Source organism: Dama dama, chromosome 12, assembly GCF_033118175.1.
Source record: "Dama dama isolate Ldn47 chromosome 12, ASM3311817v1, whole genome shotgun sequence".
In the NCBI taxonomy this organism is placed as follows: Eukaryota; Metazoa; Chordata; class Mammalia; order Artiodactyla; family Cervidae; genus Dama; species Dama dama.
The window spans coordinates 101,769,180-101,913,358 of record NC_083692.1 but is presented as its reverse complement, the minus strand read 5'-3'; positions in this window follow the sequence as shown (position 1 = coordinate 101,913,358).

Here is a 144,179-nt window from a genome sequence, read left to right as displayed (position 1 = left end):
GAGGTGGTGTTGAAAAACATGAAGAGCCTGAAAAGATGTGAAAAATATGAAGAGCTTCAAAATGTGTCAAAAATATGAGGAGCATGAAACGGTCTGAAAAACAGGAGAAGCATGAAGCGGTGTTGAAAAACATGAGGAGCCTGAAAACGTGTGAAAAATATGAAGAGCTTCAAAAATATGAAAAATATGAAGAGATTCATAAGGTGTGAAAAATATGAAGAGCTTCAAAAGATGTCAAAAATGAGATGAGCATGAAACGGTCTGAAGAAAAGGAGGAGCATGAAGCGGAGTTCACAAAAATGAAGAGCCTGAAAACATGCGAAATATATGAAGCGCTTCAAAAGGTGTGAAATACATGAGGAGCATGAAACAGTTGAAAAATAGGAGGAGCATGAAGTGGTGTTGAAAAACATGAAGAGCCTGAAAAGGTGTGAAAAATATGAAGAGCTTCAAAAGGTACCAAAAATATGAGGAGCATGAAACGGTCTGCAAATAGGACGAGCATGAAGCGGTGTTCAAAAACATGAAGAGCCTGAAAAGGTGTGAAAAATATGAAGAGCTTCAAAAGGTGTAAAAAATATGAGGAACATGAAACGGTCTGAAAAATAGGAGGAGCATGAAGTGGGGTTGAAAATCATGAAGAGCCTGAAAAGGTGTGTAAAATATGAAGAGCTTCAAAAGGAGTGAAATACATGAGGAGCATGAAACCGTCTGAATTATAGGAGGAGCATGAAGCGATGTTCATAAACATGAAGAGCCTGAAAAGGTGTGAAATATATGAAGAGCTTAAAAGGTGTGAAAACTATGAAGAGCTTCAAAAGCTGTCAAAAATGAGATGAGCATGAAACGGTCTGAAAAATAGGACTAACATGAAGTGGTGTTGAAAAACATGAAGAGCCTGAAAAAGTGTGAAATATATGAAGAGCTTCAAAAGGTGTGAAATATATTAGGAGCTTCAAAAGGAGTCAAAAATATGAAGAGCATGATACGGTCTGAAAAATAGGACGAGCATGAAACGGGTTTGAAAATCACGAAGAGCCTGAAAAGGTGTGAAAAATAAGAAGAGCTTCAAAAGGTGTGAAATACATGAGGATCATGAAACTGTCTGAAAAATAGGATGTGCATGAAGTGGTGTTCAAAATCATGAAGAGTCTGAAAACGTGTGAAAAATATGAAGAGCTTCAAAAATGTGAAAAATATGAAGAGCTTCAAAAGGTGTGATATATATGAGGAGCTTCAAAAGGTGTCAAAAATTAGATGAGCATGAAACGGTCTGAAAAATAGGAGGAGCATGATGTGGTGTTGAAAAACATTAAGAGCCTGAAAAGGTGTGAAATATATGAAGAGCTTCAAAGGTGTGAAAAATATGAGGAGCTTCAAAAGGTGTCAAAAAAATGAAGAGCATGAAACGGTCTGAAAATAGGAGGAGCATGAAACGGTGTTCAAAACATGAAGAGCCTTAAAAGGTGTGAAAAATATGAAGAAATTTAAAAGGTGTCAAGAATATGAGGAGTATGAAACGTTCTGAAAAATAGGAGGATCATGAAACGGTGTTCAAAAACATGAAGAGCCTGAAAAGGTGTGAACAATATGAGTAGCCTCAAAACGTGTCAAAAATATGAGGAGTGTGAAACTTTGTGAAAAATAGCAGGAGCATGAAGCGGTGTTCAAAAGCATGAAGAGCCTGAAAACGTGTGAAAAATTTGAATAGCTTCAAAAATGTGAAAAATATGAAGAGCTTCAAAAGGTGTGAAATATATGAAGAGCTTCAAAAGGTGTCAAAAATTAGATGAGCATGAAACGGTCAGAAAAATAGGAGGAGCATGAAGTGGTGTTGAAAAACATGAAGAGCCTGAAAATGTGTGAAATATATGAAGAGCTTCAAAAGGTGTGAAAAATATGAAGAGCTTCAAAAGGTGTCAAAAATATGAAGAGCATGAAACGGTCGCAAAAATAGGAGGAACTTGAAGTGGTGTTCGAAAACATGAAGAGTCTGAAAAGGTGTGAAATATAAGAAGAGCTTCAAAGGGTGTCAAAATTATGAGGAGCATGAAACGGTCTGAAAAATAGGAGGAACATGAAACAGTGTTGAAAACCATGAAGAGCCTGAAAAGGTGTGAAAAATATGAAGATCTTCAAAAGGTATGAAAAATATGAAGAGCTTCAAAAGGTGTCAAAAATGAGATGACCATGAAACGGTCTGAAAAATAGAAGGAGCATGAAGTTGTTTTTAAACAATGAAGAGCCTGAAAAGGTGGGAAGTATATGAAGATTTCAAAAGGTGTCAAAAATAAGAGGAGCATGAAACGGTCTGAAAAATAGGAGGAGCATGAAGTCATGTTGAAAAACATGAAGAGCCTGAAAATGTGTGAAAAATACGAAGAGCTTCAAAAGGTGTCACAAATAAGAGGAGCATGAAACGGTCTGAAATATATGAGGAGCATGAGGCGGTGTTCAAAAACATGAAGAGCCTAAAAACGTGTGAAAAATTTGAAGAGCTTGAAAAATGTGAAAAATATGAAGAGCTTCAAAAGGTGTGAAATATATGAAGAGCTTCAAAAGGTGTCAAAAATTAGATGAGCATGAAACGGTCGGAAAAATAGGAGGAGAATGAAGTGGTGTTGAAAAACAGGAAGAGCCTGAAAATGTGTGAAATATTTGAAGAGCTTCAAAAGGTGTGAAAAATATGAAGAGCTTCAAAAAGTGTCAAAAATATGAAGAGCATGAAACGGTCGCAAAAATAGGAGGAACTTGAAGTGGTGTTCGAAAACATGAAGAGTCTGAAAAGGTGTGAAATATAAGAAGAGCTTCAAAAGGTGTGAAAAATATGAAGAGCTTCAAAAGGTGTCAAAAATATGAAGAGCATGAAACGGTCTGAAAAGTAGAAGAAGCATGAAGCGGTGTTGAAAAACATGAAGAGCCTGAAAAGGTGTGAAAAAAGTGAAGAGCTTCAAAACGTGTCAAAAAAATGAGGAGCATGAAACGGTCTGAAAAATAGTAGGAACATGAAACGGTGTTCAAAAACCTGAAGAGCCTGAAATGGTGTGAAAAATATGAAGAGTTTAAAAACGTGTGAAAATATGAAGAGCTTCAAAACGAGTCAAAAAAATGAGGAGCATGAAACGGTCTGAAAAATAGGAGGAGCATGAAGTGGGGTTGAAAAACATGAAGAGTATGAAAAGGAGTGAAATATATGAAGAGCTTCAAAAGATGTCAAAAATATGAGGAGCATGAAACGGTCTGAAAAATATGAGGAGCATAAAACTGTGTTCAAAAACATGAAGAGCCTGAAAAGGTGTGAAAAATAGGAAGAGCTTCAAAAGGTGTGAAGTATATGAGGAGCATGAAACGGTCTGAAAAACACGAGGATCATGAAGCGGTGTTGAAAAACCTGAAGGGCCTGAAATGTTGTGAAATATATGAAGAGCATCAAAAGCTGTCAAAAATATGAGGAGCATGAAACGGTCTGAAAAATAGGAGGAGCATGAAATGGTGTTGAAAAACATGACGAGCCTGAAAAGGAGTGAAAAATAAAGAGCTTCAAAAGGTGTCAAAAATATGTGGAGCCTGAAACGGTCTGAAAAATAGGAGGAGCATGAAATGGTGTTGAAAAACATGAAGAGCTTGAAAAGGAGTGAAAAATAAAGAGCTTCAAAAGGTGTCAAAAATATGTGGAGCATGTAACGGTTTGAAAAATAGGAGGAGCATGAAGCGGTGTTCAAAAACATGAAGATCCTGAAAAGGTGTGAAAAATACGAAGAGCTTCAAAAGATGTGAAATACATGAGGAGCATGAAACGGTGTATAAAAAAGGAGGAGCATGAAGCGGTGTTGATAAATATGAAGAGCCTGAAAAAGTGTGAAAAATATGAAGAGCTTCAAAAGTTGTGAAAAATAGGAGGAGCATGAAGCGGTGTTGAAAAACATGAAGAGCCTGAAAAGGTGTGAAAAATATGAAGAGCTTCAAAAGGTGTGAAAAATATGAAGAGCTTCAAAAGGTGTCAAAAATATGAGGAGCAAGAAAAGGTCTGAAAAACACGAGGAGCATGAGGTGGTGTTGAAAAACATGAAGAGCCTGAAAAGATGTGAAAAATATGAAGAGCTTCAAAATGTGTCAAAAATATGAGGAGCATGAAACGGTCTGAAAAACAGGAGAAGCATGAAGCGGTGTTGAAAAACATGAGGAGCCTGAAAACGTGTGAAAAATATGAAGAGCTTCAAAAATATGAAAAATATGAAGAGATTCATAAGGTGTGAAAAATATGAAGAGCTTCAAAAGATGTCAAAAATGAGATGAGCATGAAACGGTCTGAAGAAAAGGAGGAGCATGAAGCGGAGTTCACAAAAATGAAGAGCCTGAAAACATGCGAAATATATGAAGCGCTTCAAAAGGTGTGAAATACATGAGGAGCATGAAACAGTTGAAAAATAGGAGGAGCATGAAGTGGTGTTGAAAAACATGAAGAGCCTGAAAAGGTGTGAAAAATATGAAGAGCTTCAAAAGGTACCAAAAATATGAGGAGCATGAAACGGTCTGCAAATAGGACGAGCATGAAGCGGTGTTCAAAAACATGAAGAGCCTGAAAAGGTGTGAAAAATATGAGAGCTTCAAAAGGTGTAAAAAATATGAGGAACATGAAACGGTCTGAAAAATAGGAGGAGCATGAAGTGGGGTTGAAAATCATGAAGATCCTGAAAAGGTGTGTAAAATATGAAGAGCTTCAAAAGGAGTGAAATACATGAGGAGCATGAAACCGTCTGAATTATAGGAGGAGCATGAAGCGATGTTCATAAACATGAAGAGCCTGAAAAGGTGTGAAATATATGAAGAGCTTCAAAAGGTGTGAAAAATATGGAGAGCTTCAAAAGCTGTCAAAAATTAGATGAGCATGAAACGGTCTGAAAAATAGGACTAACATGAAGTGGTGTTGAAAAACATGAAGAGCCTGAAAAAGTGTGAAATATATGAAGAGCTTCAAAAGGTGTGAAATATATTAGGACCTTCAAAAGGAGTCAAAAATATGAAGAGCTTGATACGGTCTGAAAAATAGGACGAGCATGAAAGGGTTTGAAAATCACGAAGAGCCTGAAAAGGTGTGAAAAATAAGAAGAGCTTCAAAAGGTGTGAAATACATGAGGATCATGAAACTGTCTGAAAAAGAGGATGTGCATGAAGTGGTGTTCAAAATCATGAAGAGCCTGAAAACGTGTGAAAAATATGAAGAGCTTCAAAAATGTGAAAAATATGAAGAGCTTCAAAAGGTGTGATATATATGAGGAGCTTCAAAAGGTGTCAAAAATTAGATGAGCATGAAACGGTCTGAAAAATAGGAGGAGCATGATGTGGTGTTGAAAAACATTAAGAGCCTGAAAAGGTGTGAAATATATGAAGAGCTTCAAAGGTGTGAAAAATATGAGGAGCTTCAAAAGGTGTCAAAAAAATGAAGAGCATGAAACGGTCTGAAAATAGGAGGAGCATGAAACGGTGTTCAAAACATGAAGAGCCTTAAAAGGTGTGAAAAATATGAAGAAATTTAAAAGGTGTCAAGAATATGAGGAGTATGAAACGTTCTGAAAAATAGGAGGATCATGAAACGGTGTTCAAAAACATGAAGAGCCTGAAAAGGTGTGAACAATATGAGTAGCCTCAAAACGTGTCAAAAATATGAGGAGTGTGAAACTTTGTGAAAAATAGCAGGAGCATGAAGCGGTGTTCAAAAGCATGAAGAGCCTGAAAACGTGTGAAAAATTTGAATAGCTTCAAAAATGTGAAAAATATGAAGAGCTTCAAAAGGTGTGAAATATATGAAGAGCTTCAAAAGGTGTCAAAAATTAGATGAGCATGAAACGGTCAGAAAAATAGGAGGAGCATGAAGTGGTGTTGAAAAACATGAAGAGCCTGAAAATGTGTGAAATATATGAAGAGCTTCAAAAGGTGTGAAAAATATGAAGAGCTTCAAAAGGTGTCAAAAATATGAAGAGCATGAAACGGTCGCAAAAATAGGAGGAACTTGAAGTGGTGTTCGAAAACATGAAGAGTCTGAAAAGGTGTGAAATATAAGAAGAGCTTCAAAGGGTGTCAAAATTATGAGGAGCATGAAACGGTCTGAAAAATAGGAGGAACATGAAACAGTGTTGAAAACCATGAAGAGCCTGAAAAGGTGTGAAAAATATGAAGATCTTCAAAAGGTATGAAAAATATGAAGAGCTTCAAAAGGTGTCAAAAATGAGATGACCATGAAACGGTCTGAAAAATAGAAGGAGCATGAAGTTGTTTTTAAACAATGAAGAGCCTGAAAAGGTGGGAAGTATATGAAGATTTCAAAAGGTGTCAAAAATAAGAGGAGCATGAAACGGTCTGAAAAATAGGAGGAGCATGAAGTCATGTTGAAAAACATGAAGAGCCTGAAAATGTGTGAAAAATACGAAGAGCTTCAAAAGGTGTCACAAATAAGAGGAGCATGAAACGGTCTGAAATATATGAGGAGCATGAGGCGGTGTTCAAAAACATGAAGAGCCTAAAAACGTGTGAAAAATTTGAAGAGCTTGAAAAATGTGAAAAATATGAAGAGCTTCAAAAGGTGTGAAATATATGAAGAGCTTCAAAAGGTGTCAAAAATTAGATGAGCATGAAACGGTCGGAAAAATAGGAGGAGAATGAAGTGGTGTTGAAAAACAGGAAGAGCCTGAAAATGTGTGAAATATTTGAAGAGCTTCAAAAGGTGTGAAAAATATGAAGAGCTTCAAAAAGTGTCAAAAATATGAAGAGCATGAAACGGTCGCAAAAATAGGAGGAACTTGAAGTGGTGTACGAAAACATGAAGAGTCTGAAAAGGTGTGAAATATAAGAAGAGCTTCAAAGGGTGTGAAAAATATGAAGAGCTTCAAAAGGTGTCAAAAATATGAAGAGCATGAAACGGTCTGAAAAGTAGAAGAAGCATGAAGCGGTGTTGAAAAACATGAAGAGCCTGAAAAGGTGTGAAAAAAGTGAAGAGCTTCAAAACGTGTCAAAAAAATGAGGAGCATGAAACGGTCTGAAAAATAGTAGGAACATGAAACGGTGTTCAAAAACCTGAAGAGCCTGAAATGGTGTGAAAAATATGAAGAGTTTAAAAACGTGTGAAAATATGAAGAGCTTCAAAACGAGTCAAAAAAATGAGGAGCATGAAACGGTCTGAAAAATAGGAGGAGCATGAAGTGGGGTTGAAAAACATGAAGAGTATGAAAAGGAGTGAAATATATGAAGAGCTTCAAAAGATGTCAAAAATATGAGGAGCATGAAACGGTCTGAAAAATATGAGGAGCATAAAACTGTGTTCAAAAACATGAAGAGCCTGAAAAGGTGTGAAAAATAGGAAGAGCTTCAAAAGGTGTGAAGTATATGAGGAGCATGAAACGGTCTGAAAAACACGAGGATCATGAAGCGGTGTTGAAAAACCTGAAGGGCCTGAAATGTTGTGAAATATATGAAGAGCATCAAAAGCTGTCAAAAATATGAGGAGCATGAAACGGTCTGAAAAATAGGAGGAGCATGAAATGGTGTTGAAAAACATGAAGAGCCTGAAAAGGAGTGAAAAATAAAGAGCTTCAAAAGGTGTCAAAAATATGTGGAGCCTGAAACGGTCTGAAAAATAGGAGGAGCATGAAATGGTGTTGAAAAACATGAAGAGCTTGAAAAGGAGTGAAAAATAAAGAGCTTCAAAAGGTGTCAAAAATATGTGGAGCATGTAACGGTTTGAAAAATAGGAGGAGCATGAAGCGGTGTTCAAAAACATGAAGATCCTGAAAAGGTGTGAAAAATACGAAGAGCTTCAAAAGATGTGAAATACATGAGGAGCATGAAACGGTGTATAAAAAAGGAGGAGCATGAAGCGGTGTTGATAAATATGAAGAGCCTGAAAAAGTGTGAAAAATATGAAGAGCTTCAAAAGTTGTGAAAAATAGGAGGAGCATGAAGCGGTGTTGAAAAACATGAAGAGCCTGAAAAGGTGTGAAAAATACGAAGAGCTTCAAAAGGTGTGAAAAATATGAAGAGCTTCAAAAGGTGTCAAAAATATGAGGAGCAAGAAAAGGTCTGAAAAACACGAGGAGCATGAGGTGGTGTTGAAAAACATGAAGAGCCTGAAAAGATGTGAAAAATATGAAGAGCTTCAAAATGTGTCAAAAATATGAGGAGCATGAAACGGTCTGAAAAACAGGAGAAGCATGAAGCGGTGTTGAAAAACATGAGGAGCCTGAAAACGTGTGAAAAATATGAAGAGCTTCAAAAATATGAAAAATATGAAGAGATTCATAAGGTGTGAAAAATATGAAGAGCTTCAAAAGATGTCAAAAATGAGATGAGCATGAAACGGTCTGAAGAAAAGGAGGAGCATGAAGCGGAGTTCACAAAAATGAAGAGCCTGAAAACATGCGAAATATATGAAGCGCTTCAAAAGGTGTGAAATACATGAGGAGCATGAAACAGTTGAAAAATAGGAGGAGCATGAAGTGGTGTTGAAAAACATGAAGAGCCTGAAAAGGTGTGAAAAATATGAAGAGCTTCAAAAGGTACCAAAAATATGAGGAGCATGAAACGGTCTGCAAATAGGACGAGCATGAAGCGGTGTTCAAAAACATGAAGAGCCTGAAAAGGTGTGAAAAATATGAGAGCTTCAAAAGGTGTAAAAAATATGAGGAACATGAAACGGTCTGAAAAATAGGAGGAGCATGAAGTGGGGTTGAAAATCATGAAGATCCTGAAAAGGTGTGTAAAATATGAAGAGCTTCAAAAGGAGTGAAATACATGAGGAGCATGAAACCGTCTGAATTATAGGAGGAGCATGAAGCGATGTTCATAAACATGAAGAGCCTGAAAAGGTGTGAAATATATGAAGAGCTTCAAAAGGTGTGAAAAATATGGAGAGCTTCAAAAGCTGTCAAAAATTAGATGAGCATGAAACGGTCTGAAAAATAGGACTAACATGAAGTGGTGTTGAAAAACATGAAGAGCCTGAAAAAGTGTGAAATATATGAAGAGCTTCAAAAGGTGTGAAATATATTAGGACCTTCAAAAGGAGTCAAAAATATGAAGAGCTTGATACGGTCTGAAAAATAGGACGAGCATGAAAGGGTTTGAAAATCACGAAGAGCCTGAAAAGGTGTGAAAAATAAGAAGAGCTTCAAAAGGTGTGAAATACATGAGGATCATGAAACTGTCTGAAAAAGAGGATGTGCATGAAGTGGTGTTCAAAATCATGAAGAGCCTGAAAACGTGTGAAAAATATGAAGAGCTTCAAAAATGTGAAAAATATGAAGAGCTTCAAAAGGTGTGAAATATATGAGGAGCTTCAAAAGGTGTCAAAAATTAGATGAGCATGAAACGGTCTGAAAAATAGGAGGAGCATGATGTGGTGTTGAAAAACATTAAGAGCCTGAAAAGGTGTGAAATATATGAAGAGCTTCAAAGGTGTGAAAAATATGAGGAGCTTCAAAAGGTGACAAAAAAATGAAGAGCATGAAACAGTGTGAAAAATAGGAGGAGCATGAAGCGGTGTTCAAAAACATGAAGAGCTTGAAAAGGTGTGAAATATATGAAGAGCTTCAAAAGGTGTGAAAAATATGAAGAGCTTCAAAAGGTGTCAAAAAAATGAAGAGCATGAAACGGTCTGAAAATAGGAGGAGCATGAAACGGTGTTCAAAACATGAAGAGCCTTAAAAGGTGTGAAAAATATGAAGAAATTTAAAAGGTGTCAAGAATATGAGGAGTATGAAACGTTCTGAAAAATAGGAGGATCATGAAAAGGTGTTCAAAAACATGAAGAGCCTGAAAAGGTGTGAAAAATATGAGTAGCCTCAAAACGTGTCAAAAATATGAGGAGTGTGAAACTTTGTGAAAAATAGCAGGAGCATGAAGCGGTGTTCAAAAGCATGAAGAGCCTGAAAACGTGTGAAAAATTTGAATAGCTTCAAAAATGTGAAAAATATGAAGAGCTTCAAAAGGTGTGAAATATATGAGGAGCTTCAAAAGGTGTCAAAAATTAGATGAGCATGAAACGTTCTGAAAAATAGGAGGAGCATGAAGTGGTGTTGAAAAACATGAAGAGCCTGAAAATGTGTGAAATATATGAAGAGCTTCAAAAGGTGTGAAAAATATGAAGAGCTTCAAAAGGTGTCAAAAATATGAAGAGCATGAAACGGTCGCAAAAATAGGAGGAACTTGAAGTGGTGTTCGAACATGAAGAGTCTGAAAAGGTGTGAAATATAAGAAGAGCTTCAAAGGGTGTCAAAATTATGAGGAGCATGAAACGGTCTGAAAAATAGGAGGAACATGAAACAGTGTTGAAAACGATGAAGAGCCTGAAAAGGTGTGAAAAATATGAAGATCTTCAAAAGGTATGAAAAATATGAAGAGCTTCAAAAGGTGTCAAAAATGAGATGACCATGAAACGGTCTGAAAAATAGAAGGAGCATGAAGTTGTTTTTAAACAATGAAGAGCCTGAAAAGGTGGGAAATATATGAAGATTTCAAAAGGTGTCAAAAATAAGAGGAGCATGAAACGATCTGAAAAATAGGAGGAGCATGAAGTCATGTTGAAAAACATGAAGAGCCTGAAAATGTGTGAAAAATACGAAGAGCTTCAAAAGGTGTCACAAATAAGAGGAGCATGAAACGGTCTGAAATATATGAGGAGCATGAGGCGGTGTTCAAAAACATGAAGAGCCTGAAAACGTGTGAAAAATTTGAAGAGCTTCAAAAATGTGAAAAATATGAAGAGCTTCAAAAGGTGTGAAATATATGAAGAGCTTCAAAAGGTGTCAAAAATTAGATGAGCATGAAACGGTCTGAAAAATAGGAGGAGCATGAAGTGGTGTTGAAAAACAGGAAGAGCCTGAAAATGTGTGAAATATTTGAAGAGCTTCAAAGGTGTGAAAAATATGAAGAGCTTCAAAATGTGTCAAAAATATGAAGAGCATGAAACGGTCGCAAAAATAGGAAGAAGTTGAAGTGGTGTTCGAAAACATGAAGAGTCTGAAAAGGTGTGAAAAATAAGAAGAGCTTCAAAGGGTGTGAAAAATATGAAGAGCTTCAAAAGGTGTCAAAAATATGAAGAGCATGAAACGGTCTGAAAGGTAGGAGAAGCATGAAGCGGTGTTCAAAAACATGAAGAGCCTGAAAAGGTGTGAAAAAAGTGAAGAGCTTCAAAACGTGTCAAAAAAATGAGGAGCATGAAACGGTCTGAAAAATAGTAGGAGCATGAAACGGTGTTCAAAAACCTGAAGAGCCTGATGGTGTGAAAAATATGAAGAGTTTAAAAACGTGTGAAAATATGAAGAGCTTCAAAACGAGTCAAAAAAATGAGGAGCATGAAACGGTCTGAAAAATAGGAGGAGCATGAAGTGGTGTTGAAAAACATGAAGAGTATGAAAAGGAGTGAAATATATGAAGAGCTTCAAAAGATGTCAAAAATATGAGGAGCATGAAACGGTCTGAAAAATATGAGGAACATAAAACTGTGTTCAAAAACATGAAGAGCCTGAAAAGGTGTGAAAAATAGGAAGAGCTTCAAAAGGTGTGAAGTATATGAGGAGCATGAAACGGTCTGAAAAACACGAGGATCATGAAGCGGTGTTGAAAAACCTGAAGGGCCTGAAATGTTGTGAAATATATGAAGAGCATCAAAAGGTGTCAAAAATATGAGGAGCATGAAACGGTCTGAAAAATAGGAGGAGCATGAAACGGTGTTGAAAAACATGAAGAGCCTGAAAAGGAGTGAAAAATAAAGAGCTTCAAAAGGTGTCAAAAATATGTGGAGCATGTAACGTGTTGAAAAATAGGAGGAGCATGAAGCGGTGTTCAAAAACATGAAGATCCTGAAAAGGTGTGAAAAATACGAAGAGCTTCAAAAGATGTGAAATACATGAGGAGCATGAAACGGTGTATAAAAAAGGAGGAGCATGAAGCGGTGTTGATAAATATGAAGAGCCTGAAAAAGTGTGAAAAATATGAAGAGCTTCAAAAGTTGTGAAAAATAGGAGGAGCATGAAGCGGTGTTGAAAAACATGAAGAGCCTGAAAAGGTGTGAAAAATACGAAGAGCTTCAAAAGGTGTGAAAAATATGAAGAGCTTCAAAAGGTGTCAAAAATATGAGGAGCAAGAAAAGGTCTGAAAAACACGAGGAGCATGAGGTGGTGTTGAAAAACATGAAGAGCCTGAAAAGATGTGAAAAATATGAAGAGCTTCAAAATGTGTCAAAAATATGAGGAGCATGAAACGGTCTGAAAAACAGGAGAAGCATGAAGCGGTGTTGAAAAACATGAGGAGCCTGAAAACGTGTGAAAAATATGAAGAGCTTCAAAAATATGAAAAATATGAAGAGATTCATAAGGTGTGAAAAATATGAAGAGCTTCAAAAGATGTCAAAAATGAGATGAGCATGAAACGGTCTGAAGAAAAGGAGGAGCATGAAGCGGAGTTCACAAAAATGAAGAGCCTGAAAAGGTGGAAAATATATGAAGAGCTTCAAAAGGTGTCAAAAATTTGAGGAGCATGAAACAGTCTGAAAAATAGGAGGAGCATTTATTGGTTTTGAAAAACATGAAGAGCCTGAAAACATGCGAAATATATGAAGCGCTTCAAAAGGTGTGAAATACATGAGGAGCATGAAACAGTTGAAAAATAGGAGGAGCATGAAGTGGTGTTCAAAAACATGAAGAGCTTGAAAAGGTGTGAAAAATATGAAGAGCCTCAAAACGTGTCAAAAATATGAGGAGTATGAAACGGTCTGGAAAATAGAAGGAGCATGAAGCGGTGTTGAAAAAGATGAAGAGCCTGAAAACGTGTGAAAAATATGAAGAGTTTCAAAATTATGAAAAATATGAAGAGCTTCAATAGGTGTGAAAAATGTGAAGAGATTCAAAATGTGTCAAAAATGACATGAGCATGAATGGGTCTGAAAAATACGAGGAGCATGAAGCGGTGTTGAAAATCATGAAGAGCCTGAAAAGGTGTTAAAAATATGAAGAGCCTCAAAAGGTGTGAAATACATGAGGAGCATGAAACGGTCTGAAAAATAGGAGGAGCATGAAGTGGTGTTCAAAAACATGAAGAGCCTGAAAAGGTGTGAGAAATATGAAGAGCTTCAAAAGGTGTCAAAAATATGAGGAGCATGATACTGTCTGCAAAATAGGAGGAGCATGAAGTTGTGTTGAAAAACATGAAAAGCCTGAAAAAGTGTGAAAAATATGAAGAGCTTCAAAAGGTGTCAAATATATGAGGAGTATGAAACGGTCTGAAAAATAGGAGGAGCATGAAGTGGTGTTGAAAAACATGAAGAGCCTGAAAAGGTATGAAAAATATGAAGAGCTTCAAAAGGTACCAAAAATATGAGGAGCATGAAACGGTCTGCAAATAGGACGAGCATGAAGCAGTGTTCAAAAACATGAAGAGCCTGAAAAGGTGTGAAAAATATGAAGAGCTTCAAAACGTGTAAAAAATATGAAGAGCTTCAAAATGTGTCAAAAATGAGATGAGCATGAAACGGTCTAAAAAATAGGAGGAGCATGAAGCGGTGTTCAAAAAAATGCAGAGACTGAAAAATTGTGAAAAATATGAAGAGCTTCAAAAGGTGTAAAAAATAGGAGGAGCGTGTAACGGGTTGAAAAATAGGAGGAGCATGAACCGGTGTTCAAAAACATAAAGAGCATGAAAAGGTGTGAAAAACATGAAGAGCTTCATAAGGTGTCAAAATTAGTTTAGAATGAAAGGGTTTGAAAAATAGGAGGAGCATGAAGTGGTGTTGAAAACTTGAAGAGCCTGAAAAGGTGTGAAATATACGAAGAGCTTCAAAAGGTGTGAAAAATATGAAGTGCATCAAAAGGTGTCAAAAATGAGATGAGCATGAAACGGTCTGAAAAATAGGAGGAGCATGAGGTGGTATTGAAAAACATGAAGAGCCTGAAAACGTGTGAAAAATATGAAGAGCTTCAAAAATATGAAAAATATGAAGAGATTCAAAAGGTGTGAAAAATATGAAGAGCTTCAATAGATGTCAAAAATGAGATGAGAATGAAACGGTCTGAAGAAAAGGAGGAGCATGAAGCGGAGTTCACAAAAATGAAGAGCCTGAAAAGGTGGAAAATATATGAAGAGCTTCAAAAGGTGTCAAAAATTTGAGGAGCATGAAACAGTCTGAAAAATAGGAGGAGCATGAATTCGTTTTGAAAAACATGAAGAGACTGAAAACATGCGAAATATATGAAGCACTTCAAATGGTGTGAAATACATGAGGAGCATGAAACAGTCTGAAAAATAGGAGGAGCATGAAAAGGTGTTCAAGAACATGAAAGCCTGAAAAGGTGTGAAAAATATGAAGAGCTTCAAAAGGTGTTAAATACATGAGGAGCATGAAACGGTCTGAAAATTAGGAGGAGCATGAAGCGGTGTTCAAAAACATGAAGAGCCTGAAAAGGTGTGAAAAATATGAAGAGCTTCAAAAGGTGTTAAATACATGAGGAGCATGAAACAGTCTGAAAAATAGGAGCAGCATGAAACGTTGTTCAAAAACATGAAGAGCCTGAAAAGGTGTGAAAAATATAAAGAGCTTCAAAAGCTGTGAAATACATGCGGAGCATCAAACGGTCTGAAAAATAGGAGGAGCATGAAAAGGTGTTCAAAAACATGAAAGCCTGAAAAGGTGAGAAAAATATGAAGAGCTTCAAAAGGTGTTAAATACATGAGGAGCATGAAACGGTCTGAAAATTAGGAGGAGCATGAAGCGGTGTTCAAAAACATGAAGAGCCTGAAAACGTGTGAAAAATATGAAAAGGTTCAAAATGTGTCAAAAATATGAGGAGCATGAAACGGTCTGAAAAATAGGAGGACCATGAAACGGTCTTCAAAACATAAGGAACCTGAAAAGGTGTGAAAAATATGAAGAGCTTTTAAAGGTGTCAAAAATATGAGGAGCATGAAACGGTCTGAAAAAGAGGAGGAGCATGAAACTGTGTTCAAAAACATGAAGAGCCTGAAAAGGTGTGAAAAATATGAACAGCTTCAAAAGGTGTGAAAAATATGAAGAGCTTCAAAAGGTGTCAAAAATGAGATGAGCATGAAACGGTCTGAAAAATCGGAGGAACATGAAGTGGGGTTGAAAAACATGAAGAGCATGAAAAGGTGTGAAAAATATGAAGAGCTTCAAAATGTGTGAAATACATGAGGAGCATGAAACGGTCTGAAAAGGAGGAGGAGCATGAAGCCGTGTTCAAAATCATGAAGAGCCTAAAAACGTGTGAAAAATATGAAGAGCTCATAGGTGTCAAAAATATGAAGAGCTTCAAAAAGTGTGACAAATGAGATGAGCTTGAAATGGTCTGAAAAAGGAGGAGCATGATGTGGTGTTGAAAAACATGAAGAGCCTGAAAAGGTGTAAAATTTATGAAGAGATTCAAAAGGTGTCAAAAATATGAGGAGCTTGAAACGGTCTGAAAAATTGGAGGATCATGAAGTGGTGTTGAAAAACATGAAGAGCCTGAAAAGGTGTGAAAAATATGAAGAGCTTCAAAATGTGTGAAATACATGAGGAGTATGAAACGGTCTGAAAAGGAGGAGGAGCATGAAGCCGTGTTCAAAATCATGAAGAGCCTAAAAACGTGTGAAAAATATGAAGAGCTTCAAAAGGTGTGAAAAATATGAAGAGGTTCAAAAGGTGTCAAAAATATGAGGAGCATGAAACGGTCTGAAAAATAGGAGAGGCATGAATTTGTGTTAAAAAACATGAAGAGCCCAAAAAGGTGTGAAAAATATGAAGAGCTTCAAAAGGTGTGAAATACATGAGGAGCATGAAATTGTCTGAAAAATAGGAGGTGCATGAAGTGGTGTTCAAAAACATGAAGAGCCTGAAAAGGTGTGAATAATATGAAGAGGTTCAAAAGGTGTGAAATATATGAGGAGCATGATACGGTGTGAAAAATAGGAGGAGCATGAAGCAGTGTTCAAAACATGAAGAGCCTGAAAAGGTGTGAAAAATATGAAGAGCTTCAAAGGTGTGAAATACATGAGGAACATGAAACAGTCTGAAAAATAGGAGGAGAATGAAAAGGTGTTCAAGAACATGAAGAGCCTGAAAATGTGTGAAAAATATAAAGAGCATCAAAAGGTGTGAAATACATGCGGAGCATTAAACGGTCTGAAAAATAGGAGGAGCATGAAGTGGTGTTGAAAAACATGAAGAGCCTGAAAAGGTGTGAAATAAATGAAGAGCTTCAAAAGGTGTGAAAAATATGAAGAGCTTCTAAAGGTGTCAAAAATACGAGGAGCATAAAACGGTCTGAAAAATAGGAGGAGCATGAAAAGGTGTTCAAGAACATGAAGAGCCTGAAAAGGTGTGAAAAATATAAAGAGCTTCAAAATCTGTGAAATACATGCGGAGCATGAAATGGTTTGAAAAATAGGAGGAGCATGAAAAGGTGTTCAAAAACATGAAGAGCCTGAAAAGGTGTTAAAAATATGAACAGCTTCAAAAGGTGTGAAAAATATGAAGAGCTTCAAAAGGTGTCAAAAATGAGATGAGCATGAAACGGTCTGAAAAATCGGAGGAGCATGAAGTGGGGTTGAAAATCATGAAGAGCCTGAAAAGGTGTGTAAAATATGAAGAGCTTCAAAAGGAGTGAAATACATGAGGAGCATGAAACCGTCTGAATTATAGGAGGAGCATGAAACGGTGTTGAAAAACATGAAGAGCCTGAAAAGGTGTGAAAAATATGAAGAGCTACAAAAGGTGTGAAAAATATGAAGAGCTTCAAAAGGTGTGGAAAATATGAAGAGCTTCAAAAGGTGTGAAATACATGAGGAGAATGAAACGCTCAGAAAAATAGGAGGAGCATGAAGCGGTGTTGAAAAATATGAAGAGCCTGAAAAGGTGTGAAAAATATGAAGAGCTTCAAACGCTTTCAAAAATATGAGGAGCATGAAACGGTCTGAAAAATAGGAGCAGCATGAAGTTGTGTTGAAAAACATGAAGAGCCTGAAAAGGTGTGAAAAATATGAAGAGCTTCAAAAGGTGTAAAAAATATGAAGAGCTTTAAAATGTGTCAAAAATGAGATGAGCATGAAACGGTCTAAAAAATAGGAGGAGCATGAAGCGGTGTTCAAAAAAATGCAGAGACTGAAAAATTGTGAAAAATATGAAGAGCATCAAAAAGTGTAAAAAATAGGAGGAGCATGAAACGGGTTGAAAAATAGGAGGAGGATGAACCGGTGTTCAAAAACATAAAGAGCATGAAAAGGTGTGAAAAACATGAAGAGCTTCATAAGGTGTCAAAATTAGTTTAGAATGAAAGGGTCTGAAAAATAGGAGGAGCATGAAGTGGTGTTGAAAACTAGAAGAGCCTGAAAAGGTGTGAAATATACGACGAGCTTCAAAAGGTGTGAAAAATATGAAGTGCATCAAAAGGTGTCAAAAATGAGATGAGCATGAAATGGTCTGAAAAATAGGAGGAGCATGAAGTGGTATTGAAAAACATGAAGAGCCTGAAAACGTGTGAAAAATATGAAGAGCTTCAAAAATATGAAAAATATGAAGAGATTCAAAAGCTGTGAAAAATATGAAGAGCTTCAAGAGATGTCAAAAATGAGATGAGCATGAAACGGTCTGAAGAAAAGGAGGAGCATGAAGCGGAGTTCAGAAAAATGAAGAGCCTGAAAAGGTGGAAAATATATGAAGAGCTTCAAAAGGTGTCATATATTTGAGGAGCATGAAACAGTCTGAAAAATAGGAGGAGCATGAATTGGTTTTGAAAAACATGAAGAGACTGAAAACATGCGAAATATATGAAGCACTTCAAAAGGTGCGAAATACATGAGGAGCATGAAACAGTTGAAAAATAGGAGGAGCATGAAGCGGTGTTCAAAAACACGAAGAGCTTGAAAGGTGTGAAAAATATGAAGAGCTTTAAAAGGTGTCAAAAATATGAGGAGCATGAAACGTTCTGAAAAATAGGAGGATCATGAAACGTTGTTCAAAAACATGAAGAGCTTGAAAAGGTGTGAAAAATATGAAGAGCCTCAAAACGTGTCAAAAATATGAGGAGTATGAAACGGTCTGGAAAATAGCAGGAGCATGAAGCGGTGTTGAAAAAGATGAAGAGCCTGAAAACGTGTGAAAAATATGAAGAGTTTCAAAATTATGAAAAATATGAAGAGCTTCAATAGGTGTGAAAAATGTGAAGAGATTCAAAATGTGTCAAAAATGACATGAGCATGAAAGGGTCTGAAAAATACGAGGAGCATGAAGCGGTGTTGAAAATCATGAAGAGCCTGAAAAGGTGTTAAAAATATGAAGAGCCTCAAAAGGTGTGAAATACATGAGGAGCATGAAACGGTCTGAAAAATAGGAGGAGCATGAAGTGGTGTTCAAAAACATGAAGAGCCTGAAAAGGTGTGAGAAATATGAAGAGCTTCAAAAGGTGTCAAAAATACGAGGAGCATGATACTGTCTGCAAAATAGGAAGAGCATGAAGTTGTGTTGAAAAACATGAAGAGCCTGAAAAAGCGTGAAAAATATGAAGAGCTTCAAAAGGTGTCAAATATATGAGGAGTATGAGACGGTCTGAAAAATAGGAGGAGCATGAAGTGGTGTTGAAAAACATGAAGAGCCTGAAAAGGTGTGAAAAATATGAAAAGGTTCAAAATGTGTCAAAAATATGAGGAGCATGAAACGGTCTGAAAAATAGGAGGACCATGAAACGGTCTTCAAAACATAAAGAACCTGAAAAGGTGTGAAAAATATGAAGAGCTTTTAAAGGTGTCAAAAATATGAGGAGCATGAAACGGTCTGAAAAAGAGGAGGAGCATGAAACCGTGTTCAAAAACATGAAGAGCCTGAAAAGGTGTGAAAAATATGAACAGCTTCAAAAGGTGTGAAAAATATGAAGAGCTTCAAAAGGTGTCAAAAATGAGATGAGAATGAAACGGTCTGAAAAATCGGAGGAACATGAAGTGGGGTTGAAAATCATGAAGAGCCTGAAAAAGTGTATAAAATATGAAGAGCTTCAAAAGGAGTGACAGACTTGAGGAGCATGAAACCGTCTGAATTATAGGAGGAGCATGAAACGGTGTTGAAAAACATGAAGAGCCTCAAAAGGTGTGAAAAATATGAAGAGCTCAAAAGGTGTCTAAAATATGAAGAGCTTCAAAAAGTGTGACAAATGAGATGAGCATGAAACGGTCTGAAAAATAGGAGGAGCATTGTAGCATTGTTCAAAAAATTGAAGAGCCTGAAAAGGTGTGAATAATATGAGGAGCTCCAAAAGGTGTCAAAAATATGCGGAGCATGAAACGGTCTGAAAAATAGGAGGAGCATGAAACGGTGTTCAAAAACAGGAGGAGCCTGAAACGGTGTGAAAAATATGAAGAGCTTCAAAAGGTGTCAAAAATATGAGGAGCATGAAAGGGTCTGAAATATAGGAGGAGCATGACGTGGTGTTGAAAAACATGAAGAGCCTGAAAAGGTGTGAAAACTATGAAGAGCTTCAAAAGCTGTGAAAAATATGAGGAGCACGAAATGCTCTGAAAAATAAGAGGAGCATGAAGCCGTGTTGAAAAACATGAAGAGCCTGAAAAGGTGTGGAAAATATGAAGAGCTTCAAAAGGTGTCCAAAATATGAGGAACATGAAACGGTCTGAAATATAGGAGGAGCATGAAGTGGGGTTGAAAATCATGAAGAGCCTGAAAAGGTGTGTAAAATATGAAGAGCTTCAAAAGGAGTGAAATACCGGAGGAGCATGAAACCGTCTGAATTATAGGAGGAGCATGAAGCGATGTTCATAAACATGAAGAGCCTGAAAAGGTGTGAAATATATGAAGAGCTTCAAAAGGTGTGAAAAATATTAGGAGCTTCAAAAGAGGTCAAAAATATGAGGAGCATGAAACGGTCTGAAAAATAGGATGAGCATGAAACGGGTTTGAAAATCACGAAGAGCCTGAAAAGGTGTGAAAAATATGAAGAGCTTCAAAAGGTATGAAATACATGAGGATCATGAAACTGTCTGAAAAATAGGAGGTGCATGAAGTGGTGTTCAAAATCATGAAGAGCCTGAAAAGGTGTGAAAAATAAAGAGCTTCAAAAGGTGTCAAAAATATGTGGAGCATGTAACGGTTTGAAAAATAGGAGGAGCATGAAGCGGTGTTCAAAAACATGAAGAGCCTGAAAAGGTGTGAAAAATACGAAGAGCTTCAAAAGATGTGAAATACATGAGGAGCATGAAACTGTCTGAAAAATAGGAGGAGCATGAAGTGCTGTTCAAAAACATGAAGAGCTTGAAAAGGTGTAAAATATATGAAGATCTACAAAAGGTGTGAAATACATTAGGAGCATGAAACGGTGTATAAAATAGGAGGAGCATGAAGCGGTGTTCAAAAACATGAAGAGCCTGAAACGGTGTGAAAAATATGAAGAGCTTCAAAAGATGTGAAATACATTAGGAGCATGAAACTGTCTGAAAAATAGGAGGAGCATGAGACGGTGTTGAAAAAAGTGAAGAGCCTGAAAAGGTGTGAAAAATATGAAGAGCTTCAAAAGGTGTGAAAAATATGAGGAGCATGAAACGGTCTGAAAAAGAGAAGGAGCATGAAGCATTGATGAAAAACATGAGGAGCCTGAAAACGTGTGAAAAATATGAAGAGCTTCAAAAGGTGTGAAATACATGAGGGGCATGAAACGGTCTGAAAAATAGGAGGATCATGAAGCGGTGTTGAAAAATATGAAGTGCCTGAAAAGGTGTGAAAAATATGAAGAGCTTCAAAAGCTTTCAAAAATATGAGGAGCATGAAACGGTCTGAAAAATAGGAGCAGCATGAAGTGGTGTTGAAAAACATGAAGAGCCTGAAAAGGTGTGAAAAATATGAAGAGCTTCAAAAGTTGTGAAATATAGGAGGAGCATGAAGCGGTGTTGAAAAACATGAAGAGCCTGAAAAGGTGTGAAAAATACGAAGAGCTTCAAAAGGTGTGAAAAATATGAAGAGCTTCAAAAGGTGTCAAAAATATGAGGAGCATGAAAAGGTCTGAAAAATACGAGGAGCATGAGGTGGTGTTGAAAAACATGAAGAGCCTGAAAAGATGTGAAAAATATGAAGAGCTTCAAAATGTGTCAAAAATATGAGTAGCATGAAACGGTCTGAATAACAGGAGAAGCATGAAGCGGTGTAGAAAAACATGAGGAGCCTGAAAACGTGTGAAAAATATGAAGAGCTTCAAAAATATGAAAAATATGAAGAGATTCAAAAGGTGTGAAAAATACGAAGAGCTTCAAAAGATGTCAAAAATGATATGAGCATGAAACGGTCTGAAGAAAAGGAGGAGCATGAAGCGGAGTTCACAAAACTGAAGAGCCTGAAAAGGTGGAAAATATATGAAGAGCTTCAAAAGGTGTCAAAAATTTGAGGAACATGAAACAGTCTAAAAAATAGGAGGAGCATGAATTGGTTTTGAAAAACATGAAGAGCCTGAAAACATGTGAAATATATGAAGCGCTTCAAAAGGTGTGAAATACATGCGGAGCAAGAAACAGTTGAAAAATAGGAGGAGCATGAAGCGGTGTTTTGAAAAACACGAAGAGCTTGAAAGGTGTGAAAAATATGAAGAGCTTTAAAAGGTGTCAAAAATATGAGGAGCATGAAACGTTCTGAAAAATAGGAGGATCATTAAACGTTGTTCAAAAACATGAAGAGCTTGAAAAGGTGTGAAAAATATGAAGAGCCTCAAAACGTGTCAAAAATATGAGGAGCATGAAACGGTCTGGAAAATAGCAGGAGCATGAAGCGGTGTTGAAAAAGATGAAGAGCCTGAAAACGTGTGAAAAATATGAAGAGATTCAAAGTTATGAAAAATATGAAGAGTTTCAATAGGTGTGAAAAATGTGAAGAGATTCAAAATGTGTCAAAAATGACATGAGCATGAAAGTGTCTGAAAAATACGAGGAGCATGAAGCGGTGTTGAAAATCATGAAGAGCCTGAAAAGGTGTTAAAAATATGAAGAGCCTCAAAAGGTGTGAAATACATGAGGAGCATGAAACGGTCTGAAAAATAGGAGGAGCATGAAGTGGTGTTCAAAAACATGAAGAGCCTGAAAAGGTGTGAGAAATATGAAGAGCTTCAAAAGGTGTCAAAAATATGAGGAGCATGATACTGTCTGCAATAGGAGGAGCATGAAGTTGTGTTGAAAAACATGAAGAGCCTGAAAAGGTGTGAAAAATATGAAGAGCTTCAAAAGGTACCAAAAATATGAGGAGCATGAAACGGTCTGCAAATAAACGAGCATGAAGCGGTGTTCAAAAAAATGAAGAGCCTGAACGCGTGTGAAAAATATGAAGAGCTTCAAAAGGTGTAAAAAATATGAAAAGCTTCAAAATGTGACAAAAATGAGATGAGCATGAAACGGTCTAAAAAATAGGAGGAGCATGAAGCGGTGTTCAAAAAAATGCAAAGACTGAAAAATTGTGAAAAATATGAAGAGCTTCAAAAGGTGTAAAAAACAGGAGGAGCGTGAAACGGGTTGAAAAATAGGAGGAGCATGAACCAGTGTTCAAAAACATAAAGAGCATGAAAAGGTGTGAAAAACATGAAGAGCTTCATACGGTGTCAAAATTAGTTTAGAATGAAAGGGTCTGAAAAATAGGAGGAGCATGAAGTGGTGTTGAAAACATGAAGAGCCTGAAAAGGTGTGAAATATACGAAGAGCTGCAAAAGTTGTGAAAAATATGAAGTGCATCAAAAGGTGTCAAAAATGAGATGAGCATGAAACGGTCTGAAAAATAGGAGGAGCATGAAGTGGTATTGAAAAACATGAAGAGCCTGAAAACGTGTGAAAAATATGAAGAGCTTCAAAAATATGAAAAATATGAAGAGATTCAAAACGTGTGAAAAATATGAAGAGCTTCAAGAGATGTCAAAAATGAGATGAGCATGAAACGGTCTGAAGAAAAGGAGGAGCATGAAGCGGAGTTCAGAAAAATGAAGAGCCTGAAAAGGTGGAAAATATATGAAGAGCTTCAAAAGGTGTCAAAAATTTGAGGAGCATGAAACAGTCTGAAAAATAGGAGGAGCATGAATTGGTTTTGAAAAACATGAAGAGACTGAAAACATGCGAAATATATGAAGCACTTCAAAAGGTGTGAAATACATGAGGAGCATGAAACAGTTGAAAAATAGGAGGAGCATGAAGCAGTGTTCAAAAACATGAAGAACTGGAAAAGGTGTGAAAAATATGAAGAGCTTCAAAAGGTGTGAAAATTATGAGGAGCATGAAACGGTCTGAATAATAGGAGGAGCATGAAACTGTGTTCAAAAACATGAAGAGCCTGAAAAGGTGTGAAAAATATGAAGAGCTTCAAAGGGTTGGAAATACATGGAGAGCATGAAACGGTCTGAAAAATAAGAGGAGCATGAAGCGGTGTTGAAAAACATGAAGAGCCTTAAAGGGTGGGTAAAATATGAAGAGCTTCAAAAGGTGTCAAAAATATGAGGAGCCTGAAACGGTTTGAAAAATAGGAGGAGCATTAAACGGTGTTCAAAAACATGAAGAGTCTGAAAAGGTGTGAAAAATATGAAGAGCTTCAAAAGGTTGGAAATACAGGAGGAGCATGTAACGGTCTGAAATATAGGAGGAGCATGAAAAGGTGTTAAAAAACATGAAGAGCTTCAGAAGGTGTGAAACATATGAGGAGCATGAAACGGTCGGAAAAATAGGAGCAGTATGATACGGTGTTAAAAAACATGAAGAACTTCAAAAGGTGTGAAACATATGAAGAGCTTCAAAAGGTGTCAAAAATATGAGGAGCATGAAACGGTCTGAAAAATAGGAGAAGAATGAGGTGGTGTTGAAAAACATGAAGTGTCTGAAAAGGTGTGAAAAATATGAAGAGCTTCAAAGGTGTGAAATACATGAGGAACATGAAACAGTCTGAAAAATAGGAGGAGAATGAAAAGGTGTTCAAGAACATGAAGAGCCTGAAAATGTGTGAAAAATATAAAGAGCATCAAAAGGTGTGAAATACATGCGGAGCATTAAACGGTCTGAAAAATAGGAGGAGCATGAAGTGGTGTTGAAAAACATGAAGAGCCTGAAAAGGTGTGAAATAAATGAAGAGCTTCAAAAGGTGTGAAAAATATGAAGAGCTTCTAAAGGTGTCAAAAATACGAGGAGCATAAAACGGTCTGAAAAATAGGAGGAGCATGAAAAGGTGTTCAAGAACATGAAGAGCCTGAAAAGGTGTGAAAAATATAAAGAGCTTCAAAATCTGTGAAATACATGCGGAGCATGAAATGGTTTGAAAAATAGGAGGAGCATGAAAAGGTGTTCAAAAACATGAAGAGCCTGAAAAGGTGTTAAAAATATGAACAGCTTCAAAAGGTGTGAAAAATATGAAGAGCTTCAAAAGGTGTCAAAAATGAGATGAGCATGAAACGGTCTGAAAAATCGGAGGAGCATGAAGTGGGGTTGAAAATCATGAAGAGCCTGAAAAGGTGTGTAAAATATGAAGAGCTTCAAAAGGAGTGAAATACATGAGGAGCATGAAACCGTCTGAATTATAGGAGGAGCATGAAACGGTGTTGAAAAACATGAAGAGCCTGAAAAGGTGTGAAAAATATGAAGAGCTACAAAAGGTGTGAAAAATATGAAGAGCTTCAAAAGGTGTGGAAAATATGAAGAGCTTCAAAAGGTGTGAAATACATGAGGAGAATGAAACGCTCAGAAAAATAGGAGGAGCATGAAGCGGTGTTGAAAAATATGAAGAGCCTGAAAAGGTGTGAAAAATATGAAGAGCTTCAAACGCTTTCAAAAATATGAGGAGCATGAAACGGTCTGAAAAATAGGAGCAGCATGAAGTTGTGTTGAAAAACATGAAGAGCCTGAAAAGGTGTGAAAAATATGAAGAGCTTCAAAAGGTGTAAAAAATATGAAGAGCTTTAAAATGTGTCAAAAATGAGATGAGCATGAAACGGTCTAAAAAATAGGAGGAGCATGAAGCGGTGTTCAAAAAAATGCAGAGACTGAAAAATTGTGAAAAATATGAAGAGCATCAAAAAGTGTAAAAAATAGGAGGAGCATGAAACGGGTTGAAAAATAGGAGGAGGATGAACCGGTGTTCAAAAACATAAAGAGCATGAAAAGGTGTGAAAAACATGAAGAGCTTCATAAGGTGTCAAAATTAGTTTAGAATGAAAGGGTCTGAAAAATAGGAGGAGCATGAAGTGGTGTTGAAAACTAGAAGAGCCTGAAAAGGTGTGAAATATACGACGAGCTTCAAAAGGTGTGAAAAATATGAAGTGCATCAAAAGGTGTCAAAAATGAGATGAGCATGAAATGGTCTGAAAAATAGGAGGAGCATGAAGTGGTATTGAAAAACATGAAGAGCCTGAAAACGTGTGAAAAATATGAAGAGCTTCAAAAATATGAAAAATATGAAGAGATTCAAAAGCTGTGAAAAATATGAAGAGCTTCAAGAGATGTCAAAAATGAGATGAGCATGAAACGGTCTGAAGAAAAGGAGGAGCATGAAGCGGAGTTCAGAAAAATGAAGAGCCTGAAAAGGTGGAAAATATATGAAGAGCTTCAAAAGGTGTCATATATTTGAGGAGCATGAAACAGTCTGAAAAATAGGAGGAGCATGAATTGGTTTTGAAAAACATGAAGAGACTGAAAACATGCGAAATATATGAAGCACTTCAAAAGGTGCGAAATACATGAGGAGCATGAAACAGTTGAAAAATAGGAGGAGCATGAAGCGGTGTTCAAAAACACGAAGAGCTTGAAAGGTGTGAAAAATATGAAGAGCTTTAAAAGGTGTCAAAAATATGAGGAGCATGAAACGTTCTGAAAAATAGGAGGATCATGAAACGTTGTTCAAAAACATGAAGAGCTTGAAAAGGTGTGAAAAATATGAAGAGCCTCAAAACGTGTCAAAAATATGAGGAGTATGAAACGGTCTGGAAAATAGCAGGAGCATGAAGCGGTGTTGAAAAAGATGAAGAGCCTGAAAACGTGTGAAAAATATGAAGAGTTTCAAAATTATGAAAAATATGAAGAGCTTCAATAGGTGTGAAAAATGTGAAGAGATTCAAAATGTGTCAAAAATGACATGAGCATGAAAGGGTCTGAAAAATACGAGGAGCATGAAGCGGTGTTGAAAATCATGAAGAGCCTGAAAAGGTGTTAAAAATATGAAGAGCCTCAAAAGGTGTGAAATACATGAGGAGCATGAAACGGTCTGAAAAATAGGAGGAGCATGAAGTGGTGTTCAAAAACATGAAGAGCCTGAAAAGGTGTGAGAAATATGAAGAGCTTCAAAAGGTGTCAAAAATACGAGGAGCATGATACTGTCTGCAAAATAGGAAGAGCATGAAGTTGTGTTGAAAAACATGAAGAGCCTGAAAAAGCGTGAAAAATATGAAGAGCTTCAAAAGGTGTCAAATATATGAGGAGTATGAGACGGTCTGAAAAATAGGAGGAGCATGAAGTGGTGTTGAAAAACATGAAGAGCCTGAAAAGGTGTGAAAAATATGAAAAGGTTCAAAATGTGTCAAAAATATGAGGAGCATGAAACGGTCTGAAAAATAGGAGGACCATGAAACGGTCTTCAAAACATAAAGAACCTGAAAAGGTGTGAAAAATATGAAGAGCTTTTAAAGGTGTCAAAAATATGAGGAGCATGAAACGGTCTGAAAAAGAGGAGGAGCATGAAACCGTGTTCAAAAACATGAAGAGCCTGAAAAGGTGTGAAAAATATGAACAGCTTCAAAAGGTGTGAAAAATATGAAGAGCTTCAAAAGGTGTCAAAAATGAGATGAGAATGAAACGGTCTGAAAAATCGGAGGAACATGAAGTGGGGTTGAAAATCATGAAGAGCCTGAAAAAGTGTATAAAATATGAAGAGCTTCAAAAGGAGTGACAGACTTGAGGAGCATGAAACCGTCTGAATTATAGGAGGAGCATGAAACGGTGTTGAAAAACATGAAGAGCCTCAAAAGGTGTGAAAAATATGAAGAGCTCAAAAGGTGTCTAAAATATGAAGAGCTTCAAAAAGTGTGACAAATGAGATGAGCATGAAACGGTCTGAAAAATAGGAGGAGCATTGTAGCATTGTTCAAAAAATTGAAGAGCCTGAAAAGGTGTGAAAAATATGAGGAGCTCCAAAAGGTGTCAAAAATATGCGGAGCATGAAACGGTCTGAAAAATAGGAGGAGCATGAAACGGTGTTCAAAAACAGGAGGAGCCTGAAACGGTGTGAAAAATATGAAGAGCTTCAAAAGGTGTCAAAAATATGAGGAGCATGAAAGGGTCTGAAATATAGGAGGAGCATGACGTGGTGTTGAAAAACATGAAGAGCCTGAAAAGGTGTGAAAACTATGAAGAGCTTCAAAAGCTGTGAAAAATATGAGGAGCACGAAATGCTCTGAAAAATAAGAGGAGCATGAAGCCGTGTTGAAAAACATGAAGAGCCTGAAAAGGTGTGGAAAATATGAAGCGCTTCAAAAGGTGTCCAAAATATGAGGAACATGAAACGGTCTGAAATATAGGAGGAGCATGAAGTGGGGTTGAAAATCATGAAGAGCCTGAAAAGGTGTGTAAAATATGAAGAGCTTCAAAAGGAGTGAAATACCGGAGGAGCATGAAACCGTCTGAATTATAGGAGGAGCATGAAGCGATGTTCATAAACATGAAGAGCCTGAAAAGGTGTGAAATATATGAAGAGCTTCAAAAGGTGTGAAAAATATTAGGAGCTTCAAAAGAGGTCAAAAATATGAGGAGCATGAAACGGTCTGAAAAATAGGATGAGCATGAAACGGGTTTGAAAATCACGAAGAGCCTGAAAAGGTGTGAAAAATATGAAGAGCTTCAAAAGGTATGAAATACATGAGGATCATGAAACTGTCTGAAAAATAGGAGGTGCATGAAGTGGTGTTCAAAATCATGAAGAGCCTGAAAAGGTGTGAAAAATAAAGAGCTTCAAAAGGTGTCAAAAATATGTGGAGCATGTAACGGTTTGAAAAATAGGAGGAGCATGAAGCGGTGTTCAAAAACATGAAGAGCCTGAAAAGGTGTGAAAAATACGAAGAGCTTCAAAAGATGTGAAATACATGAGGAGCATGAAACTGTCTGAAAAATAGGAGGAGCATGAAGTGCTGTTCAAAAACATGAAGAGCTTGAAAAGGTGTAAAATATATGAAGATCTACAAAAGGTGTGAAATACATTAGGAGCATGAAACGGTGTATAAAATAGGAGGAGCATGAAGCGGTGTTCAAAAACATGAAGAGCCTGAAACGGTGTGAAAAATATGAAGAGCTTCAAAAGATGTGAAATACATTAGGAGCATGAAACTGTCTGAAAAATAGGAGGAGCATGAGACGGTGTTGAAAAAAGTGAAGAGCCTGAAAAGGTGTGAAAAATATGAAGAGCTTCAAAAGGTGTGAAAAATATGAGGAGCATGAAACGGTCTGAAAAAGAGAAGGAGCATGAAGCATTGATGAAAAACATGAGGAGCCTGAAAACGTGTGAAAAATATGAAGAGCTTCAAAAGGTGTGAAATACATGAGGGGCATGAAACGGTCTGAAAAATAGGAGGATCATGAAGCGGTGTTGAAAAATATGAAGTGCCTGAAAAGGTGTGAAAAATATGAAGAGCTTCAAAAGCTTTCAAAAATATGAGGAGCATGAAACGGTCTGAAAAATAGGAGCAGCATGAAGTGGTGTTGAAAAACATGAAGAGCCTGAAAAGGTGTGAAAAATATGAAGAGCTTCAAAAGTTGTGAAATATAGGAGGAGCATGAAGCGGTGTTGAAAAACATGAAGAGCCTGAAAAGGTGTGAAAAATACGAAGAGCTTCAAAAGGTGTGAAAAATATGAAGAGCTTCAAAAGGTGTCAAAAATATGAGGAGCATGAAAAGGTCTGAAAAATACGAGGAGCATGAGGTGGTGTTGAAAAACATGAAGAGCCTGAAAAGATGTGAAAAATATGAAGAGCTTCAAAATGTGTCAAAAATATGAGTAGCATGAAACGGTCTGAATAACAGGAGAAGCATGAAGCGGTGTAGAAAAACATGAGGAGCCTGAAAACGTGTGAAAAATATGAAGAGCTTCAAAAATATGAAAAATATGAAGAGATTCAAAAGGTGTGAAAAATACGAAGAGCTTCAAAAGATGTCAAAAATGATATGAGCATGAAACGGTCTGAAGAAAAGGAGGAGCATGAAGCGGAGTTCACAAAACTGAAGAGCCTGAAAAGGTGGAAAATATATGAAGAGCTTCAAAAGGTGTCAAAAATTTGAGGAACATGAAACAGTCTAAAAAATAGGAGGAGCATGAATTGGTTTTGAAAAACATGAAGAGCCTGAAAACATGTGAAATATATGAAGCGCTTCAAAAGGTGTGAAATACATGCGGAGCAAGAAACAGTTGAAAAATAGGAGGAGCATGAAGCGGTGTTTTGAAAAACACGAAGAGCTTGAAAGGTGTGAAAAATATGAAGAGCTTTAAAAGGTGTCAAAAATATGAGGAGCATGAAACGTTCTGAAAAATAGGAGGATCATTAAACGTTGTTCAAAAACATGAAGAGCTTGAAAAGGTGTGAAAAATATGAAGAGCCTCAAAACGTGTCAAAAATATGAGGAGCATGAAACGGTCTGGAAAATAGCAGGAGCATGAAGCGGTGTTGAAAAAGATGAAGAGCCTGAAAACGTGTGAAAAATATGAAGAGATTCAAAGTTATGAAAAATATGAAGAGTTTCAATAGGTGTGAAAAATGTGAAGAGATTCAAAATGTGTCAAAAATGACATGAGCATGAAAGTGTCTGAAAAATACGAGGAGCATGAAGCGGTGTTGAAAATCATGAAGAGCCTGAAAAGGTGTTAAAAATATGAAGAGCCTCAAAAGGTGTGAAATACATGAGGAGCATGAAACGGTCTGAAAAATAGGAGGAGCATGAAGTGGTGTTCAAAAACATGAAGAGCCTGAAAAGGTGTGAGAAATATGAAGAGCTTCAAAAGGTGTCAAAAATATGAGGAGCATGATACTGTCTGCAATAGGAGGAGCATGAAGTTGTGTTGAAAAACATGAAGAGCCTGAAAAGGTGTGAAAAATATGAAGAGCTTCAAAAGGTACCAAAAATATGAGGAGCATGAAACGGTCTGCAAATAAACGAGCATGAAGCGGTGTTCAAAAAAATGAAGAGCCTGAACGCGTGTGAAAAATATGAAGAGCTTCAAAAGGTGTAAAAAATATGAAAAGCTTCAAAATGTGACAAAAATGAGATGAGCATGAAACGGTCTAAAAAATAGGAGGAGCATGAAGCGGTGTTCAAAAAAATGCAAAGACTGAAAAATTGTGAAAAATATGAAGAGCTTCAAAAGGTGTAAAAAACAGGAGGAGCGTGAAACGGGTTGAAAAATAGGAGGAGCATGAACCAGTGTTCAAAAACATAAAGAGCATGAAAAGGTGTGAAAAACATGAAGAGCTTCATACGGTGTCAAAATTAGTTTAGAATGAAAGGGTCTGAAAAATAGGAGGAGCATGAAGTGTTGTTGAAAACATGAAGAGCCTGAAAAGGTGTGAAATATACGAAGAGCTGCAAAAGTTGTGAAAAATATGAAGTGCATCAAAAGGTGTCAAAAATGAGATGAGCATGAAACGGTCTGAAAAATAGGAGGAGCATGAAGTGGTATTGAAAAACATGAAGAGCCTGAAAACGTGTGAAAAATATGAAGAGCTTCAAAAATATGAAAAATATGAAGAGATTCAAAACGTGTGAAAAATATGAAGAGCTTCAAGAGATGTCAAAAATGAGATGAGCATGAAACGGTCTGAAGAAAAGGAGGAGCATGAAGCGGAGTTCAGAAAAATGAAGAGCCTGAAAAGGTGGAAAATATATGAAGAGCTTCAAAAGGTGTCAAAAATTTGAGGAGCATGAAACAGTCTGAAAAATAGGAGGAGCATGAATTGGTTTTGAAAAACATGAAGAGACTGAAAACATGCGAAATATATGAAGCACTTCAAAAGGTGTGAAATACATGAGGAGCATGAAACAGTTGAAAAATAGGAGGAGCATGAAGCAGTGTTCAAAAACATGAAGAACTGGAAAAGGTGTGAAAAATATGAAGAGCTTCAAAAGGTGTGAAAATTATGAGGAGCATGAAACGGTCTGAATAATAGGAGGAGCATGAAACTGTGTTCAAAAACATGAAGAGCCTGAAAAGGTGTGAAAAATATGAAGAGCTTCAAAGGGTTGGAAATACATGGAGAGCATGAAACGGTCTGAAAAATAAGAGGAGCATGAAGCGGTGTTGAAAAACATGAAGAGCCTTAAAGGGTGGGTAAAATATGAAGAGCTTCAAAAGGTGTCAAAAATATGAGGAGCCTGAAACGGTTTGAAAAATAGGAGGAGCATTAAACGGTGTTCAAAAACATGAAGAGTCTGAAAAGGTGTGAAAAATATGAAGAGCTTCAAAAGGTTGGAAATACAGGAGGAGCATGTAACGGTCTGAAATATAGGAGGAGCATGAAAAGGTGTTAAAAAAGATGAAGAGCTTCAGAAGGTGTGAAACATATGAGGAGCATGAAACGGTCGGAAAAATAGGAGCAGTATGATACGGTGTTAAAAAACATGAAGAACTTCAAAAGGTGTGAAACATATGAAGAGCTTCAAAAGGTGTCAAAAATATGAGGAGCATGAAACGGTCTGAAAAATAGGAGAAGAATGAGGTGGTGTTGAAAAACATGAAGTGTCTGAAAAGGTGTGAAAAATATGAAGAGCTTCAAAGGTGTGAAATACATGAGGAACATGAAACAGTCTGAAAAATAGGAGGAGAATGAAAAGGTGTTCAAGAACATGAAGAGCCTGAAAATGTGTGAAAAATATAAAGAGCATCAAAAGGTGTGAAATACATGCGGAGCATTAAACGGTCTGAAAAATAGGAGGAGCATGAAGTGGTGTTGAAAAACATGAAGAGCCTGAAAAGGTGTGAAATAAATGAAGAGCTTCAAAAGGTGTGAAAAATATGAAGAGCTTCTAAAGGTGTCAAAAATACGAGGAGCATAAAACGGTCTGAAAAATAGGAGGAGCATGAAAAGGTGTTCAAGAACATGAAGAGCCTGAAAAGGTGTGAAAAATATAAAGAGCTTCAAAATCTGTGAAATACATGCGGAGCATGAAATGGTTTGAAAAATAGGAGGAGCATGAAAAGGTGTTCAAAAACATGAAGAGCCTGAAAAGGTGTTAAAAATATGAACAGCTTCAAAAGGTGTGAAAAATATGAAGAGCTTCAAAAGGTGTCAAAAATGAGATGAGCATGAAACGGTCTGAAAAATCGGAGGAGCATGAAGTGGGGTTGAAAATCATGAAGAGCCTGAAAAGGTGTGTAAAATATGAAGAGCTTCAAAAGGAGTGAAATACATGAGGAGCATGAAACCGTCTGAATTATAGGAGGAGCATGAAACGGTGTTGAAAAACATGAAGAGCCTGAAAAGGTGTGAAAAATATGAAGAGCTACAAAAGGTGTGAAAAATATGAAGAGCTTCAAAAGGTGTGGAAAATATGAAGAGCTTCAAAAGGTGTGAAATACATGAGGAGAATGAAACGCTCAGAAAAATAGGAGGAGCATGAAGCGGTGTTGAAAAATATGAAGAGCCTGAAAAGGTGTGAAAAATATGAAGAGCTTCAAACGCTTTAAAAAATATGAGGAGCATGAAACGGTCTGAAAAATAGGAGCAGCATGAAGTTGTGTTGAAAAACATGAAGAGCCTGAAAAGGTGTGAAAAATATGAAGAGCTTCAAAAGGTGTAAAAAATATGAAGAGCTTTAAAATCTGTCAAAAATGAGATGAGCATGAAACGGTCTAAAAAATAGGAGGAGCATGAAGCGGTGTTCAAAAAAATGCAGAGACTGAAAAATTGTGAAAAATATGAAGAGCATCAAAAAGTGTAAAAAATAGGAGGAGCATGAAACGGGTTGAAAAATAGGAGGAGGATGAACCGGTGTTCAAAAACATAAAGAGCATGAAAAGGTGTGAAAAACATGAAGAGCTTCATAAGGTGTCAAAATTAGTTTAGAATGAAAGGGTCTGAAAAATAGGAGGAGCATGAAGTGGTGTTGAAAACTAGAAGAGCCTGAAAAGGTGTGAAATATACGACGAGCTTCAAAAGGTGTGAAAAATATGAAGTGCATCAAAAGGTGTCAAAAATGAGATGAGCATGAAATGGTCTGAAAAATAGGAGGAGCATGAAGTGGTATTGAAAAACATGAAGAGCCTGAAAACGTGTGAAAAATATGAAGAGCTTCAAAAATATGAAAAATATGAAGAGATTCAAAAGGTGTGAAAAATATGAAGAGCTTCAAGAGATGTCAAAAATGAGATGAGCATGAAACGGTCTGAAGAAAAGGAGGAGCATGAAGCGGAGTTCAGAAAAATGAAGAGCCTGAAAAGGTGGAAAATATATGAAGAGCTTCAAAAGGTGTCATATATTTGAGGAGCATGAAACAGTCTGAAAAATAGGAGGAGCATGAATTGGTTTTGAAAAACATGAAGAGACTGAAAACATGCGAAATATATGAAGCACTTCAAAAGGTGCGAAATACATGAGGAGCATGAAACAGTTGAAAAATAGGAGGAGCATGAAGCGGTGTTCAAAAACACGAAGAGCTTGAAAGGTGTGAAAAATATGAAGAGCTTTAAAAGGTGTCAAAAATATGAGGAGCATGAAACGTTCTGAAAAATAGGAGGATCATGAAACGTTGTTCAAAAACATGAAGAGCTTGAAAAGGTGTGAAAAATATGAAGAGCTTCAAAACGTGTCAAAAATATGAGGAGTATGAAACGGTCTGGAAAATAGCAGGAGCATGAAGCGGTGTTGAAAAAGATGAAGAGCCTGAAAACGTGTGAAAAATATGAAGAGTTTCAAAATTATGAAAAATATGAAGAGCTTCAATAGGTGTGAAAAATGTGAAGAGATTCAAAATGTGTCAAAAATGACATGAGCATGAAAGGGTCTGAAAAATACGAGGAGCATGAAGCGGTGTTGAAAATCATGAAGAGCCTGAAAAGGTGTTAAAAATATGAAGAGCCTCAAAAGGTGTGAAATACATGAGGAGCATGAAACGGTCTGAAAAATAGGAGGAGCATGAAGTGGTGTTCAAAAACATGAAGAGCCTGAAAAGGTGTGAGAAATATGAAGAGCTTCAAAAGGTGTCAAAAATACGAGGAGCATGATACTGTCTGCAAAATAGGAAGAGCATGAAGTTGTGTTGAAAAACATGAAGAGCCTGAAAAAGCGTGAAAAATATGAAGAGCTTCAAAAGGTGTCAAATATATGAGGAGTATGAGACGGTCTGAAAAATAGGAGGAGCATGAAGTGGTGTTGAAAAACATGAAGAGCCTGAAAAGGTGTGAAAAATATGAAAAGGTTCAAAATGTGTCAAAAATATGAGGAGCATGAAACGGTCTGAAAAATAGGAGGACCATGAAACGGTCTTCAAAACATAAAGAACCTGAAAAGGTGTGAAAAATATGAAGAGCTTTTAAAGGTGTCAAAAATATGAGGAGCATGAAACGGTCTGAAAAAGAGGAGGAGCATGAAACCGTGTTCAAAAACATGAAGAGCCTGAAAAGGTGTGAAAAATATGAACAGCTTCAAAAGGTGTGAAAAATATGAAGAGCTTCAAAAGGTGTCAAAAATGAGATGAGAATGAAACGGTCTGAAAAATCGGAGGAACATGAAGTGGGGTTGAAAATCATGAAGAGCCTGAAAAAGTGTATAAAATATGAAGAGCTTCAAAAGGAGTGACAGACTTGAGGAGCATGAAACCGTCTGAATTATAGGAGGAGCATGAAACGGTGTTGAAAAACATGAAGAGCCTCAAAAGGTGTGAAAAATATGAAGAGCTCAAAAGGTGTCTAAAATATGAAGAGCTTCAAAAAGTGTGACAAATGAGATGAGCATGAAACGGTCTGAAAAATAGGAGGAGCATTGTAGCATTGTTCAAAAAATTGAAGAGCCTGAAAAGGTGTGAAAAATATGAGGAGCTCCAAAAGGTGTCAAAAATATGCGGAGCATGAAACGGTCTGAAAAATAGGAGGAGCATGAAACGGTGTTCAAAAACAGGAGGAGCCTGAAACGGTGTGAAAAATATGAAGAGCTTCAAAAGGTGTCAAAAATATGAGGAGCATGAAAGGGTCTGAAATATAGGAGGAGCATGACGTGGTGTTGAAAAACATGAAGAGCCTGAAAAGGTGTGAAAACTATGAAGAGCTTCAAAAGCTGTGAAAAATATGAGGAGCACGAAATGCTCTGAAAAATAAGAGGAGCATGAAGCCGTGTTGAAAAACATGAAGAGCCTGAAAAGGTGTGGAAAATATGAAGAGCTTCAAAAGGTGTCCAAAATATGAGGAACATGAAACGGTCTGAAATATAGGAGGAGCATGAAGTGGGGTTGAAAATCATGAAGAGCCTGAAAAGGTGTGTAAAATATGAAGAGCTTCAAAAGGAGTGAAATACCGGAGGAGCATGAAACCGTCTGAATTATAGGAGGAGCATGAAGCGATGTTCATAAACATGAAGAGCCTGAAAAGGTGTGAAATATATGAAGAGCTTCAAAAGGTGTGAAAAATATTAGGAGCTTCAAAAGAGGTCAAAAATATGAGGAGCATGAAACGGTCTGAAAAATAGGATGAGCATGAAACGGGTTTGAAAATCACGAAGAGCCTGAAAAGGTGTGAAAAATATGAAGAGCTTCAAAAGGTATGAAATACATGAGGATCATGAAACTGTCTGAAAAATAGGAGGTGCATGAAGTGGTGTTCAAAATCATGAAGAGCCTGAAAAGGTGTGAAAAATAAAGAGCTTCAAAAGGTGTCAAAAATATGTGGAGCATGTAACGGTTTGAAAAATAGGAGGAGCATGAAGCGGTGTTCAAAAACATGAAGAGCCTGAAAAGGTGTGAAAAATACGAAGAGCTTCAAAAGATGTGAAATACATGAGGAGCATGAAACTGTCTGAAAAATAGGAGGAGCATGAAGTGCTGTTCAAAAACATGAAGAGCTTGAAAAGGTGTAAAATATATGAAGATCTACAAAAGGTGTGAAATACATTAGGAGCATGAAACGGTGTATAAAATAGGAGGAGCATGAAGCGGTGTTCAAAAACATGAAGAGCCTGAAACGGTGTGAAAAATATGAAGAGCTTCAAAAGATGTGAAATACATTAGGAGCATGAAACTGTCTGAAAAATAGGAGGAGCATGAGACGGTGTTGAAAAAAGTGAAGAGCCTGAAAAGGTGTGAAAAATATGAAGAGCTTCAAAAGGTGTGAAAAATATGAGGAGCATGAAACGGTCTGAAAAAGAGAAGGAGCATGAAGCATTGATGAAAAACATGAGGAGCCTGAAAACGTGTGAAAAATATGAAGAGCTTCAAAAGGTGTGAAATACATGAGGGGCATGAAACGGTCTGAAAAATAGGAGGATCATGAAGCGGTGTTGAAAAAAATGAAGTGCCTGAAAAGGTGTGAAAAATATGAAGAGCTTCAAAAGCTTTCAAAAATATGAGGAGCATGAAACGGTCTGAAAAATAGGAGCAGCATGAAGTGGTGTTGAAAAACATGAAGAGCCTGAAAAGGTGTGAAAAATATGAAGAGCTTCAAAAGTTGTGAAATATAGGAGGAGCATGAAGCGGTGTTGAAAAACATTAAGAGCCTGAAAAGGTGTGAAAAATACGAAGAGCTTCAAAAGGTGTGAAAAATATGAAGAGCTTCAAAAGGTGTCAAAAATATGAGGAGCATGAAAAGGTCTGAAAAATACGAGGAGCATGAGGTGGTGTTGAAAAACATGAAGAGCCTGAAAAGATGTGAAAAATATGAAGAGCTTCAAAATGTGTCAAAAATATGAGTAGCATGAAACGGTCTGAATAACAGGAGAAGCATGAAGCGGTGTAGAAAAACATGAGGAGCCTGAAAACGTGTGAAAAATATGAAGAGCTTCAAAAATATGAAAAATATGAAGAGCTTCAAAAGGTGTGAAATACATGAGGATCATGAAACTGTCTGAAAAATAGGAGGTGCATGAAGTGGTGTTCAAAATCATGAAGAGCCTGAAAAGGTGTGAAAAATAAAGAGCTTCAAAAGGTGTCAAAAATATGTGGAGCATGTAACGGTTTGAAAAATAGGAGGAGCATGAAGCGGTGTTCAAAAACATGAAGAGCCTGAAAAGGTGTGAAAAATACGAAGAGCTTCAAAAGATGTGAAATACATGAGGAGCATGAAACTGTCTGAAAAATAGGAGGAGCATGAAGTGCTGTTCAAAAACACGAAGAGCTTGAAAAGGTGTAAAATATATGAAGATCTATAAAAGGTGTGAAATACATTAGGAGCATGAAACGGTGTATAAAATAGGAGGAGCATGAAGCGGTGTTCAAAAACATGAAGAGCCTGAAACGGTGTGAAAAATATGAAGAGCTTCAAAAGGTGTCAAAAATATGAGGAGCATGAAAGGGTCTGAAATATAGGAGGAGCATGACGTGGTGTTGAAAAACATGAAGAGCCTGAAAAGGTGTGAAAACTATGAAGAGCTTCAAAAGCTGTGAAAAATATGAGGAGCACGAAATGCTCTGAAAAATAAGAGGAGCATGAAGCCGTGTTGAAAAACATGAAGAGCCTGAAAAGGTGTGGAAAATATGAAGAGCTTCAAAAGGTGTCCAAAATATGAGGAACATGAAACGGTCTGAAATATAGGAGGAGCATGAAGTGGGGTTGAAAATCATGAAGAGCCTGAAAAGGTGTGTAAAATATGAAGAGCTTCAAAAGGAGTGAAATATCGGAGGAGCATGAAACCGTCTGAATTATAGGAGGAGCATGAAGCGATGTTCATAAACATGAAGAGCCTGAAAAGGTGTGAAATATATGAAGAGCTTCAAAAGGTGTGAAAAATATTAGGAGCTTCAAAAGAGGTCAAAAATATGAGGAGCATGAAACGGTCTGAAAAATAGGACGAGCATGAAACGGGTTTGAAAATCACGAAGAGCCTGAAAAGGTGTGAAAAATATGAAGAGCTTCAAAAGGTGTGAAATACATGAGGATCATGAAACTGTCTGAAAAATAGGAGGTGCATGAAGTGGTGTTCAAAATCATGAAGAGCCTGAAAAGGTGTGAAAAATAAAGAGCTTCAAAAGGTGTCAAAAATATGTGGAGCATGTAACGGTTTGAAAAATAGGAGGAGCATGAAGCGGTGTTCAAAAACATGAAGAGCCTGAAAAGGTGTGAAAAATACGAAGAGCTTCAAAAGATGTGAAATACATGAGGAGCATGAAACTGTCTGAAAAATAGGAGGAGCATGAAGTGCTGTTCAAAAACATGAAGAGCTTGAAAAGGTGTAAAATATATGAAGATCTACAAAAGGTGTGAAATACATTAGGAGCATGAAACGGTGTATAAAATAGGAGGAGCATGAAGCGGTGTTCAAAAACATGAAGAGCCTGAAACGGTGTGAAAAATATGAAGAGCTTCAAAAGATGTGAAATACATTAGGAGCATGAAACTGTCTGAAAAATAGGAGGAGCATGAGACGGTGTTGAAAAAAGTGAAGAGCCTGAAAAGGTGTGAAAAATATGAAGAGCTTCAAAAGGTGTGAAAAATATGAGGAGTATGAAACGGTCTGAAAAAGAGAAGGAGCATGAAGCATTGATGAAAAACATGAGGAGCCTGAAAACGTGTGAAAAATATGAAGAGCTTCAAAAGGTGTGAAATACATGAGGGGCATGAAACGGTCTGAAAAATAGGAGGATCATGAAGCGGTGTTGAAAAATATGAAGTGCCTGAAAAGGTGTGAAAAATATGAAGAGCTTCAAAAGCTTTCAAAAATATGAGGAGCATGAAACGGTCTGAAAAATAGGAGCAGCATGAAGTGGTGTTGAAAAACATGAAGAGCCTGAAAAGGTGTGAAAAATATGAAGAGCTTCAAAAGTTGTGAAATATAGGAGGAGCATGAAGCGGTGTTGAAAAACATGAAGAGCCTGAAAAGGTGTGAAAAATACGAAGAGCTTCAAAAGGTGTGAAAAATATGAAGAGCTTCAAAAGGTGTCAAAAATATGAGGAGCATGAAAAGGTCTGAAAAATACGAGGAGCATGAGGTGGTGTTGAAAAACATGAAGAGCCTGAAAAGATGTGAAAAATATGAAGAGCTTCAAAATGTGTCAAAAATATGAGTAGCATGAAACGGTCTGAATAACAGGAGAAGCATGAAGCGGTGTAGAAAAACATGAGGAGCCTGAAAACGTGTGAAAAATATGAAGAGCTTCAAAAATATGAAAAATATGAAGAGATTCAAAAGGTGTGAAAAATACGAAGAGCTTCAAAAGATGTCAAAAATGATATGAGCATGAAACGGTCTGAAGAAAAGGAGGAGCATGAAGCGGAGTTCACAAAACTGAAGAGCCTGAAAAGGTGGAAAATATATGAAGAGCTTCAAAAGGTGTCAAAAATTTGAGGAACATGAAACAGTCTAAAAAATAGGAGGAGCATGAATTGGTTTTGAAAAACTTGAAGAGCCTGAAAACATGTGAAATATATGAAGCGCTTCAAAAGGTGTGAAATACATGCGGAGCAAGAAACAGTTGAAAAATAGGAGGAGCATGAAGCGGTGTTTTGAAAAACACGAAGAGCTTGAAAGGTGTGAAAAATATGAAGAGCTTTAAAAGGTGTCAAAAATATGAGGAGCATGAAACGTTCTGAAAAATAGGAGGATCATGAAACGTTGTTCAAAAACATGAAGAGCTTGAAAAGGTGTGAAAAATATGAAGAGCCTCAAAACGTGTCAAAAATATGAGGAGCATGAAACGGTCTGGAAAATAGCAGGAGCATGAAGCGGTGTTGAAAAAGATGAAGAGCCTGAAAACGTGTGAAAAATATGAAGAGTTTCAAAGTTATGAAAAATATGAAGAGTTTCAATAGGTGTGAAAAATGTGAAGAGATTCAAAATGTGTCAAAAATGACATGAGCATGAAAGTGTCTGAAAAATACGAGGAGCATGAAGCGGTGTTGAAAATCATGAAGAGCCTGAAAAGGTGTTAAAAATATGAAGAGCCTCAAAAGGTGTGAAATACATGAGGAGCATGAAACGGTCTGAAAAATAGGAGGAGCATGAAGTGGTGTTCAAAAACATGAAGAGCCTGAAAAGGTGTGAGAAATATGAAGAGCTTCAAAAGGTGTCAAAAATATGAGGAGCATGATACTGTCTGCAATAGGAGGAGCATGAAGTTGTGTTGAAAAACATGAAGAGCCTGAAAAGGTGTGAAAAATATGAAGAGCTTCAAAAGGTACCAAAAATATGAGGAGCATGAAACGGTCTGCAAATAAACGAGCATGAAGCGGTGTTCAAAAAAATGAAGAGCCTGAACGCGTGTGAAAAATATGAAGAGCTTCAAAAGGTGTAAAAAATATGAAAAGCTTCAAAATGTGACAAAAATGAGATGAGCATGAAACGGTCTAAAAAATAGGAGGAGCATGAAGCGGTGTTCAAAAAAATGCAAAGACTGAAAAATTGTGAAAAATATGAAGAGCTTCAAAAGGTGTAAAAAACAGGAGGAGCGTGAAACGGGTTGAAAAATAGGAGGAGCATGAACCAGTGTTCAAAAACATAAAGAGCATGAAAAGGTGTGAAAAACATGAAGAGCTTCATACGGTGTCAAAATTAGTTTAGAATGAAAGGGTCTGAAAAATAGGAGGAGCATGAAGTGGTGTTGAAAACATGAAGAGCCTGAAAAGGTGTGAAATATACGAAGAGCTGCAAAAGTTGTGAAAAATATGAAGTGCATCAAAAGGTGTCAAAAATGAGATGAGCATGAAACGGTCTGAAAAATAGGAGGAGCATGAAGTGGTATTGAAAAACATGAAGAGCCTGAAAACGTGTGAAAAATATGAAGAGCTTCAAAAATATGAAAAATATGAAGAGATTCAAAACGTGTGAAAAATATGAAGAGCTTCAAGAGATGTCAAAAATGAGATGAGCATGAAACGGTCTGAAGAAAAGGAGGAGCATGAAGCGGAGTTCAGAAAAATGAAGAGCCTGAAAAGGTGGAAAATATATGAAGAGCTTCAAAAGGTGTCAAAAATTTGAGGAGCATGAAACAGTCTGAAAAATAGGAGGAGCATGAATTGGTTTTGAAAAACATGAAGAGACTGAAAACATGCGAAATATATGAAGCACTTCAAAAGGTGTGAAATACATGAGGAGCATGAAACAGTTGAAAAATAGGAGGAGCATGAAGCAGTGTTCAAAAACATGAAGAACTGGAAAAGGTGTGAAAAATATGAAGAGCTTCAAAAGGTGTGAAAATTATGAGGAGCATGAAACGGTCTGAATAATAGGAGGAGCATGAAACTGTGTTCAAAAACATGAAGAGCCTGAAAAGGTGTGAAAAATATGAAGAGCTTCAAAGGGTTGGAAATACATGGAGAGCATGAAACGGTCTGAAAAATAAGAGGAGCATGAAGCGGTGTTGAAAAACATGAAGAGCCTGAAAGGGTGGGTAAAATATGAAGAGCTTCAAAAGGTGTCAAAAATATGAGGAGCCTGAAACGGTTTGAAAAATAGGAGGAGCATTAAACGGTGTTCAAAAACATGAAGAGTCTGAAAAGGTGTGAAAAATATGAAGAGCTTCAAAAGGTTGGAAATACAGGAGGAGCATGAAACGGTCTGAAATATAGGAGGAGCATGAAAAGGTGTTAAAAAACATGAAGAGCTTCAGAAGGTGTGAAACATATGAGGAGCATGAAACGGTCGGAAAAATAGGAGCAGTATGAAACGGTGTTAAAAAACATGAAGAACTTCAAAAGGTGTGAAACATATGAAGAGCTTCAAAAGGTGTCAAAAATATGAGGAGCATGAAACGGTCTGAAAAACAGGAGGAACATGAAGCCGTGTTGAAAAACATGGGGAGCCTGAAAAGGTGTGAAAAATATGAAGAGCTTCAAAAGGTCTCAAAAATATGAGGAGCATGAAATGTTCTGAAAAATGGGAGAAGCATGAAACGGTGTTCAAAAACATGAAAAGACTGAAAAGCTGTGAAAAATATGAACAGCTTCTAAAGGTGTGAAATAAATGAGGAGCATGAAACGGTCTGAAAAATAGGAGGAGCATGAAGCAGTGTTCAAAAACATGAAGAACCGGAAAAGATGTGAAAAATATGAAGAGCTTCAAAAGGTGTCAAAAATATGAGGAGCAGGAAACGGTCTGAAAAAAGGGGGAGCATGAAGTGGTGTAGAAAAACATGAAGACCCTGAAAAGGTGTGAAAAATATGAAGAGCTTCAAAAGGTGTCAAAAATATGAGGGGCATGAAACGGTCTGAAAAATAGGAGGAGCATGAAACGGTGTTAAAAAATATGAAGAGCTTCAAAAGGTGTGAAACATATGAAGAGCTTCAAAAGGTGTCAAAAATATGAGGAACATGAAACGGTCTGAAAAATAGGAGAAGAATGAAGTTGTGTTGAAAAACATGAAGAGCCTGAAAAGGTGTGAAAAATATGAAGAGCTTCAAAAGGTGTCAAAAATATGAGGAGCATGACACGCTCTGAAAAATAGGAGAAGCATGAAGCGGTGTTGAAAAACATGAAGAACGTGAAAAGGTGTGAAAAATATGAAGAGCTTCCAAAGGTGTGAAAAATATGAGGAGCATGTACAGTGTGAAAAATAGGAGGAGCATGAAGCGGTGTTGAAAAACATGAAGAGACTGAAAATGTGTGACAAATATGAAGAGCTTCAAAAGGTGTCAAAAATATGAGGGGCATGAAACGGTCTGAAAAATTGGAAGAGCAAGAAACGGAGTTCAAAAACATGAAGAGCCAGAAAAGGTGTGAAAAATATGAAGAGCTACAAAAGTTGTCAAAAATATGAGGAGCATGAACGGTCTGAAAAATAGGAGGAGCATGAAGCGGTGTTGAAAAACATGAAGAGCCTGAAAAGGTGTCAAAAATATGAAGATCTTCAAAAGGTGTCAAAAATATACGGAGCATGAAACGGTCTGAAAAATAAGAGAAGCAAGAAATGGTGTTCAAAAACATAAAGAGCCAGAAAATGTGTGAAAAATATGAAGAGCTTCAAAAGGTGTCAAAAATATGAGGAGCATGAAACGGTCTGAAAAATAGGAGGAGCATGAAGTGGTGTTGAAAAACATGAAGAGCCTGAAAAGGTGTGAAGAATATGAAGAGCTTCAAAAGGTGTCAAAAATATGAGGAGAATGAAACGGTCTGAAATATTGGAGGAGCAAGAAACGGAGTTCAACAACATGAAGAGCCAGAAAAGGTGTGAAAAATATGAAGAGCTTCAAAGGTTGTCAAAAATAGGAGGAGCATGAATGGTCTGAAAAATAGGAGGAGCATGAAGTGGTGTTCAAAAACATGAAGAGCCTGAAAAGGTGTGAAAAATATGAAGAGCTTCAAAAGGTGTCATATATATGAGGAGCATGAAACGGTCTGAAAAATAGGAGGAGCATGAAGCGGTATTCAAAATATGAAGAGCCAGAAAAGGTGTGAAAAATATGAAGAGCTTCAAAAGGTGTGAAAAGTATGAGGAGCATGAAACGGTCTGAAAAATAGAAGGAGCATGAAACTGTGTTCGAAAATATGAAGAGCATGAAAATTTGTGAAAAATATGAAGATCTTCAAAACGTGTCAAAAATGAGATGAGCATGAAACGGTCGGAAAAATAGGAGGAGCATGAAGTGGTGTTGAAAAACATGAAGAGCCTGAAAAGGTGTGAAAAATATGAAGAGCTTCAAAAGGTGTCAAAATTATGAGGAGCATGACACGCTCTGAAAAATAGGAGAAGCATGAAGCGGTGTTGAAAAACATGAAGAACGTGAAAAGGTGTGAAAAATATGAAGAGCTTCCAAAGGTGTGAAAAATATGAGGAGCATGTACGGTGTGAAAAATAGGAGGAGCATGAAGCGGTGTTGAAAAACATGAAGAGACTGAAAATGTGTGACAAATATGAAGAGCTTCAAAAGGTGTCAAAAATATGAGGGGCATGAAACGGTCTGAAAAATTGGAAGAGCAAGAAACGGAGTTCAAAAACATGAAGAGCCAGAAAAGGTGTGAAAAATATGAAGAGCTACAAAAGTTGTCAAAAATATGAGGAGCATGAACGGTCTGAAAAATAGGAGGAGCATGAAGCGGTGTTGAAAAACATGAAGAGCCTGAAAAGGTGTCAAAAATATGAAGATCTTCAAAAGGTGTCAAAAATATACGGAGCATGAAACGGTCTGAAAAATAGGAGGAGCAAGAAATGGTGTTCAAAAACATAAAGAGCCAGAAAATGTGTGAAAAATATGAAGAGCTTCAAAAGGTGTCAAAAATATGAGGAGCATGAAACGGTCTGAAAAATAGGAGGAGCATGAAGTGGTGTTGAAAAACATGAAGAGCCTGAAAAGGTGTGAAGAATATGAAGAGCTTCAAAAGGTGTCAAAAATATGAGGAGAATGAAACGGTCTGAAATATTGGAGGAGCAAGAAACGGAGTTCAACAACATGAAGAGCCAGAAAAGGTGTGAAAAATATGAAGAGCTTCAAAGGTTGTCAAAAATAGGAGGAGCATGAATGGTCTGAAAAATAGGAGGAGCATGAAGTGGTGTTCAAAAACATGAAGAGCCTGAAAAGGTGTGAAAAATATGAAGAGCTTCAAAAGGTGTCATATATATGAGGAGCATGAAACGGTCTGAAAAATAGGAGGAGCATGAAGCGGTATTCAAAATATGAAGAGCCAGAAAAGGTGTGAAAAATATGAAGAGCTTCAAAAGGTGTGAAAAGTATGAGGAGCATGAAACGGTCTGAAAAATAGAAGGAGCATGAAACTGTGTTCAAAAATATGAAGAGCATGAAAATTTGTGAAAAATATGAAGATCTTCAAAACGTGTCAAAAATGAGATGAGCATGAAACGGTCGGAAAAATAGGAGGAGCATGAAGTGGTGTTGAAAAACATGAAGAGCCTGAAAAGGTGTGAAAAATATGAAGAGCTTCAAAAGGTGTCAAAAATATAAGGAGCATGAAACGGTCTGAAAAATAGGAGGAGCATGAAGCGGTATTCAAAAACATGAAGAGCCTGAAAAGCTGTGCAATTATGTCAAGCTTCAAAAGGTGTGAAAAATATGAGGAGCATGAAACTGTCTGAAAAATAGGAGGAGCATGAAGCGGTGTTGAAAAACATGAAGAGCCTGAAAATGTGTGAAAAATATGAAGAGTTTCAAAAGGTGTCAAAAACATGAGGAGAATGAAACGGTCTGAAATATTGGAGGAGCAAGAAACGGAGTTCAAAAACATGAAGAGCCAGAAAAGGTGTGAAAAATATGAAGAGCTTCAAAAGGTGTCATATATATGAGGAGATTGAAACGGTCTGAAAAATAGGAGGAGCATGAAGCGGTGTTAAAGAACATGAAGAGCCTGAAAAGGTGTGAAGTATATGAAGAGCTTCAAATGGTGTCAAAAATATGAGGGGCATGAAACGGTCTGAAAAATAGGAGGAGCATGAAACGGTGTTAAAAAACATGAAGAGCTTCAAAAGGTGTGAAACATATGAGAAGAGGGAAACGATCAGAAAAATAGGAGGAGCATGAAGCCGTGTTGAAAAACATGAAGAGCCTGAAAACGTGTGAAAATTCTGAAGAGCTTAAAAAGGTGTGAAATATATGAAGAGCTTCAAAATGTGTCAAAAATGAGATGAGCATGAAATGGTCTGAAAGATAGGAGGAGCATGAAGCGGTGTTGAAAAAAATGAAGAGCCTGAAAAGGTGTGAAAAATATGAAGAGCTTCAAATGGTGTGAAATACATGAGGAGCTTGAAACGGTCTGAAAAATAGGAGGAGCATGAAATCTTGTTGAAAAACATGAAGAGCCTGAAATCGTGTGAAAATTATGAAGAGCTTCAAAAGGTGTGAAATATATGAAGAGCTTCAAAAAGTGTCAAAAATATGAGGAGCAAGAAACGGTCTGAAAAATAGGAGTAGTATGAAACGATCTGAAAAATAGGAGGAGCATGAAGCTGTGTTGAAAAACATGAAGAGCCTGAAAAGGTGTGAAAAATATGAAGAGCTTCAAAAGGTGTAAAAAATGAGAGCAGCATGAAACGGTCTGAAAAATAGGAGGAGCATGAAGTGGAGCTGAAAAACATGAAGTGCCTAAAAAGGTGTGGAAAAATAGGAAGAGCTTCAAAATGTGTCAAATATATGAGGAGAATGAAACGGTCTGAAAAATAGGAGGAGCATGAAACGGTCTGAAAAATAGGAAGAGCATGAAACGGACTGAAAAATAGGAGGATCATGAATCGGTGTTGAAAATCGGGAAGAGCCTGAAATGGTGTGAAAAAATGTGAAGAGCTTCAACAGGTGTCAAAAACTTGAGGAGAATGAAACGGTCTGAAAAATAGGAGGAGCATGAAGCTGTGTTGAAAAACATGAAGAGCCAGACAAGGTGTGAAAAATATGAAGAGCTTCAAAAAGTGTCAAAAATATGAGGAGCAAGAAACGGTCTGAAAAATAGGAGTAGTATGAAACGATCTGAAAAATAGGAGGAGCATGAAGCTGTGTTGAAAAACATGAAGAGCCTGAAAAGGTGTGAAAAATATGAAGAGCTTCAAAAGGTGTAAAAAATGAGAGCAGCATGAAACGGTCTGAAAATTAGGAGGAGCATGAAGTGGAGCTGAAAAACATGAAGAGCCTGAAAAGGTGTGAAAAATATGAAGAGCTTTAAAAGGTGTGAAAAATATGACGAGCATGAAACGGTCTGAAAAATTGGAGGAGCATGAAGCTGTGTTCAAAAACATGAAGAGCCAGAAAAGGTGTGAAAAAGATGAAGAGCTTCAAAAAGTGCCAAAAATATGAGGAGCAAGAAACGGTTGGAAAATAGGAGGAGCATGAAACGATCTGAAAAATATGAGGAGCATGAAGCTGTGTTCAAAAACATGAAGAGCCTGAAAAAGTGTGAAAAATATGAAGAGCATCAAAAGGTGTAAAAAATTTGAGCAGCATGAAACGATCTGAAAAATAGGAGGAGCATGAAGTGGAGCTGAAAAACCTGAAGAGCCTGAAAAGGTGTGCAAAATATGAAGAGCTTCAAAAGGTGTGAAAAATATGAGGAGCATGAAACGGTCTGAAAAATAGGAGGAGCATGAATCGGTGTTCAAAAACATGAAGAGCCTGAAAAGGTGTGAAAATTATGAAGAGCTTCAAAAAGTGTCAAATATATGAGGAGAAAGAAACGGTCTGAAAAAAAGGAGGAGCATGAAGCGGTGTTCAAAAACATGAAGAGCCTGAAAAGGTGTGAAAAATATGAAGAGCTTCAAAAGCTGTCAAAAATGAGATGAACATGAAACGGTCTGAAAAATAGGAGGAGCATGAACTGGTGCTGAAAATCCTGAAGAGCCTGAAAAGGTGTGAAAAATATGAAGAGCTTCAAAAGGTGTAAAAATGAGATGAGCATGAAACGGTCTGAAAAATAGGAGGAGCATGAACTGATGCTGAAAATCCTGAAGAGCCTGAAAAGGTGTGAAAAATATGAAGAGCTTCAAAAGGTGTGAAAAATATGAGGAGCATGAAACGGTCTGAAAAATAGGAGGAGCATGGATCGGTGTTCAAAAACATGAAGAGCCTGAAAAGGTGTGAAAAATATGAAGAGCTTCAAAAAGTGTCAAATATAAGAGGAGAAAGAAACGGTCTGTAAAAAAGGAGGAGCATGAAGCGGTGTTCAAAAACATGAAGAGCCTGAAAAGCTGTGAAAAATATGAAGAGCTTCAAAAGCTGTCAAAAATGAGATGAGCATGAAACGGTCTGAAAAAAGGAGGAGCAAGAAGCGTTGTTGAAAATCTTGAAGAGCTTGAAAAGATGTGAAAAATATGAAGAGCTTCAAAAGGTTTCAAAAATATGAGGATCATGAAACGGTCTGAAAAATAGGAGCAACATGAAACGGTCTGAAAAATAAGAGGAGCATGAACTGGTGCTGAAAATCCTGAAGAGCCTGAAAATGTGTGAAAAATATGAAGAGCTTCAAAAGGTGTAAAAAATGAGATGAGCATGAAACGGTCTGAAAAATAGGAGGAGCATGAACTGGTGCTGAAAATCCTGAAGAGCCTGAAAAGGTGTGAAAAATATGAAGAGCTTCAAAAGGTGTGAAAAACATGAGGAGCATGAAACGGTCTGAAAAATAGGAGGAGCATGGATCGGTGTTCAAAAACATGAAGAGCCTGAAAAGGTGTGAAAAATATGAAGAGCTTCAAAAAGTGTCAAATATAAGAGGAGAAAGAAACGGTCTGAAAAAAAGGAGGAGCATGAAGCGGTGTTCAAAAACATGAAGAGCCTGAAAAGGTGTGAAAAATATGAAGAGCTTCAAAAGCTGTCAAAAATGAGATGAGCATGAAACGGTCTGAAAAAAGGAGGAGCAAGAAGCGTTGTTGAAAATCTTGAAGAGCTTGAAAAGATGTGAAAAATATGAAGAGCTTCAAAAGGTTTCAAAAATATGAGGATCATGAAACGGTCTGAAAAATAGGAGCAACATGAAACGGTCTGAAAAATAAGAGGAGCATGAAATGGTGTTGAAAAACAGGAAGAGCCTGAAAATGTGAGAAAAATATGAAGAGCTTCAAAAGGATTCAAAAATATGAGGAGCATGAAACTTTCTGAAAAAGAGGAGGAGCATGAACTGGTGTTGAAAAACATGAAGAGCCTGAAAAGGTGGGAAAAATATGAAGAGGTTTAAAAGGTGTCAAAAATATAAGGAGCATGAAACTTTCTGAAAAATAGGAGGATCATGAAACCGTGTTCAAAAACATGAAGAGCCTGAAAAGGTGTGAAAAATATGAAGAGCCTTAAAAAATGTGAAAAATATGAGGAGTATGAAATGGTCTGAAAAATAGCAGGAGCATGAAGCGGTGTTGAAAAACATGAAGAGCCTGAAATGGTGTGAAAAATATGAAGAGCTTCAAAAGGTGTGAAAAATATGAAGAGCTTCAAAAGGTGTCAAAAATATGAGGAGAATGAAACGGTCTGAAAAATAGGCGGAGCATGAAACGGTGTTCAAAAACATGAAGAGCCTGAAAAGGTGTGAAAAATATGAAGAGCTTCAAAACGTGTCAAAATATGAGGAGCATGAAACGGTCTGAAAAATAGGAGGAGCAAGAAGCGGTGTTGAAAAACATGAAGAGCCTGAAAATGTGTGAAAAATATGAAGAGCTTCAAAAGGTGTGAAAAATATAAGAGCTTCAAAAGCTGTCAAATGAGATGAGCATGAAACGGTCTGAAAAATAGCAGGAGCATGAAGCGGTGTTCAAAAACATAAAGAGCCTGAAAATGGGTGAAAAATATGAAGAGCTTAAAAAGGTGTCAAAATTATGAGGAGCATTAAACGGTCTGAAAAATAGAAGGAGCATGAAGCTGTGTTCAACAACATGAAGAGCCTGAAAAGGTGCGAAAAATATGAAGAGCCTGAAAAGGTGTGAAAATTATGAAGAGCTTCAAAAGGTGTCAAAAATGAGATGAGCATGAAACGGTCTGAAAAATAGGAGGAGCATTAAGCGGTGTTGAAAATCATGAAGAGCCTGAAAAGGTGTGAAAAATATGAAGAGCTTCAAAAATGTGAAAAATATGAAGAGCTTCAAAAGGTCTCAAAAATTAGATGAGCATGAAACGGTCTGAAAAATAGGAGGAGCATTAAACGGTGTGGAAAACCATGAAGAGCCTGAAAAGGTGTGGAAAAATAGGAAGAGCTTCAAAATGTGTCAAATATATGAGGAGAATGAAACGGTCTGAAAAATAGGAGGAGCATGAAGCTGTGTTCAAAAACATGAAGAGCCTGAAAAGGTGTGAAAAATATGAAGAACATCAAAAGGTGTAAAAAATTTGAGCAGCATGAAACGGTCTCAAAAATAGGAGGAGCATGAAGTGGAGCTGAAAAACCTGAAGGGCCTGAAAAGGTGTGAAAAATATGAAGAGCTTCAAAAGCTGTCAAAAATGAGATGAGCATGAAACGGTCTGAAAAATAGGAGGAGCATGAACTGGTGCTGAAAATCCTGAAGAGCCTGAAAAGGTGTGAAAAATATGAAGAGCTTCAAAAGGTGTAAAAAAAGAGATGAGCATGAAACGGTCTGAAAAATAGGAGGAGCAAGAAGCGGTGTTGAAAAACATGAAGAGCCTGAAAACGTGTGAAAAATATGAAGAGTTTCAAAAGTTTTGAAAAATATGAAGAACTTCAAAAGGTGTCAAAAAAGAGATGTTCATGAAACCGTCTGAAAATGAGGGGAAGCATGAAGCAGTGTTGAAAAACATGAAGAGCCTGAAAAGGTGTGAAAAATATGAAGAGCTTCAAAAGGTGTCAAAAATATGAGGAGCATGAAACGGTCTGAAAAATAGGAGGAGCATGAAACCGTGTTCAAAAACATGAATAGCGTGAAAAGGTGTGAAAAATATGAAGAGCTTCAAAAGGTGTAAAAAATAGGAGGAGCATGAAACCGTGTTCAAAAACATGAAGAGCCTGAAAAGGTGTCAAAAATATGAAGAGCTTCAAAAGGTGTGAAAAATATGAAGAGCTTCAAAACGTGTCAAAAATGTCAGGAGCATGAAACGGTATGGAAAATAGGATGAGCATGAAGCGGTGGTTAAAAACATGAAGAGCCTGAAAACGTGTGAAAAATATGAAGAGCTTCAAAAGGTGTGAAAAATATGAAGAGCTTCAAAAGGTGTCAAAAATACGAAGAGCATGAAACGGTCTGGAAAATAGGAGCATCATGAAGCGGTGTTCAAAAACATGAAGAGCATGAAAAGGTGTGAAAAATATGAAGAGCTTCAAAAGGTGTCAAAAATATGACGAGCATGAAACGGTCTGAAAAATAGGAGAAGCATGAAGTGGTGTTGAAAAAGATGAAGAGCCCGAAATCGTGTGAAAAATATGAAGAAATTCAAAGGGTGAGAAATATATGAAGAGCTTCAAAACGTGTCAAAAATATGAAGAGCATGAAACGGACTGGAAAAAAGGATGAGCATGAAACGGTGGTGAAAAACATGAAGAGCCTCAAAATGTGTGAAAAATATGAAAAGCTTCAAAAGGTGTGAAAATATGAAGTGCTTCAAAATTGTCAAAAATGAGAGAAGCATGAAACGGTCTGAAAAACAGGAGGAGCATGACGTGGTGTTCAAAAAAATGAAGAGCCTGAAAAGGTGTGAAATATATGAAGAGCTTCAAAAGGTGACAAAATTATGAGGAGCATGAAACGGTCTGAAAAGTAGGAGGAGCATGAAGCGATGTTGAAAAACATGCAGAGCCTGAAAAGGTGTGAAATATATGAAGAGTTTCAAAAGGTGTCAAAAATATGAGGAGCATGAAACTGTGTGAAAAATAGGAGGAGCATGAAACGGTGTTCAAAAACATGAAGAGCCTGAAAAGGTGTCAAAAATATGAAGAGCTTCAAAAGGTGTGAAAAAAATTATGAGCATGAAACGGTTTTTAAAATAGGAGCAGCATGAAGCGGTGTTCAAAAACATGAAGAGCATGAAAAGGTGTGAAAAATATGAAGAGCTTCAAAAGGTGTGAAAAATATGAGGAGCATGAAACGGTCTGAAAAATAGGAGGAGCATGAAGCCGTGTTGAAAAACATGAAGAGCCTGAAAAGGTGTGAAACATATGAAGAGCTTCAAAAGGTTTCAAAAATATGAGGAGCATGAAATGACCTGAAAAATAGGAGGAGCATGAAGCGGTGTTCAAAAACATGAAGAGCCTGAAAAGGCTTGGAAAATATGAAGAGCTTCAAAAGGTGTGAAATAAATGAGGAGCATGAAACGGTCTGAAAAATAGGAGGAGCAAGAAGCGGTGTTGAAAAACATGAAGAGCCTGAAAACGTGTAAAAAATATGAAGAGTTTCAAAAGGTATGAAAAATATGAAGAACTTCAAAAGGTGTCAAAAAAGAGATGTGCATGAAACCGTCTGAAAAAGAGGGGAAGCATGAAGCAGTGTTGAAAAACATGAAGAGCCTGAAAAGGTGTGAAAAATATGAAGAGCTTCAAAAGGTGTGAAAAATATGAGGAGCATGAAACGGTCTGAAAAATAGGAGGAGCATGAAGCCGTGTTGAAAAACATGAAGAGCCTGAAAAGGTGTGAAACATATGAAGAGCTTCAAAAGGTGTGAAATACATGAGGAGCATGAAACGGTTTGAAAAATAGAGGAGCATGAAGCGGTGTTCAAAAACATGAAGAGCCTGAAAAGGAGTGAAAAATATGAAGAGCTTCAAAATGTGTGAAATACATGAGGAGCATGATACGGTCTGAAAAATAGGAGGAGTATGAAGTGGTGTTCAAAAATATTAAGAACCTGAAAAGGTGTGAAAAATATGAAGAGCTTCAAAAGGTGTCAAATATATGAGGAGCATGAAACGGTCGGAAAAATAGGAGGAGCATGAAGCGGTGTTCAAAAATATGAAGAGCCTAAAAAGGTGTGAAAAATATGAAGAGACTCAAAACGTGTCAAAAATATGAGGAGTATGAAACGGTCGGAAAATAGCAGGAGCATGAAGCGAAGTGGAAAAACATGAGGAGTCTGAAAACGTGTGAAAAATATGAAGAGCTTCAAAATGTGTGAAATACATGAGGAGCATGAAACGGTCTGAAAAATAGGAGGAGCATGAAAAGGTGATCAAAAACATGGAGAGCCTGAAAAAGTGGGAAAAATATGAAGAGCTTCCAAAGGCGTGAAATACATGAGGAGCATGAAACGGTCTGCAAAAGAGGAGGAGCATGAAGAGGTGTTGAAAAACATGAAGAGCCTGAAAAGGTGTTAAAAATATGAAGAGCTTCAAAAGGTGTGAAAAATATGAGGAGCATGAAATGGTCTGAAAAATAGGAGGACCAAGAAGCGGTGTTGAAAAACATGAAGAGCCTGAAAAGGTGTGAAAAATATGAAGAGCTTCAAAAGGTGTAAATATATGAGGAGAATGAAACCGTCTGAAAAATAGGAGGAGCATGAAATGGTTATCAAAAACATGGAGAGCCTGAAAAGGTGGGAAAAATATGAAGAGCTTCAAAAGGCATGAAATACATGAGGAGCATGAAACCGTCTGCAAAAAAGGAGGAGCATGAAGTGGTGTGGAAAAACATGAAGAGCCTGAAAAGGTGTGAAAAATATGAGGAGCTTCAAAAGCTGTGAAATATATGAGGAGCATGATACGTTCTGAAAATTAGGAGGAGCATGAAGCGGCATTCAGGACCATGAAGAGCCTGAAAAGGTGTGAAAAATATGAAAAGCTTCAAAAGGTGTTCAAAAATGAAATGAGCATGAAACGGTCTGAAAAATAGGAGCATGAAGCGGTGTTGAAAAACATGAAAAGCCTGAAATTGTGTGAGAAATATGAAGAGCTTCAATAGGTGTCAAAAATATGAGGAGTATGAAACGGTCTGAAAAATAGGAGGAGCATGAAGTGGTGTTCAAAAACATTAAGAACCTGAAAAGGTGTGAAAAATATGAAGAGCTTCAAAAGGTGTCAAAAATATGAGGAGCATGAAACGGTCTGAAAAATAGCAGGAGCATGAAGCGGTGTTCAAAAATATGAAGAGCCTGAAAAGGTGTGAAAAATATGAAGAGACTCAAAACGTGTCAAATATATGAGGAGTATGAAACGGTCGGAAAAATAGCAGGAGCATGAAGCCGTGTTGAAAAACAAGAAGAGTCTGAAAACGTGTGAAAAATATGAAGAGCTTAAAAAATGTGAGAAATATGAAGAGCTTCAAAAGGTGTGAAAAATATGAAGAGCTTCAAAAGGTTTCAAAAAAGCAATGAGCATGAGGGTCTGAAAAATAGGAGGAGCATGAAGTGGTGTGGAAAATCATGAAGATCCTGAAAAGGTGTGAAAAATATGAAGAGCTTCGAAAGATGTGAAAAATATGAAGAGCTTTAAAATGTGTCAAAATGAGAAGAGCATGAAACGATCTGAAAAATAGTAGGAGCATAAAGTGGTGTTGAAAAAAATGAAGAGCCTGAAAAGGTGTGAAATATCTGAAGACCTTCAAAAGGTGTCAAAAATATGAGGAGAATGAAATGGTCTGAAAAATAGGCGGAGCATGAAGCGTTGTTGAAAAACATGAAGAGCTTGAAACGTGTGAAAAATATGAAGAGCTACAAAAGGTGTCAAAAATATGAGGAGCATGAAACGGTCTGAAAAATAGGAGGATCATGAAACGGTGTTGAAAAACATGAAGAGCCTGAAAACGTGCGAAAAATATGAAGAGCTTCAAATAGTGTCAAAAATATGAGGAGAACGAAACGGTCTGAAAAATAGGAAGATCATGAAACGGTGTTGAAAAACATGAAGAGCCTGAAAAGGTGTGAAAAATATGAAGAGTTTCTAAAGGTGTTAAAAATATGAGGAGGACGAAACGGTCTGAAAATTAGGAGGAGCATGAACTGATGTTGAAAAACATGAAGAGGCTGAAAAGGTGTTAAAAATATGAAGAGCTTCAAAAGGTGTGAAAAATATGAGGAGCATGAAATGGTCTGAAAAATAGGAGGACCAAGAAGCGGTGTTGAAAAACATGAAGAGCCTGAAAAGGTGTGAAAAATATGAAGAGCTTCAAAAGGTGTAAATATATGAGGAGAATGAAACGGTCTGAAAAATAGGAGGAGCATGAAACGGTGATCAAAAACATGGAGAGCCTGAAAAGGTGGGAAAAATATGAAGACCTTCAAAAGGCGTGAAATACATGAGGAGCATGAAACCGTCTGCAAAAAAGGAGGAGCATGAAGTGGTGTGGAAAAACATGAAGAGCCTGAAAAGGTGTGAAAAATATGAGGAGCTTCAAAAGGTGTGAAATATATGAGGAGCATGATACGTTCTGAAAATTAGGAGGAGCATGAAGCGGCATTCAGAAACATGAAGAGCCTGAAAAGGTGTGAAATATATGAAGAGCTTCAAAATGTGTCAAACATATGAGGAGCATGAAACAGTCTGAAAAATAGGATGAGCATGAAACGGTTTTTGAAAAGATGAAAAGCATGAAAAGGTGTGAAAAATATGAAGAGCTTCAAAATGTGTAAAAAATTTGAGGAGCATGAAACGGTCTGGAAATTAGGAGGAGCATGAAGCGGTGTTCAAAAACATGAAGAGCCTGAAAAGGTGTGAAAAATATGAAGAGCTTCAAAAGGTGTGAAAAATATGAGGTGCATGAAACGGTCTGAAAAATAGGAGGAGCCTGAAGGGGTGTTGAAAAAAATGAAGAGCCTGAAAAGGCGTGAAAAATATGAAGAGCTTCAAAATGTGTCAATTATATGAGGTGCATGAAACACTCTGAAATATATGAGGAGCATAAAACGGTGTTGAAAAACATGAAGAGCATGAAAAGGTGTGAAATATATGAAGAGCTGCAAAAGGTGTCAAAAATATGAGGAGCATGAAACGGTCTGAAAACTAGGAGGGGCATGAAGCGGTGTGTAAAAACATGAAGAGCCTGAAAAGGTGTGAAAAATATGAAGAGCTTCAAAAGTTGTAAAATATATGAGGAGCATGAAACGGTCTGAAAAATAGGAGGAGCATGAAGCGGTGGTCAAAAACATGAAGAGCCTGAAAAGATGTGAAAAATATGAAGAGCTTTAAAAGGTGTCAAAATATGAGTAGCATAAAATGGTCTGAAAAATAGGAGGAGCATGAAGCAATGTTGAAAAACATGAGGAACCTGAAAAGGTGTTAAATATATGAAGAGCTTCAAAAGGTGTCAAAAATATGAGGAGCATGAAACCGTCTGAAAAATAGGATGAGAATGAAACGGTTTTGAAAAAGATGAAGGGCATGAAAAGGTGTGAAAAATATGAAGAGCTTCAAAAGGTGTCAAAAATATGAGAAGCATGAAACGGTATGAAAAATAAGAGGAGCATGAAGCGGTGTTGAAAAACATGAAGAGCCTGAAAAGGTGTGAAGAATCTGAAGAGCTTCAAAAGGTGTCAAAAATATGAGGAGCATGAAACAGTCTGAAGAATAGTAGGAGTATGAAACTGTGTTCAAAAACATGAAGAGCCTGAAAAGGAGTGCAAAATATGAAGAGCTTCAAAAGGTGTAAAATATATGAGGAGCATGAAACGGTCTGAAAAATAGGAGGAGCATGAAGCGGTGGTCAAAAATAAGAAGAGCCTGAAAAGGTTTGAATAAGATGAAGAGCTTCAAAAGGTGTCAAACATATGAGGAACATGAAACAGTCTGAAAAATAGGATGAGCATGAAACGGTTTTTTAAAAGAAGTAGGGCATGAAAAGTTGTGAAAAATATGAAGAGCTTCAAAAGTTGTCAAAAATATGAGAAGCATGAAACAGCCTGAAAAATTGGATAAGCATGAAACGGTTTTGAAAAAGATGAATAGAATGAAAAGGTGTGAAAATTATGAAGAGCTTCAAAAAGTGTCAAAAATATGAGAAGCATGAAACGACCAAAAAATAGGAGGAGCATGAAGAGGTGTTGATAAACATGAAGAGCCTGAAAAGGTGTGAAATATATGAAGAGCTTCAAAGGTGTCAAAAAGATGAGGAGAATGAAACTGTCTGAAAAATAGGAGGAGCATGAAGCGGTGGTCAAAAACATGAAGAGCCTGAAAAGGTGTGAAACATATGAGAGCTTCAGAATGTGTCAAAAATATGAAAAGCATGAAACGACTGAAAAATAGGAGGAGCATGAAGCGCTGTTTAAAAACATGAAGAGCCTGAAAAGGTGTGAAAAATATGAAGAGCTTCAAAAGGTGTGAACAATTTGAAAAGCTTCAAAATGTGTCAAAAATGACATGAGCCTGAAACGGTCTGAAAAATAGCAGGAGAATGTAGTGGTGTTGAAAAACATGAACAGCCTGAAAAGGTGGGAAAAATATGAAGAGCTTCAAAATGTGTCAAAAATATGAGGAGTATGAAACCGCCTGAAAACTAGGAGGAGTATGAAGCGGTGTTCAAAAACATGAAGAGCCTGAAAAGTTGTGAAAAATATGAAGAGCTTCAAAAGGTGTCAAAAATATGAGGAGCACGAAATGATCTGAAAAATAGGAGGAACATGAAACGGTCTGAAAAATAGGAGGAGCATGAAGCGGTCTCCAAAAACCTGAAGAGCCTTAAAGGTGTGAAATATATGAAGAGTTTCAAAAGGTGTCAAAAATGAGATGAGCATGAAACGGTCTGAAAAATAGGAGGAGCATGAAACGGTGATCAAAAACATGAAGAGCCTGAAAAGGTGTGAAAAATATGAAGAGTTCAAAAGGTGTCAAAAATATGAGGAGCATGAAACGGTCTGAAAAATTTCAGGAGCATGAAGCGGTGTTGAAAAACATGAAGAGTCTTAAAACGTGTGAAAATATGAAGAGCTTCAAAAATATGAAAAATATGAAGAACTTCAAATTGTGAAAAATATGAAGAGCTTCAAAGGGTGTCAAAAAAGAGATGAGCATGAAACGGTCTGAAAATTAGGAGGAGCATGAAGCGGTGTTGAAAATCATGAAGAGCCTGAAAAGGTGTGAAAAATATGAAAAGCTTCAAAAGATGTGAAAAATATGAAGAGCTTCAAAATGTGTCAAAATGAGATAAGAATGAAACGGTCTGAAAATTTGGAGGAGAATAAAGTGCTGTTGAAAAAAATGAAAAGCCTGAAAAGGTGTGAAATACATGAAGAGCTTCAAAAGGTGTCCAAAATATGAGGAGAAGAAACGGTCTGCAAAATAGGAGGAGCATGAACTGGTGTTCAAAAACATGAAGAGCCTGAAAAAGTGTGAAAAATATGAAGAGCTTCAAAAGGTGTGAAAAATATGAAGAGCTTCAAAAGGTGTCAAAAATTAGATGAGAATGAAACGGTCTGAAAAAAAAAGAGGGGCATGAAGTGGTGTTGAAAAAAATGAAGAGCCTGAAAAGTTGTGAAAAATATTAAAAGCTTCAAAAGGTGTCAAAAATATGAGGAGCAAGAAACTGTCTCAAAAATAGGAGGAGCATGAAGCGGAGTTCAAAAACAAGAAGAGCTTGAAAATGTGTGAAAAATATGAAGAGCTTCAAAAGGTGTCAAAAATATGAGGAGCATGAAACGGTCTGAAAAATAGGAGGAGCATGAAGCTGTGTTCAAAAACATGAAGAGCCTGAAAAGGCGTGAAAAATATGAGGAGCTTCAAAAGGTGAGAAATACATGAGGAGCATTAAACGGTCTGAAAAGGAGGAGGAGCATGAAGCGGTGTTCAAAAACATAAAGAGCCTGAAAAGGTGTGAAAAATATGAAGAGCTTCAAAAGGTGTCAAAAATATGAGGAGTATGAAACGGTCTGAAAAATAGGAGGAGCATGAAGCGGTGTTCAAAAAAGTGAACAGTCTGAAAAGGTGGGAAAAATATGAAGAGCTTCAAAAGGTGTCAAAAATATGAGAAGCATGAAACATTCTGAAAAATAGGAGAATCATGAAGCGGTGTTGAGAAACATGAAGAGCCTGAAAAAATGTGAAAAATATGAAGAGCTTCAAAAGGTGTGAAAAATATGAGGTGCATGAAACGGTCTGAAAAATAGGAGGAGCATGAAACGGTGATCAAAAACATGGAGAGCCGGAAAAGGTGGGAAAAATATGAAGAGCTTCATAATGTGTCAAAAATATGAGGATCATAAAACGATGTGAAAAATAGGAGGAGCATGAAGCGGTGTTGAAAAACATGAAGAGCCTGAAAAGGTGTGAAAAATATGAAGAGCTTCAAGGGTGTTAAAATTATGAGGAGCATAAAACGGTCTGAAAAATAGGAGGAGCATGAAGTGGTGTTGAAAAACATGAAGAGCCGTAAAAGGTTTGAAATATATGAAGAGCTTCAAAGGTGTCAAAAATATGAGGAGAATGAAACGGTCTGAAAAATAGGAGGAGAATGAAGCAGTGTTGAAACACATGAAGAGCCTGAAAAACTGTGAAAAATCTGAAGAGCTTAATAAGGTGTCAAAATTATGAGGAGCATGAAACGGTCGGAAAAATAGGAGGAGCATGAAGCGGTCCTCAAAAACATGAAGAGCCTGAAAAGGTGTGAAAAATATGAAGAGCTTCAAAAGGGGTCAAACATATGAGGAGCATGAAACGCTCTGAAAAATAGGGTGAGCATGAAACGGTTTTTTAAAATATGAAGAGCATGAAAAGGTGTGAAAAATATGAAGAGGTTCAAAATGTGTAAAAAATTTGAGGAGCATGAAATAGTCTGAAAAATAGGAGGAGCATGAAACGGTCCTCAAAAACATGAAGAGCCTGAAAAGGTGTGAAAAATATGAAGAGCTTCAAAAGGTGTCAAACATATGAGGAGCATGAAACGCTCTGAAAAATAGGAGGAGCATAAAGCGGTGGTCAAAAACATGAAGAGCATGAAAAGATGTGAAAAATATGAAGAGCTTTAAAAGGTGTCAAAATATGAGGAGCATAAAACGGTCTGAAAAATAGGAGGAGCATGAAGCAATGTTGAAAAACATGAGGAGCCTGAAAAGGTGTGAAATATGTGAAGAGCTTCAAAAGGTGTCAAAAATATGAGGAGCATGAAAACGTCTGAAAAATAGGATCAAAATGAAACGGTTTTGAAAAAGATGAAGGGCATGAAAAGGTGTGAAAAATATGAAGAGCTTCAAAAGGTGTCAAAAATATGAGAAGCATGAAACGGTATGAAAAATAAGAGGAGCATGAAGCGGTGTTGAAAAACATGAAGAGCCTGAAAAGGTGTGAAGAATCTGAAGAGCTTCAAAAGGTGTCAAAATATGAGAAGCATGAAACGGTCTGAAAAATAGGAGGAGCAAGAAGCTGTGTTGAAAAACAAGAAGAGTCTGAAAAGGTGTGAAATATATGAAGAGCTTCAAAAGGTATCAAAAATGAGATGATAATGAAGCGGTCTGAAAAATTGGAGGAGCGTGAAGCGCTTTTGAAAACCATGAAGCGCCTGAAAAGGTGTGAAAAATATGAAGAGCTTCAAAAGCTGTGAAAAATATGAAGAGCTTCAAAAGGAGACAAACATATAAGGAGCAAGAAACGGTCTGAAAAATAGGAGGAGCATGAAACGGTTTTGAAAACATGAAGAGCCTGAAAACGTGTGAAACATATGAAGAGTTTCAAAAGATGTGAAAAATATGAAGAGCTTCAAAAGGTGTGAACAATTTGAAAAGCTTCAAAATGTGTCAAAAATGACATGAGCCTGAAACGGCCTGAAAAATAGCAGGAGAATGAAGTGGTGTTGAAAAACATGAACAGCCTAAAAATGTGTGAAATATATGAGGAGCTTCAAAAGGTGTCAAAAATATGAGGAGCATGAAACCGCTTGAAAACTAGGAGGAGTATGAAGCAGTGTTCAAAAACATGAAGAGCCTGAAAAGGTGTGAAAAATATGAAGAGCTTCAAAAGGTGTCAAAAATATGAGGAGCATGAAACCGTCTGAAAAATAGGAGTTGCATGAAGTTGTGTTCAAAAACATGAAGAGCTTGAAAAGGTGTGAAAAATATGAAGAGCTTCAAAAGGTGGGAAATACATGAGGAGCAAGAAACGGACTGAAAAATAGGAGGAGCATGAAGCGGTTTTCAAAAACATGAAGAGCCTGAAAAGGTGTGAAAAATATGAAGAGCTTCAAAAGGTGTCAAAAATATGAGGAGCATGAAATGATCTGAAAAATAGGAAGAACATGAAACGGTCTGAAAAATAGGAGGAGCATGAAGCGGTGTTCAAAAACATGAATAGCCTGAAAAGGTGTGAAAAATTTGAAGAGCTTCAAAAGGTGTGAAATCCATGAGGAGCATGAAACGGTCTGAAAAATAGAAGCGGCATGAAATGGTGTTGAAAAAGATGAAGAGCCTGAAAAGGTGTGAAATATATGAAGAGCTTCAAAATTTTGAAAAATATGAGGAGCTTGAAAAGGTCTGAAAAATAGGAGGAGCTTGAAACGGTGTTCAAAAACATGAAGAGCCTGAAAAGGTGTGAAAAATATGAAGAGCTTGAAAAGGTGTGAAAAATATGAACAGCTTCAAAAGGTGTCAAAAATGAGATGAGCATGAACCGGTCTGAAAAATAGGAGGAGCATGAAGTGGTGTTGAAAAACATGAAAAGCCTGAAAAAGTTTGAAATATATGAAGAGATTGAAAAAGTGTGAAAAATATGAGGAGCTTCAAAAGTTGTCAAAAATATGAGGAGCAGGAAAATGTCTGAAAAATAGGGGGAGCATGAAACGTTGTTCAAAAACATGAAGAGCCTGAAAAGGTGTGAAAAATATGAAGAGCTTCAAAACGTGTGAAAATATGAGGAGCATGAAACGATCTGAAAAATAGGAGGACCATGAAGCAGTGTTGAAAAATATGCAGAGCTTGAAAAGGTGTGAAAAATATGAAGAGCTTCAAAAGGTATCAAAAATATGAGGAGCATTAAACAATCTGAAAAATAGGTGGAGCATGATGCGGTGTTGTAAAACATGAAGAGCCTGAAAAGCTGTGAAAAATATGAAGAGCTTCAAAAGCTGTCAAAATATGAGGAGTATGAAACAGTCTGAACAATAGGAGGAGCATGAAACGGTGTTGAAAAACATGAAGAGCCTGAAAAGTTTTGAAAAATAGGAAGAGCTTCAAAAGGTATGAAATACATGAGGAGAATGAAACGGTCTGAAAAATAGGAGGAGCATGAAGCGGTGTTCAAAAACATGAAGAGCCTGGAAAGGTGCGAAAAATATGAAGAGCTACAAAAGATTTGAAAAATATGAGGAGCATGAAAAGGTCTGAAAAATAGGAGGAGCATGAAGCGGTGTTCAAAAACATGAAGAGCCTGAAAAGGTGTGAAAAATATGAAGAGCTTCAAAAGGTGTGAAAAATATGAAGATCTTCAAAAGCTGTCAAAATTGAGATGAGCATGAAACGGTCTGAAAAATAGGAGGAGAATGAAGTGGTTTTCAAAAACATGAAGAGCATGAAAAGGTGTGAAAATATAAAGAGCTTCAAAAGGTGTGAAAAATATGAGGAGCATGAAACGCTCTGAAAAATAGAAGGAGCATGAAGCCGTGTTCAAAACATGAAGAGTCTGAAAAGGTGTGAAAAATATGAAGAGCTTCAAAATGTGTCAAATATGAGGAGCATGAAACGGTCTGAAAAATAGGAGGAGCATGAAACGGTGTTCCAAAACATGAAAGCTTGAAAAGGTGTGGAAAATATGAAGAGCTTCAAAACGTGTCAAAAATATTAGAAGCATGAAACGGTCTCAAAAATAGGAGGAGCATGAAGCGGTGTTGAAAAACATGAAGAGCCTGAACTCTTGTGAAAAATATGAAGAGTTTCAAAAGGTGTGAACAATATGAAATGCTTCAAAATGTGTCAAAAATGACATGAGCCTGAAACGGTCTGAAAAATAGCAGGAAAATGTAGTGGTGTTGAAAAACATTAAGAGCCTAAAAATGTGTGAAATATACGAGGAGCTTCAAAAGGTGTCAAAAATATGAGGAGCATGAAAGCGCCTGAAAAATAGGAGGAGTATGAAGCGGTGTTCAAAAACATGAAGAGCCTGAAAAGGTGTGAAAAATATGAAGAGCTTCAAAATGTGTCAAAAATTTGAGGAGCATGAAACCGTCTGAAAAATAGGAGTTGCGTGAAATTGTGTTCAAAAACATGAAGAGCCTGAAAGGTGTGAAAAATATGAAGAGCTTCAAAAGGTGTCAAAAATATGAGGAGCATGAAATGATCTGAAAAATAGGAGGAATATGAAACGGTCTGAAAGATAGGAGTTGCATGAAGTTGTGTTCAAAAACATGAAGAGCTTGAAAAGGTGTGAAAAATATGAAGAGCTTCAAAAGGTGGGAAATACATGAGGAGCAAGAAACGGACTGAAAAATAGGAGGAGCATGAAGCGGTGTTCAAAAACATGAAGAGCCTGAAAAGGTGTGAAAAATATGAAGAGCTTCAAAATGTGTTAAAAATATGTGGAGCATGAAACCGTCTGAAAAATAGGAGTTGCATGAAGTTGTGTTCAAAAATATGAAGAGCTTGAAAAGGTGTGAAAAATATGAAGAGCTTCAAAAGGTGGGAAATACATGAGGAGCAAGAAACGGACTGAAAAATAGGAGGAGCATGAAGCGGTGTTCAAAAACATGAAGAGCCTGAAAAGGGGTGAAAAATATGAAGAGCTTGAAAAGGTGTCAAAAATATGAGGAGCATGAAATGATCTGAAATATAGGAGGAACATGAAACGGTCTGAAAAATAGGAGGAGCATGAAGCGGTGTTCAAAAACACGAATAGCCTGAAAAGGTGTGAAAAATTTGAAGAGCTTCAAAAGGTGTGAAATCCATGAGGAGCATGAAACGGTCTGAAAAATAGGAGGAGCAGGAAGCTGTTTTCAAAAACATGAGAGCCTTAAAAGGTGTGAAAAATATGAAGAGGTTCAAAAGGTGTGAAATACATGAGGAGCATGAAACGGTCTGAAAAATAGGAGGAGCATGAAACGGTCTTCAAAAACATGAAGAGCCGGAAAAGGTGTGAAACATATGAAGAGCCTCAAAAGGTGTGAAATACATGAGGAGCATGAAACGGCCTGAAAAATAGGAGGAGCAGGAAGCTCTGTTCAAAAATATGAAGAGCCTGAAAAGGTGTGAAAAATATGAAGAGCTTCAAAAGGTTTGAAAAATATCAGGAGCATGAAACGGTCTGAAAAATAGGAGGAGTATGAAGCGGTGTTCAAAAACATGAAGAACCTTAAAAGATGTGAAAAATATGAAGAGCTTCAAAAGGTGTCAAAAATATGAGGAGGATGAAGCGGTCTGAAAAATAGGAGGAGCATGAAGCGGTGTTCAAAAACATGAGGAGCCTGAAAAGGTGTGAAAAATATGAAGAGCTACAAAAGGTGTCAAAAATGTGAGGAGCATGAAACGGGGTTCAAAAACATGAAGAGACTGAAAATGTCTGAAAAATATGAAGAGCCTCAAAACGTGTCAAAAATATGAAGAGCTTCAGAAGGTGTGAAAAATATGAGGAGCATGATACAGTGTGAAAAATTAGAGAGGCATGAAACGGTGTTCAAAAACAAGAAGAGCCTGAAAACGTGTGAAAAATATGAAGAGCTTGAAAAGGTGTCAAAAATATGAACAGCTTCAAAAGGTGTCAAAAATGAGATGAGCATGAAGCGATCAGAAAAATAGGAGGAGCATGAAGCGGTGTTCAAAAACATGAAGAGCCTGAAAACGTGTGAAAAATATGAAGAGCTTCAAAGGTGTGAAATACATGAGGAGCATGAAACGGTCTGAAAATACGAGGAGCATGACGCGGTTTTCAAAAATATGAAGAGCTTGAAAAATTGTGAAAAATATGAAGAGCATAAAAAGGTGTCAAAAATATGAGGAGCATGAAACGGTCTGAAAAATAGGAGGAGCATGAAGCTGTGTTCAAAAACATGAAGAGTCTGAAAAGGTGGAAAAATATGAAGAGCGTCAAAAGGTGTGAAGAATATGAGGAGCTTCAAATGGTGTCAAAAGTATGCGGGGCATGAAACTGTCTGAAAAATAGGAGGAACATGAAGCAGTTTTCAAAAACATGTAGAGCCTGAAAAGGTGTGAAAAATATGAAGAGCTTCAAAAGGTGTCAAAAATATGAGGAACATGAAACGGTCTGAAAAATAGGAGGAGCATGAAACGGTGTTGAAATACATGAAGTGCCTGAAATGGTGTGAAAAATATGAAGAGCTTTAAAACATGTCAAAAATGTGAGGAGCATGAAACGGTCTGAAAATAGGAGGAGCATCAGGCGGTGTTGAAAAACATGAAGAGCCTGAAAAAGTGTGAAAAATATGAAGAGCTTCAAAAGGTGTGAAACACATCAAGAGCATGAATCGGTCTGAAAAATAGGAGGAGCATGAAACGGTGTCCAAAAACATGAAGAGCCTGAAAAGGTGTGAAAAATACGAAGAGCATCAAAAGGTGTCAAAAAGATGAGGAGCATGAAACGGTCTGAAAAATAGGAGGTGCATGAAGCTGTGTTCAAAATTTGAAGAGCCTGAAAACGTGTGAAAAATATGAAGAGCTTCAGAACGTGTGAAAAATATGAACAGCTACAAAAGGTGTCAAAAATGAGATGAGCATGAAGCGATCAGAAAAATAGGAGGAGCATGAAGCGGTGTTCAAAAACATGAACAGCCTGAAAACGTGTGAAAAATATGAAGAGCTTCAAAAGGTGTGAAAAATATGAAGAGCTTCAAAAGCTGTCAAAATTGAGATGAGCATGAAACGGTCTGAAAAATAGGAGGAGAATGAAGTGGTGTTCAAAAACATGAAGAACATGAAAAGGTGTGAAAATATAAAGAGCTTCAAAAGGTGTGAAAAATATGAGGAGCATGAAACGCTCTGAAAAATAGAAGGAGCTTGAAGCAGTGTTCAAAACATGAAGAGTCTGACAAGGTGTGAAAAATATGAAGAGCTTCAAAATGTGTCAAATATGAGGAGCATGAAACGGTCTGAAAAATAGGAGGAGCATGAAACGGTGTTCCAAAACATGAAAGCTTGAAAAGGTGTGGAAAATATGAAGAGCTTCAAAACGTGTCAAACATATTAGAAGCATGAAACGGTCTCAAAAATAGGAGGAGCATGAAGCGGTGTTGAAAAACATGAAGAGCCTGAAAACTTGTGAAAAACATGAAGAGCTTCAAAAGGTGTGAACAATATGAAAAGCTTCAAAATGTGTCAAAAATGACATGAGCCTGAAACGGTCTGAAAAATAGCAGGAAAATGTAGTGGTGTTGAAAAACATTAAGAGCCTAAAAATGTGTGAAATATATGAGGAGCTTCAAAAGGTGTCAAAAATATGAGGAGCATGAAAGCGCCTGAAAAATAGGAGGAGTATGAAGCGGTGTTCAAAAACATGAAGAGCCTGAAAAGGTGTGAAAAATATGAAGAGCTTCAAAATGTGTCAAAAATTTGAGGAGCATGAAACCGTCTGAATAATAGGAGTTGCGTGAAATTGTGTTCAAAAACATGAAGAGCCTGAAAAGGTGTGAAAAATATGAAGAGCTTCAAAAGGTGTCAAAAATATGAGGAGCATGAAATGATCTGAAAAATAGGAGGAACATGAAATGGTCTGAAAGATAGGAGTTGCATGAAGTTGTGTTCAAAAACTTGAAGAGCTTGAAAAGGTGTGAAAAATATGAAGAGCTACAAAAGGTGTCAAAAATGTGAGGAGCATGAAACGGGGTTCAAAAACATGAAGAGACTGAAAAGGTGTGAAAAATATGAAGAGCTTCAAAAGCTGTGAAAAATATGAAGAGCTTCAAAAGGTGTCAAAAATGTGAGGAGCATGAAACGATGTTCAAAAACAGGAAGAGCCTGAAAAGGTGTGAAAAATATGAAGAGCTTCAAAAGCTGTGAAAAATATGAAGAGCTTCAAAAGGTGTCAAAAATGACATGAGCATGAAACGGTCTGAAAAGTAGGAGGAGGATGAAGTGGTGTTGAAAACATGAAGAGCATGAAAAGGTGTGAAATACATGAAGAGCTTCAAAAGGTATCAAAAATATGAGGAGCATGAAACGGTCTGAAAAATAGGAGGATCATGAAGCGGTGTTGAAAACATGAAGAGCCTGAAAAGATGTGAAATATATGAAGAGCTTCAAAAGGTGTCAAAAATGAGATGAGCATGAAACGGTCTGAAAAATAAGAGGAGGATGAAGTTGTGTTGAAAACATGAAGAGCCTGAAAAGCTGTGAAAAATATGAAGAGCTTCAAAAGTTGTCAAAATATGAGGAGCATGAAACAGTCTGAAAAATAGGAGGAGCAAGAAACGGTGTTGAAAAACATGAAGAGCCTGAAAAATTTTGAAAAATAGGAAGAGCTTCAAAAGGTGTGAAATACATGCGGAGAATGAAACGGTCTGCAAAATAGGAGAAGCATGAAGCGGTGTTCAAAAACATGAAGAGCCTGGAGTGGTGCGACAAATATGAAGAGCTTCAAAAGATTTGAAAAATATGAGGAGCATGAAAAGGTCTGAAAAAGAGGAGGAGCATGAAGGGGTGTTTAAAAACATGAAGATCCTGAAAAGGTGTGAAACATATGAAGAGCCTCAAAAGGTGTGAAAAATATAAAGAGCTTCAAAAGGTGTCAAAAATGAGATGAGCATGAAACGGTCTGAATAATAGGAGGAACATGAAGTGGTGTTGAAAAACATGAAGAGACTGAAAAGCTGTGAAAAATATGAAGTGCTTCAAATGGTGTGAAATACATGAGGAGAATGAAACGGTCTGAAAAATAGGAGGAGCATGAAGAGGTGTTGAAAAACATGAAGAGCTTCAAAAGGTGTGAAATATATGAAGAGCTTCAAAAGGTGTGAAAAATATGAAGAGCTTCAAAAGGTGTGAAATACATGAGGAGAATTAAACGGTCTGAAAATTAGGAGGAGCATGAAGCAGTGGTCAAAAACATGAAGAGCCTGAAAAGGTGTGAAAAATATGAAAAGCTTCAAAAGGTGTAAAAAATGAGATGAGCATGAAACGGTCTGAAAAATAGGAGGAGCATGAAGTGGTGTTGAAAAACATTAAGAGCCTGAAAATGTGTGAAATATATGAAGAGCTTCAAAAGGTGTCAAATATATGAGGAGCATGAAACGGCCTGAAAAATAGGAGGATCATGAAACGGTGTTGAAAAACATGAAGAGCCTGAAAATGTGTGAAATATATGAAGAGCTTCAAAAGGTGTCAAAGTTATGAGGGGCATGAAACGGTTTGAAAATACGAAGAGCATGAAGTCGTGTAGAATAACATGAAAAGCCTGAAAAGGTGTGAAAAATATGAAGAGCTTCTAAAAGTGTCAAAAATTTGAGGAGCATGAAACGGTGTGAAAAATAGGAGGAGCATGAAGCTGTGTTGAAAAACATGAAGAGCCTGAAAAGGTGTGAACTATATGAAGAGCTTCAAAAGGTGTCGAATATATGAGGAGCATGAAACGGTCTGAAAAAAAGGAGGAGCATGAAACGGTGTTGAAAAACATGAAGATCGTGAAAAGATGTGAAAAATATGAAGAGCTTCAAAAGGTGTCAAAAATATGAGGAGCATGAAACGGTCTGAAAAAAAGGAGGAGCATGAAACGGTGTTGAAAAACATGAAGATCGTGAAAAGATGTGAAAAACATGAAGAGCTTCAAAAGGTGTCAAAATGAGATCAGCATGAAGAGGTCTGAAAAATAGGAGGAGCATGAAGTGATGTTGAAAATAATGAAAAGCCTGAAAAGGTGTGAAAAATATGAAGCGATTCAAAAGGTGTGAAAAATATGAAGAGCTTCAAAAGGTGTGAAAAATATGAGGTGCATGAAACGGTCTGAAAAATAGGAGGAGCATGAAGTGGTGTTGAAAAAAATGAAGAGCCTGAATAGGTATGAAATATATGAAGAGCTTCAAAATGTGTCAAAAATATGAGGAGTATGAAACGGTCTGAAAAATAGGAGGAGCATGAAGCGGTGTTCAAAAACATGAAGAGCCTGAAAAGGTGTGAAAAATATGAAGAGCTTCAAAAGGTTTCAAAAATATGAGGAGCATGAAAAGGTCTGAAAAATAGGAGGAGCATGAAGCGGTGTTGAAAAAGATGAAGACCCTGAAAAAGTGTGAAAAATATGAAGAGCTTCTAAAGGTTTCAAAAATATGAGGAGCATGAAACGGCCTGAAAAAAGGTGGAGCATGAAGCGGTGTTGAAAAACATGAAGAGCCTGAAAAGGTGTGTTAATTATGAAGAGGTTCTAAAGGTGTCAAAAATATGAGGAGCATGAAACGGTCTTAAAAATACGAGGAGAATGAAGTGGTGTTGAAAAACATGAAGAGCCTGAAAAGGTGTGAACTATATGAAGAGCTTCAAAAGATGTCGAATATATGAGGAGCATGAAACGGTCTGAAAAAAAGGAGGAGCATGAAACGGTGTTGAAAAACATGAAGATCGTGAAAAGATGTGAAAAATATGAAGAGCTTCAAAAGGTGTCAAAAATATGAGGAGCATGAAACGGTCTGAAAAATAGGGGGAGCATGAAGCTGTGTTCAAAAACATGAAGAGTCTGAAAATGTGTGAAAAATATGAAGAGCATGAAACGGTCTGAAAAATAGAAGCTGCATGAAACGCTGTTGAAAAACATGAAGAGCCTGAAAACGTGTGAAAAATATGAAGAGCTTCAAAATGTGTGAAAAATATGAAGAGCTTCAAAAGGTGTCAAAAATGAGATGAGCATGAAACGGTATGAAAAATAAAAGGAGCATGAAGTGGTGTTGAAAAACATGAGGAGCCTGAAAGGTTCTGAAAAATATGAAGAGCTTCTAAAGGTGTCAAAAATATGAGTAGCATGAAACAGTCTGAAAAATAGGAGGAGCATGAAGCTGTGTTCAAAAACATGAAGAGCCTGAAAAGGTGTGAAATATATGAAGAGCTTCAAAAGGTGTCAAAATGAGATGAGCATGAAACGGTCTGAAAAATAGGAGGAGCATGAAGTGGTGTTGAAAAAAATGAAAAGCCTGAAAAGGTGTGAAATATCTGAAGAGCTTCAAAAGGTGTCAAAAATATGAGGAGAATGAAACGGTCTGGAAAATAGGAGGAGCATGAAATGGTGTTCAAAAACATGAAGAGCCTGAAAATGTGTGAAAAATATGAAGAGCTTCAAAAGGTGTGAAAAATATGAGGAGCATGAAACGGTCTGAAAAATAGGAGGAGCATGAAGCAGTGTTCAAAAATATGAAAAGCCTGAAAAGTTGTGAAAAATATGAAGAGCTTCAAAACGTGTCAAAAATATTAGGAGCATGAAACGGTCAGAAAAATAGGAGGAGCATGAAACGGTGTTGAAAAACATGAAGAGCCTGAAAAAGTGTGAGAAATATGAAGAACTTCAAAAGGTGTCAAAAATATGAGGAGCATGAAACGGTCTGAAAAATAGGCGGAGCAAGAAGGGGTGTTGAAAAACATGAAGAGCCTGAAAATGTTTGAAAAATATAAAGAGCTTCAAAAGATGTGAAAAATATGAAGAGCTTCAAAAGGTGTCAAAAATGAGATGGGCATGAAACGGTCTGAAAAATAGGAGGAGCATGAAGCGGTGTTGAAAAACATGAAGAGCCTGAAAAGGTTTGTTAATTATGAAGAGGTTCTAAAGGTGTCAAAAATATGAGGAGCATGAAACGGTCTTAAAAATACGAGGAGAATGAAGTGATGTTGAAAATAATGAAAAGCCTGAAAAGGTGTGAAAAATATGAAGAGATTCAAAATGTGTGAAAAATATGAAGAGCTTCAAAAGGTGTGAAAAATATGAGGTGCATGAAACGGTCTGAAAAATAGGAGGAGCATGAAGTGGTGTTGAAAAAAATGAAGAGCCTGAATAGGTATGAAATATATGAAGAGCTTCAAAATGTATCAAAAATATGAGGAGTATGAAACGGTCTGAAAAATAGGAGGAGCATGAAGCGGTGTTCAAAAACATGAAGAGCCTGAAAAGGTGTGAAAAATATGAAGAGCTTCAAAAGGTTTCAAAAATATGAGGAGCATGAAAAGGTCTGAAAAATAGGAGGAGCATGAAGCGGTGTTGAAAAAATGAAGACCCTGAAAAGGTGTGAAAAATATGAAGAGCTTCTAAAGGTCTCAAAAATATGAGGAGCATGAAACGGCCTGAAAAAAGGAGGAGCATGAAGCGGTGTTGAAAAACATGAAGAGCCTGAAAAGGTGTGTTAATTATGAAGAGGTTCTAAAGGTGTCAAAAATATGAAGAGCATGAAACGGTCTTAAAAATACGAGGAGAATGAAGTGGTGTTGAAAAACATGAAGAGCCTGAAAAGGTGTGAACTATATGAAGAGCTTCAAAAGGTGTCGAATATATGAGGAGCATGAAACGGTCTGAAAAAAAGGAGGAGCATGAAACGGTGTTGAAAAACATGAAGATCGTGAAAAGATGTGAAAAATATGAAGAGCTTCAAAAGGTGTCAAAAATATGAGGAGCATGAAACGGTCTGAAAAATAGGAGGAGCATGAAGCTGTGTTCAAAAACATGAAGAGTCTGAAAATGTGTGAAAAATATGAAGAGCACGAAACGGTCTGAAAAATAGAAGCAGCATAAAACGGTGTTGAAAAACATGAAGAGCCTGAAAACGTGTGAAAAATATGAAGAGCTTCAAAAGTTGTGAAAAATATGAAGAGCTTCAAAAGGTGTCAAAAATGAGATGAGCATGAAACGGTCTGAAAAATAGGAGGAGCATGAAGTGGCGTTGAAAAACATGAAGAGCCTGAAAATGTGTGAAATATTTGAAGAGCTTCAAAAGGTGTCAAATATATGAGGAGCATGAAACGGCCTGAAAAATAGGAGGATCATGAAACGGTGTTGAAAAACAAGAAGAGCCTGAAAATGTGTGAAATATATGAAGAGCTTCAAAAAGTGTCAAAGTTATGAGGGGCATGAAACGGTTTGAAAAATACGAAGAGCATGAAGTCGTGTTGAATAACATGAAAAGCCTGAAAAGGTGTGAAAAATATGAAGAGCTTCAAAAAGTGTCAAAAATTTGAGGAGCATGAAACGGTGTGAAAAATAGGAGGAGCATGAAGCTGTGTTCAAAAACATGAAGAGCCTGAAAAGGTGTGAAATATAAAAAGAGCTTCAAAAGGTATCAAAAATGAGATGAGCATGAAAGGGTCTGAAAAATAGGAGGAGCATGAAGCGGTGTTGAAAATCATGAAGAGCCTGAAAAGGTGTGAAAAATATGAAGAGCTTCAAAAGGTGTCAAAATGAGATGAGCATGAAACGGTCTGAAAAATAGCAGGAGCATGAAGTGATGTTGAAAAAAATGAAAAGCCTGAAAAGGTGTGAAATATATGAAGAGTAACAAAAGGTGTCAAAAATATGAGGAGAAGGAAAAGGTCTGCAAAATAGGAGGAGCAAGAAATGGTGTTCAAAAACATGAAGAGCCTCAAAAGCTGTGAGAAATATGAAGAGCTTCAAAAGGTGTGAAATGCATGAGGAGGATTAAACGGTCTGAAAAATAGGAGGAGCATGAAGCGGTGTTCAAAAACATGAAGAGCCCGAAAAGGTATGAAAAATATTTAGAGCTTCAAAAGGTGTTAAAAATAGTAGGAGAATGAAATGGTGTTGAAAATCATGAAGGGCCTTGAAAAGGTGTGAAAAATATGAAAAGCTTCAAAAGGTGTAAAAAATGAGATGAGCATGATACGGTCTGAAAAATAGGAGGAGCATGAAGCAGTGTTGAAAAACATGAAGAGCGTGAAACGGTGTGAGAAATAAGAAGAGATTCAAAAGGTGTCAAAAATATGAGGAGCATGTAACGGTTTGAAAAATAGGAGGAGCATGAAGCGGTGTTGAAAACCATGAAGAGCCTGAAAAGGTGTGAAAAATATGAAAAGCTTCAAAAGATATGAAAAACATGAAGAGCTTCAAAAGGTGTCAAAATGAGATCAGCATGAAAAGGTCTGAAAAATAGGAGGAGCATGAAGCTGTGTTCAAAAACATGAAGAGCCTGAAAAGGTGTGAAAAATATGAAGAGCTTCAAAAGATGTGAAAAATATGAGGAGCATTAAACGGTCTGAAAATTAGGAGGTGCATGAAGCGGTGTTGAAAACCATGAAGAGTCTGAAAACGTGTGAAATATATTAAGAGCTTCAAAAGTTGTCAAAAATATGAGGAGCATGAAACGGTCTGAAAAATAGGAGGAGCATGAAGTCGTGTTGAAAAACATGAAGAGTCTAAAAGGGTGTGAAAAATATGAAGAGCTTCAAAAGGTGTGAAAAATTTGATGAGCATGAAACGGTCTGAAAAATAGGAGTCGCATGAAACGGTGTTCAAAAACATGAAGAGACTGAAAAGGTGTGAATAATATGAAGAGCTTGAAAAGATGTGAAATACATGAGGAGCATTAAACGGTCTGAAAAATAGGAGAAGCATGAAATGGTGTTCAAAAACACGAAGAGCCTGAAAAGGTGTGAAAAATATGAGGAGCATGAAACGGTCTGAAAAATAGGAGGAGAATGAAGCGGTGTTCAAAAACATGAAGAGCCTGAAAAGGTGTGAAAAATATGAAGAACATCAAAAGGTGTCAAAAATATGAGGAGCAAGAAACGGACTGAAAAATAGGAGGAGCATGAAACGGTATGATGCAGTGTTTAAAAACATGAAGAGCCTGAAAAGGTGTGAAAAATATGAAGAGCTTCAAAAGGTGTCAAAATTTTGAGGAGCATGATACGGTGTGCAAAAACATGAAGAGCCTGAAAACGTGTGCAAAACATGAAGAGCCTGAAAAGGTGTGAAAATAATGAAGAGCTTCAAAAGGTGTTAAAAATATGAAGAGCTTCAAAAGGTGTCAAATAGGAGATGAGCATGAAACGGTCTGAAAAATAGGAGGAGCATGAAACGGTGTTGAAAAACATGAAAAGCCTGAAAAAGTGTCAAAAATATGAAGAGCTTCAAAAGTTGTGAAAAATATGAAGAGCTTCAAAAGGTGTCAAATACGAGATGAGCATGAAACGGTCTGAAAAATAGGAGGAGCATGACGTGGTGTTGAAAACATGAAGAGCATGAAAAGGTGTTAAAAATATGAAGAGCTTCAAAAGGTGTCAAAAATATGAGGAGCATGAAACGGTCTGAAAAATAGGAGGAACATGAAGTGGTGTTGAAAAACTTGAAGAACCTGAAAAGATGTGAAAAATATGAAGAGCTTCAAAAGGTGTCAAAAATATGAGGAACATGAAACGGTCTGAAAAATAGGAGGAGCATGAAACGGTGTTCAAAAACAAGAAGAGCCTAAAAACGTGTGAAAAACATGAAGAGCCTGAAAAGGTGTGAAAATTATGAAGAGCTTCAAAAGGTGTCAAAAATATGAGGAGCATGAAACGGTCTGAAAAATAGGAGGCTCATGAAACGGTGTTGAAAAACATGAAAAGCCTGAAAACGTGTCAAAAATATGAAGAGCTTCAAACGGTGTGAAAAATATGAAGAGCTTCAAAAGGTGTCAAATACGAGATGAGCATGAAACGTTTCTGAAAAATAGGAGGAGCATGAAGTGGTGTTGAAAACATGAAGAGCATGAAAAGGTGTTAAAAATATGAAGAGCTTCAAAAGGTGTCAAAAATATGAGGAGCATGAAACGGTCTGAAAAATAGGAGGAGCATGAAGTGGTGTTGAAAAACTTGAAGAGCCTGAAAAGATGTGAAAAATATGAAGAGCTTCAAAAGGTGTCAAAAATATGAGGAACATGAAACGGTCTGATAAATAGGAGGAGCATGAAACGGTGTTCAAAAACAAGAAGAGCCTGAAAACGTGTGAAAAACATGAAGAGCCTGAAAAGGTGTGAAAATTATGAAGAGCTTCAAAAGGTGTCAAAAATATGAGGAGCATGAAACGGTCTGAAAAATAGGAGGCTCATGAAACGGTGTTGAAAAACATGAAAAGCCTGAAAACGTGTCAAAAATATGAAGAGTTTCAGGCTGGCGGGTAAAGCTGGGAGGTCCCGGCCGGGGGCGCCGGTTGGAGACATGATTGCAATGTGGGCCTTAGGATTTGAGCCAAAGAAAGAAGAAATTAAAAAGATGATAGCTGAAACTGACAAAGAAGGAATTGGCACCATTAATTTTGAAGAATTTTTTGCCATAATGAGTGTAAAAATGAGTGAAAAGGATGAAAAAGAAGAAATATTGAAGGCTTTCAAACTATTTGATGATGATGATACAGGAAGAATATCATTGAACAATATCAAGAGGGTTGCTAAGGAGCTAGGGGAAAATTTAACAGATGATGAACTTCAGGAAATGCTTGATGAGGCTGATCATGATGGGGATGGAGAAATAAACAAGGAAGAATTTTTGAAAATGATGCAAAAGACCACTCTTTATCAACACTGTCTTTAGTGCCTTTTGGAAAGTTGTTAACAAGTTTGTATTTGCTATAAGTTACATAATAGCTGAATATATTCATTTTCAGTGTTTAAGTTTATATACATAAACTGGTCTCTTGATGTCTAATCCATGTGAGAAGTTACATGTTGCTACCAATATGTTGTTAAATCTATAACATCAAGAAATAAAATGTAGTGACTTCCTTAAACTATGAATGTGAAGAACAGTACTAATTACAAGTGCTATTTTTAGAGCCCCAGGTTCTAAAACTTAGATTTTTTATTTCACTTATGGAAATTGGCCCCACATCATAAGCCAGCCATCACTTTCCCTATTATTTTCCTTTTGTGCAACTCTAAAAATGACATTTGCTTTTTAACTGATTATTCAGATATGTAAAGTCTTAAATAAAACTGGCAGCATCAAAAGGTGTGAAAAATATGAAGAGCTTCAAAAGGTGTCAAAAATGAGATGAGCATGACACTGTCTGAAAAATAGGAGGAGCATGAAACGGTGTTCAAAAACATGAAGAGTCTGAAAAGGTGTGAAAAATATGAAGAGCTTAAAAAGGTGTCAAAATGAGATGAGCATGAAACGGTCTGAAAAACAGGAGGAGAATGAAGTGGAGTTGAAAATCATCAAGAGCATGAAAAGGTGTGAAAAATATGAAGAGCTTCAAAAGGTGTCAAAAAGGGATAAGCATCAAAAGGGCTGAAAAATAGCAGGAGCAAGAAGTGGTGTTGAAAAAAATGAGGATCCTGAAAAGGTGTGAAATATATGAAGAGCTTCAAAAGGTGTGAAATACATGAGGAGCATGAAACTCTCTGAAAAATAGATGGAGGATGAAGTCTTGTTGTAAAACATGAAGAGCCTGAAAAGGTGTGAAAAATATGAAGAGTTTCAAAAGGTGTCCAAAATATGAGGAGCATAAAGGGTCTGAAAAATAGGAGGAGCATGAAGCGGTGTTCAAAAATATGAAGAGCCTGAAAAGGTGTGAAAAATATGAAGAGCTTCAAAAGGTGTCAAAAATATGAGGAGAATGAAACGGTCTGAAAAATAGGAGGAAGATGAAGCGGTGTTAAAAAACATGAAGAGCCTGAAAAGGTGTGAAAAATATGAAGAGCTTCAAAAGGTTTCAAAAATATGAGGAGCATGAAACGGTCTGAAAAATAGGAGGAGCATGACGCCGTTTTCAAAAACATGAAGAGCCTGAAAAGGTGTGAAAAATATGAGGAACTTCAAATGGTGTAAAATACATGAGGAGCATTAAACGGTCTGCAAAATAGGAGTAGCATGAAGCGGTGATGAAAAACATGAAGAGCCTGAAAACTTGTGAAAAATATGAAGAGCTTCAAAAGGTGTGAAAAATATGAAGAGCTTCAAAAGGTGTCAAAATGAGATGAGAATAAAATGGTCTGAAAAACAGGAGGAGAATGAAGTGGTGTTGAAAAAAATGAAGAGCCTGAAAAGGTGTGAAATATATGAAGAGCTTCAAAAGGTGTGAAAAATATGAGGAGAACGAAACGGTGTGAAAAATAGGAGGAGCATGGAGTGGGGTTGAAAAACATGAAGAGCCTGAAAAGCTGTGAGAAATATGAAGAGCTTCAAAAGGTGTGAAAAATATGAAGAGCTTCAAAAGGTTTCAAAAATATGAGGAGAATGAAACGGTCTGCAACATAGGAGGAGCATGAAATGGTGTTCAAAAACATGAAGAGCCTTAAAAGGTGTGAAAAATATGAAGTGATTCAAAAGGTGTGAAATACATGAGGAGGAATAAACGGTCTGAAACATAGGAGGAGCATGAAGCTGTGTTGAAAAACATGAAGAGCCTGAAAACGTGTGAAAAATATGAAGAGCTTCAAAAGGTGTGAAAAATATGAAGAGCTTCAAAAAGTGTCAAAAATTAGATGAGCATGAAACGGTCTGAAAAATAGGAGTAGCATGAAGTGGTGTTGAAAAATATGAAGAGCCTGAAAAGGTGTGAAAAATATGAAGAGCTTCAAAATGTGTGAAAAATATGAAGAGCTTCAAAAGGTGTGAAAAATATGAAGAGCTTCAAATGGTGTCAAATATTAGATGAGCCTGAAACGGTCTGAAAAATAGGAGGAGCATGAAGTGGTGTTGAAAAAAATGAAGAGTCTGAAGAGGTGTGAAAAATATGAAAAGCTTCAAAAGGTGTCAAAAATATGAGGAGCACGAAACGGTCTGAAAAATACGAGGAGCATGAAGCGATGTTCAAAAACATGAAGAGCCTGAAAAGGTGTGAAAAATATGAAGAGCTTCAAAAGGTGTCAAAATTATGAGGAGCATGAAACGGTCTGAAAAACAGGAGGAGAATGAAGCGATGTTGAAAATCATCAAGAGCCTGAAAAGTTGTGAGAAATATGAAGAGATTCAAAAGGTGTCTAAAATATGAGGAGCATGAAACAATCTGAAAAATAGGAGGAGCATGAAGCGGTGTTCAAAAATATGAAGAGCCTGAAAAGGTGTGAAATATATGAACAGCTTCAAAAGGTGTCAAAAATATGAGGAGCATGAAACGGTCTGAAAAATAGGAGGAACATGAAGCGGTGTTCAAAAACATGAAAAGCCTGAAAAAGTGTGAAAAATATGAAGAGCTTCAAAAGGTGTCAAAATGAGATGAGCATGAAACGGTCTGAAAAATAGGAGGAGAATGAAGCGGTGTTGAAAAACATGAAGAGCCTGAAAACGTGTGAAAAATATGAAGAGCTTCAACCGGTGTGAAAATTATGAAGAGCTTCAAATGGTGTCAAATATTAGATGAGCTTGAAACGGTCTGAAAAATAGGAGGAGCATGAAGCGGTGTTCAAAAATATGAAGAGCCTGAAAAGGTGTGAAATATATGAAGAGCTTGAAAAGGTGTCAAAAATATGAGGAGAATGAAACGGTCTTAAAAATAGGAGGAAGATGAAGCGGTGTTAAAAAACATGAAGAGCCTGAAAAGGTGTGAAAAATATGAAGAGTTTCTAAAAGTGTCAAAATGAGATGAGCATGAAACGGTCTGAAAAATAGGAGGAGAATGAAGAGGTGTTGAAAATCATCAAGAGCCTGAAAAGGTGTTAAAAATATGAAGAGCTTCAAAAGGTATGAAATACATGAGGAGCATGAAACTCTTTGAAAAATAGAAGGAGCTTGAAGTGTTGTTGTAAAACATGAAGAGCCTGAAAACGTGTGAAAAATGTGAAGTGCTTCAAAAGGTGTCAAAAATATGAGGAGCATGAAACGGTCTGAAAAATAGGAGGAGCATGAAACGGTGATTAAAACATGACGAGCCTGAAAAGGTGTGAAAAATATGAAGAGCTTCAAAAGGTGTGAAATACATGAGGAGCATGAAACGGTCTGAAAAATAGGAGGAGCATTAACCAGTGTTCAAAAACATGAAGAGCCTGAAAAGGTGTGAAAAATATGAAGAGCTTCAAAAGGTGTCAAAAATATGAAGAGCATGAAATGTTCTGAAAAATAGGAGGATCATGAAGCAGTGTTCAAAAACATGAAGAGCCTGAAAAGGTGTGTAAAATATGAAGAGCTTCAAAAGGTGTGAAAAATATGAGGAGCATGAAACGGTCTGAAAAATAGAAGCGGCATGAAATGGTGTTGAAAAACATGAAGAGCCTGAAAAGGTGTGAATAATATGAAGAGCTTCAAAACGTGTGAAATACATGAGGAGCATGAAACGGGCTGAAAAATAGGAGGATCATGAAACGGTGTTGAAAGACATGAAGAGCCTGAAAACTTGTGAAAAATATGAAGAGCTTCAAAAGGTGTGAAAAATATGAAGAGCTTCAAAAGATGTCAAAATGAGATGAGAATGAAACGGTCTGAAAAACAGGAGGAGCATGAAGCGGTGTTGAAAAACATGAAGAGCCTGAAAATTTGTGAAAAATATGAAGAGCTTCAAAAGGTGTGAAAAATATGAAGAGCTTCAAAAGGTGTCAAAATGAGATGAGAATGAAACGGTCTGAAAAACAGGAGGAGCATGAAGTGGTGTTGAAAAAAATGAAGAGCCTGAAAAGGTGTCAAATATATGAAGAGCTTCAAAAGGTGTGAAAAATATGAGGAGAACGAAACGGTGTGAAAAATAGGAGGAGCATGGAGTGGGGTTGAAAAATATGAAGAGCCTGAAAAGCTGTGAGAAATATGAAGAGCTTCAAAAGGTGTGAAAAATATGAAGAGCTTCAAAAGGTTTCAAAAATATGAGGAGAATGAAACGGTTTGCAACATAGGAGGAGCATGAAATGGTGTTCAAAAACATGAAGAGCCTTAAAAGGTGTGAAAAATATGAAGTGATTCAAAAGGTGTGAAATACATGAGGAGGAATAAACGGTCTGAAACATAGGAGGAGCATGAAGCTGTGTTGAAAAACATGAAGAGCCTGAAAACGTGTGAAAAATATGAAGAGCTTCAAAAGGTGTGAAAAATATGAAGAGCTTCAAAAAGTGTCAAAAATTAGATGAGCATGAAACGGTCTGAAAAATACGAGTAGCATGAAGTGGTGTTGAAAAATATGAAGAGCCTGAAAAGGTGTGAAAAATATGAAGAGCTTCAAAATGTGTGAAAAATATGAAGAGCTTCAAAAGGGGTCAAAATGAGATGAGCATGAAACGGTCTGAAAAATAGGAGGAGAATGAAGCGGTGTTCAAAAATATGAAGAGCCTGAAAAGGTGTGAAATATTTGAACAGCTTCAAAAGGTGTCAAAAATATGAGGAGCATGAAACGGTCTGAAAAATAGGAGGAACATGAAGAGGTGTTCAAAAACATGAAAAGCCTGAAAAAGTGTGAAAAATATGAAGAGCTTCAAAAGGTGTCAAAATGAGATGAGCATGAAACGGTCTGAAAAATAGGAGGAGAATGAAGCGGTGTTGAAAAACATGAAGAGCCTGAAAACGTGTGAAAAATATGAAGAGCTTCAACAGGTGTGAAAATTATGAAGAGCTTCAAATGGTGTCAAATATTAGATGAGCCTGAAACGGTCTGAAAAATAGGAGGAGCATGAAGCGGTGTTCAAAAATATGAAGAGCCTGAAAAGGTGTGAAATATATGAAGAGCTTGAAAAGGTGTCAAAAATATGAGGAGAATGAAACGGTCTTAAAAATAGGAGGAAGATGAAGCGGTGTTAAAAAACATGAAGAGCCTGAAAAGGTGTGAAAAATATGAAGAGTGTCTAAAAGTGTCAAAATGAGATGAGCATGAAACGGTCTGAAAAATAGGAGGAGAATGAAGAGGTGTTGAAAATCATCAAGAGCCTGAAAAGGTGTTAAAAATATGAAGAGCTTCAAAAGGTGTCAAAAATATGAAGAGCATGAAATGTTCTGAAAAATAGGAGGATGATGAAGCAGTGTTCAAAAACATGAAGAGCCTGAAAAGGTGTGTAAAATATGAAGAGCTTCAAAAGGTGTGAAATACATGAGGAGCATGAAACTCTTTGAAAAATAGAAGGAGCTTGAAGTGTTGTTGTAAAACATGAAGAGCCTGAAAACGTGTGAAAAATGTGAAGTGCTTCAAAAGGTGTCAAAAATATGAGGAGCATGAAACGGTCTGAAAAATAGGAGGAGCATGAAACGGTGATTAAAACATGACGAGCCTGAAAAGGTGTGAAAAATATGAAGAGCTTCAAAAGGTGTGAAATACATGAGGAGCATGAAACGGTCTGAAAAATAGGAGGAGCATTAACCAGTGTTCAAAAACATGAAGAGCCTGAAAAGGTGTGAAAAATATGAAGAGCTTCAAAAGGTGTCAAAAATATGAAGAGCATGAAATGTTCTGAAAAATAGGAGGATCATGAAGCAGTGTTCAAAAACATGAAGAGCCTGAAAAGGTGTGTAAAATATGAAGAGCTTCAAAAGGTGTGAAATACATGAGGAGCATGAAACTCTTTGAAAAATAGAAGGAGCTTGAAGTGTTGTTGTAAAACATGAAGAGCCTGAAAACGTGTGAAAAATGTGAAGTGCTTCAAAAGGTGTCAAAAATATGAGGAGCATTAAACGGTCTGAAAAATAGGAGGAGCATGAAACGGTGATTAAAACATGACGAGCCTGAAAAGGTGTGAAAAATATGAAGAGCTTCAAAAGGTGTGAAATACATGAGGAGCATGAAACGGTCTGAAAAATAGGAGGAGCATTAACCAGTGTTCAAAAACATGAAGAGCCTGAAAAGGTGTGAAAAATATGAAGAGCTTCAAAAGGTGTCAACAATATGAAGAGCATGAAATGTTCTGAAAAATAGGAAGATCATGAAGCAGTGTTCAAAAACATGAAGAGCCTGAAAAGGTGTGTAAAATATGAAGAGCTTCAAAAGGTGTGAAATACATGAGGAGCATGAAACGGTCTGAAAAATAGGAGGAGCATTAACCAGTGTTCAAAAACATGAAGAGCCTGAAAAGGTGTGAAAAATATGAAGAGCTTCAAAAGGTGTCAAAAATATGAAGAGCATGAAATGTTCTGAAAAATAGGAGGATCATGAAGCAGTGTTCAAAAACATGAAGAGCCTGAAAAGGTGTGTAAAATATGAAGAGCTTCAAAAGGTGTGAAAAATATGAGGAGCATGAAACGGTCTGAAAAATAGAAGCGGCATGAAATGGTGTTGAAAAACATGAAGAGCCTGAAAAGGTGTGAATAATATGAAGAGCTTCAAAAGGTGTGAAAAATATGAAGAGCTTCAAAAGGTGTCAAAATGAGATGAGAATGAAACGGTCTGAAAAACAGGAGGAGCATGAAGTGGTGTTGAAAAAAATGAAGAGCCTGAAAAGGTGTCAAATATATGAAGAGCTTCAAAAGGTGTGAAAAATATGAGGAGAACGAAACGGTGTGAAAAATAGGAGGAGCATGGAGTGGGGTTGAAAAATATGAAGAGCCTGAAAAGCTGTGAGAAATATGAAGAGCTTCAAAAGGTGTGAAAAATATGAAGAGCTTCAAAAGGTTTCAAAAATATGAGGAGAATGAAACGGTTTGCAACATAGGAGGAGCATGAAATGGTGTTCAAAAACATGAAGAGCCTTAAAAGGTGTGAAAAATATGAAGTGATTCAAAAGGTGTGAAATACATGAGGAGGAATAAACGGTCTGAAACATAGGAGGAGCATGAAGCTGTGTTGAAAAACATGAAGAGCCTGAAAACGTGTGAAAAATATGAAGAGCTTCAAAAGGTGTGAAAAATATGAAGAGCTTCAAAAAGTGTCAAAAATTAGATGAGCATGAAACGGTCTGAAAAATACGAGTAGCATGAAGTGGTGTTGAAAAATATGAAGAGCCTGAAAAGGTGTGAAAAATATGAAGAGCTTCAAAATGTGTGAAAAATATGAAGAGCTTCAAAAGGGGTCAAAATGAGATGAGCATGAAACGGTCTGAAAAATAGGAGGAGAATGAAGCGGTGTTCAAAAATATGAAGAGCCTGAAAAGGTGTGAAATATTTGAACAGCTTCAAAAGGTGTCAAAAATATGAGGAGCATGAAACGGTCTGAAAAATAGGAGGAACATGAAGAGGTGTTCAAAAACATGAAAAGCCTGAAAAAGTGTGAAAAATATGAAGAGCTTCAAAAGGTGTCAAAATGAGATGAGCATGAAACGGTCTGAAAAATAGGAGGAGAATGAAGCGGTGTTGAAAAACATGAAGAGCCTGAAAACGTGTGAAAAATATGAAGAGCTTCAACAGGTGTGAAAATTATGAAGAGCTTCAAATGGTGTCAAATATTAGATGAGCCTGAAACGGTCTGAAAAATAGGAGGAGCATGAAGCGGTGTTCAAAAATATGAAGAGCCTGAAAAGGTGTGAAATATATGAAGAGCTTGAAAAGGTGTCAAAAATATGAGGAGAATGAAACGGTCTTAAAAATAGGAGGAAGATGAAGCGGTGTTAAAAAACATGAAGAGCCTGAAAAGGTGTGAAAAATATGAAGAGTGTCTAAAAGTGTCAAAATGAGATGAGCATGAAACGGTCTGAAAAATAGGAGGAGAATGAAGAGGTGTTGAAAATCATCAAGAGCCTGAAAAGGTGTTAAAAATATGAAGAGCTTCAAAAGGTGTCAAAAATATGAAGAGCATGAAATGTTCTGAAAAATAGGAGGATGATGAAGCAGTGTTCAAAAACATGAAGAGCCTGAAAAGGTGTGTAAAATATGAAGAGCTTCAAAAGGTGTGAAATACATGAGGAGCATGAAACTCTTTGAAAAATAGAAGGAGCTTGAAGTGTTGTTGTAAAACATGAAGAGCCTGAAAACGTGTGAAAAATGTGAAGTGCTTCAAAAGGTGTCAAAAATATGAGGAGCATGAAACGGTCTGAAAAATAGGAGGAGCATGAAACGGTGATTAAAACATGACGAGCCTGAAAAGGTGTGAAAAATATGAAGAGCTTCAAAAGGTGTGAAATACATGAGGAGCATGAAACGGTCTGAAAAATAGGAGGAGCATTAACCAGTGTTCAAAAACATGAAGAGCCTGAAAAGGTGTGAAAAATATGAAGAGCTTCAAAAGGTGTCAAAAATATGAAGAGCATGAAATGTTCTGAAAAATAGGAGGATCATGAAGCAGTGTTCAAAAACATGAAGAGCCTGAAAAGGTGTGTAAAATATGAAGAGCTTCAAAAGGTGTGAAATACATGAGGAGCATGAAACTCTTTGAAAAATAGAAGGAGCTTGAAGTGTTGTTGTAAAACATGAAGAGCCTGAAAACGTGTGAAAAATGTGAAGTGCTTCAAAAGGTGTCAAAAATATGAGGAGCATGAAACGGTCTGAAAAATAGGAGGAGCATGAAACGGTGATTAAAACATGACGAGCCTGAAAAGGTGTGAAAAATATGAAGAGCTTCAAAAGGTGTGAAATACATGAGGAGCATGAAACGGTCTGAAAAATAGGAGGAGCATTAACCAGTGTTCAAAAACATGAAGAGCCTGAAAAGGTGTGAAAAATATGAAGAGCTTCAAAAGGTGTCAACAATATGAAGAGCATGAAATGTTCTGAAAAATAGGAAGATCATGAAGCAGTGTTCAAAAACATGAAGAGCCTGAAAAGGTGTGTAAAATATGAAGAGCTTCAAAAGGTGTGAAATACATGAGGAGCATGAAACGGTCTGAAAAATAGGAGGAGCATTAACCAGTGTTCAAAAACATGAAGAGCCTGAAAAGGTGTGAAAAATATGAAGAGCTTCAAAAGGTGTCAAAAATATGAAGAGCATGAAATGTTCTGAAAAATAGGAGGATCATGAAGCAGTGTTCAAAAACATGAAGAGCCTGAAAAGGTGTGTAAAATATGAAGAGCTTCAAAAGGTGTGAAAAATATGAGGAGCATGAAACGGTCTGAAAAATAGAAGCGGCATGAAATGGTGTTGAAAAACATGAAGAGCCTGAAAAGGTGTGAATAATATGAAGAGCTTCAAAACGTGTGAAATACATGAGGAGCATGAAACGGGCTGAAAAATAGGAGGATCATGAAACGGTGTTGAAAGACATGAAGAGCCTGAAAACTTGTGAAAAATATGAAGAGCTTCAAAAGGTGTGAAAAATATGAAGAGCTTCAAAAGATGTCAAAATGAGATGAGAATGAAACGGTCTGAAAAACAGGAGGAGCATGAAGCGGTGTTGAAAAACATGAAGAGCCTGAAAATTTGTGAAAAATATGAAGAGCTTCAAAAGGTGTGAAAAATATGAAGAGCTTCAAAAGGTGTCAAAATGAGATGAGAATGAAACGGTCTGAAAAACAGGAGGAGCATGAAGTGGTGTTGAAAAAAATGAAGAGCCTGAAAAGGTGTCAAATATATGAAGAGCTTCAAAAGGTGTGAAAAATATGAGGAGAACGAAACGGTGTGAAAAATAGGAGGAGCATGGAGTGGGGTTGAAAAATATGAAGAGCCTGAAAAGCTGTGAGAAATATGAAGAGCTTCAAAAGGTGTGAAAAATATGAAGAGCTTCAAAAGGTTTCAAAAATATGAGGAGAATGAAACGGTCTGCAACATAGGAGGAGCATGAAATGGTGTTCAAAAACATGAAGAGCCTTAAAAGGTGTGAAAAATATGAAGTGATTCAAAAGGTGTGAAATACATGAGGAGGAATAAACGGTCTGAAACATAGGAGGAGCATGAAGCTGTGTTGAAAAACATGAAGAGCCTGAAAACGTGTGAAAAATATGAAGAGCTTCAAAAGGTGTGAAAAATATGAAGAGCTTCAAAAAGTGTCAAAAATTAGATGAGCATGAAACGGTCTGAAAAATACGAGTAGCATGAAGTGGTGTTGAAAAATATGAAGAGCCTGAAAAGGTGTGAAAAATATGAAGAGCTTCAAAAGGGGTCAAAATGAGATGAGCATGAAACGGTCTGAAAAATAGGAGGAGAATGAAGCGGTGTTCAAAAATATGAAGAGCCTGAAAAGGTGTGAAATATTTGAACAGCTTCAAAAGGTGTCAAAAATATGAGGAGCATGAAACGGTCTGAAAAATAGGAGGAACATGAAGCGGTGTTCAAAAACATGAAAAGCCTGAAAAAGTGTGAAAAATATGAAGAGCTTCAAAAGGTGTCAAAATGAGATGAGCATGAAACGGTCTGAAAAATAGGAGGAGAATGAAGCGGTGTTAAAAAACATGAAGAGCCTGAAAAGGTGTGAAAAATATGAAGAGTGTCTAAAAGTGTCAAAATGAGATGAGCATGAAACGGTCTGAAAAATAGGAGGAAGATGAAGCGGTGTTAAAAAACATGAAGAGCCTGAAAAGGTGTGAAAAATATGAAGAGTGTCTAAAAGTGTCAAAATGAGATGAGCATGAAACGGTCTGAAAAATAGGAGGAGAATGAAGAGGTGTTGAAAATCATCAAGAGCCTGAAAAGGTGTTAAAAATATGAAGAGCTTCAAAAGGTGTCAAAAATATGAAGAGCATGAAATGTTCTGAAAAATAGGAGGATGATGAAGCAGTGTTCAAAAACATGAAGAGCCTGAAAAGGTGTGTAAAATATGAAGAGCTTCAAAAGGTGTGAAATACATGAGGAGCATGAAACTCTTTGAAAAATAGAAGGAGCTTGAAGTGTTGTTGTAAAACATGAAGAGCCTGAAAACGTGTGAAAAATGTGAAGTGCTTCAAAAGGTGTCAAAAATATGAGGAGCATGAAACGGTCTGAAAAATAGGAGGAGCATGAAACGGTGATTAAAACATGACGAGCCTGAAAAGGTGTGAAAAATATGAAGAGCTTCAAAAGGTGTGAAATACATGAGGAGCATGAAACGGTCTGAAAAATAGGAGGAGCATTAACCAGTGTTCAAAAACATGAAGAGCCTGAAAAGGTGTGAAAAATATGAAGAGCTTCAAAAGGTGTCAAAAATATGAAGAGCATGAAATGTTCTGAAAAATAGGAGGATCATGAAGCAGTGTTCAAAAACATGAAGAGCCTGAAAAGGTGTGTAAAATATGAAGAGCTTCAAAAGGTGTGAAATACATGAGGAGCATGAAACTCTTTGAAAAATAGAAGGAGCTTGAAGTGTTGTTGTAAAACATGAAGAGCCTGAAAACGTGTGAAAAATGTGAAGTGCTTCAAAAGGTGTCAAAAATATGAGGAGCATGAAACGGTCTGAAAAATAGGAGGAGCATGAAACGGTGATTAAAACATGACGAGCCTGAAAAGGTGTGAAAAATATGAAGAGCTTCAAAAGGTGTGAAATACATGAGGAGCATGAAACGGTCTGAAAAATAGGAGGAGCATTAACCAGTGTTCAAAAACATGAAGAGCCTGAAAAGGTGTGAAAAATATGAAGAGCTTCAAAAGGTGTCAACAATATGAAGAGCATGAAATGTTCTGAAAAATAGGAAGATCATGAAGCAGTGTTCAAAAACATGAAGAGCCTGAAAAGGTGTGTAAAATATGAAGAGCTTCAAAAGGTGTGAAATACATGAGGAGCATGAAACGGTCTGAAAAATAGGAGGAGCATTAACCAGTGTTCAAAAACATGAAGAGCCTGAAAAGGTGTGAAAAATATGAAGAGCTTCAAAAGGTGTCAAAAATATGAAGAGCATGAAATGTTCTGAAAAATAGGAGGATCATGAAGCAGTGTTCAAAAACATGAAGAGCCTGAAAAGGTGTGTAAAATATGAAGAGCTTCAAAAGGTGTGAAAAATATGAGGAGCATGAAACGGTCTGAAAAATAGAAGCGGCATGAAATGGTGTTGAAAAACATGAAGAGCCTGAAAAGGTGTGAATAATATGAAGAGCTTCAAAACGTGTGAAATACATGAGGAGCATGAAACGGGCTGAAAAATAGGAGGATCATGAAACGGTGTTGAAAGACATGAAGAGCCTGAAAACTTGTGAAAAATATGAAGAGCTTCAAAAGGTGTGAAAAATATGAAGAGCTTCAAAAGATGTCAAAATGAGATGAGAATGAAACGGTCTGAAAAACAGGAGGAGCATGAAGCGGTGTTGAAAAACATGAAGAGCCTGAAAATTTGTGAAAAATATGAAGAGCTTCAAAAGGTGTGAAAAATATGAAGAGCTTCAAAAGGTGTCAAAATGAGATGAGAATGAAACGGTCTGAAAAACAGGAGGAGCATGAAGTGGTGTTGAAAAAAATGAAGAGCCTGAAAAGGTGTCAAATATATGAAGAGCTTCAAAAGGTGTGAAAAATATGAGGAGAACGAAACGGTGTGAAAAATAGGAGGAGCATGGAGTGGGGTTGAAAAATATGAAGAGCCTGAAAAGCTGTGAGAAATATGAAGAGCTTCAAAAGGTGTGAAAAATATGAAGAGCTTCAAAAGGTTTCAAAAATATGAGGAGAATGAAACGGTCTGCAACATAGGAGGAGCATGAAATGGTGTTCAAAAACATGAAGAGCCTTAAAAGGTGTGAAAAATATGAAGTGATTCAAAAGGTGTGAAATACATGAGGAGGAATAAACGGTCTGAAACATAGGAGGAGCATGAAGCTGTGTTGAAAAACATGAAGAGCCTGAAAACGTGTGAAAAATATGAAGAGCTTCAAAAGGTGTGAAAAATATGAAGAGCTTCAAAAAGTGTCAAAAATTAGATGAGCATGAAACGGTCTGAAAAATACGAGTAGCATGAAGTGGTGTTGAAAAATATGAAGAGCCTGAAAAGGTGTGAAAAATATGAAGAGCTTCAAAAGGGGTCAAAATGAGATGAGCATGAAACGGTCTGAAAAATAGGAGGAGAATGAAGCGGTGTTCAAAAATATGAAGAGCCTGAAAAGGTGTGAAATATTTGAACAGCTTCAAAAGGTGTCAAAAATATGAGGAGCATGAAACGGTCTGAAAAATAGGAGGAACATGAAGCGGTGTTCAAAAACATGAAAAGCCTGAAAAAGTGTGAAAAATATGAAGAGCTTCAAAAGGTGTCAAAATGAGATGAGCATGAAACGGTCTGAAAAATAGGAGGAGAATGAAGCGGTGTTAAAAAACATGAAGAGCCTGAAAAGGTGTGAAAAATATGAAGAGTGTCTAAAAGTGTCAAAATGAGATGAGCATGAAACGGTCTGAAAAATAGGAGGAAGATGAAGCGGTGTTAAAAAACATGAAGAGCCTGAAAAGGTGTGAAAAATATGAAGAGTGTCTAAAAGTGTCAAAATGAGATGAGCATGAAACGGTCTGAAAAATAGGAGGAGAATGAAGAGGTGTTGAAAATCATCAAGAGCCTGAAAAGGTGTTAAAAATATGAAGAGCTTCAAAAGGTGTCAAAAATATGAAGAGCATGAAATGTTCTGAAAAATAGGAGGATGATGAAGCAGTGTTCAAAAACATGAAGAGCCTGAAAAGGTGTGTAAAATATGAAGAGCTTCAAAAGGTGTGAAATACATGAGGAGCATGAAACGGTCTGAAAAATAGGAGGAGCATTAACCAGTGTTCAAAAACATGAAGAGGCTGAAAAGGTGTCAAAAATATGAAGAGCTTCAAAAGGTGTCAAAAATATGAAGAGCATGAAATGTTCTGAAAAATAGGAGGATCATGAAGCAGTGTTCAAAAACAGGAAGAGCCTGAAAAGGTGTGTAAAATATGAAGAGCTTCAAAAGGTGTGAAAAATATGAGGAGCATGAAACGGTCTGAAAAATAGAAGCAGCATGAAATGGTGTTGAAAAACATGAAGAGCCTGAAAAGGTGTGAATAATATGAAGAGCTTCAAAACGTGTGAAATACATGAGGAGCATGAAACGGGCTGAAAAATAGGAGGAGCATGTAGCTGTGTTCAAAAACATGAAGAGCCTGAAAAGGTGTGAAAAATATGAAGAGCTTCAAAAGGTGTGAAAAATATGGAGAGCATGAAACGGTGTGAACAATAGAAGCAGCATGAAACGGTGTTGAAAAACATGAAGAGCATGAAAAGGTGTGAAAAATATGAAGAGGTTCAAAAGGTGTCAAAAATATGAGGAGCATGAAACGTTCTGAAAAATAGGAGGAGCATGAAACGGTGATCAAAAACATGAAGAGCCTGAAAAGGTGTGAAAAATATGAAGAGCTTCAAAAGGGGTCAAAAATATGAGGAGCATGAAACGTTCTGAAAATTAGGAGGATCATGAGCGGTGTTCAAAAACATGAAGAGCCTGAAAAGGTGTGAAAAATAGTAAAAGCCTCACAAAGAGTCAAAAATATGAGGAGCATGAAACGGTCTGAAAAATTGCAGGAGCATGAAGTGGTGTTGAAAAACATGAAGAGTCTGAAAACGTGTGAAAATAAGAAGAGCTTCAAAAATATGAGAAATATGAAGAGCTTCAAAAGGTATCAAAATGAGATGAGCATGAACCGGTCTGAAAAATAGGAGGAGTATTAAGTGGGGTTGAAAAAATGAAAAGCCTGAAAAGGTGTGAAATATATGAAGTGCTTCAAAGGTGTCAAAAATATGAGGAGAATGAAACGGTCTGAAAAATAGGAGGAGCATGAAGTGGTGTTGAAAAACATGAAGAGCCTGAAAACGTGTGAAAAATATGAAGACCTTCAAAAAGTGTGAAAAATATGAAGAGTTTCAAAAGGTGTGAAAAAAGAGATGAGCATGAAAAGGTCTGAAAAATAGGAGGAGCATGAAGCGGTGTTGAAAATCATGAAGAGCCTGAAAAGGTGTGGAAAAATATGAAGAGCTTCAAAAGGTGTCAAAATGAGATGAGCATGAAACAGTCTGAAAAACAGGAGGAGAATGAAGCGGTGTTGAAAATCATCAAGAGCATGAAAAGGTGTGAAAAATATGAAGAGCTTCAAAAGGTGTCAAAAAGGGATGAGCATGAAAAGGTCTGAAAAATAGGAGGAGCAAGAAGTGGTGTTGAAAAAAATGAGAAGCCTGAAAAGGTGTGAAATATATGAAGAGCTTCAAAAGGTGTGAAATACATGAGGAGCATGAAACTCTCTGAAAAATAGAAGGAGCATGAAGTGTTGTTGTAGAACATGAAGAGCCTGAAAAGGTGTGAAAAATATGAAGAGCTTCAAAAAGTGTCCAAAATATGAGGAGCATGAAACGGTCTGAAAAATAGCAGGAGCATGAAGCGGTGTTGAAAAACATGAAGAGCCTGAAAAGGTGTGAAAAATATGAAGAGCTTCAAAGTTGTGAAAAATATGAAGAGCTTCAAAAGGTGTCAAAAATGAGATGAGTATGAACCGGTCTGAAAAATAGGAGGAGCATGAAGCGGTGTTGAAAAACATGAAGCGCCAGAAAAGGTGTGAAAAATATGAAGAGCTTCAAAAGGTGTCAAAAATATGAGGAGCATGAAACAGTCTGAAAAATAATATGAGCATGAAGTGTTGTTGAAAACATGAAGAGATTGAAATGTTGTGAAAAATATGAAGAGCTTCAAAAGGTGTCAAATATATGAGGAGCGTGAAACGGTCTGAAAAATAGGAGGAGCATGAAGTGTTTTTGAAAACATGAAGAGACTGAAAAGTTGTGAATAATATGAAGCGCTTCAAAAGGTGTCAAATATATGAGGAGGATGAAATGGTCTGAAAAATAGGAGGATCATGAAGCGGTGTTGAAAAAGTAGAAGAGCCTGAAAAGTTGTGAAAAACAGGAAGAGTTTCAAGAGGTGTCAAAAATATGAGGAGCATGAAACGGTCTGAAAAATAATAGGAGCAAGAAACGGTGATGACAATCATGAAGACCCTGAAAAGGTGTGAAAAATATGAAGAGATTCAAAAGGTCTCAAACATATGAGGAGCATGAAACAGTCTGAAAAACAGGATGAGCATGAAACGGTATTGAAAAAGATGAAGAGCAGGAAAAGGTGTGAAAAATATGAAGAGCTTAAAAACGTGTCAAAAATATGAGGAGCATGAAACGGTTTGAAAAATAGAAGCAGCATGAAGCGGTGTTCAAAAACATGAAGAGCCTGAAAAGTGTGAAGAATATGAAGAGCTTCAAAAGGTGTCAAAAATATGAGGAGCATGAAACGGTCTGAAAAATAAGAGGAGCATGAAGCGGTGTTGAAAAACATGAAGAGTCTGAAAACGTATGAAAAATATGAAGAGCTTCAAAAGATGTGAAAAATATGAAGAGCTTCAAAAGGCGTCAAAAATATGAGGAGCATGAAACGGTCTGAAATATAGGAGAGGCATGAAGTTGTGTTGAAAAATATGAAGAGCCTGAAAAGGTGTGAAATATATGAAGAGCTTGAAAAGGTCTGAAATATATGAGGAGCATGAAACTGTCTGAAAAATAGGAGGTGCATGAAGTGGTGTTCAAAAACATGAAGAGCCTGAAAAGGTGTGAAAAATATGAAGAGCTTCAAAAGGTGTCAAAAATATGAGGAGCATGAAACGGTCTGAAAAATAAGATGAGCATGAAACGGTTTTTAAAAAGATGAAGAGCATGAAAAGATGGGAAAAATATGTAGAGCTTCAAAATTTGTCAAAATTATGAGAAGCATGAAACGGTCTGAAAAATAGGAGGAACATGAAGTGTTGTTGAAAAACATGAAGAGCCTGAAAAAGTGTGAAATATATGAAGAGCTTCAAAAGATCTGAAAAATATGAGGAGCAGGAAACGGTCTGAAAAATATGAGGAGCATGAAACGGTCTGAAAAATATGAGGAGCATGAAGCGGTCATCAAAAACAGGAAGAGCCTGAAAAGGTGTTAAAAATATGAAGAGCTTCAAAAGGTGTGAAAAATATGAGGAGCATGAAACGGTCTGAAAAATAGGAGGAGCATGAAACGGTGTTCAAAAACATGAAGAGCATGAAAAGATGTGAAAAATATGAAGAGCTTCAAAAGGTGTCAAACATATGAGAAGCATGAAACGGTCTGAAAAATAGGAGGAGCATGAAACGGTGTTGAAAAACATGAAGAGCCTGAAATGGTGTGAAAATGTGAAGAGCTTCAAAATGTGTCAAAAATATGAGGAGCCTGAAAAGGTCTGAAAAATAGTAGGAGCATGAAACGGTGTTGAAAAACATGAAGAGCCTGAAAAGATGTGAAAAATATGAAGAGCTTCAAAAGGTGTCAAAAATATGAGGAGCATAAAACGGTCTAAAAAATAGGAGGAGCATGAAGTGGTCGTCAAAAACAGGAAGAGCCCGAAAAGGTGTGAAAAATATGAAGAGCTTCAAAATGTGTCAAAATTATGAGAAGCATGAAACGGTCTGAAAAATAGGAGGAACATGAAGTGTTGTTGAAAAACATGAAGAGCCTGAAAAAGTGTGAAATATATGAAGAGCTTCAAAAGATCTGAAAAATATGAGGAGCAGGAAACGGTCTGAAAAATATGAGGAGCATGAAACGGTCTGAAAAATATGAGGAGCATGAAGCGGTTATCAAAAACAGGAAGAGCCTGAAAAGGTGTGAAAAATATGAGGAGCATGAAACGGTCTGAAAAATAGGAGGAGCATGAAACGGTGTTCAAAAACATGAAGAGCATGAAAAGATGTGAAAAATATGAAGAGCTTCAAAAGGTGTCAAACATATGAGAAGCATGAAACGGTCTGAAAAATAGGAGGAGCATGAAACGGTGTTGAAAAACATGAAGAGCCTGAAATGGTGTGAAAATGTGAAGAGCTTCAAAATGTGTCAAAAATATGAGGAGCCTGAAAAGGTCTGAAAAATAGTAGGAGCATGAAACGGTGTTGAAAAACATGAAGAGCCTGAAAAGATGTGAAAAATATGAAGAGCTTCAAAAGGTGTCAAAAATATGAGGAGCATAAAACGGTCTAAAAAATAGGAGGAGCATGAAGTGGTCGTCAAAAACAGGAAGAGCCCGAAAAGGTGTGAAAAATATGAAGAGCTTCAAAATGTGTCAAAATTATGAGAAGCATGAAACGGTCTGAAAAATAGGAGGAACATGAAGTGTTGTTGAAAAACATGAAGAGCCTGAAAAAGTGTGAAATATATGAAGAGCTTCAAAAGATCTGAAAAATATGAGGAGCAGGAAACGGTCTGAAAAATATGAGGAGCATGAAACGGTCTGAAAAATATGAGGAGCATGAAGCGGTTATCAAAAACAGGAAGAGCCTGAAAAGGTGTGAAAAATATGAAGAGCTTCAAAAGGTGTGAAAAATAGGAGGAGCATGAAACGGTGTTCAAAAACATGAAGAGCATGAAAAGAATTGAAAAATATGAAGAGCTTCAAAAGGTGTCAAACATATGAGAAGAATGAAACGGTCTGAAAAATAGGAGGAGCATGAAACGGTGTTGAAAAACATGAAGAGCCTGAAATGGTGTGAAAATGTGAAGAGCTTCAAAATGTGTCAAAAATATGAGGAGCCTGAAAAGGTCTGAAAAATAGTAGGAGCATGAAACGGTGTTGAAAAACATGAAGAGCCTGAAAAGATATGAAAAATATGAAGAGCTTCAAAAGGTGTCAAAAATATGAGGAGCATAAAACGGTCTAAAAAATAGGAGGAGCATGAAGTGGTCGTCAAAAACAGGAAGAGCCCGAAAAGGTGTTAAAAATATGAAGGGCTTCAAAATGTGTCAAAAATATGAGGACCATGAAACTGTCTGAAAAATAGGAGGAGCATGAAGCGGTGTTGAAAAACATGAAGAGCCTGAAAAGGTGTGAAATATATGAAGAGCTTCAAAAGATTTCAGAAATGAGAGGAGCATGAATCGGTCTGAAAAATAGGAGAAGCATGAAGCGGTGTAGAAAAACATGAAGAGCCTGAAAAGGTGTGAAAAATATGAATATTTCAAAAGATGTGAAAAATATGAAGAACGTCAAAAGCTGTCAAAAATGAGATGAGCATGAAACGGTCTGAGAAATAGGAGAAGCATGAAGTGGTGTTGAAAAACATGAAGAGCCTGAAAAGGTGTGAAAAATAGGAAGAGCTTCAAAAAATGTCAAAAATATGAGGAGCATGAAATGGTCTGAAAAATAGGAGCAGCATGAAACGGTGTTCAAAAACATGAAGAGCCTTTAAAGGTGTGAAAAATATGAAGAGCTTCAAAAGGTGTCAAAAATATGAGGAGCATGAATCGGTATGAAAAAGAGGAGGAACATGAAGCGGTGTTCAAAAACATGAAGAGCCTGAAAAAGTGTAAAAAATATGAAGAGCTTCAAAAGATGTGAAAAATATGAACAGCTTCAAAAGGTGTCAAAAATGAGATGAGCATGAAGCGGTCTGAAAAAAGGAGGAGCATGATGCGGTGTGCAAAAACATGAACAGCCTGAAAAGGTGTGAAAAATATGAAAATCTTCAAAAGGTGTCAAAAATATGAGGAGCATGAAACGATCTGAAAAATAAGAAGAGCATGAAGTGGTGTTGAAAAACATGAAGTGCCTGAAAATGTGTGAAAAACATGAAGAGCTTCAAAAGGTGTCTAAAATATGAGGAGCATGAAACAGTCTGAAAAATAGGAGGAGCCTGAAGCTGTTTCAAAAACATGAAGAGCCTGAAAAGGTGTAAAAAATATGAAGAGCTTCAAAAGTTGTCAAAAATATGAGGAGCATGGAACGGTCTGAAAAATAGGAGGAGCATGAAGCTGTGTTCAAAAACATGAAGAGCCTGAAAAGGTGTGAAAAATATGAAGAGCCTCAAAACGTGTCAAAAATATGAGGAGTATGAAACGGTCTGGAAATTAGCAGGAGCATGAAGCGGTGTTGAAAAACATGAAGAGCCTGAAAACGTGTGAAAGATATGAAGAGCTTCAAAAATGTGAAAAATATGAACAGCTTCATAAGGTGTGAAAAATATGAAGAGCCTCCAAAGTTGTCAAAAAGGAGATGAGCATGAAACGGTGTGAAAAATAGGAGGAGCATGAAGCGGTTTTAAAATTCATAAAGAGCCGAAAAAGGTTTGAAAAATATGAAGAGCTTCAAAAGGTGTCAAAAATATGAAGAGCTTCAAAATTTGTGAAAAATATGAGGAGCATGAAACGGTCTGAAAAACAGGAGGAGCATGAAGCAGTGTTCAAAAACATGAAGAGCCTGAAAAGGTGTGAAAAATATGAAGAGCTTCAAAAGGTGAGAAAAATATGAAGAGCTTCAAAAGGTGTCAAAAATTAGATTAGCATGAAAGGGTCTGAAAAATAGGAGGAGCATGAAGTGATGTTGAAAAACATGAAGAGCCTGAGAAGGTGTGAAATATATGAAGAGCTTCAAAAGGTGTGAAAAATATGAAGAGCTTCAAAAGTTGTGAAAAATATGAGGAGCATAAAACGGTCTGAAAAACAGGAGGAGCATGAAACGGGGTTCAAAAACATGAAGAGCCTGAAAAGGTGTGAAAAATATGAAGAGCTTCAAAAGGTGTGATATACATGAGGAGCATGAAACGGTCTGAAAAATAGGAGGACCATGAAGCGTCGTTCAAAAACATGAAGAGCCAGAAAAGGTGTGAAAAATATGAAGAGCTTCAAAAGGTGTCAAATATATGAGGAGCATGACGGTCTGAAAAATAGGAGGAGCATGAAGCGGTGTTCAAAAACATGAAGAGCCTGAAAAGGTGTGAAAAATATGAAGAGCTTTAAAAGATGTGAAAATACGAAGAGCTTCAAAAGATGTGAAAAATACGAAGAGCTTCAAAAGGTGACAAAAATGTGATGAGCATGAAACGGTCTGAAAAATATGAGGAGCTTGAAGCGGTGTTGGAAATCATGAAGAGTCTGAAAAGATGTGAAATATATGAAGAGCTTCAAAAGGTGTCAAAAATATGAGGAGCATGAAACGGTGATTAAAACACGACGAGCCTGAAAAGGTGTGAAAAATATGAAGAGCTTCAAAAGGTGTGAAATACATGAGGAGCATGAAACGGTCTGAAAAATAGGAGGAGCATTAACCAGTGTTCAAAAACATGAAGAGCCTGAAAAGGTGTGAAAAATATGAAGAGCTTCAAAAGGTGTCAAAAATATGAAGAGCATGAAATGTTCTCAAAAATAGGAGGATCATGAAGCAGTGTTCAAAAACATGAAGAGCCTGAAAAGGTGTGTATAATATGAAGAGCTTCAAAAGGTGTGAAAAATATGAGGAGCATGAAACGGTCTGAAAAATAGAAGCGGCATGAAATGTTGTTGAAAAACATGAAGAGCCTGAAAAGGTGTGAATAATATGAACAGCTTCAAAAGGTGTGAAATAAAATAGGAGCATGAAACTCTCTGAAAAATAGGAGGAGCATGAAGTGGTGTTCAAAAACATGAAGAGCCTAAAAAGTTGTGAAAAATATGAAAAGCTTCAAAAGGTGTCAAAAATGAGATGAGCATGAAACGGTCTAAAAAATAGGAGGATCATGAAACGGTGTTGAAAGACATGAAGAGCCTGAAAAGGCGTCAAAAATATGAAGAGTTTCAAAAGGTGTCAAAAATATGAGGAGCATGAAACGGTCTGAAAAATAGGAGGAGCATGTAGCTGTGTTCAAAAACATGAAGAGCCTGAAAAGGTGTGAAAAATAAGAAGAGCTTCAAAAGGTGTGAAAAATATGGAGAGCATGAAACGGTGTGAACAATAGAAGCAGCATGAAACGGTGTTGAAAAACATGAAGAGCATGAAAAGGTGTGAAAAATATGAAGAGGTTCAAAAGGTGTCAAAAATATGAGGAGCATGAAACGTTCTGTAAATTAAGAGGATCATGAGCGGTGTTCAAAAACATGAAGAGCCTGAAAAGGTGTGAAAAATATGAAGAGCTTCAAAAGGTGTCAAAAATATGAGGAGCATGAAACGGTCTGAAAGATAGGAGGAGAATGAAACGGTGATCAGAATCATGAAGAGCCTGAAAAGGTGTGAAAAATATGAAGAGCTTCAAAAGGTGTGAAATTCATGAGGAGCATGAAACGGTATGAAAAATGGGAGAAGCATGAAGTGGTGTGGAAAAACATGAAGAGCCTGAAAAGTTGTGAAAAATATGAAGAGCTTAAAAAGGTGTGAAATACATGAGGAGCATGAAACTCTCTGAAAAATAGGAGGAGCATGAAGTGGTGTTCAAAAACATGAGGAGTCTTAAAAGGTGTGAAAAATATGAAGAGCTTCAATAGGTGTCAAAAATATGAGGAGCATGAAACGGTCTGAAAAATAGCAGGAGCATGAAGCGGTGTTGAAAATCATGAAGACCATGAAAACGTGTGAAAAATATGAAGAGCTTCAAAAGGTGTCAAAAATATGAGGAGCATGAAATGGTGTTGAAAAACATGAAGAGCCTGAAAAGGTGTGAAAAACATGAACAGCTTCAAAAAGTGTCAAATATATGAGGAGCATGAAACGGTCTGAAAATAGGAGGAGCAAAGCGGTGTTGAAAAACATGAAGAGCCTCAAAACGTGTGAAAAATATGAAGAGCTTCAAAAGGTGTGAAAAATATGAAGAGCTTCAAATGTGTCAAAAAAGTGATGAGCATGAAACGGTCTGAAAAATAGGAGGAGCATGAAGTGGATTTGAAAAAAATGAAGAGAGTGAAAAGGTGTGAAAAATATGAAAAGCTTCAAAAGGTGCAAAAATGACATGAGCATGAAACGGTTTGAAAAAAAGGAGGAGCATGAAGTGGTGTTGAAAAAAAAGAAGAGACTGAAAAGTGTGAAAAATATGAGGGTCATCGAAAGGTGTCAAAAATATGAGGAGCATGAAAAGGTCTGCAAAAAGGAGGAGCATGAAGTGGTGTTGAAAAACTTGAAGAGCCTGAAAAGGTGTGAAAAATATGAAAAGCTTCAAAATCTGTCAAAAATATGAGGAGCATGAAACGGTCTGAAAAATAGGAGGCGCATGAAGCGGTGTTCAAAAACATGACGAGCCTGAAAAAGTGTGAAAAATATGAAGAGCTTCAAAAGGTGTCAAAAATATGATGAGAATGAAACGTTCTGAAAAATAGGAGGAGCATGAAGCTGTGTTGAAAACATGAAGAGCCTGAAAAGGTGTGAAAAATAAGAAGAGCTTCAAAAGGTGTGAAAAATATGAGGAGCATGAAACGGTCTGAAAAATAGGAGCAGCATGAGGCTGTGTTGAAAACCATGAAGAGCCTGAAAAGGTGTGAAAAATATGAGGAGCTTTAAAAGGTATCAAAAATATGAGGAGCATGAAACGGTCTGAAAAATAGGAGAAGCATGAAATGGTGATCAAAAACATGAAGAGCCTGAAAACGTGTGAAAAATATGAAGACCTTCAAAACGTGTCAAAAATATGAGGAGCATGACACGGTCTGTAAAATATGAGGAGCATGAAGCTAAGTTGAAAAACATGAAGAGCTTGAAAAGCTTTGAAATATATGAAGAGCTTCAAAAGTTGTGAAATACATGAGGAGCATGAAAAGATCTGAAAAATAGGAGGAGCAAGAAGCAGTGTTCAAAAATATGAAGAGCCTGAAAACTTGTGAAAAATATGAAGAGCTTCAAAAGGGGTCAAAAATATGAAGATCATGAAACCATCTGAAAAATAGGAGGAGCATGAGGTGGTGTTGAAAAACATGAAGAGCCTGAAAAAGTGTAAAAAATATGAAGAGCTTTAAAAGGTGTGAAAAATATGAACAGCTTCAAAAGGTGTCAAAAATGAGATGAGCATGAAGCGGTCTGAAAAAAGGAGGAGCATGATGCGGTGTGCAAAAACATGAACAGCCTGAAAAGGTGTGAAAAATATGAAAATCTTCAAAAGGTGTCAAAAATATGAGGAGCATGAAACGATCTGAAAAATAAGAGGAGCATGAAGTGGTGTTGAAAAACATGAAGTGCCTGAAAAGGTGTGAAAAACATGAAGAGCTTCAAAAGGTTTCAAATATGAGGAGCATGAAACGGTCTCAAGAATCGGAGGAGCATGAAGTGGTCTTGAAAAACATGAAGAGCCTGAAAAGATGTGAAAAATATGAAGACCTTCAAAAGGTGTCAAAAATATGAGGAGCATGAAACGGTTTCAAAAAGAGGAGGAGCATGAAGAAGTGTTCAAAAACATGAAGAGCCTGAAAAGGTGTGAAAAATATGAAGTGCTTCAAAAGGTGTCAAATATGAGGAGCATGAAACGGTATGATAAATAGCAGGAGCATGAAGCGGTGTTGAAAAACATGAAGAGTCTGAAATCTTTTGAATTATGAAGAGCTTCAAAATGTTAAAAATACGAAGAGCTTCAAAATGTGTAAAAAATATGAAGATCTTCAAAAGGTGTCAAAAATTAGATGAGCATGAAACGGTCTAAAAAATAGGAGGAGCAACAAGAAGTGTTGAAAAAAATGAAGAGCCTGAGAAGGTGTGAAAAATATGAAGAGCTTCAAAAGGTGTCAAAAATGAGATGATAATGAAGCGGTCTGAAAAATTGGAGGAGCATGAAGCGCTTTTGAAAACCATGAAGAGCCTGAAAAGGTGTGAAAAATATGAAGAGCTTCAAAAGGTGTGAAAAATATGAAGAGCTTCAAAAGGAGACAAAGATATAAGGAGCATGAAACTGTCTGAAAAATAGGAGGAGCATGAAATGGTGTTGAAAAACATGAAGAGCCTGAAAACGTGTGAAAAATATGAAGAGTTTCAAAAGATGTGAAAAATAAGAAGAGCTTCAAAAGGTTTCAAATATATGAGGAGCATGAAACGGTCTGAAAAATAGGAGGAGTATGAAGCGGTGTTGAAAAACTTGAAGAGGCTGAAAACGTGTGAAAAATATGAAGAGCTTCAAAACGTGTGAAAATATGAAGAGCTTCCAAAGGTGTCAAAAATGAGATGAGCATGAAACGGTCTGAAAAATAGGAGGACTATGAAGTGGTGGTGAAAAATATGAAGAGCCTGAAAAGGTGTGAAATATATGAAGAACTTCAAAAGGTTTCAAAAATATGAGGAGCATGAAACGGTCTGAAAAATATGAGGAGCATGAAGCGGTGTTCAAAAATATGAAGAGTCAGAAAAGCTGTGAAAATTATGAAGAGCTTCAAAAGGTGTCAAAAATATGAGGAGCATGAAACGGTCTGAAAAATAGGAGGAGCATGAAACGGTGTTCAAAAACATAAAGAGCCTGAAAAGGTGTCAAAAATATGAAGAGCTTCAAAAGATGTGAAATACATGAGGAGCATGAAACAGTTTGAAAAATAGGAGGAACATGAAGCGGGGTTGAAAACCATGAAGAGCCTGAAAAGTTGTGAAAAATATGAAGAGCTTCAAAATGTGTCAAAAATATAAGGAGCATGAAACGGTCTGAAAAATAGGAGGAGCATGAAGCTGTGTTCAAAAACATGAGGGCCTGAAAAAGTGTGAAATATATGAAGAGCTTCAAAAGTTGTGAAATACATGAGGAGCATGAAACAGTTTGAAAAATAGGAGGAACATGAAGCGGGGTTGAAAACCATGAAGAGCCTGAAAAGTTGTGAAAAATATGAAGAGCTTCAAAATGTGTCAAAAATATAAGGAGCATGAAACGGTCTGAAAAATAGGAGGAGCATGAAGTGTTGTTAAAATGCATGAAGAGTCTGAAAAGGTGTGAAAAATATGAAGAGCTTCAAATGTGGCAAAAATATGAGGAGCATGAAACGGTCTGAAAAAGAGGAGGAGCATGAAACGTTGTTCAAAAACATGAAGAGCCTAAAAAGGTGTGAAAATTAGTAAGAGCTTCGAAAGGTGTGAAAAAAATGAGGAGCATGAAAAGGTCTGAAAAATAGGAGGAGCATGAAGTGGTGTTGAAAAACATGAAGAGCCTGAAAACGTGTGAAAAATATGAGGAGATTCAAAAGATGTCAAAAATATGAGGAGCATGAAGCGGTCCGAAAAATAGGAAGAGCATGAAGCGGTGTTGAAAACATTAAGAGCCTGAAAAGGTGGGAAATATATAAAGAGCTTGAAAAGGTGTCAAAAATATGAGGAGCATGAAACGGTGTGAAAAATAGGAGAAGCATGAAGTGATGTTGAGAAACCTGAAGAGACTGAAAAGGTGTGAAAAATATGAAGAGCTACAAAAGATGTGAAATATATGAGGAGCATGAAATGATCTGAAAAATAGGAGGAGCATGAAACGGTGTTGAAAAACATGAAGAGCCTGAAAAGGTGTGAAAAATATGAAGATCTTCAAAAAGTGTCAAAAATATGAGGAGCATGAAACGATCTGAAAAATAGGAGTAACATGAAGCACCGTTGAAAAACATGAAGAGCCTGAAAAGGTGTGAAAAATATGAACAGCTTCAAAAGGTGTCAAAAATATGAGGAGCATGAAACAGTCTGAAAAATAAGAGGAGCATGAAGCAGTGTTGAACAACATGAAGAGCATGAAAAGGTGTGAAAAATATGAAGAGCATTAAAAGGTGTCAAAAATATGAGGAGCATGAAACGGTCTGAAAAAAAGGAGGAGTATGAAGCGGTGTTGAAAACAAGAAAAGCCTGAAAATGTGTGAAAAATATGAAGAGCTTCCAAAGGTGTGAAAAATATGAATAGCTTCGAAATGTGTCAATAATGAGAGGAGCATGAAACGGTGTGAAAAATAGGAGGAGCATGAAGCGGTGTGCAAAAAGATGAAGAGCCTGAAAGGGTGTGAAAAATATGAAGAGCTTCAAAAGGTGTCAAAAATATGAGGAGCATGAAACGGTCTGAAAAATAGGAGGAGCATGAAGCGGTGTTGAAAAACATGAAGAGCCTAAAAAGGTGTGAAAAATATGAAGAGCTTCAAAAGGTGTCAAAAATATGAGGAGCATGAAACAGTCTGAAAAATACGAGGAGCATGAAACGGTGTTCAAAAACATGAAGAGCCTGAAAAGTTGTGAAAAATATGAAGAGCTTCAAAAGATGTCAAAAATAAGAGGAGCATGAAACGGTCTGCAAACATGGAGTAGCATGAAGTGGTGTTGAAAAACATGAAGAGCCTAAAAAGGTGTGAAAAATATGAAGAGCTTCAAAAGGTGTCAAAAATATGAGGAGCATGAAACAGTCTGAAAAATACGAGGAGCATGAAGCGGTGTTCAAAAACATGAAAAGCCTGGAAAGGTGTGAAAAATATGAAGAGCTTCAAAAGGTGTGAAAGATATGAGGAGCATGAAACGGTCTGAAAAAGAGGAGGAGCATGAAGCGTTGTTGAAAAACATGAAGAGCCTGAAAAGTTGTGAAAAATATGAAGAGCTTCAAAAAGTGTGAAAAATATGAGGAGTATGAAACGGTCTGAAAAATAGCAGGAGCATGAAGCGGTGGTGAAAAACATGAAGAGTCTGAAAACGTGTGAAAAACATGAAGAGCCTGAAAAGGTGTGAAAAATATGAAGAGCTTCAAAAGGTGTGAAACATATGAGGAGCATGAAAGGGTCTGAAAAATAGCAGGAGCATGAAGCGGTGGTGAAAAACATGAAGAGTCTGAAAACGTGTGAAAAATATGAAAAGCTTCAAAAATGTGAAAAATATGAAGAGTTTTAAAAGGTGTGAAAAATATGAGGAGCATGCCACGGTCTCAAAAATAGGAGGAGCATGAAGCGGTTTTGAAAAACATGAAGAGCGTGAAAGGGTGTGAGAATTATGAAGAGCTTCAAAAGGTGTGAAATACATGAGGAGCATGAAACGGGCTGAAAAATAGGAGAAGCATGAAGTGGTGTGGAAAAACATGAAGAGCCTGAAAATGTGTGAAAAATATGAAGAGCTTCACAAGTTGAGAAATACATGAGGAGCATGAAACTCTCTGAAAAATAGAAGGAGCATGAAGCAGTGTTCAAAAACAAGAAGAGCCTGAAAAGGTGTGAAAATATGAAGAGCTTCAAAAGGTGTGAAAAATATGAAGAGCTTCAAAAGGTGTCAAAAATTAGATGAGTATGAAACGGTCTGAAAATTTGGAGGACCAAGAAGTAGATTGAAAAAAATGAAGAGCCTGAAAAGGTGTGAAAAATATGAAAAGCTTGAAAAGGTGTCAAAAATATGAGGAGCGTGAAACGGTCTGAAAAATAGCAGGAGCATGAAGCGGTGTTGAAAAACATGAAGAGCTTGAAAAGGTGTAAAAAATATGAACAGCTTCAAAAGGTGTCAAAAACATGAGAAGCATGAAACGGTCTGAAAAATAGGAGGAGCATGAAGCGGTGTTGAAAAACATGAGGAGCCAGAGAACTTGTGAAAAATATGAAGAGCTTCAAAAGGTGTCAAAAATGAGATGAGCATGAAACGGTCTGAAAACTAGGATGAGCATGAAGGGGTGTTCAAAAACATGAAGAGCCTGAAAAGGTGTGAAAAATATGAAGAGCTTCAAAAGGTGTCAAAAATATGAAGAGCATGAAACGGTCTGAAACATAGGAGGAGCAAGAAACGGTGATCAAAAACATGAACAGCCTGAAAAGGTGTGAAAAATATGACGAACTTTAAAAGGTGTGAAAAACATGAGGAGCATGAAACGGTCTGAAAAATAGGTGGAGCTTGAAGCGGTGTTGAAAAATATGAAGAGCCTGGAAAGGTGTGCAAAATATGAAGAGCTTCAAAAGGTGTGAAATATATGAAGAGCTTCCAAAGGTGTCAAAAATGAGATGAGCATGAAACGGTCTGAAAAATAGGAGGAGCATGAAACGGTGATCAAAAACATGAAGAGCCTGAAAAGGTGTGAAAAATATGAAGAGCTTCAAAAGGTTTCAAAAATATGAGTTGCATGAAATGGTCTGAAAAATAGGAGGAGCATGAAGTGGTGTTGAAAAACATGAAGAGCCTGAAAAGGTGTGAAAAATATGAAGAGCTTCAAAAGGTTTCAAAAATATGAGTTGCATGAAATGGTCTGAAAAATAGGAGGAGCAAGAAGCGGTGTTCAAAAACATGAAGAGCCTGAAAAGGTGTGAAAAATATGACGAGCTTCAGAAGGTGTGAAAAATATGAAGAGCTTCAACAGGTGTCAAAGATTAGATGAGCATGAAACGGTCTGAAAAATTGGAGGAGCAAGAAGTAGTGTTGAAAAAAATGAAGAGCCTGAAAAGGTGTGAAAAATATGAAAAGCTTCAAAAGGTGTCAAAAATATGAGGAGCATGAAACGGTCTGAAAAATAGGTGGAGCATGAAGCGGTGTTGAAAAATATGAAGAGCCTGGAAAGGTGTGCAAAATATTAAGAGCTTCAAAAGATGTGAAATATATGAAGAGCTTCAAAAGGTGTCAAAAATGAGATGAGCATGAAACGGTCTGAAAAATAGGAGGAGCATGAAACGGTGATCAAAAACATGAAGAGCCTGAAAAGGTGTGAAAAATATGAAGAGATTCAAAATGTGTGAAATACATGAGGAGCATGAAACGGGCTGAAAAATAGGAGAAGCATGAAGGGGTGTGGAAAAACATGAAGAGCCTGAAAAGGTTTGAAAAATATGAAGAGCTTCAAAAGTGTGAAATACATGAGGAGCATAAAACTTTCTGAAAAATAGAAATAGCACGAAGCGGTGTTGAAAAACATGAAGAGCTGAAAACGTGTAAAAATATGAAGAGCTTCAAAAGGTGTGAAAAATATGAAGAGCTTCAAAAGGTGTGAAAAATTTGAAGAGCTTCAAAAGGTATCAAAATGAAATGAGCATGAAACGGTCTGAAAAATAGGAGGAGCATGAAGCGGTGTTGAAAATCATAAAGAGCCTGAAAAGTTGTGAAAAATATGAAGAGCTTCAAAAGATGTGAAAAATTTGAAGAGCTTCAAAAGGTGTCAAAATGAGATGAGCATCAAACGGTGTGAAAAATAGGAGGAGCATGAAGTGGTGTTGAAAAAAATGAAAAGCCTGAAAGGTGTGAAAATTATTCAGAGCTTCAAAATGTGTCAATATATGAGGAGCATGAAACGGTCTGAAAAATAGGAGGAGCATGAAACGGTGATTAAAAACATGAAGAGCCTGAAAAGGTGTGAAAAATATGAAGAGCTTCAAAAGGTGTGAAATACATGAGGAGCATGAAACAGGCCGAAAAATAGGAGAAGCATGAAGTGGTGTGGAAAAACATGAAGAGCCTGAAAAGGTGTGAAAAATATGAAGAGCATCAAAAGGTGTGAAAACATGAGGAGCATGAAACGGTCTGAAAAATAGGAGAAGCATGAAGTGGTGTTGAAAAACATGAAGAGCCTGAAAAGGTGTGAAAAATATGAAGAGCTTCAAAAGGTGTGAAATACATGAGGAGCATGAAACAGGCCGAAAAATAGGAGAAGCATGAAGTGGTGTGGAAAAACATGAAGAGCCTAAAAAGTTGTGAGAAATATGAAGAGCTTCAAAAGATGTGAAATACATGAGGAGCATGAAACTCTCTGAAAAATAGGTGGAGCATGAAGCGGTGTTCAAAAATATGAAGAGCCTAAAAAGTTGTGAGAAATATGAAGAGCTTCAAAAGGTGTCAAAAATGAGATGAGCATGAAACGGTCGGAAAATAGGAGGAGCATGAAGCGGTATTGAAAAACATGAAGAGCCTAAAAAGTTGTGAAAAATATGAAAAGCTTCAAAAGGGGTCAAAAATGAGATGAGCATGAAACGGTCTGAAAAATAGGAGGATCATGTAACGGTGTTGAAAAACATGAAGAGCCTGAAAAGGTGTGAAATATATGAAGAGCTTCTAACAGTGTCAAAATATGAGGAGAATGAAAGCGTCTGAAAAATAGGAGGAGCATGAAGCGGTGTTGAAAAACATGAAGAGCCTGAAAAGGTGTGAAAAATATGAAGAGCTTCAAAAAGTGTCAAAAATATGAGGATCAAGAAACGTTCTGAAAAATAGGAGGAGCACTAACCAGTGTTCAAAAATATGAAGAACCTGAAAAGGTGTGAAAAATATGAAGAGCTTCAAAAATGTGAAAAATATGAGGAGCTTCAAAAGGTGTGAAACATATGAGGAGCATGAAGTGGTGTGGAAAAACATGAAGAGCCTGAAAAGGTGTGAAATACATGAGGAGCATGAAACTCTCTGAAAAATAAGAGGAGCATGAAGCGGGGTTCAAAAACATGAAGAGCCTGAAAATTTGTTAAAAACATGAAAAGCTTCAAAAGTTGTCAAAAATGAGATGAGCATGAAAAGGTCTTAAAAATAGGAGGATCATAAAACGGTGTTGAAAAACATGATGAGCCTGAAAAGGTGTGAAAAATATGAAGAGCTTCAAAAGGTGTCAAAAATGAGATGAGCATGAAACGGTCTGAAAAATAAGAGGAGCATGAAGCGGTGTTCAAAAACATGAAGAACCTGAAAAGGTGTGAAAAATATGAAGAGCTTCAAAAGGTGTCAAAAATATGAGGAGCATGAAACGGTCTGAAAAATAGGAGGAGCATGAAGCGGTGTTCAAAAATATGAAGAGCCTGAAATGTTGTGAAAAATATGAAGAGCTTCAAAAGGTGTCAAAAATATGAGAATCATGAAACGGTCTGAAAAATAGGCGGAGCATGAAGCGGTGTTGAAAAACATGAAGAGCCTGAAAAGTTGTGAAAAATATGAAGAGCTTCAAAAGGTGTGAAATACATGAGGAGCATGAAACGGGCTGAAAAATAGGAGAAGCATGAAGTGGTGTGGAAAAACATGAAGAGCCTGAAAGTTGTGAAAAATATGAAGACCTTCAAAATGTGTGAAATACATGAGGAGCATGAAACTCTCTGAAAAATAGGAGGAGCATGAAGCGGTGTTCAAAAACATGAAGAGCCTGAAAAGTTGTGAAAATTATGAAAAGATTCAAAAGGTGTTAAAAATGAGATGAGAATGAAACGGTCTGAAAAATAGGAGGATCAAGAAACGGTGTTGAAAAACATGAAGAGCCTAAAAACGTGTGAAAAATATGAAGAGCTACAAAAGGTGTCAAAAATGAGATGAGCATGAAACGGTCTAAAAAATAGGAGGAGCGAGAAGTGGTGTTCAAAAATATGAAGAGCCTGAAAAGGTGTGAAAAATATGAAGAGCTTCAAAAGGTGTGGAAAATATGAGGAGCATGAAACGGTCTGAAAAATAGAAGTGGCATGAAATGGTGTTCAAAAACATGAAGAGCTGAAAAGGTGTGAAAAATATGAAGAGCTTCAAAAGGGGTGAAATACATGAGGAGCATGAAACGGTCTGAAAATTAGGAGAAGCATGAAGTGGTGTTGACAAACATGAAGAGCCTGAAAAGTTGTGAAAAATATGAAGAGCTTCAAAAGGTGTCAAACATATGAAGAGCATGAAACCGTCTGAAAAATAGGAGGATCATGAAGCAGTGTTCAAAAACATGAAGAGCCTGAAAATGTGTGAAAAATATTCAGAGCTTCAAAATGTGTCAAATATATGAGGAGCATGAAACGGTCTGAAAAATAGGAGGAGGATGAAACGGTGATTAAAAACATGAAGAGCCTGAAAAGGTGTGAAAAATATGAAGAGATTCAAAAGGTGTGAAATACATGAGGAGCATGAAACAGGCCGAAAAATAGGAGAAGCATGAAGTGGTGTGGAAATACATGAAGAGCCTGAAAAGGTGTGAAAAATATGAAGGGCTTCTAAAGGTGTCAAAAATATGAGGAGCATGAAGGTCTGAAAAATAGGAGGAGCTTGAAGCGGTGTTCAAAAATATGAAGAGCCTGAAAACGTGTGAAAAAATATGAAGAGCTTCAAAAGGTGTGAAGAATATGAAGAGCTTCAAAAGGTGTCAAAAATGAGATGAGCATGAAACGGTCTGAACAAAAGGAGGAGCATGAAGTGGTGTTGAAAAAAAAAGAAGAGCCTGAAAAGGTGTGAAATATATGAAGAGCTTCAAAAGGTGTCAAAAATATGAGGAGCATGAAATGGTGTGAAATATAGGAGGACCATGAAAAGGTGTTAAAAAACATGAAGAGCCTCAAAAGGTGTGAAACATATGAGGAGCATGAAACGGTATGAAAAGTAGGAAGAGCATGAAGTGGTGTTGAAAAACATGAAGAGCCTCAACAGGTGTGAAAAATATGAAGAGCTTCAAACTGTGTCAAATATATGAGAAACATGAAACGGTATGAAAAATAGGAGGAGCATGAAGTGGTGTTCAAAAACATGAAAAGCCTGAAAAGGTGTGAAATATATGAAGAGCTTCAAAAGGTGACAAAAATATGTGGAGCACGAAACGGTCTGAAAAATAGGAGGAGCATGAAGTGGTTTTGAAAAATATGAAGAGCTTCTAAAATTGTCAAAAATATCAGGAGCATGAAAAGATCTGAAAAATAGGAGGAGCATGAAGTGGTGTTGAAAAACATGAAGAGCCTGAAAAGGTGTGAAAACTATGAAGAGCTACAAAAGTTGAAAAATACATGAGGAGCATGAAACTCTCTTTAAAATAGAAGGAGCATGAAGCGGTGTTCAAAAACAAGAAGAGCCTGAAAAGGTGTGAAAATATGAAGAGCTTCAAAAGGTGTGAAAAATATGAAGAGTTTCAAAAGGTGTCAAAAATTACATGAGCATGAAACGGTCTGAAAATTTGGAGGAGCAAGAAGTAGTGTTGAAAAAAATGAAGAGCCTGAAAAGGTGTGAAAAATATGAAAAGCTTCAAAAGGTGTCAAAAATATGAGGAGCATGAAACGGTCTGAAAAATAGCAGGAGCATGAAGCAGTGTTGAAAAACATGAAGAGCTTGAAAAGGTTTGAAAAATATGAAGAGCTTCAAAAGGTGTCAAAAATATGAGAAGCATGAAACGGTCTGAAAAATATGAGGAGCATGAAGCGGTGTTGCAAAACATGAGGAGCCAGAGAACTTGTGAAAAATATGAAGAGCTTCAAAAGGTGTCAAAAATGAGATGAGCATGAAACGGTCTGAAAAATAGGAGGAGCATGAAGCTGTGTTGAAAAACATGAAGAGTCTGAAAAGTTGTGAAAGATATGAAGAGTTTCTAAAGATGTCAAAAATATGAGAAGCATGAAACGTTCTGAAAAATAGAAGGAGCATGAAGCGGTGTTGAAAGACATGAGGAGCCAGAAAACTTGTGAAAAATATGAAGAGCTTCAAAAGGTGTGAAAAATATGAGGAGCATGAAACGGTCTGAAAATTAGAAGTGGCATGAAATGGTGTTCAAAAACATGAAGAGCTGAAAAGCTGTGAAAAATATGAACAGCTTCAAAAGGGGTGAAATACATGAGGAGCATGAAACGGTCTGAAAATTAGGAGAAGCATGAAGTGGTGGTGGAAAACATGAAGAGCCTGAAAAGGTGTGAAAAATAGGAAGAGCTTCAAAAGGTGTCAAACATATGAAGAGCATTAAACCGTCTGAAAAATAGGAGGATCATGAAGCAGTGTTCAAAAACATGAAGAGCCTGAAAATGTGTGAAAAATATTCAGAGCTTCAAAATGTGTCAAATATATGAGGAGCATGAAACGGTCTGAAAAATAGGAGGAGGATGAAACGGTGATTAAAAACATGAAGAGCCTGAAAACGTGTGAAAAATATGAAGAGCTTCAAAAGGTGTGAAATACATGAGGAGCATGAAACAGGCCGAAAAATAGGAGAAGCATGAAGTGGTGTGGAAAAACATGAAGAGCCTGAAAAGGTGTGAAAAATATGAAGGGCTTCTAAAGGTGTCAAAAATATGAGGAGCATGAAGGTCTGAAAAATAGGAGGAGCTTGAAGCGGTGTTCAAAAACCTGAAGAGCCAGAAAAGTGTGAAAAATATGAAGAGCTTCAAAAGGTGTCAAAAATATGAGGAGCATGAAACGGTCTGACAAATAGGACGAGCATGAAGAGGCGTTGAAAAAAAAGAAGAGCCTGAAAAGGTGTGAAATATATGAAGAGCTTCAAAAGGTGTCAAAAATATGAGGAGAATGAAACGGTCTGAAAAATAGGAGGAGCATGATGTGGTGTTGAAAAACATGAAGAGCCTGAAAAGGTGTGAAAAATATGAAGAGCTTCAAAAGGTGTGAAATACATGAGGACCAAGAAACAGGCCGAAAAATAGGAGAAGCATGAAGTGGTGTGGAAAAACATGAAGAGCCTGAAAAGGTGTGAAAAATATGAAGAGCTTCAAAAGGTGTGAAATACATGAGGAGCATGAAACGGTCTGAAAAATAGGAGAAGCATGAAGTGGTGTTGAAAAACATGAAGAGCCTGAAAAGGTGTGAAAAATATGAAGAGCTTCAAAAGGTGTGAAAATATGAAGACCTGCAAAAGGTGTAAAAATCGATGAGCATGAAATGATCTGAAAATTAGGAGCAGCACGAAGCGGTGTTGAAAAACATGAAGAACCTGAAAACGTGTAAAATATATGAAGAGCTTCAAAAAATATGAGAAATATGAACAGCTTCAAAATGTGTCAAAAATGAGATGAGCATGAAGCGGTCTGAAAAAAGGTGGAGCATGAAGTGGTGTTGAAAAACATGAAGAGCCTGAAAAGGTGTGAAATATATGAAGAGTTTCAAAAGATGTCAAAAATATGAGGAGGATGAAACGGTCTGAAAAATAGGAGGAGCATCAAACTGTGCTGAAAAACATGAAGAGCCTGAAAAGGTGTGAAATATATGAAGAGTTTCAAAAGATGTCAAAAATATGAGGAGCATGACACGGTCTGAAAAATAGGAGGAGCATGAAGTGGTGTTGAAAAACATGAAGTGCCTGAAAAGTTGTGAAATATATGAAGAGCTTCAAAAGGTGTGAAAAATATGAGGAGCTTCAAAAGGTGTCAAAAATATGAGGAGCCTGAAACGGTATGAAAAATAGGAGGAGGATGATACGGGGTTCCAAAACATGAAGAGCCTGAAAAGGTGAGAAAAATATGAAGAGCTTGAAAAGATGTGAAATACATGTGGAACATGAAACGGTCTGAAAAATACAAGAAGCATGAATCGGTGTTCAAAAACATGAAGAGCCTGAAAAGGTGTGAAAAATATGAAGAGCTTCGAAAGGTGTCAAAAATATGAGGAGCATGAAACGGTCTGAAAAATAGGAACAGCGTGAAGCGGTGTTCAAAAACATGAAGAGCCTGAAAAGGTGTGAAAAACATGAAGATCTTCAAAAGGGGTCAAAAATATGAGGAGTATGAAACGATCTGAAAAATAGGAGGAGCATGAAGTGGTGTTCAAAAACATGAAGAGCCTGAAAAGGTGTGAAAAAAATGAAAGGCCTCAAAACGTGTCAAAAATATGAGGAGCATGAAACGGCCTGAAAAATAGGAGGAGCATGAAGCGGTGTTGAAAAACATTAAGAGCCTGAAAACGTGTGAAAAATATGAAGAGCTTCAAAACGTGTGAAAAATATGAAGAGCTTCCAAAGATGTCAAAAATGAGATGAGCATGAAACGGTCTGAAAAATAGGAGGAGCATGAAGTGGTCGTGAAAATCATGAAGTGCCTGAAAAGGTGTGAAATATATGAAGAGCTTCAAAAGTTGTGAAAAAATGAGGAGGTTCAAAAGGTGTCAAAAATAGGAGGAGCATGAAACGGTCTGAAAAATAGGAGGAGCATGAAACGGTGTTGAAAAACATGAAGAGCCTGAAAAGGTGTGAAAAATATGAAGAGCTTGAAAAGGTGTGAAATACATGAGGACCTGAAGCGGTCTGAAAAATAGGAGGAGCATGAAACGATGTTGAAAAACATGAAGAGCCTGAAAAGGTGTGAACAATATGAAGAGCTTCAAAAGGTGTCAAAAATATGAGGAGCATGAAACAGATTGAAAAATAGGAGGAGAATGAAGCGGTGTTGAAAAACATGAAGAACCTGAAAAGCTGTGAAAAATATGAAGAGCTTCAAAAGGTGTGAAAAATATGAACAGCTTCAAAAGGTGTGAAAAATGAGATGAGCATGAAGCGGTCTGAAAAATAGGAGCATGAAGTGCTGTCGAAAAACATGAAGAGCATGAAAAGGTGTGAAATATATAAAGATCTACAAAAGGTGTCAAAAATATGCGGAGCATGAAACGGTCTGAAAAATAGGAGGAGCATGAAGTGTTGTAGAAAAACATGAAGAGCCTGAAAATGTGTGAAAAATATGAAGATCTACAAAAGGTGTCAAAAATATGAGGAGCATGAAACGGTCTGACAAATAGGAGGAGCATGAAGCGGTGTTCAAAAACATGAAGAGCCTGAAAAGGTGTGAAAAATATGAAGAGCTTCAAAAGGTGTGAAAAATATGAGGAACATGAAACGGTCTGAAAAACAGGAGGAGCAAGAAGCGGTCTTGAAAATCATGAAGAGCCTGAAAACGTGTGAAAAATATGAAGAGTTTCAAAAGGTGTGAAAAATGGGAAGAGCTTCAAAAGGTGTCAAAAATATGAGGAGCATGAAACGGTCTGAAAATTAGGAGCAGCATGAAACGGTGTTCAAAAACATGAAGAGCCTGAAAAGGTGTGAAAAATATGAAGAGCTTCAAAAGGTGTGAAATATATGAGGAACATGAAACGGTCTGAAAAACAGGAGGAGCAAGAAGCGGTGTTGAAAATCATGAAGAGCCTGAAAACGTGTGAAAAATATGAAGAGTTTCAAATGGTGTGAAAAATGGGAAGAGCTTCAAAAGGTGTCAAAAATATGAGGAGCATGAAACGGTCTGAAATATAGCAGTAGCATGTGGCGGTATTGAAAAGCATGAAGAGCCTAAAAAGGTGTGAAAAATATGAAGAGCTTCAGAAGGTGTGAAAAATATGAAAAGCATCAAACAGTCTGAAAAATAGGAGGACCATGATGCGGTGTTCAAAAAAATGTAGACCCTGAAAAGGTGTGAAACATTTGAAGTGCTTCAAAAGGTGTCATAAATGAGATGAGCATGAAGCGGTCTGAAAAAAGGAGGAGCATGAAGTGGTGTTGAAAAACATGAAGAGCCTGAAATGTTGTGAAATATATGAAGAGTTTCAAAAGATGTCAAAAATATGAGGAGCATGAAACGGTCTGAAAAATAGGAGGAGCATAAAACTGTGCTGAAAATCATGAAGAGCATGAAAACGTGTGAAAAATATGAAGAGCTTCAAAAGGGAAGAATGATATTAAGAGCTTGAATACGAGTCAAAAAGAGATGAGCATGAAACGTTTTGAAAAATAGGAGGAGCATGAAATGGTGTTCAAAAAAATGAAGACACTGAAAAGGTTTGAAATATATGAAGAGCTTCAAAAGGTGTCAAAAATATGAGGAGCAGGAAACGGTCTGAAAAATAGGAGCAGCTTGAAATGATGTTCAAAAACATGAAGAGCCTGAAAATGTGTGAAAAATATGAAGAGCTTCAAAAGGTGTGAAATACATGAGGAGGTTGAAACGGTCTGAAAATAGTAGGAGCATGAAGCGGTGTTGAAAAACATGAAGAGCCTGAAAACGTGTGAAAAATATGAAGAGCTTCAAAAGGTGTGAAAAATATGAAGAGCTTTCAAAGGTGTCAAAAATGAGATGCACAGGAAACGGTCTGAAAAATAGGAGGAGCATGAAGCGGTGTTCAAAAACATGAAGAGCCTGAAAAGGTGTGAAAAATATGAAGAGCTTCAAAAGGTTTCAAAAATATGAGGAGCATGAAACGGTCTGAAAAGTAGGAGGAGCAAGAAGCGGTCGTCAAAAATATGAAGAGCCTGAAAAAGTGTGAAAAATATGAAGTGCTTCAAAAGGTGTCAAAAATATGAGGAGCATGAAACGGTCTGAAAAGTAGGAGGAGCATGAAGCACTGTTGTAAAACATGAAGAGCCTGAAAAAGTGTGAAAAATATGAAGAGCTTCAAAAGGTGTGAAAAATATGAAGAGCTTTTAAAGGTGTCAAAAATGAGATGAGCAGGAAACGGTCTGAAAAATAGGAGGAGCATGAAGCGGTGTTCAAAAACATGAAGAGCCTAAAAAGGTGTGAAAAATATGAAGAGCTTCAAAAGGTGTGAAAAATATCAAGAGCTTGAAAAGGTGTCAAAAATGAGATGAGCATGAAACGGTCTGAAAAATAGAAGGAGCATAAAGTGGTGTTGAAAAACAAGAAGAGCCTGAAAAGTTGTGAAATATATTAAGAGCTTCAAAAGGTGTCAAAAATATGAGGAGCATGAAAAGGTCTGAAAAATAGGAGGAGCATGAAGTGGTATTGAAAAACATGAAGAGCCGGAAAAGGTTTGAAAAATATGAAGAGCTTCAAAAAGTATCAAAAATATGAGGAGCATGAAACGGTCTGAAAAACAGGAGGAGCAAGAAGCGGCGTTGAAAATCATGAAGAGCCTGAAAAGGTGTGAAAAATATGAAGAGCTTCAAAAGGTGTGAAAAATATGAAGAGCTTCAAAAGGTGTCAAAAATATGAGGAACATGAAACGGTCTGAAAAATAGGAGCAGTATGAAACGATGTTCAAAAACATGAAGAGCCTGAAAATGTGTGAAAAATATGAAGAGCTTCAAAAGGTGTGAAAAATATGAGGAACATGAAACGGTCTGAAAAACAGGAGGAGCAAGAAGCGGCGTTGAAAATCATGAAGAGCCTGAAAACGTGTGAAAAATATGAATAGTTTCAAAAGGTGTGAAAAATATGAAGAGCTTCAAAAGGTGTCAAAAATGAGATGAGCATGAAACGGTCGGAAAAAGAGGAGGAATATGAAGCAGTGTTCAAAAACATGAAGCGTCTGAAAAGGTGTGAAAAATGTGAAGAGCTGCAAAAAGTGTCAAAAATATGAGGAGCATGAAACGGTCGGAAATATAGCAGTAGCATGAAGCGGTATTGAAAAGCATGAAGAGACTAAAAAGGTGTGAAAAATATGAAGAGCTTCAAAAGGTGTCAAAATATGAGGAACATGAAACGGTCTGAAAAATAGGAGGAGCATGAAGTAGTGTTGAAAAACATGAAAACACTGAAAATGTGTGAAAAATATGAAGAGCTTCAAAAGGTGTGAAATACATGAGGTGCATGAAACGGTCTGAAAAATAGGAGGAGCATGAAGCTGTGTTCAAAAACATGAAGAGCCTGAAAAGGTGTGAAAAATATGAAGAGCTTCAAAAGGTGTGAAAAATATGAGGAGCATGAAACAGTCTGAAAAATAGGAGGAGCATGATGCGGTGTTCAAATAAATGAAGACCCTGAAAAGTTGTGAAAAATATGAAGAGCTTCAAAAGGTGTCAAAAATATGAGGAGCATGAAATGGTGTGAAATATAGGAGGAGCATGAAACGGTGTTGAGAAACATGAAGAGCCTGAAAAGGTGTGAAAAATATGAAGAGCTTCAAAAGGTGTGAAAGATATGAGGAGCATTAAACGGTCTGAAAAATAGGAGGAGCATGAAGTGGTGTTCTAAAACATGAAGAGCCTAAAAAGGTGTGAAAAATATGAAGAGCTTCAAAAGGTGTGAAAAATAAGAGGTGCATTAAGCGGAGTTCAAACACAAGAAAAGCCTGAAACGGTGTGAAAAATATGAAGAGCTTCAAAAGGTGTGAAAAATAGGAGGTGCATGAAGCGGTGTTCAAACACAAGAAGAGCCTGAAAAGGTGTTAAAAATATGAAGAGCTTCAAAAGGTGTCAAAAATATGAGGAGCATGAAACGGTCTGAAAAATAGGAGGAGCATGAAACGGTGTTCAAAAACAGGAAGAGCCTAAAAAGGTGTGAAAAATGTGAAGAGCTTCAAAACGTGTTAAAAATATGTGGAGCATGAAACGGTCTGAAAAATAGGAGGAGCACGAAGTGTTGTTTAAAAACATGAAGAGCCTGAAAAGGTGTGAAATATATGAGGAGGTTAAAAAGGTGTGAAAAAAAAGAAGAGCTTCAAAAGGTGTCAAAAATATGAGAAGCATGAAACGGTCTGAAAAATATGAGGAGCATGAAACGGTGTTCAAATACATGAAGAGCCTAAAAAGGTGTGAAAAATATGAAGAGCTTCAAAAGGTGTGAAAATATGAAGACCTGGAAAAGGTGTAAAAATCGATGAGGATGAAATGATCTGAAAATTAGGAGCAGCTCGAAGCGGTTTTGAAAAACATGAAGAGCCTGAAAACGTGTAAAATATATGAAGAGCTTCAAAAGATATGAAAAATATGAACAGTTTCAAAATGTGTCAAAAATGAGATGAGCATGAAGTGGTCTGAAAAAAGGAGGAGCATGAATTGGTGTTGAAAAACATGAAGAGCCTGAAAAGGTGTGAAAAATATGAAGAGCTTCAAAAGGTGTGAAAAAATGAGGAGGTTCAAAAGGTGTCAAAAATATGAGGAGAATGAAACGGTCTGAAAAATAGGAGGGGCTTGAAACGGTGTTCCAAAACATGAAGAGCCTGAAAAGATGTGAAATATATGAACAGCTTCAAAAGCTGTGAAAAATATGAGGAGCATGAAACAGTTTGAAAAATAGGAGAAGCATGAAACAGTGTTGAAAACATGAAGAGCATGACAAGTGTGAAAAATATAAAGAGCATTAAAAGGTGTCAAAAATATGAGGAGCATGAAATGGTCTGGAAAAAAGGAGGAGTATGAAGCGGTGTTGAAAACATGAAAAGCCTGAAAATGTGTGAAAAATATGAAGAGCTTCCAAAGGTGTGAAAAATATGAATAGCTTCGAAATGTGTCAATATTGAGAGGAGCATGAAACGGTGTGAAAAATAGGAGGAGCATGAAGCGGTGTGCAAAAAGATGAAGAGCCTGAAAATGTGTGAAATATATGAAGAGCTTCAAAAGGTGTCAAATATATGAGGAGAATGAAACGGTCTGAAAAATAGGAGGCGCATGAAGTGGTGTTGACAAACATGAAGAGCTGAAAAGCTGTGAAAAATATGAAGAGCTTTAAAAGGTCTCAAATATATGCGGAGCATGAAATTTTCTGAAAATTAGGAGGAGCATGAAACGTTGTTCAAAACATGAAGAGCCTCAAAAGGTGTGAAAAATATAAAGAGCTTCAAAACCTGTCAAACATTGAGGAGCATGAAACGATCTGAAAAATAGGAAGAGCATGACGCAGTGTTGAAAAACATGAAGAGGCTGAAAAGGCGTGAAAAATATGAAGAACTTCAAAATGTGTCAAAAATATGAGGAGATTGAAACGGTCTGAAAAATATGAGGAGCATGAAACGGTGTTGAAAAACATGAAGAGCCTTAAAAAATGTGAAAAATATGAAGAGCTTCAAAACGTGTCAAAAATATGAGGAGACTGAAACGGTCTGAAAAATATGAGGAGCATGAAACGGTGTTGAAAAACATGAAGAGCCTTAAAAAATGTGAAAAATATGAAGAGCTTCCAAATGTGTCAAAAACAGGAGGAGATGAAACGGTGTTCAAAACCTGAAGAGCCTGAAAAGGTGTGAAAAATATGAAGAGCTTCAAAAGGTGTCAAAAAATATGAGGAGCATGAAACGGTCTGAACAAAAGGAGGAGCATGAAGCGGTGTTGAAGAACATGAAGAGCCTGCAAAGGTGTGAAAATATGAAGAGCTTCAAAAGGTGTCAAAAATATGAGAAGCATGAAACGGTCTGAAATATAGGAGGAGCATGAAACGGTGTTCAAAAACATGAAGAGCCTGAAAAGGTGTGAAAAATATGAAGAGCTTCAAAAGGTGTGAAAAATTTGAAGAGATTCAAAAGGTGTGAAATACAGTAGGAGCATGAAATGGTCTGAAAAGTAGGAGGAGCATGAAGCAGTGTTGAAAAACATGAAGAGCCTGAAAAGGTGTGAAAAATATGAACAGCTTCAAAAGGTGTGAAAAATATGAGGAGCATGAAACGGTCTGAAAATTAAGAGAGGCTGAAACATTGTGGAAATACATGAAGAGCCTAAAAATGTGTGAAAAATATGAAGAGCTTCAAAGGGAGTGAAATACATGAGTAGCATGAAACGGTCTGAAAAATAGGAGGAGCATGAAGCGGTGTTGAAAAACATGAAGAGCCTGAAAAGGTGTGAAAAATATGAAGAGCTTCAAAAGGTGTGAAAAATATGAGGAGCGTGAAATGGTCTGAAAAATAAGAAGAGAATGAAGCCGTGTTGAAAAACGTGTAGAGCCTGAAAAGGTGTAAAAAATATGAAGAGCTTCAAAAGGTGTCAAAAATATGAGGAGCATGAAACGGTCTGAAAAAGGGGAGGAGCATGAAACGGTGTTCAAATACATGAAGAGCCTAAAAAGGTGTGAAAAATATGAAGAGCTTCAAAAGGTGTGAAAATATGAAGACCTGGAAAAGGTGTAAAAATCGATGAGGATGAAATGATCTGAAAATTAGGAGCAGCTCGAAGCGGTTTTGAAAAACATGAAGAGCCTGAAAACGTGTAAAATATATGAAGAGCTTCAAAAGATATGAAAAATATGAACAGTTTCAAAATGTGTCAAAAATGAGATGAGCATGAAGTGGTCTGAAAAAAGGAGGAGCATGAATTGGTGTTGAAAAACATGAAGAGCCTGAAAAGGTGTGAAAAATATGAAGAGCTTCAAAAGGTGTGAAAAAATGAGGAGGTTCAAAAGGTGTCAAAAATATGAGGAGAATGAAACGGTCTGAAAAATAGGAGGGGCTTGAAACGGTGTTCCAAAACATGAAGAGCCTGAAAAGATGTGAAATATATGAACAGCTTCAAAAGCTGTGAAAAATATGAGGAGCATGAAACAGTTTGAAAAATAGGAGAAGCATGAAACAGTGTTGAAAACATGAAGAGCATGACAAGTGTGAAAAATATAAAGAGCATTAAAAGGTGTCAAAAATATGAGGAGCATGAAATGGTCTGGAAAAAAGGAGGAGTATGAAGCGGTGTTGAAAACATGAAAAGCCTGAAAATGTGTGAAAAATATGAAGAGCTTCCAAAGGTGTGAAAAATATGAATAGCTTCGAAATGTGTCAATATTGAGAGGAGCATGAAACGGTGTGAAAAATAGGAGGAGCATGAAGCGGTGTGCAAAAAGATGAAGAGCCTGAAAATGTGTGAAATATATGAAGAGCTTCAAAAGGTGTCAAATATATGAGGAGAATGAAACGGTCTGAAAAATAGGAGGCGCATGAAGTGGTGTTGACAAACATGAAGAGCTGAAAAGCTGTGAAAAATATGAAGAGCTTTAAAAGGTCTCAAATATATGCGGAGCATGAAATTTTCTGAAAATTAGGAGGAGCATGAAACGTTGTTCAAAACATGAAGAGCCTCAAAAGGTGTGAAAAATATAAAGAGCTTCAAAACCTGTCAAACATTGAGGAGCATGAAACGATCTGAAAAATAGGAAGAGCATGACGCAGTGTTGAAAAACATGAAGAGGCTGAAAAGGCGTGAAAAATATGAAGAACTTCAAAATGTGTCAAAAATATGAGGAGATTGAAACGGTCTGAAAAATATGAGGAGCATGAAACGGTGTTGAAAAACATGAAGAGCCTTAAAAAATGTGAAAAATATGAAGAGCTTCAAAACGTGTCAAAAATATGAGGAGACTGAAACGGTCTGAAAAATATGAGGAGCATGAAACGGTGTTGAAAAACATGAAGAGCCTTAAAAAATGTGAAAAATATGAAGAGCTTCCAAATGTGTCAAAAACAGGAGGAGATGAAACGGTGTTCAAAACCTGAAGAGCCTGAAAAGGTGTGAAAAATATGAAGAGCTTCAAAAGGTGTCAAAAAATATGAGGAGCATGAAACGGTCTGAACAAAAGGAGGAGCATGAAGCGGTGTTGAAGAACATGAAGAGCCTGCAAAGGTGTGAAAATATGAAGAGCTTCAAAAGGTGTCAAAAATATGAGAAGCATGAAACGGTCTGAAATATAGGAGGAGCATGAAACGGTGTTCAAAAACATGAAGAGCCTGAAAAGGTGTGAAAAATATGAAGAGCTTCAAAAGGTGTGAAAAATTTGAAGAGATTCAAAAGGTGTGAAATACAGTAGGAGCATGAAATGGTCTGAAAAGTAGGAGGAGCATGAAGCAGTGTTGAAAAACATGAAGAGCCTGAAAAGGTGTGAAAAATATGAACAGCTTCAAAAGGTGTGAAAAATATGAGGAGCATGAAACGGTCTGAAAATTAAGAGAGGCTGAAACATTGTGGAAATACATGAAGAGCCTAAAAATGTGTGAAAAATATGAAGAGCTTCAAAAGGAGTGAAATACATGAGTAGCATGAAACGGTCTGAAAAATAGGAGGAGCATGAAGCGGTGTTGAAAAACATGAAGAGCCTGAAAAGGTGTGAAAAATATGAAGAGCTTCAAAAGGTGTGAAAAATATGAGGAGCGTGAAACGGTCTGAAAAATAAGAAGAGAATGAAGCCGTGTTGAAAAACATGTAGAGCCTGAAAAGGTGTAAAAAATATGAAGAGCTTCAAAAGGTGTCAAAAATATGAGGAGCATGAAACGGTCTGAAAAAGGGGAGGAGCAAGAAGTGGTGCTGAAAAACATGAAGAGCCTAAAAGGTGTGAAAAATATGAAAAGCTTCAAAAGATGTCACAAATATGAGGAGCATGAAACGGTCTGAAAAATAGGAGGAGCATGAAACGGTGTTCAAAAACATGAAGAGCCTGAAAAGGTGTGAAAAATATGAAGAGCTTCAAAAGGTGTGAAAAATATGAGGAGCATGAAACGGTCAGAAAAATAGGAGGAGCATGAAGCGGTGTTGAAAAACATGAAGAGCTTCAAAAGTTGTGAAAAATATGAAGAGTTTCAAAAATGTGAAATATATGAAGAGCTTCAAAAGTTGTGAAAAATATGAACAGCTTCAAAAGGTGTCAAAAATGAGACGAGCATGAAACGGTCTGAAAAATAGGAGGAGCATGAAGCGGTGTGCAAAAAGATGAAGAGCCTGAAAATGTGTGAAATATATGAAGAGCTTCAAAAAGTGTCAAAACTATGAGGAGACTGAAACGGTCTGAAAATTAGGAGGAGCATGAAACGGTGTTGAAAAACATGAAGAGCCTCAAAAGGTGTGAAAAATATAAAGAGCTTCAAAACCTGTCAAACATTGAGGAGCATGAAACGATCTGAAAAATAGGAAGAGCATGACGCAGTGTTGAAAAACATGAAGAGGTTGAAAAAGCCTGAAAAATATGAAGAACTTCAAAATGTGTCAAAACTATGAGGAGACTGAAACGGTCTGAAAAATATGAGGAGCATGAAACGGTGTTGAAAAACATGAAGAGACTTAAAAAATGTGAAAAATATGAAGAGCTTCAAAACGTGTCAAAAATATGAGGAGATTGAAACGGTCTGAAAAATATGAGGAGCATGAAACGGTGTTGAAAAACATGAAGAGCCTTAAAAAATGTGAAAAATATGAAGAGCTTCCAAATGTGTCAAAAACAGGAGGAGATGAAACGGTGTTCAAAAACATGAAGAGCCTGAAAAGGTGTGAAAAATATGAAGAGATTCAAAAGGTGTCAAAAAATATGAGGAGCATGAAACGGGCTGAACAAAAGGAGGAACATGAAGTGGTGTTGAAGAACATGAAGAGCCTGCAAAGGTGTGAAAATATGAAGAGCTTCAAAAGGTGTCAAAAATATGAGGAGCATGAAACGGTCTGAAAAATAGGAGGAGCATGAAACGGTGTTCAAAAACATGAAGAGCCTGAAAAGGTGTGAAAAATATGAAGAGCTTGAAAATGTGTGAAATACATGAGGAGCCTGAAGCGGTCTGAAAAATAGGAGGAGCATGAAACGATGTTGAAAAACAGGAAGAGCCTGAAAATGTGTGAACAATATGAAGAGGTTCAAAAGGTGTCAAAAATATGAGGAGCATGAAACAGTCTGAAAAATAGGAGGAGCATGAAGCGGTGTTGAAAAACATGAAGAACCTGAAAACGTGTGAAAAATATGAAGAGCTTCAAAAGGTGTGAAAAATATGAACAGCTTCAAAAGGTGTGAAAAATGAGATGAGCATGAAGCGGTCTGAAAAATAGGAGGAGCATGAAGTGTTGTCGAAAAACATGAAGAGCATGAAAAGGTGTGAAATATATGAAGATCTAGAAAAGGTGTCAAAAATATGCGGAGCATGAAACGGTCTGAAAAATAGGAGGAGCATGAAGTGTTGTAGAAAAACATGAAGAGCCTGAAAATGTGTGAAAAATATGAAGATCTACAAAAGGTGTCAAAAATATGAGGAGCATGAAACGGTCTGACAAATAGGAGGAGCATGAAGCGGTGTTGAAAAACATGAAGACCCTGAAAAGCTGTGAAAAATATGAAGAGCTACAAAAGGTGTGAAAAATATGTGGAGCATGAAAGGGTCAGAATTATAGGAGGAGCATGAAGTGGTGTTGAAAAACATGAATAGCCTGAAAAGGTGTGAAAAATATGAAGAGCTTCAATAGGTGTGAAAAATATGAGGAGCATGAAAAGGTCTGAAAAATAGTAGGAACATGAAGTGGTGTTGAAAAACATGAAGAGCCTGAAAAGGTGTGAAAATGAAGAAGAGCTTCAAAAGGTGTCAAAAATGACATGAGCATGAAACGGTCTGAAAAATAGGAGGAGCATGAAGTGGTCGTGAAAATCATGAAGAGCCTGAAAAGGTGTGAAATATATGAAGAGCTTCAAAAGTTGTGAAAAAATGAGGAGGTTCAAAAGGTGTCAAAAATATGAGGAGCATGAAACGGTCTGAAAAATAGGAGCAGCTTGAAACGGTGTTCAAAAACATGAAGAGCCTGAAAAGGTGTGAAAAATATGAAGAGCTGAAAATTGTGAAATACATGAGGAGCCTGAAGCGGTCTGAAAAATAGGGGGAGCATGAAACGGTGTTGAAAAACATGAAGAGCCTGAAAAGGTGTGAAAAATAGGAAGAGCTTCACAAGGTGTCAAATATATGAGGAGCATGAAACGGTCTGAAAAATAGGAGGAGCATGAAGCAGTCATCCAAAACATGAAGAACCTGAAAAGTTTTGAAAAATATGAAGAGCTTCAAAAGGTGTGAAAAATATGAGGAACATGAAACGGTCTGAAAAATAGGAGGAGCATGAAACGGTCTTAAAAAAAGGAGGAGCATGAAACGGTGTTGAAAAACATGAAGAGCCTGAAAAGGTGTGAAAAATAGGAAGAGCTTCACAAGGTGTCAAATATATAAGGAGCATGAAACGGTCTGAAAAATAGGAGGAGCATGAAGCAGTCGTCAAAAACATGAAGAACCTGAAAAGTTTTGAAAAATATGAAGAGATTCAAAAGGTGTGAAAAATATGAGGAACATGAAATGGTCTGAAAAATAGGAGGAACATGAAACGGTCTGAAAAATAGGGGCAGCATGAAACAGTGTTGAAAGACATGAAGAGCTTCAAAGGTGTCAAAAATATGAGGAGCATGAAACGGTCTGAAAAATAAGAGGATCATGAAACGGTCTGAAAAATAGGAGCAGCATGAAACGGTGTTGAAAGACATAAAGAGCTTCAAAAGGTGTCAAAAATATGAGGAGAATGAAACGGTTTGAAAAATAGGAGTAGCATGAAACGGTCTGAAAAATAGAGGCAGCATGGAATGGTGTGGAAAAACATGAGGATCTTCAAAAGTTGTGAAAAAATGAGGAGGTTCAAAAGGTGTCAAAAATATGAGGAGAATGAAACGGTCTGAAAAATAGGAGGGGCTTGAAACGGTGTTCCAAAACATGAAGAGCCTGAAAAGATGTGAAATATATGAACAGCTTCAAAAGCTGTGAAAAATATGAGGAGCATGAAACAGTTTGAAAAATAGGAGAAGCATGAAACAGTGTTGAAAACATGAAGAGCATGACAAGTGTGAAAAATATAAAGAGCATTAAAAGGTGTCAAAAATATGAGGAGCATGAAATGGTCTGGAAAAAAGGAGGAGTATGAAGCGGTGTTGAAAACATGAAAAGCCTGAAAATGTGTGAAAAATATGAAGAGCTTCCAAAGGTGTGAAAAATATGAATAGCTTCGAAATGTGTCAATATTGAGAGGAGCATGAAACGGTGTGAAAAATAGGAGGAGCATGAAGCGGTGTGCAAAAAGATGAAGAGCCTGAAAATGTGTGAAATATATGAAGAGCTTCAAAAAGTGTCAAATATATGAGGAGAATGAAACGGTCTGAGAAATAGGAGGAGCATGAAGTGGTGTTGACAAACATGAAGAGCTGAAAAGCTGTGAAAAATATGAAGAGCTTTAAAAGGTCTCAAATATATGCGGAGCATGAAATTTTCTGAAAATTAGGAGGAGCATGAAACGTTGTTCAAAACATGAAGAGCCTCAAAAGGTGTGAAAAATATAAAGAGCTTCAAAACCTGTCAAACATTGAGGAGCATGAAACGATCTGAAAAATAGGAAGAGCATGACGCAGTGTTGAAAAACATGAAGAGGTTGAAAAAGCCTGAAAAATATGAAGAACTTCAAAATGTGTCAAAACTATGAGGAGACTGAAACGGTCTGAAAAATATGAGGAGCATGAAACGGTGTTGAAAAACATGAAGAGACTTAAAAAATGTGAAAAATATGAAGAGCTTCAAAACGTGTCAAAAATATGAGGAGATTGAAACGGTCTGAAAAATATGAGGAGCATGAAACGGTGTTGAAAAACATGAAGAGCCTTAAAAAATGTGAAAAATATGAAGAGCTTCCAAATGTGTCAAAAACAGGAGGAGATGAAACGGTGTTCAAAAACATGAAGAGCCTGAAAAGGTGTGAAAAATATGAAGAGCTTCAAAAGGTGTCAAAAAATATGAGGAGCATGAAACGGGCTGAACAAAAGGAGGAACATGAAGCGGTGTTGAAGAACATGAAGAGCCTGCAAAGGTGTGAAAATATGAAGAGCTTCAAAAGGTGTCAAAAATATGAGGAGCATGAAACGGTCTGAAAAATAGGAGGAGCATGAAACGGTGTTCAAAAACATGAAGAGCCTGAAAAGGTGTGAAAAATATGAAGAGCTTGAAAATGTGTGAAATACATGAGGAGCCTGAAGCGGTCTGAAAAATAGGAGGAGCATGAAACGATGTTGAAAAACAGGAAGAGCCTGAAAATGTGTGAACAATATGAAGAGGTTCAAAAGGTGTCAAAAATATGAGGAGCATGAAACAGTCTGAAAAATAGGAGGAGCATGAAGCGGTGTTGAAAAACATGAAGAACCTGAAAACGTGTGAAAAATATGAAGAGCTTCAAAAGGTGTGAAAAATATGAACAGCTTCAAAAGGTGTGAAAAATGAGATGAGCATGAAGCGGTCTGAAAAATAGGAGGAGCATGAAGTGTTGTCGAAAAACATGAAGAGCATGAAAAGGTGTGAAATATATGAAGATCTAGAAAAGGTGTCAAAAATATGCGGAGCATGAAACGGTCTGAAAAATAGGAGGAGCATGAAGTGTTGTAGAAAAACATGAAGAGCCTGAAAATGTGTGAAAAATATGAAGATCTACAAAAGGTGTCAAAAATATGAGGAGCATGAAACGGTCTGACAAATAGGAGGAGCATGAAGCGGTGTTGAAAAACATGAAGACCCTGAAAAGCTGTGAAAAATATGAAGAGCTACAAAAGGTGTGAAAAATATGTGGAGCATGAAAGGGTCAGAATTATAGGAGGAGCATGAAGTGGTGTTGAAAAACATGAATAGCCTGAAAAGGTGTGAAAAATATGAAGAGCTTCAATAGGTGTGAAAAATATGAGGAGCATGAAAAGGTCTGAAAAATAGTAGGAACATGAAGTGGTGTTGAAAAACATGAAGAGCCTGAAAAGGTGTGAAAATGAAGAAGAGCTTCAAAAGGTGTCAAAAATGACATGAGCATGAAACGGTCTGAAAAATAGGAGGAGCATGAAGTGGTCGTGAAAATCATGAAGAGCCTGAAAAGGTGTGAAATATATGAAGAGCTTCAAAAGTTGTGAAAAAATGAGGAGGTTCAAAAGGTGTCAAAAATATGAGGAGCATGAAATGGTCTGAAAAATAGGAGCAGCTTGAAACGGTGTTCAAAAACATGAAGAGCCTGAAAAGGTGTGAAAAATATGAAGAGCTGAAAATTGTGAAATACATGAGGAGCCTGAAGCGGTCTGAAAAATAGGGGGAGCATGAAACGGTGTTGAAAAACATGAAGAGCCTGAAAAGGTGTGAAAAATAGGAAGAGCTTCACAAGGTGTCAAATATATGAGGAGCATGAAACGGTCTGAAAAATAGGAGGAGCATGAAGCAGTCATCCAAAACATGAAGAACCTGAAAAGTTTTGAAAAATATGAAGAGCTTCAAAAGGTGTGAAAAATATGAGGAACATGAAACGGTCTGAAAAATAGGAGGAGCATGAAATGGTCTTAAAAAAAGGAGGAGCATGAAACGGTGTTGAAAAACATGAAGAGCCTGAAAAGGTGTGAAAAATAGGAAGAGCTTACAAGGTGTCAAATATATAAGGAGCATGAAACGGTCTGAAAAATAGGAGGAGCATGAAGCAGTCGTCAAAAACATGAAGAACCTGAAAAGTTTTGAAAAATATGAAGAGATTCAAAAGGTGTGAAAAATATGAGGAACATGAAATGGTCTGAAAAATAGGAGGAACATGAAACGGTCTGAAAAATAGGGGCAGCATGAAACAGTGTTGAAAGACATGAAGAGCTTCAAAGGTGTCAAAAATATGAGGAGCATGAAACGGTCTGAAAAATAAGAGGATCATGAAACGGTCTGAAAAATAGGAGCAGCATGAAACGGTGTTGAAAGACATAAAGAGCTTCAAAAGGTGTCAAAAATATGAGGAGAATGAAACGGTTTGAAAAATAGGAGTAGCATGAAACGGTCTGAAAAATAGAGGCAGCATGGAATGGTGTGGAAAAACATGAGGATCTTCAAAAGTTGTGAAAAAATGAGGAGGTTCAAAAGGTGTCAAAAATATGAGGAGAATGAAACGGTCTGAAAAATAGGAGGGGCTTGAAACGGTGTTCCAAAACATGAAGAGCCTGAAAAGATGTGAAATATATGAACAGCTTCAAAAGCTGTGAAAAATATGAGGAGCATGAAACAGTTTGAAAAATAGGAGAAGCATGAAACAGTGTTGAAAACATGAAGAGCATGACAAGTGTGAAAAATATAAAGAGCATTAAAAGGTGTCAAAAATATGAGGAGCATGAAATGGTCTGGAAAAAAGGAGGAGTATGAAGCGGTGTTGAAAACATGAAAAGCCTGAAAATGTGTGAAAAATATGAAGAGCTTCCAAAGGTGTGAAAAATATGAATAGCTTCGAAATGTGTCAATATTGAGAGGAGCATGAAACGGTGTGAAAAATAGGAGGAGCATGAAGCGGTGTGCAAAAAGATGAAGAGCCTGAAAATGTGTGAAATATATGAAGAGCTTCAAAAGGTGTCAAATATATGAGGAGAATGAAACGGTCTGAAAAATAGGAGGCGCATGAAGTGGTGTTGACAAACATGAAGAGCTGAAAAGCTGTGAAAAATATGAAGAGCTTTAAAAGGTCTCAAATATATGCGGAGCATGAAATTTTCTGAAAATTAGGAGGAGCATGAAACGTTGTTCAAAACATGAAGAGCCTCAAAAGGTGTGAAAAATATAAAGAGCTTCAAAACCTGTCAAACATTGAGGAGCATGAAACGATCTGAAAAATAGGAAGAGCATGACGCAGTGTTGAAAAACATGAAGAGGCTGAAAAGGCGTGAAAAATATGAAGAACTTCAAAATGTGTCAAAAATATGAGGAGATTGAAACGGTCTGAAAAATATGAGGAGCATGAAACGGTGTTGAAAAACATGAAGAGCCTTAAAAAATGTGAAAAATATGAAGAGCTTCAAAACGTGTCAAAAATATGAGGAGACTGAAACGGTCTGAAAAATATGAGGAGCATGAAACGGTGTTGAAAAACATGAAGAGCCTTAAAAAATGTGAAAAATATGAAGAGCTTCCAAATGTGTCAAAAACAGGAGGAGATGAAACGGTGTTCAAAACCTGAAGAGCCTGAAAAGGTGTGAAAAATATGAAGAGCTTCAAAAGGTGTCAAAAAATATGAGGAGCATGAAACGGTCTGAACAAAAGGAGGAGCATGAAGCGGTGTTGAAGAACATGAAGAGCCTGCAAAGGTGTGAAAATATGAAGAGCTTCAAAAGGTGTCAAAAATATGAGAAGCATGAAACGGTCTGAAATATAGGAGGAGCATGAAACGGTGTTCAAAAACATGAAGAGCCTGAAAAGGTGTGAAAAATATGAAGAGCTTCAAAAGGTGTGAAAAATTTGAAGAGATTCAAAAGGTGTGAAATACAGTAGGAGCATGAAATGGTCTGAAAAGTAGGAGGAGCATGAAGCAGTGTTGAAAAACATGAAGAGCCTGAAAAGGTGTGAAAAATATGAACAGCTTCAAAAGGTGTGAAAAATATGAGGAGCATGAAACGGTCTGAAAATTAAGAGAGGCTGAAACATTGTGGAAATACATGAAGAGCCTAAAAATGTGTGAAAAATATGAAGAGCTTCAAAAGGAGTGAAATACATGAGTAGCATGAAACGGTCTGAAAAATAGGAGGAGCATGAAGCGGTGTTGAAAAACATGAAGAGCCTGAAAAGGTGTGAAAAATATGAAGAGCTTCAAAAGGTGTGAAAAATATGAGGAGCGTGAAACGGTCTGAAAAATAAGAAGAGAATGAAGCCGTGTTGAAAAACATGTAGAGCCTGAAAAGGTGTAAAAAATATGAAGAGCTTCAAAAGGTGTCAAAAATATGAGGAGCATGAAACGGTCTGAAAAAGGGGAGGAGCAAGAAGTGGTGCTGAAAAACATGAAGAGCCTAAAAGGTGTGAAAAATATGAAAAGCTTCAAAAGATGTCACAAATATGAGGAGCATGAAACGGTCTGAAAAATAGGAGGAGCATGAAACGGTGTTCAAAAACATGAAGAGCCTGAAAAGGTGTGAAAAATATGAAGAGCTTCAAAAGGTGTGAAAAATATGAGGAGCATGAAACGGTCAGAAAAATAGGAGGAGCATGAAGCGGTGTTGAAAAACATGAAGAGCTTCAAAAGTTGTGAAAAATATGAAGAGTTTCAAAAATGTGAAATATATGAAGAGCTTCAAAAGTTGTGAAAAATATGAACAGCTTCAAAAGGTGTCAAAAATGAGACGAGCATGAAACGGTCTGAAAAATAGGAGGAGCATGAAGCGGTGTGCAAAAAGATGAAGAGCCTGAAAATGTGTGAAATATATGAAGAGCTTCAAAAAGTGTCAAATATATGAGGAGAATGAAACGGTCTGAGAAATAGGAGGAGCATGAAGTGGTGTTGACAAACATGAAGAGCTGAAAAGCTGTGAAAAATATGAAGAGCTTTAAAAGGTCTCAAATATATGCGGAGCATGAAATTTTCTGAAAATTAGGAGGAGCATGAAACGTTGTTCAAAACATGAAGAGCCTCAAAAGGTGTGAAAAATATAAAGAGCTTCAAAACCTGTCAAACATTGAGGAGCATGAAACGATCTGAAAAATAGGAAGAGCATGACGCAGTGTTGAAAAACATGAAGAGGTTGAAAAAGCCTGAAAAATATGAAGAACTTCAAAATGTGTCAAAACTATGAGGAGACTGAAACGGTCTGAAAAATATGAGGAGCATGAAACGGTGTTGAAAAACATGAAGAGACTTAAAAAATGTGAAAAATATGAAGAGCTTCAAAACGTGTCAAAAATATGAGGAGATTGAAACGGTCTGAAAAATATGAGGAGCATGAAACGGTGTTGAAAAACATGAAGAGCCTTAAAAAATGTGAAAAATATGAAGAGCTTCCAAATGTGTCAAAAACAGGAGGAGATGAAACGGTGTTCAAAAACATGAAGAGCCTGAAAAGGTGTGAAAAATATGAAGAGATTCAAAAGGTGTCAAAAAATATGAGGAGCATGAAACGGGCTGAACAAAAGGAGGAACATGAAGTGGTGTTGAAGAACATGAAGAGCCTGCAAAGGTGTGAAAATATGAAGAGCTTCAAAAGGTGTCAAAAATATGAGGAGCATGAAACGGTCTGAAAAATAGGAGGAGCATGAAACGGTGTTCAAAAACATGAAGAGCCTGAAAAGGTGTGAAAAATATGAAGAGCTTGAAAATGTGTGAAATACATGAGGAGCCTGAAGCGGTCTGAAAAATAGGAGGAGCATGAAACGATGTTGAAAAACAGGAAGAGCCTGAAAATGTGTGAACAATATGAAGAGGTTCAAAAGGTGTCAAAAATATGAGGAGCATGAAACAGTCTGAAAAATAGGAGGAGCATGAAGCGGTGTTGAAAAACATGAAGAACCTGAAAACGTGTGAAAAATATGAAGAGCTTCAAAAGGTGTGAAAAATATGAACAGCTTCAAAAGGTGTGAAAAATGAGATGAGCATGAAGCGGTCTGAAAAATAGGAGGAGCATGAAGTGTTGTCGAAAAACATGAAGAGCATGAAAAGGTGTGAAATATATGAAGATCTAGAAAAGGTGTCAAAAATATGCGGAGCATGAAACGGTCTGAAAAATAGGAGGAGCATGAAGTGTTGTAGAAAAACATGAAGAGCCTGAAAATGTGTGAAAAATATGAAGATCTACAAAAGGTGTCAAAAATATGAGGAGCATGAAACGGTCTGACAAATAGGAGGAGCATGAAGCGGTGTTGAAAAACATGAAGACCCTGAAAAGCTGTGAAAAATATGAAGAGCTACAAAAGGTGTGAAAAATATGTGGAGCATGAAAGGGTCAGAATTATAGGAGGAGCATGAAGTGGTGTTGAAAAACATGAATAGCCTGAAAAGGTGTGAAAAATATGAAGAGCTTCAATAGGTGTGAAAAATATGAGGAGCATGAAAAGGTCTGAAAAATAGTAGGAACATGAAGTGGTGTTGAAAAACATGAAGAGCCTGAAAAGGTGTGAAAATGAAGAAGAGCTTCAAAAGGTGTCAAAAATGACATGAGCATGAAACGGTCTGAAAAATAGGAGGAGCATGAAGTGGTCGTGAAAATCATGAAGAGCCTGAAAAGGTGTGAAATATATGAAGAGCTTCAAAAGTTGTGAAAAAATGAGGAGGTTCAAAAGGTGTCAAAAATATGAGGAGCATGAAACGGTCTGAAAAATAGGAGCAGCTTGAAACGGTGTTCAAAAACATGAAGAGCCTGAAAAGGTGTGAAAAATATGAAGAGCTGAAAATTGTGAAATACATGAGGAGCCTGAAGCGGTCTGAAAAATAGGGGGAGCATGAAACGGTGTTGAAAAACATGAAGAGCCTGAAAAGGTGTGAAAAATAGGAAGAGCTTCACAAGGTGTCAAATATATGAGGAGCATGAAACGGTCTGAAAAATAGGAGGAGCATGAAGCAGTCATCCAAAACATGAAGAACCTGAAAAGTTTTGAAAAATATGAAGAGCTTCAAAAGGTGTGAAAAATATGAGGAACATGAAACGGTCTGAAAAATAGGAGGAGCATGAAACGGTCTTAAAAAAAGGAGGAGCATGAAACGGTGTTGAAAAACATGAAGAGCCTGAAAAGGTGTGAAAAATAGGAAGAGCTTCACAAGGTGTCAAATATATAAGGAGCATGAAACGGTCTGAAAAATAGGAGGAGCATGAAGCAGTCGTCAAAAACATGAAGAACCTGAAAAGTTTTGAAAAATATGAAGAGATTCAAAAGGTGTGAAAAATATGAGGAACATGAAATGGTCTGAAAAATAGGAGGAACATGAAACGGTCTGAAAAATAGGGGCAGCATGAAACAGTGTTGAAAGACATGAAGAGCTTCAAAGGTGTCAAAAATATGAGGAGCATGAAACGGTCTGAAAAATAAGAGGATCATGAAACGGTCTGAAAAATAGGAGCAGCATGAAACGGTGTTGAAAGACATAAAGAGCTTCAAAAGGTGTCAAAAATATGAGGAGAATGAAACGGTTTGAAAAATAGGAGTAGCATGAAACGGTCTGAAAAATAGAGGCAGCATGGAATGGTGTGGAAAAACATGAGGATCTTCAAAAGTTGTGAAAAAATGAGGAGGTTCAAAAGGTGTCAAAAATATGAGGAGAATGAAACGGTCTGAAAAATAGGAGGGGCTTGAAACGGTGTTCCAAAACATGAAGAGCCTGAAAAGATGTGAAATATATGAACAGCTTCAAAAGCTGTGAAAAATATGAGGAGCATGAAACAGTTTGAAAAATAGGAGAAGCATGAAACAGTGTTGAAAACATGAAGAGCATGACAAGTGTGAAAAATATAAAGAGCATTAAAAGGTGTCAAAAATATGAGGAGCATGAAATGGTCTGGAAAAAAGGAGGAGTATGAAGCGGTGTTGAAAACATGAAAAGCCTGAAAATGTGTGAAAAATATGAAGAGCTTCCAAAGGTGTGAAAAATATGAATAGCTTCGAAATGTGTCAATATTGAGAGGAGCATGAAACGGTGTGAAAAATAGGAGGAGCATGAAGCGGTGTGCAAAAAGATGAAGAGCCTGAAAATGTGTGAAATATATGAAGAGCTTCAAAAAGTGTCAAATATATGAGGAGAATGAAACGGTCTGAGAAATAGGAGGAGCATGAAGTGGTGTTGACAAACATGAAGAGCTGAAAAGCTGTGAAAAATATGAAGAGCTTTAAAAGGTCTCAAATATATGCGGAGCATGAAATTTTCTGAAAATTAGGAGGAGCATGAAACGTTGTTCAAAACATGAAGAGCCTCAAAAGGTGTGAAAAATATAAAGAGCTTCAAAACCTGTCAAACATTGAGGAGCATGAAACGATCTGAAAAATAGGAAGAGCATGACGCAGTGTTGAAAAACATGAAGAGGTTGAAAAAGCCTGAAAAATATGAAGAACTTCAAAATGTGTCAAAACTATGAGGAGACTGAAACGGTCTGAAAAATATGAGGAGCATGAAACGGTGTTGAAAAACATGAAGAGACTTAAAAAATGTGAAAAATATGAAGAGCTTCAAAACGTGTCAAAAATATGAGGAGATTGAAACGGTCTGAAAAATATGAGGAGCATGAAACGGTGTTGAAAAACATGAAGAGCCTTAAAAAATGTGAAAAATATGAAGAGCTTCCAAATGTGTCAAAAACAGGAGGAGATGAAACGGTGTTCAAAAACATGAAGAGCCTGAAAAGGTGTGAAAAATATGAAGAGCTTCAAAAGGTGTCAAAAAATATGAGGAGCATGAAACGGGCTGAACAAAAGGAGGAACATGAAGCGGTGTTGAAGAACATGAAGAGCCTGCAAAGGTGTGAAAATATGAAGAGCTTCAAAAGGTGTCAAAAATATGAGGAGCATGAAACGGTCTGAAAAATAGGAGGAGCATGAAACGGTGTTCAAAAACATGAAGAGCCTGAAAAGGTGTGAAAAATATGAAGAGCTTGAAAATGTGTGAAATACATGAGGAGCCTGAAGCGGTCTGAAAAATAGGAGGAGCATGAAACGATGTTGAAAAACAGGAAGAGCCTGAAAATGTGTGAACAATATGAAGAGGTTCAAAAGGTGTCAAAAATATGAGGAGCATGAAACAGTCTGAAAAATAGGAGGAGCATGAAGCGGTGTTGAAAAACATGAAGAACCTGAAAACGTGTGAAAAATATGAAGAGCTTCAAAAGGTGTGAAAAATATGAACAGCTTCAAAAGGTGTGAAAAATGAGATGAGCATGAAGCGGTCTGAAAAATAGGAGGAGCATGAAGTGTTGTCGAAAAACATGAAGAGCATGAAAAGGTGTGAAATATATGAAGATCTAGAAAAGGTGTCAAAAATATGCGGAGCATGAAACGGTCTGAAAAATAGGAGGAGCATGAAGTGTTGTAGAAAAACATGAAGAGCCTGAAAATGTGTGAAAAATATGAAGATCTACAAAAGGTGTCAAAAATATGAGGAGCATGAAACGGTCTGACAAATAGGAGGAGCATGAAGCGGTGTTGAAAAACATGAAGACCCTGAAAAGCTGTGAAAAATATGAAGAGCTACAAAAGGTGTGAAAAATATGTGGAGCATGAAAGGGTCAGAATTATAGGAGGAGCATGAAGTGGTGTTGAAAAACATGAATAGCCTGAAAAGGTGTGAAAAATATGAAGAGCTTCAATAGGTGTGAAAAATATGAGGAGCATGAAAAGGTCTGAAAAATAGTAGGAACATGAAGTGGTGTTGAAAAACATGAAGAGCCTGAAAAGGTGTGAAAATGAAGAAGAGCTTCAAAAGGTGTCAAAAATGACATGAGCATGAAACGGTCTGAAAAATAGGAGGAGCATGAAGTGGTCGTGAAAATCATGAAGAGCCTGAAAAGGTGTGAAATATATGAAGAGCTTCAAAAGTTGTGAAAAAATGAGGAGGTTCAAAAGGTGTCAAAAATATGAGGAGCATGAAATGGTCTGAAAAATAGGAGCAGCTTGAAACGGTGTTCAAAAACATGAAGAGCCTGAAAAGGTGTGAAAAATATGAAGAGCTGAAAATTGTGAAATACATGAGGAGCCTGAAGCGGTCTGAAAAATAGGGGGAGCATGAAACGGTGTTGAAAAACATGAAGAGCCTGAAAAGGTGTGAAAAATAGGAAGAGCTTCACAAGGTGTCAAATATATGAGGAGCATGAACGGTCTGAAAAATAGGAGGAGCATGAAGCAGTCATCCAAAACATGAAGAACCTGAAAAGTTTTGAAAAATATGAAGAGCTTCAAAAGGTGTGAAAAATATGAGGAACATGAAACGGTCTGAAAAATAGGAGGAGCATGAAATGGTCTTAAAAAAAGGAGGAGCATGAAACGGTGTTGAAAAACATGAAGAGCCTGAAAAGGTGTGAAAAATAGGAAGAGCTTACAAGGTGTCAAATATATAAGGAGCATGAAACGGTCTGAAAAATAGGAGGAGCATGAAGCAGTCGTCAAAAACATGAAGAACCTGAAAAGTTTTGAAAAATATGAAGAGATTCAAAAGGTGTGAAAAATATGAGGAACATGAAATGGTCTGAAAAATAGGAGGAACATGAAACGGTCTGAAAAATAGGGGCAGCATGAAACAGTGTTGAAAGACATGAAGAGCTTCAAAGGTGTCAAAAATATGAGGAGCATGAAACGGTCTGAAAAATAAGAGGATCATGAAACGGTCTGAAAAATAGGAGCAGCATGAAACGGTGTTGAAAGACATAAAGAGCTTCAAAAGGTGTCAAAAATATGAGGAGAATGAAACGGTTTGAAAAATAGGAGTAGCATGAAACGGTCTGAAAAATAGAGGCAGCATGGAATGGTGTGGAAAAACATGAGGATCTTCAAAAGTTGTGAAAAAATGAGGAGGTTCAAAAGGTGTCAAAAATATGAGGAGAATGAAACGGTCTGAAAAATAGGAGGGGCTTGAAACGGTGTTCCAAAACATGAAGAGCCTGAAAAGATGTGAAATATATGAACAGCTTCAAAAGCTGTGAAAAATATGAGGAGCATGAAACAGTTTGAAAAATAGGAGAAGCATGAAACAGTGTTGAAAACATGAAGAGCATGACAAGTGTGAAAAATATAAAGAGCATTAAAAGGTGTCAAAAATATGAGGAGCATGAAATGGTCTGGAAAAAAGGAGGAGTATGAAGCGGTGTTGAAAACATGAAAAGCCTGAAAATGTGTGAAAAATATGAAGAGCTTCCAAAGGTGTGAAAAATATGAATAGCTTCGAAATGTGTCAATATTGAGAGGAGCATGAAACGGTGTGAAAAATAGGAGGAGCATGAAGCGGTGTGCAAAAAGATGAAGAGCCTGAAAATGTGTGAAATATATGAAGAGCTTCAAAAGGTGTCAAATATATGAGGAGAATGAAACGGTCTGAAAAATAGGAGGCGCATGAAGTGGTGTTGACAAACATGAAGAGCTGAAAAGCTGTGAAAAATATGAAGAGCTTTAAAAGGTCTCAAATATATGCGGAGCATGAAATTTTCTGAAAATTAGGAGGAGCATGAAACGTTGTTCAAAACATGAAGAGCCTCAAAAGGTGTGAAAAATATAAAGAGCTTCAAAACCTGTCAAACATTGAGGAGCATGAAACGATCTGAAAAATAGGAAGAGCATGACGCAGTGTTGAAAAACATGAAGAGGCTGAAAAGGCGTGAAAAATATGAAGAACTTCAAAATGTGTCAAAAATATGAGGAGATTGAAACGGTCTGAAAAATATGAGGAGCATGAAACGGTGTTGAAAAACATGAAGAGCCTTAAAAAATGTGAAAAATATGAAGAGCTTCAAAACGTGTCAAAAATATGAGGAGACTGAAACGGTCTGAAAAATATGAGGAGCATGAAACGGTGTTGAAAAACATGAAGAGCCTTAAAAAATGTGAAAAATATGAAGAGCTTCCAAATGTGTCAAAAACAGGAGGAGATGAAACGGTGTTCAAAACATGAAGAGCCTGAAAAGGTGTGAAAAATATGAAGAGCTTCAAAAGGTGTCAAAAAATATGAGGAGCATGAAACGGTCTGAACAAAAGGAGGAGCATGAAGCGGTGTTGAAGAACATGAAGAGCCTGCAAAGGTGTGAAAATATGAAGAGCTTCAAAAGGTGTCAAAAATATGAGAAGCATGAAACGGTCTGAAATATAGGAGGAGCATGAAACGGTGTTCAAAAACATGAAGAGCCTGAAAAGGTGTGAAAAATATGAAGAGCTTCAAAAGGTGTGAAAAATTTGAAGAGATTCAAAAGGTGTGAAATACAGTAGGAGCATGAAATGGTCTGAAAAGTAGGAGGAGCATGAAGCAGTGTTGAAAAACATGAAGAGCCTGAAAAGGTGTGAAAAATATGAACAGCTTCAAAAGGTGTGAAAAATATGAGGAGCATGAAACGGTCTGAAAATTAAGAGAGGCTGAAACATTGTGGAAATACATGAAGAGCCTAAAAATGTGTGAAAAATATGAAGAGCTTCAAAGGGAGTGAAATACATGAGTAGCATGAAACGGTCTGAAAAATAGGAGGAGCATGAAGCGGTGTTGAAAAACATGAAGAGCCTGAAAATGTGTGAAAAATATGAAGAGCTTCACAAGTTGAGAAATACATGAGGAGCATGAAACTCTCTGAAAAATAGAAGGAGCATGAAGCAGTGTTCAAAAACAAGAAGAGCCTGAAAAGGTGTGAAAATATGAAGAGCTTCAAAAGGTGTGAAAAATATGAAGAGCTTCAAAAGGTGTCAAAAATTAGATGAGTATGAAACAGTCTGAAAATTTGGAGGACCAAGAAGTAGATTGAAAAAAATGAAGAGCCTGAAAAGGTGTGAAAAATATGAAAAGCTTGAAAAGGTGTCAAAAATATGAGGAGCGTGAAACGGTCTGAAAAATAGCAGGAGCATGAAGCGGTGTTGAAAAACATGAAGAGCTTGAAAAGGTGTAAAAAATATGAACAGCTTCAAAAGGTGTCAAAAACATGAGAAGCATGAAACGGTCTGAAAAATAGGAGGAGCATGAAGCGGTGTTGAAAAACATGAGGAGCCAGAGAACTTGTGAAAAATATGAAGAGCTTCAAAAGGTGTCAAAAATGAGATGAGCATGAAACGGTCTGAAAACTAGGATGAGCATGAAGGGGTGTTCAAAAACATGAAGAGCCTGAAAAGGTGTGAAAAATATGAAGAGCTTCAAAAGGTGTCAAAAATATGAAGAGCATGAAACGGTCTGAAACATAGGAGGAGCAAGAAACGGTGATCAAAAACATGAACAGCCTGAAAAGGTGTGAAAAATATGACGAACTTTAAAAGGTGTGAAAAACATGAGGAGCATGAAACGGTCTGAAAAATAGGTGGAGCTTGAAGCGGTGTTGAAAAATATGAAGAGCCTGGAAAGGTGTGCAAAATATGAAGAGCTTCAAAAGGTGTGAAATATATGAAGAGCTTCCAAAGGTGTCAAAAATGAGATGAGCATGAAACGGTCTGAAAAATAGGAGGAGCATGAAACGGTGATCAAAAACATGAAGAGCCTGAAAAGGTGTGAAAAATATGAAGAGCTTCAAAAGGTTTCAAAAATATGAGTTGCATGAAATGGTCTGAAAAATAGGAGGAGCATGAAGTGGTGTTGAAAAACATGAAGAGCCTGAAAAGGTGTGAAAAATATGAAGAGCTTCAAAAGGTTTCAAAAATATGAGTTGCATGAAATGGTCTGAAAAATAGGAGGAGCAAGAAGCGGTGTTCAAAAACATGAAGAGCCTGAAAAGGTGTGAAAAATATGACGAGCTTCAGAAGGTGTGAAAAATATGAAGAGCTTCAACAGGTGTCAAAGATTAGATGAGCATGAAACGGTCTGAAAAATTGGAGGAGCAAGAAGTAGTGTTGAAAAAAATGAAGAGCCTGAAAAGGTGTGAAAAATATGAAAAGCTTCAAAAGGTGTCAAAAATATGAGGAGCATGAAACGGTCTGAAAAATAGGTGGAGCATGAAGCGGTGTTGAAAAATATGAAGAGCCTGGAAAGGTGTGCAAAATATTAAGAGCTTCAAAAGATGTGAAATATATGAAGAGCTTCAAAAGGTGTCAAAAATGAGATGAGCATGAAACGGTCTGAAAAATAGGAGGAGCATGAAACGGTGATCAAAAACATGAAGAGCCTGAAAAGGTGTGAAAAATATGAAGAGATTCAAAATGTGTGAAATACATGAGGAGCATGAAACGGGCTGAAAAATAGGAGAAGCATGAAGGGGTGTGGAAAAACATGAAGAGCCTGAAAAGGTTTGAAAAATATGAAGAGCTTCAAAAGTGTGAAATACATGAGGAGCATAAAACTTTCTGAAAAATAGAAATAGCACGAAGCGGTGTTGAAAAACATGAAGAGCTGAAAACGTGTAAAAATATGAAGAGCTTCAAAAGGTGTGAAAAATATGAAGAGCTTCAAAAGGTGTGAAAAATTTGAAGAGCTTCAAAAGGTATCAAAATGAAATGAGCATGAAACGGTCTGAAAAATAGGAGGAGCATGAAGCGGTGTTGAAAATCATAAAGAGCCTGAAAAGTTGTGACAAATATGAAGAGCTTCAAAAGATGTGAAAAATTTGAAGAGCTTCAAAAGGTGTCAAAATGAGATGAGCATCAAACGGTGTGAAAAATAGGAGGAGCATGAAGTGGTGTTGAAAAAAATGAAAAGCCTGAAAGGTGTGAAAATTATTCAGAGCTTCAAAATGTGTCAATATATGAGGAGCATGAAACGGTCTGAAAAATAGGAGGAGCATGAAACGGTGATTAAAAACATGAAGAGCCTGAAAAGGTGTGAAAAATATGAAGAGCTTCAAAAGGTGTGAAATACATGAGGAGCATGAAACAGGCCGAAAAATAGGAGAAGCATGAAGTGGTGTGGAAAAACATGAAGAGCCTGAAAAGGTGTGAAAAATATGAAGAGCATCAAAAGGTGTGAAAACATGAGGAGCATGAAACGGTCTGAAAAATAGGAGAAGCATGAAGTGGTGTTGAAAAACATGAAGAGCCTGAAAAGGTGTGAAAAATATGAAGAGCTTCAAAAGGTGTGAAATACATGAGGAGCATGAAACAGGCCGAAAAATAGGAGAAGCATGAAGTGGTGTGGAAAAACATGAAGAGCCTAAAAAGTTGTGAGAAATATGAAGAGCTTCAAAAGATGTGAAATACATGAGGAGCATGAAACTCTCTGAAAAATAGGTGGAGCATGAAGCGGTGTTCAAAAATATGAAGAGCCTAAAAAGTTGTGAGAAATATGAAGAGCTTCAAAAGGTGTCAAAAATGAGATGAGCATGAAACGGTCGGAAAATAGGAGGAGCATGAAGCGGTATTGAAAAACATGAAGAGCCTAAAAAGTTGTGAAAAATATGAAAAGCTTCAAAAGGGGTCAAAAATGAGATGAGCATGAAACGGTCTGAAAAATAGGAGGATCATGTAACGGTGTTGAAAAACATGAAGAGCCTGAAAAGGTGTGAAATATATGAAGAGCTTCTAACAGTGTCAAAATATGAGGAGAATGAAAGCGTCTGAAAAATAGGAGGAGCATGAAGCGGTGTTGAAAAACATGAAGAGCCTGAAAAGGTGTGAAAAATATGAAGAGCTTCAAAAAGTGTCAAAAATATGAGGATCAAGAAACGTTCTGAAAAATAGGAGGAGCACTAACCAGTGTTCAAAAATATGAAGAACCTGAAAAGGTGTGAAAAATATGAAGAGCTTCAAAAATGTGAAAAATATGAGGAGCTTCAAAAGGTGTGAAACATATGAGGAGCATGAAGTGGTGTGGAAAAACATGAAGAGCCTGAAAAGGTGTGAAATACATGAGGAGCATGAAACTCTCTGAAAAATAAGAGGAGCATGAAGCGGGGTTCAAAAACATGAAGAGCCTGAAAATTTGTTAAAAACATGAAAAGCTTCAAAAGTTGTCAAAAATGAGATGAGCATGAAAAGGTCTTAAAAATAGGAGGATCATAAAACGGTGTTGAAAAACATGATGAGCCTGAAAAGGTGTGAAAAATATGAAGAGCTTCAAAAGGTGTCAAAAATGAGATGAGCATGAAACGGTCTGAAAAATAAGAGGAGCATGAAGCGGTGTTCAAAAACATGAAGAACCTGAAAAGGTGTGAAAAATATGAAGAGCTTCAAAAGGTGTCAAAAATATGAGGAGCATGAAACGGTCTGAAAAATAGGAGGAGCATGAAGCGGTGTTCAAAAATATGAAGAGCCTGAAATGTTGTGAAAAATATGAAGAGCTTCAAAAGGTGTCAAAAATATGAGAATCATGAAACGGTCTGAAAAATAGGCGGAGCATGAAGCGGTGTTGAAAAACATGAAGAGCCTGAAAAGTTGTGAAAAATATGAAGAGCTTCAAAAGGTGTGAAATACATGAGGAGCATGAAACGGGCTGAAAAATAGGAGAAGCATGAAGTGGTGTGGAAAAACATGAAGAGCCTGAAAGTTGTGAAAAATATGAAGACCTTCAAAATGTGTGAAATACATGAGGAGCATGAAACTCTCTGAAAAATAGGAGGAGCATGAAGCGGTGTTCAAAAACATGAAGAGCCTGAAAAGTTGTGAAAATTATGAAAAGATTCAAAAGGTGTTAAAAATGAGATGAGAATGAAACGGTCTGAAAAATAGGAGGATCAAGAAACGGTGTTGAAAAACATGAAGAGCCTAAAAACGTGTGAAAAATATGAAGAGCTACAAAAGGTGTCAAAAATGAGATGAGCATGAAACGGTCTAAAAAATAGGAGGAGCGAGAAGTGGTGTTCAAAAATATGAAGAGCCTGAAAAGGTGTGAAAAATATGAAGAGCTTCAAAAGGTGTGGAAAATATGAGGAGCATGAAACGGTCTGAAAAATAGAAGTGGCATGAAATGGTGTTCAAAAACATGAAGAGCTGAAAAGGTGTGAAAAATATGAAGAGCTTCAAAAGGGGTGAAATACATGAGGAGCATGAAACGGTCTGAAAATTAGGAGAAGCATGAAGTGGTGTTGACAAACATGAAGAGCCTGAAAAGTTGTGAAAAATATGAAGAGCTTCAAAAGGTGTCAAACATATGAAGAGCATGAAACCGTCTGAAAAATAGGAGGATCATGAAGCAGTGTTCAAAAACATGAAGAGCCTGAAAATGTGTGAAAAATATTCAGAGCTTCAAAATGTGTCAAATATATGAGGAGCATGAAACGGTCTGAAAAATAGGAGGAGGATGAAACGGTGATTAAAAACATGAAGAGCCTGAAAAGGTGTGAAAAAATATGAAGAGATTCAAAAGGTGTGAAATACATGAGGAGCATGAAACAGGCCGAAAAATAGGAGAAGCATGAAGTGGTGTGGAAATACATGAAGAGCCTGAAAAGGTGTGAAAAATATGAAGGGCTTCTAAAGGTGTCAAAAATATGAGGAGCATGAAGGTCTGAAAAATAGGAGGAGCTTGAAGCGGTGTTCAAAAATATGAAGAGCCTGAAAACGTGTGAAAAAATATGAAGAGCTTCAAAAGGTGTGAAGAATATGAAGAGCTTCAAAAGGTGTCAAAAATGAGATGAGCATGAAACGGTCTGAACAAAAGGAGGAGCATGAAGTGGTGTTGAAAAAAAAAGAAGAGCCTGAAAAGGTGTGAAATATATGAAGAGCTTCAAAAGGTGTCAAAAATATGAGGAGCATGAAATGGTGTGAAATATAGGAGGACCATGAAAAGGTGTTAAAAAACATGAAGAGCCTCAAAAGGTGTGAAACATATGAGGAGCATGAAACGGTATGAAAAGTAGGAAGAGCATGAAGTGGTGTTGAAAAACATGAAGAGCCTCAACAGGTGTGAAAAATATGAAGAGCTTCAAACTGTGTCAAATATATGAGAAACATGAAACGGTATGAAAAATAGGAGGAGCATGAAGTGGTGTTCAAAAACATGAAAAGCCTGAAAAGGTGTGAAATATATGAAGAGCTTCAAAAGGTGACAAAAATATGTGGAGCACGAAACGGTCTGAAAAATAGGAGGAGCATGAAGTGGTTTTGAAAAATATGAAGAGCTTCTAAAATTGTCAAAAATATCAGGAGCATGAAAAGATCTGAAAAATAGGAGGAGCATGAAGTGGTGTTGAAAAACATGAAGAGCCTGAAAAGGTGTGAAAACTATGAAGAGCTACAAAAGTTGAAAAATACATGAGGAGCATGAAACTCTCTTTAAAATAGAAGGAGCATGAAGCGGTGTTCAAAAACAAGAAGAGCCTGAAAAGGTGTGAAAATATGAAGAGCTTCAAAAGGTGTGAAAAATATGAAGAGTTTCAAAAGGTGTCAAAAATTACATGAGCATGAAACGGTCTGAAAATTTGGAGGAGCAAGAAGTAGTGTTGAAAAAAATGAAGAGCCTGAAAAGGTGTGAAAAATATGAAAAGCTTCAAAAGGTGTCAAAAATATGAGGAGCATGAAACGGTCTGAAAAATAGCAGGAGCATGAAGCAGTGTTGAAAAACATGAAGAGCTTGAAAAGGTTTGAAAAATATGAAGAGCTTCAAAAGGTGTCAAAAATATGAGAAGCATGAAACGGTCTGAAAAATATGAGGAGCATGAAGCGGTGTTGCAAAACATGAGGAGCCAGAGAACTTGTGAAAAATATGAAGAGCTTCAAAAGGTGTCAAAAATGAGATGAGCATGAAACGGTCTGAAAAATAGGAGGAGCATGAAGCTGTGTTGAAAAACATGAAGAGTCTGAAAAGTTGTGAAAGATATGAAGAGTTTCTAAAGATGTCAAAAATATGAGAAGCATGAAACGTTCTGAAAAATAGAAGGAGCATGAAGCGGTGTTGAAAGACATGAGGAGCCAGAAAACTTGTGAAAAATATGAAGAGCTTCAAAAGGTGTGAAAAATATGAGGAGCATGAAACGGTCTGAAAATTAGAAGTGGCATGAAATGGTGTTCAAAAACATGAAGAGCTGAAAAGCTGTGAAAAATATGAACAGCTTCAAAAGGGGTGAAATACATGAGGAGCATGAAACGGTCTGAAAATTAGGAGAAGCATGAAGTGGTGGTGGAAAACATGAAGAGCCTGAAAAGGTGTGAAAAATAGGAAGAGCTTCAAAAGGTGTCAAACATATGAAGAGCATTAAACCGTCTGAAAAATAGGAGGATCATGAAGCAGTGTTCAAAAACATGAAGAGCCTGAAAATGTGTGAAAAATATTCAGAGCTTCAAAATGTGTCAAATATATGAGGAGCATGAAACGGTCTGAAAAATAGGAGGAGGATGAAACGGTGATTAAAAACATGAAGAGCCTGAAAACGTGTGAAAAATATGAAGAGCTTCAAAAGGTGTGAAATACATGAGGAGCATGAAACAGGCCGAAAAATAGGAGAAGCATGAAGTGGTGTGGAAAAACATGAAGAGCCTGAAAAGGTGTGAAAAATATGAAGGGCTTCTAAAGGTGTCAAAAATATGAGGAGCATGAAGGTCTGAAAAATAGGAGGAGCTTGAAGCGGTGTTCAAAAACCTGAAGAGCCAGAAAAGTGTGAAAAATATGAAGAGCTTCAAAAGGTGTCAAAAATATGAGGAGCATGAAACGGTCTGACAAATAGGACGAGCATGAAGAGGCGTTGAAAAAAAAGAAGAGCCTGAAAAGGTGTGAAATATATGAAGAGCTTCAAAAGGTGTCAAAAATATGAGGAGAATGAAACGGTCTGAAAAATAGGAGGAGCATGATGTGGTGTTGAAAAACATGAAGAGCCTGAAAAGGTGTGAAAAATATGAAGAGCTTCAAAAGGTGTGAAATACATGAGGACCAAGAAACAGGCCGAAAAATAGGAGAAGCATGAAGTGGTGTGGAAAAACATGAAGAGCCTGAAAAGGTGTGAAAAATATGAAGAGCTTCAAAAGGTGTGAAATACATGAGGAGCATGAAACGGTCTGAAAAATAGGAGAAGCATGAAGTGGTGTTGAAAAACATGAAGAGCCTGAAAAGGTGTGAAAAATATGAAGAGCTTCAAAAGGTGTGAAAATATGAAGACCTGCAAAAGGTGTAAAAATCGATGAGCATGAAATGATCTGAAAATTAGGAGCAGCACGAAGCGGTGTTGAAAAACATGAAG